This window comes from Balearica regulorum, chromosome 1 (assembly GCF_011004875.1).
Source record: "Balearica regulorum gibbericeps isolate bBalReg1 chromosome 1, bBalReg1.pri, whole genome shotgun sequence".
NCBI lineage: Eukaryota > Metazoa > Chordata > Aves > Gruiformes > Gruidae > Balearica > Balearica regulorum.
Window position 1 is genome coordinate 207,130,887 of NC_046184.1, and position 115,654 is coordinate 207,246,540.

General features: G+C 40.5%; 5 protein-coding genes and 9 non-coding genes across 24 annotated transcripts; 10 read left to right on the forward strand and 4 right to left on the reverse strand.

The window, feature by feature from the left end:
• Positions 1–6,092: 6,092 nt before the first annotated feature.
• VSTM5 (V-set and transmembrane domain containing 5) lies at positions 6,093–13,206 on the forward strand. Its single transcript, XM_075742384.1, has 4 exons — positions 6,093–6,331; positions 9,891–10,220; positions 10,321–10,461; positions 12,027–13,206. The coding sequence occupies exons 1-4, from the start codon at positions 6,247–6,249 to the stop codon at positions 12,068–12,070; spliced, it is 600 nt and encodes a 199-aa protein (XP_075598499.1). The 5' UTR covers positions 6,093–6,246; the 3' UTR covers positions 12,071–13,206.
• A 2,397-nt stretch (positions 13,207–15,603) lies between these two features.
• Positions 15,604–29,547, reverse strand: MED17 (mediator complex subunit 17). Of its 2 annotated transcripts, XR_012833430.1 has the most exons (13): positions 29,116–29,547; positions 28,601–28,767; positions 28,042–28,261; positions 26,695–26,831; positions 26,510–26,594; positions 24,690–24,842; positions 23,700–23,830; positions 22,503–22,687; positions 21,632–21,769; positions 20,505–20,622; positions 19,456–19,615; positions 18,737–19,004; positions 15,604–17,554 (listed from the first exon to the last, which is right to left on the reverse strand). XR_012833430.1 is itself a non-coding variant. In XM_075742385.1 (12 exons), exons 1-12 carry the CDS (start codon positions 29,345–29,347, stop codon positions 17,349–17,351), a joined length of 1,932 nt encoding a protein of 643 aa, XP_075598500.1. In that variant the 5' UTR covers positions 29,348–29,436; the 3' UTR covers positions 15,604–17,348. The 2 variants fall into 2 exon arrangements, 1 of the variants encoding a protein (XP_075598500.1); XM_075742385.1 differs by lacking the exon at positions 18,737–19,004 and having other exon boundaries at positions 29,116–29,436.
• Positions 29,548–29,775: 228 nt separating this feature from the next.
• Positions 29,776–42,560, reverse strand: C1H11orf54 (chromosome 1 C11orf54 homolog). 4 transcript variants are annotated; one of them, XM_075742388.1, is made up of 11 exons: positions 42,474–42,560; positions 41,411–41,481; positions 40,186–40,327; positions 39,654–39,777; positions 36,975–37,073; positions 35,929–36,002; positions 35,042–35,143; positions 33,899–34,075; positions 33,045–33,194; positions 32,339–32,455; positions 29,776–30,164 (listed from the first exon to the last, which is right to left on the reverse strand). In XM_075742388.1, exons 4-11 carry the CDS (start codon positions 39,709–39,711, stop codon positions 29,991–29,993), a joined length of 951 nt encoding a protein of 316 aa, XP_075598503.1. In that variant the 5' UTR covers positions 39,712–39,777; positions 40,186–40,327; positions 41,411–41,481; positions 42,474–42,560; the 3' UTR covers positions 29,776–29,990. The 4 variants fall into 4 exon arrangements, with proteins under 4 accessions (XP_075598503.1, XP_075598504.1, XP_075598501.1 ...); XM_075742389.1 differs by lacking the exon at positions 42,474–42,560 and adding an exon at positions 42,273–42,393; XM_075742386.1 differs by lacking the exon at positions 40,186–40,327.
• A 123-nt stretch (positions 42,561–42,683) lies between these two features.
• TAF1D (TATA-box binding protein associated factor, RNA polymerase I subunit D) lies at positions 42,684–48,046 on the forward strand. The gene is made up of 7 exons (XM_075742407.1): positions 42,684–42,819; positions 43,228–43,294; positions 44,903–45,157; positions 45,248–45,710; positions 46,002–46,177; positions 47,364–47,421; positions 47,745–48,046. Exons 3-7 carry the CDS (start codon positions 44,916–44,918, stop codon positions 47,898–47,900), a joined length of 1,095 nt encoding a protein of 364 aa, XP_075598522.1. The 5' UTR covers positions 42,684–42,819; positions 43,228–43,294; positions 44,903–44,915; the 3' UTR covers positions 47,901–48,046.
• A 1,478-nt stretch (positions 48,047–49,524) lies between these two features.
• On the forward strand, positions 49,525–49,596 carry LOC142600229 (small nucleolar RNA SNORD5). Its single transcript, XR_012833669.1, has one exon. It is a non-coding gene; the product is annotated as a small nucleolar RNA SNORD5 (small nucleolar RNA).
• Positions 49,597–50,820: 1,224 nt separating this feature from the next.
• On the forward strand, positions 50,821–50,947 carry LOC142600224 (small nucleolar RNA SNORA40). The gene has a single exon (XR_012833664.1). It is a non-coding gene; the product is annotated as a small nucleolar RNA SNORA40 (small nucleolar RNA).
• A 339-nt stretch (positions 50,948–51,286) lies between these two features.
• On the forward strand, positions 51,287–51,425 carry LOC142600216 (small nucleolar RNA SNORA8). Its single transcript, XR_012833656.1, has one exon. It is a non-coding gene; the product is annotated as a small nucleolar RNA SNORA8 (small nucleolar RNA).
• A 400-nt stretch (positions 51,426–51,825) lies between these two features.
• On the forward strand, positions 51,826–51,957 carry LOC142600218 (small nucleolar RNA SNORA1). Its single transcript, XR_012833658.1, has one exon. It is a non-coding gene; the product is annotated as a small nucleolar RNA SNORA1 (small nucleolar RNA).
• A 702-nt stretch (positions 51,958–52,659) lies between these two features.
• On the forward strand, positions 52,660–52,733 carry LOC142600214 (small nucleolar RNA Z40). Its single transcript, XR_012833654.1, has one exon. It is a non-coding gene; the product is annotated as a small nucleolar RNA Z40 (small nucleolar RNA).
• Positions 52,734–53,674: 941 nt separating this feature from the next.
• LOC142600221 (small nucleolar RNA SNORA18) lies at positions 53,675–53,806 on the forward strand. Its single transcript, XR_012833661.1, has one exon. It is a non-coding gene; the product is annotated as a small nucleolar RNA SNORA18 (small nucleolar RNA).
• A 1,417-nt stretch (positions 53,807–55,223) lies between these two features.
• LOC142600215 (small nucleolar RNA SNORA8) lies at positions 55,224–55,362 on the forward strand. The gene has a single exon (XR_012833655.1). It is a non-coding gene; the product is annotated as a small nucleolar RNA SNORA8 (small nucleolar RNA).
• A 1,081-nt stretch (positions 55,363–56,443) lies between these two features.
• LOC142600217 (small nucleolar RNA SNORA25) lies at positions 56,444–56,573 on the forward strand. Its single transcript, XR_012833657.1, has one exon. It is a non-coding gene; the product is annotated as a small nucleolar RNA SNORA25 (small nucleolar RNA).
• Positions 56,574–58,151: 1,578 nt separating this feature from the next.
• Positions 58,152–103,960, reverse strand: CEP295 (centrosomal protein 295). 7 transcript variants are annotated; one of them, XM_075742394.1, is made up of 29 exons: positions 103,825–103,960; positions 102,487–102,620; positions 100,624–100,824; positions 99,263–99,387; positions 98,257–98,350; positions 92,779–92,892; positions 91,238–91,378; positions 89,916–90,099; positions 87,935–88,102; positions 86,759–86,983; positions 85,408–85,514; positions 83,046–83,258; positions 82,133–82,230; positions 80,924–82,007; positions 79,918–80,089; positions 79,645–79,797; positions 78,065–78,289; positions 71,735–71,841; positions 70,053–70,191; positions 68,587–68,820; positions 67,073–67,227; positions 66,655–66,817; positions 64,066–64,703; positions 63,118–63,291; positions 61,886–62,003; positions 60,893–61,096; positions 60,261–60,369; positions 59,646–59,745; positions 58,152–58,504 (listed from the first exon to the last, which is right to left on the reverse strand). In XM_075742394.1, the coding sequence occupies exons 2-29, from the start codon at positions 102,592–102,594 to the stop codon at positions 58,457–58,459; spliced, it is 5,601 nt and encodes a 1,866-aa protein (XP_075598509.1). In that variant the 5' UTR covers positions 102,595–102,620; positions 103,825–103,960; the 3' UTR covers positions 58,152–58,456. The 7 variants fall into 7 exon arrangements, 6 of the variants coding, with proteins under 6 accessions (XP_075598509.1, XP_075598510.1, XP_075598507.1 ...); XM_075742395.1 differs by having other exon boundaries at positions 103,829–103,954; XM_075742392.1 differs by lacking the exon at positions 103,825–103,960 and adding an exon at positions 103,569–103,816.
• LOC142600223 (small nucleolar RNA U2-19) lies at positions 70,446–70,529 on the reverse strand. Its single transcript, XR_012833663.1, has one exon. It is a non-coding gene; the product is annotated as a small nucleolar RNA U2-19 (small nucleolar RNA).
• Positions 103,961–115,654: the final 11,694 nt, after the last annotated feature.

Here is a 115,654-nt window from a genome sequence, read left to right on the forward strand (position 1 = left end):
AAATGAAATGGAGAAGTGCTCAGGTGATCCACATAAAAAGAGCTGTTGAGACTAAAGTGCAGATATTTAAATGGTCCATTTCAATTAGACCAGCTTAATCATGCTTAATTATTGCTTTGCTTAATTATTACTCATGCTTAATTCTATTTAACTTCTCACCTAATCTGTACATATCACTACTCCTGCATCTTAGGACAGTGACCAAACTGGAGATGGGAGACAGGCTTGGGCACCTGGGGCATGCCAAGATTTGAGATGGCAAAAGCTTGTGCTGTTCTGGTAATGGAGAGGATAGAATTGAAACTCATAGGGAAAAAAGGGAAGAGACAAGAGTTCCTTTTGTATTTGCCCCTGTTTGAGATATTGTTTTCATTCTGCACACAGTGGATAGATGTGCCATTTGCTTTGCTGAATTCTGCGATTGAAAATATTCACACTGGTAATGATTAAAGGTGAAAAGTACCATGGGTACCATGGGCAAAGTAGAACTAGAGTGTATTGGAAAGTGGTCAGATGATTCTTACATGAAATAAAAGCTCCTTTTATATTTTCTTTGTATGGTATAACACTAATCAAGCCCTTTTCTAGACAACAGATGATAACTTCAGATATTCATGTGAGGTGAAGGGTTATATGAATGACTGACCTTCTGGTGTCCTGGCTAAACCAGAACATAAATATTTTTATTTAATCAGAAGCGCACTATTATTTTGCTATTACTTTTGCCACAACACGTAGTCCAAGGGCAATTGGAAGACACTTCAGGGCCTTGGGATGGCTGGTAAGGGAATCTGGAGCACAGATTATTTTTTCCTCTCTCCTTCCAGTTGCAGGCAGTGACATTAGAAGAAACAGATGGACCCAGTCTATTAATACATGGCTCCGTGACTGGTCTCACCACCACAACTTTGGGTTTTTCGATGCTGGAATGGTCTACATGGTACCAGGCCTGCTGGTGTCAGATGAAATTCACCTTTCTCACAGGGGGAAGAGGGTCTTTGCTCACGAGCTAGCGGGGTTCATTGACAGAGCTTTAAACTAGACTTGAAGGGGGAGTGGGATAATATCAGGCTCGTCCATGACAAGTTGTGGGATGACACACCAAGGTTAGAGGCATGGGTTGCTAGTGAGGGCCCTCAGCTTGTTGTTCTGAGACATATTGGCTACACCGCAGCACACCTGAAGTCTTACAGAGATGAGCCATGGGCTCCTGAGGTAATAAGAGACAACAGGGAAACATCAGTGAAATACCTCAAAGGAATTAAGGTGTGTTCCTTTAAGCAGGTGACACAGATGACAGCCCAGCTGAAGTGCCTCTACACCAATGCTGAGTTCTATGATTCTATGATAATCAATGCCCCAATATCTTAGGCATTACATGCATTGAGTGTGATGAACTGGACAAAGAAGGAGAAGAAAGAGAGAAAGAGAAGAAAGCTAATGAAGAGCTCAATGAATTGCAGTGCTCATATAACATGTCCTGCTACTGTAGTGCAAGCCTGTGGCCACTGTGCCTGTGCTGACTGTGCCCTGTGCTCTTGCCACGCTGTCTGGAAGGGACAAAGGCAACCTCAGAGACTTAAGAAAGCAAGGATTTTTCCTAGAAAAAAAAGCAACTTTGTGCTTTGCTTTCCTGCTTAAAGTAACTGGGGGTATTGCAATCTCTGTATATACAGAAGGGTGTAGAGGGCTGACGATGTAACATCTTGGAAGAGTTTTAATGTTACGCAGCAAAAGCGTATTTCATTTCTGATGCTGAACAGTGTTCATGGGTGAATGCAATCACCCAGCTATCCCCACTCAAAGGTGTGCTTTGAGTACCTCCCATTTGATAAAAGCTGTTTCCAATTATCTCCCTTCTACTAAGCATCTGTGCATCCTCAGACATACATTTCTGCATCTTTCAAGGTTGAGTTTCACTTAATTTCATTTTTTCCTCTATTTTCCTAACGTCCGAAACCACAGACCAAAACCACAAGGAGGCTCAGGCAACCTATATGGCTTAAAAAGTGGAGGAATGCCGACAGACCAGGACTGCCCATGGTATCTCCTCTTACAGCTATTGATTGATTTGGGGTAAGAGAAGGGCTTTTTGCACTGTGCCTCTGCCAAAAAAAAAAAAAAAAAAGGTGAAAAGAAACCACTGACAAAGTGCAGATTTGGCCAGGTTCTACTTCAGATGCTGAAGATGACTTTTTCATCTTATATGGATGAAAGGAATGTTTTTACACACTGAGACCTCCCAACGAATGTTCTTTTCACTTCCAGAAGACCAGAAAAAGTAAGTCTGGACCACCAACTTCACCTGAAAGAGAAGAGTCCAGCAGGTTGTTAACTATTTTTCTTCTATACCTGTGCCTGGTGTACATTTCTGTTGCCAGTTCAGAAGCCTTCAGCTCTTTCCTGCTCTCTGCCAGCTGTTTTCCAGCTCATTGCATCAACTAAAAGCATCTCCAGGCAGTGGTGAGCAGCCTCCGCAGCCCTCTGACCCTGCAGTTGCAATGCCCTGCAGTTCCTGTTAACATTTCTTTGCTGAATTTTCTCCCATGCTTTCTCAGAGGATGAAATTACCTCTAAAGTGCTATTGCAGGTCTGAAATCTATGTGACTTTTTAACTCTGGTGGTTTTTATCTTTTCTTCAGCAAAAGACAAGGTCAAGCACTTTACTGAGTCCAAAATGACATCAAAGGAAAAGGGTGAGGAAGAAAAAAAAAACCCAAAGCCTCTGTATAAAGCATTTCAGAGTACTCATGCAGCATATTAGAGAGGAAAGGGAGCTTTCTGGCTCCTATCTGGCTGTTGTTGCAATTGTTAATGTGGTTTTGTTCCATTATTAATGACACCAGAAGGAGAAATCAGACCTTCCAGACAAACTTCAGAGACTCTCAGACGGCAAAGAGAAGGAAGGAAAAAAACCCCTTAAAATAATGGAAATAAGCAAAGGGAAGAGGAAGGGAAACTTAAAATACTGAGCATGCAGCAATAAAAATCTGCAGATGTCTACAGCAGTGTAGAGATGGTGAACTGAATCTTTTGCAAAGCTTGTAAATCATTCCCAGAGCCCACTAGTTTAAGTGTGCTTTGTAATTAAACAAGGAAAAACTAATTTCTTACAGCCTGTGCTATATTGCTTGATACATTTATGTTTCCTAGAACTGTTGCTTGACAAGCACAGAAAAATAAAACCAGAAGACCAGCATTGATGGATGAAATGTCTATAACCTGGAGCGGCATATCGTTAGCCTCATCTGAATGTGGTTGGACAGGATTTCAATAAAAAGCTTTGTTAGGAAAATACATCGTGAATATGCCAAGGTAAGTAATCTCAGGACTAACACTCCAGTCTGGCTTTCCTGTAGAGTTGCCCTGAGTTAGCTACCAAATCAGCATCCTCCAGAAGAGCCGGACAGGGCTCCTACCCAGCGGGAGCAGCTCCAGTGCTGAAGCCTTGCACTGATGCCCAAGCACCAAAGCCCAGAACCCACCACCGGCTTGTCTGCAGCATCCTCTTCAAACCTCATCCCAACAGCAGGCGAGATCTGCTGAAGCTCACCCCCAGCATTTGGGGGCTGGGAGGCAGGCAGATGCTGGGGGGACGCTGAGGGACCCAGCATCAAGGTTAAATTTGGTTAGACTGGCTGCTAATCAGTAATACAGCTATCATCGGTACTCCCTGAAGTCAAGTGATTTGCTCTGCAGTTGCACCCCGTGATCCCCAATACCAGCCCCTGTGGTGCTGCTCACCATGGCCACGCTCCTCTGCAGGCTGCTAGTAGGGAGCCTGCCCCAAAAATCCCCCCTGCCCTCCGCTGCTCGGCTGCCCAGCCAAAGGGCTCCCACCCTGCCCAAAGCGCTCAGCCACTGCTGCCTTTCCTGCTCTGGAGAAACCTCCTCCCTTGCAGAGGGGATGTTCGCAGCACAGCGGGAGAAAGTGTTGCTTGCAATGGGCTCTCAGGGAGAGAGGAACGAGTCGGCTTTCAGATAAATAGGGTTTATAAAACTCTGATTACATGCTTTCTTAATACTGGGCATTTTGTCATATGTATCACTGTGTCTCTTGAGGTGCAGTTTATATTTAAAAAAAACCCAACAACCAAAACCCAACCTTTAGACATTTTATAATTTTTCCCTTTAAAAAGAAGGAAGCTGAAAGCTCTTTGCTGTTAATTATTGATGCTGAAAACAAGCACTCATTTCTTATCCCGGGACTGAACATTTGACCTATACTGCAAAGCCAAAACTGCCAATATTTGGGAAGAACTCCTGACCTGGATTTCAATTTCATGACTAACATCTGTCTTTCCAATAGAGTGGATTAAATCAATGCAACCAGTGTGATACATTTTAAATTACTCAAAGTTCAATTAATTTTCTATGAGCGTATGCCCCATATGTTGTGCTGCCAAAATAGGTCACTGGGCCAAGAGCTCAAAAGTAATTTAAATAAAGGTTTAAAGCAATGAAAAGAGGAAATGACATATATTTACATTACCATGAGACCTTCTTTAATACTTTGAGGAATAAAACTGCCATGAAGCAATGGGATCAGGAAGAAGTTTTGCCGCTGGGGATCTCATTTTCAGCAGGGACACCCAGACACCACGTTGGCCTGACGCAGCAGAGGGGATTTGGCAAAGCACAGGAGCAGCGCAGACAGACGCGGTGGAGGGGGAGCACTTTGTGGGCTGCCTTTGCAGACGAAGTGCAACCCTGCTTTCAGGCACCCCCAGCACCATGGCAGGCTGCAAAACCTACATGAGACCAAATATTCGGGCAGTATGTCTTCACTGACCTCTCCTCCCCGTCCCTTCCCCTGACTCCCATTCCTGAAGCTTCAAGAGATGCACCAGAAGTCAGGGAAGCTGGAGATTTTATTGCATCAGGAATAAAAAATGGACCCTGAGGTGTGCAAGTGGGAGACTCTAATCTCCTCTCCTACATGGCGGCTTTCACCTGGTTGCACATGACAGAATCACACTTGTTGGAAAGCCCCAGTGGGAGCAGGTCCTCTGCAGCTGAGCCCCAAGCAAGCCCAGCCCCCCTCCTGCTCGGCCCCCTGCCCGGGGCTGTGCTTCAGCCCCCCAGACCCCCACGGGGCTCACTTGGCATCTCACAGACAAGCAGTATGTAGGGAAACCTGCACGAGTCCATACAGTGCAGTGGGAGATGCAGCTGCTTGGCGCAGAGGGCTCTGGCAGACCCAAGACATCCCTCTTCACGCAGGGGGTTGCCCTTTCCTCCCACCCACCCTGAGAAGCCTGTGCTGACAAGCAGGCTGAAGTGTCTCTCTTTTATCCACACCCCACTGAAGAAAACTTGAGGAGACAGAAACACGAGGAAGAGGAGGATGAAAGATCTGCAAAAAGGCCACCCTGGGTTGTAACCCTTTCGCCAGTCAGAGGGGTGGCTCTCCTGGGCATACAGCCTCTGGCAGCATCCGCCCCTAAGCGAGGGTGAATTTTGAGGATTGGGGCACTCACATGTTTTCTAATCATGTTTCCCCCTAACTCATGCTGTCCCGTGCTTTCTGAAAGAAGGACAAGCATTTCTGGGGACCTCCTCTGGAAGACGGTGGAAAGGAGAGAGGAGCACCCAGTGCTTGTGCTGGGTATGGCGGGATGGGAACAGGGCTCACTTTCCAGCGTGGTCATCTGAGATGACCCTTGGGGACACAGAGATGCTGCTGCCCAGCCCTGCCATCTCACCCGCAGCATCACCAGACTCCTCGGGGCAATAAAGCAATTTTTAACACCCCGAAAGGAAATTTCCCCTGCGGGTACGCGTTCCCTTAGCGATCACACACACAAAAAACCTCCTCGGCCGGGTGTCCCGATCCCTGGGCTCGGCTCCTCCGCTCCGGTCGGGGCTCCGGCGGGGCACGGCTCGCTCCCGGGCTGGGAAGCGGCAGAGCCGGGCAGCGCTGCGCGGCCCCCGCCGGCCGGCCATTAACGCGCATTTCCTGGCTGGGGCGATGGCAGGCGGCCGGGCAGCACTTTCCCTTCCCCAGCCAATTGCATCTTCAATCCGTATCGGAGGATCGCGGGGTGTGAGGCGTGGGAGAGCCCGGGGCCGGTGCGGCGGGCGCCGGGGGGGGAGCTGCCACCAGCCCCGGCGCCGCGGCAGGAGCGGGAGGAAGAGGAGGGAGAGAAGCGAGGAAGAGGCCTGGGGCGGGCAGCCCCCGGGGTCGGGCCCCGCTGGCCGGCCCAGCCGCTTAAATGCAACCCCTGGGGCATCGGCTTCTCTCTGATGAGACCGCTCCAGGGCTGCCGGGGACGGGGCGTCGTCGTGGGGACCGTCACCCTCTGCCTGGCTGCCGGGTGGGCTCTGCAGAGTAAGTGTCCCTTTCTTCCCTCCGCTTCCTCCCCCGGCCCCTTCCTCCTCCTCCTCGTCCTGCTCCTCGCCGAGCGGACCCCGCGCTACCCCCGGCTCAGTCCCAACCCCAGCGCCCGGCGTCTGCGCGGGGCGGTGCGGGGGCCCCGGCCGCTCCCCCGGGGCTCCGGCCGCATCCGCCGCCGCTGGGCTGCTCCTAACCCGGCCTTCGCCAGGGGTGCCCGGAGAGCTGCTGGGGGGAGTGGGGACGGGACTTATGGGGGGCTTAGGCGGGCGTCGCTGCTCCCTGCGGGCTGGAAGCGATCTGAGGAGCCTTGTCCCCGCTCCTGCTGCTCGGAGGAAGCGGGGGAGCTGAGCGGTGCCAGCCCGGGGCTGCAGCCCGGCCGTCCGAGCCCCGAGTAGCCGCCGTTCCCCCTTGCTTTCCCGACACCGGAGGGGACACGGCAAGGAGGAGGAAACAAATCCCGGTTAACTAGCCCGAAGGGCTTCGGGTCACGCTGGGGAACGCAGCGGTGAAGAGGGAAGGTGGATTTCAACCCAGCACCCCACGGGGGGGCGAGTGGGGATGCGGCAGCACGCAGAGACCCAGCCGGTCCTCTGCAAGCGAGGGCTAGAGGAGGCTGCAGCCAGCCCCCACGCCTGGGAATTGGGGTGGGTATTGCCACCAGTGGGTTTGGTTTGGACACATCACTCCATCTCCTTCATCATCAAGGTGACGCACTAGCAGGACACTGCAGGGCGGAGGGACTGCCCCTAGAGTTTGAGAGCTGCATTTTAGAGCTGTCCCCCCCATTTTAGAGCTCCTGTGTGGCAGCCTCTCGCTCCAGCTCTTTCCCACCCGCTCCCCAGCACGCTGCAGACCCGACTGCGTTGCTACGGCCAGGTCTGGTACACAGAGCCAGCCACGCTTACAACTTGACTCTCGGCCAGGTGAATACTTTGGAGTGCAGCAGCATGCCCGGGTCAGCAAACTCACCGGTACCCTCTTCACTGGGCGTGAAGGGTCTGGTTTTGCAAGCAGCAGAGCGCAGTGGCCTTGCGCAGGGCGCTGCAGGTGGGGTGATGTTTGCTCTCAAGGCTGATGCAGCTCTGTTTGGATTAGACCGGTTCAGGTGATCTAGGCGAACTGTGTATTAAAAATATTTTTGAGTGGTTATTGCATTGCCTTTTTTGGCTTTGCTTGCTGGGTAAGGACAGAACATGTTTGCAAAGAATTTGGTGGAAGAATTTTTACTTTTTTTTAACATTTACCTTGCAATCACATATTCAAAACAAAGCCATGCCTTTATCAAAACATAAAAGGGTCACCGTGGTGAGACACTCAGCCCCTGTCTAGTCAGAAACAGAGCAAAAAGCCTTTAAATAAACACATGGAACAGAAAACAATTAGAACAATTTGCAGCGATTACCAGAGGTTCCCGTCTGTTCTGTTCCTCTAGCTGGCACAACCCCCTTTTTCACAGCTCTGGCCAGTCTCTCCTGCATGCAGGCTGAAGGCAGACCCAGCTTAGCAGAGGGTCCATGGGGCTACCTGGAAAATGTGGTGCCCCTGCAAGGGGACGAGCATGACAAGATGTCCACAAAGGGGGAATCCCAGGAGTGTTCTTTTGGGAAAAGCCTAGATCCTATCTAGGGCAACAAAGATGGTGAAGGGTCTAGAGGGGAAGACGTATGAGGAGAGACTGAAGTCCCTTGGTTTGTTCAGCCTAGAGAAGGGGAGACTGAGGGGAGACCTCATCACGGCCTACAGCTTCCTCACGAGGGGGAGTGAAGGGGCAGGCGCTGATCTCCTCCCTCTGGTGACCAGTGACAGAACCCGAGGGAACAGAATGAAGCTGTGATGGGGGAGGTTGAGGTTGGATATCAGGAAAAGGCTCTTCACTGAGAGGGTGGTCGGGCACTGGAACAGGCTCCCCAGGGAATTGGTCACAGCACTGAGCTTGACTGAGTTCAAGAAGTGTCTGGACAACGCTCTCAGTCATATGCTCTGATTCGGCTGGTCCTGTGTGGAGCCAGGAGTTGGACTCAATGATCCTTATGGGTCCCTTCCAACTCAGGATATTCTATGATTCTATGATTCTATCTGGTTAAAAAGATAGAGTGGCTGGGGCTTTCTCCTGTGCTGGTCCCATAGGTGAGGACCTGGGAATCAAACCAGCTTCTTGAGCTTCCCTGCCTTACCTTGACCAACAGAGTTTCTGATTTCTGCTAGAGATCCCCAGTAGAGCAAAGTCAGCTTGTAATTCATTTACTCATCTCTCCCCATTTGTGGTTGCTCTGGGGTTTTGGCCATGGGGGGGGGTTTCTTATTTTTTGATAAGATTTTTGGAGATTTTTTTTTTCTTTGCCTTTTTTAACCATTCTTTTCCCTGAAGACTCTGCAGAACCTCCAAGAGCATCCCCAGCAGTCCTGCTGTGCACTCCTTCAGCATAGCTGAGGGTCTCATCCTCCCTCCCCACTGGGTTACAGACATTTGAGCTCAGCACTGTTTTATCAGTTCTGCTCTTGCAGTTGGGCTGTACCCACAGCACAAGGGAACAGCAGGTGGACTGCTCCAAGCCAAACCAGGAAAAGGCATTCAGCAGTGAGGTTTAGTCTGTGCTTTATCTGCCTTTTGTCTGGTTTGATTTTTGCGGGTAGATAACAGGATTTCAGTCTCTAGCCAAGTGTCTCAAACATGCCACTAATTATCAAAAAAAAAAAGAAGTGTGCCAATTGAAATTCAGATATTTGGTGTTCATCCAAATCTTCATGCAGAAATGCCCCCACACAAGCAGAAATTATTGCAGTTACACATTAAACTAAATGGTCACTTCAGTTTCACAGTATTAGGAAAGCTCCATAATCACATCAGTAGGAACTAGGTGAGAATTAAATATTCTTTCATGTGCATTTTTCCCTGGAAATCATCAGAAACATAAAGTCCCTGACTTCACATGAAACTGTACCTTTGATTGCATGCAATTTATCTGCACTGGCATAAAACTGGCTGCCTTTATGAAACTGTTGTCTCAAACGTTGATTACGCATCCTGAAAACATGACGAAGTTCTTGCCAAGTCCTCACATACTTAAGCCTGCTACAGTTCTTGCTTTTGGGGTATGGTAATTAATTAATATAGTAGGTTACCTCGTCCATGGCGATTAAACTTTCCATTTAAATGCAGGATTTTAAAGGAAAGCCAGTTACTGATGAATACAAAAGCATTGCTCAGTTTTCAGAAAATGTTCTGCTCCCTTACCCAAAAAGACTCTTCCAAACTCTCTCCTCTTGGGTATTGAAACACTGAAACACATGCAATTAGTTGTCCTGTATGGTGGAAACATTTCTCCTGGCTATCACCGATTAAAAATGTGTATTTAGTCTTTAATTTAGGTATGTATGTTCCTTTTATGGTCAGCAGAAAGAAAGAGAAACTGCAAAGCATAATCCCCCCCCCCCCCCCCTTAAAACAGACCACTGAGACAGGTAGGATGAATCACGCCACAGAGGTCCCATCCTGCCCTGGATGGTTGGTGCAGCATCACCTCCACACTCATCACTCTCCTTTGTCTTTCAGCTCCCCAAGGAGTATCATTAGTTGTCCCACAACCCAACATCAACGCAACAGTGGCACAAAACATCCTCCTCTCAGTTGAATACTCTTGCAGAGGCGTCGCCACCATTGAGTGGAAGCATGTGTCGAGCTGGGGCACCACCAAAATTGTTGAATGGAAAAGTGGGAATTATGTCAACATATCCATGGTCTACAAGGACAGAGTGACTACTTTTGAAAATGGCTCTATACAGCTTCTGAACGTGGGCATGAGAGATGCTGGCTACTATTTTATCACTGTAACGGAGGAGTATGGAACCAACACCTATGGCACCATCATAGTCAACGTTTATGGTACAAACTAGATGAGAGTTCTTGGCTTTACCCTGTGTTTAAAGGTTAATCTGCTCGTAATCAGTTTTATTATATTAATTCTTTTCTGTTCTCCCTGCAGAGATTATCTATGAAGATTTACATTTTGTAGCAGTTCTCTTTGCATTTCTCGCTGCAGTATCTGCCATTTTGATCTGCTTTGTGTGGCTGTGTAATAAATCTCTGCATCTATTTCAGAAGAAGACGACACACAAACTAACAGGTATCTCTCTAAGACTGCAGTTAAGGTATAGGGTTTTCAATCTGAATCTTGAGCCTAAAATTCACTTTTGATATGAGCCATAAAGGTGCTAAGGAGGGACCCTGAGAAACAAGACTGGAAGGGCTCAGTTCAGCTAGTTTGTTCAACTCTTTACTAGCTGAGGCAACTGAATAATAGGTATTTAGTTGCAGAATGATCCACAGGACATCTACCTTATACATTTAGTATCAGAAACCACAAAACACTTCCCAACATTGCTAACTGCAAAACTTAGGGAGTAAAGGCCAGAGCTGCAATAACCCTTCATCAGAGGGCAGGAGACAAAGTCAAGAGCATCAGTGCTCTAGGGACCTGCACCAGAAGGGTATCTCCTACGGGAAAATACTCAAATGGCCCTTGGGAGCAGCCCCCACCTCACTTCGTGGAGGACTGCACCCTTCCGTCTCCTCTCAACCCCCCCTTTCTGTCCTCACGTTTGATCCAGTTGCGGACTCCAAAGAACACTAATACCAAAACCAGACTCCTAACACACACCAAAGACACCGGTCATGAAAAGCAGATCAAGGGAGCACAAGGGCTGCACTGAAGGGAACAGTCACATATTAGAGAAGAAATTTGCAAGCCACAGCCAGGGATATTCGGCCTAGGCAGCAAGCCAAGGTGCCACGCTACGGGCCTGGGCGCAAGCTCTGGGCACATCCTTGGAACGGGAGGTTTCTTTTACCACTTCAAAACATCTCAGGCGTTTACCTCCCTTCTTTGTAAGTGCAGATCCACTAGTTGTTTCTTGCCCTGTAGGTAAAAGGTCTGTGTTTCTTCTCTAATAAGCGCTGCTTAAGCTGTTAGATTACAACAAGCAGCCTAAGTATCAGTATTTTACTAGACTAACACAGATATTCAAGAATCCTAAGGGTCATGGCCCAGACATACTGTCAATTCTGCAAAACCTCATACAAGAAGAGATGAATTTGGCTCAATTCTGTCACTCACCTACAGCTCTAAGGGCTGCTGCTGTTTCCATGGTGCACACACTGCTCATAAGCTTCTGTAGCTACTGAAAATTTTCCTATCATGCCAGAAGATAGAGGCTCTTGTTTGGATAAAACCTCTTCTTCCTCCAGTTAAAGCCTGTCTCCGTACAGAACTGAATTGAATACAGTTATTTTACAGAGTTCAGGAAAACCACAGTTCTGGAGACTTGTTCTGTCATCTCCCAGAACATGATCCAAAGCAGGGACCTAGCTTCTGCCCCAGTTCTACCTTAGAAGAGCCCTCCTTTCAGAAGTCATGAAGAGAGGTATAAGACGGGCCCTATGGACTTTAGTTTTCATAGTGCCTTTAGTCTTCCATTGGAAGAAATCAGTGTCACTTTAAAGATCGTGAGGGACTCTTTATGCAGTTAAGTATTTTGAAAAGATCCACTAAAAACCTAACTGTAGATGAGTAAGCTTGAGCTAATATTAAAAAGTTCAAAATGTCTTGGCTATTAACACAGCATTGTTAATTTTGGAACACTGGCCTTCCAATCCATTTCCCAATCAATAATAATATCCTTATCTTTGCAGCAAGTACAACTGAAGAGATTGAATTGGAAACCATTGAGTGTTAGCCAAGCACTGTCTCATAACAAAAATAACAATTCTACCTCAGGAGAAAGTACTGGCAAAGAAAGTGGGAAGAAACCTAAAAGGTAAAATGTTTGTGATTACTGTAGAAACATCCTGACTTGCAAATTAATTAGACATTAAATCAGCAGAATCTGATGGAGCTGTTTTGACCTGTTAAGTTTTCGGCTCTGCTAAGCAAGGTCAAAGTAAAAAAAAATACGCTTTCATGCTAGGCACGATCACATTTTTGTGGCTAATTAATAAAATCTACAGCCTCTACTAGTCTTAAAAACAGCCAACCAACCAACCCTCTAAGATCAACTCATAAAGGAAATGATCATGGTCTTGAAGGATACCTGTATTTTGGGTACAGCAAGTCTCCTATTACAGGCAGAGCAGCCATTAGCATTCTTCAACATAATAAATTCAATGTCTAATTACAGTATTACATTAAAATATTAATTGCAAGGATTGAATCCTGTTTATTGCACCTATGCTGCTACTTTTGGGCATAAGAAATTTCCTGAAGCTCTGAAGACAAACTAATTCTTCGTGAGACAAAACCGACTTTGAAACAATGCCGAGCTGGCCAAAGGTCCCCCACTCATGTTTCCAACTGTTTGCACTGCCCCGGGGATACTAACACACATTTTATGACATTACTAGAGAAGGCTGTTAAACAAGGAACCACGCACAGGCACCGAACAGGACGCCGTCTATAATGATTAGAGGGTCAGATAAAATACTGACACATCACACCAGCGGGGTTGCAAAATACTAAACTGTTTCATTTTGAAAGGTGTTGAGTCCTTTACAAACTTAGCCCACTGACGACTAGTCTATCTGGGAAGAAAAGTTAAACTTTGAAATTTAGTATTTACAAATACAGTTCTGAAATCGCTCTTGTTGAGAAGCCACCTTTGCTTTCCTACGTTGTAAGAAAATGTGAAGTTATCTAACTAATGTTTTCTTGAACCTGCATATTGCACTTATGTTTCCACTGGTAGATCTGCTGAGTGGAATAACATTTGCTTTTGTGAGTGAGACAGCACTAAACTGGCCGAGCTTCAAATTGTCCTGTTTTGCTTTTGTAACAAGAAGAATTTTGCAGTGTGAAATAAACTCTGAAAATGTAAGAGACCATGGACTAGTCTGTGTCTGCAGATTGCCACGTGGCTTTTTGACCCAAACTGCTGCTGCTGCCGCCTCTCACGCTTCAGCTCACTTGTTTGCAAAAACCTTTTACAGGACAGGCTGACAGAGCTTCCCCTCTGGCCAGGGACTATGATGCTCGGGTGCAGAGGTACCACGGGTTGGATTTGGAAAAACAGAGAATTTCTCACCAAGTGCATAACGATGCAGGGAGGTGCCAAGTAGGCTTTTCCCAAAGCACGCTGCACACGGTACCTGTAAAAAGTCATGCCGGGATTGAATTTGTAGTAGAAAGGGCCTCTCACCCACTCATAGATTCAGGTACCAGATTCAGGTGGTTGCTCCTTCCTGCATCTAGAATAATAGGTCAAAAGAGGTGAGAAATTAAAAAAAAATAAACAATCCCAGCCACAGCACAGCTTGGCAAAGTAAGGGTTTGTTCTAATTCTTCACTTTAAGTATATATTACCAGTCTTCTGTATCTTTGAGTGAACTAAGCTTTGACAACACAGAAGTGCGCCTGTTTCATCATCAAGCTGGAAGTACTTTGTAAAGTATCCATGCAGCATATGGAAAACATTTTTTTTCCTGTTTATCTATTCCAGATTTTTTTTTAAGCCCTAAATTTTAGGACTTGAATGTGAAATTATTCATTAGGCTGAGCTGAGTGTATACATATATAGCAGGTGCTCTGCCAGGCTTATTTAGAAAGTACAAAAAGTGCAGCTTAAATGTAAGACCGTTATCTGCTAACATTGACTTGAACACTGTAATTGCCAAAGGAAAAGTCAGGACACGTATACAGACATGAATGACCATTTGAATGCAATGCTGTAATTGTACAGATCACTTACACTTTTAATCTACAGTATTTGAAAGCTGGGATGAAAGTAGAAAATGACCACTTAAAATTCTTCAGTTTAAGATGCACTATAACAGCAAGAAGTTTCCAACCAGCACAGTTGTTCTACCTCTCTCAGCTTGGCTGAGCAACTTCAGGCACCCATCCTTGGTATTGACACTGGTGCCAACCTTGCTTTTAGGTAGCAATATCCTAGATGAACAATGGGGTTTCAAATAATATTCACTGAGGATATACAGTACAGTTAGCCTACGTACTGCTTTCCTTATGGCCAATTCCTCACCCACGAATTTCATCCAGAATTTAACATGCTTACTCTACATAGGTAGGGACACTTATAAAATACTCAGATTTTCTGAAACTGATGTTTGTCAGTATGCATTATTAATGTCAATAATGTTTGATATTTCTTGCTACACTGGAGGTGCCTGAAGTATCTGAAGTCTTACGGCAAGCTCTTAAAGTGGAAGTTTAGAAACTAATAGTGATTCTTACTCCAGTTGTAAACTCCATGCAGAACAGCAGCAAATTTAATATTTAGAGCATTCCAAGTGATTAAAGGGATTCAGGCATTTTGCATTTTCACTTTAATTAAAGAGATGTCCAAGTTCACAAGATTGCTTTGGCAATCAATTGTAAAGGTCTTAATCATCCATTCATTTCTTCATTTTATGTTCAAAGATGCACTACCAAGAATTTCAAGACTGTCCCTCTGTTAGAAGCCTGATCAGATGTTTTCCATTAAAATTAGGAATCCCTGTATATTCAACACTAAAAACCAGACTCTCCACATCCCTAATAATTCTTTATTTTTTTTTTGGCAGCTAGGCCTGGAAGTCTTGACGAATGTCTTCACTGCTCATGTGCAGTGCTTGCACTTCTGCAACACAAGAGGCGGCATCTTGCATCTGTTGTTTCTTTTCAGAAGGGGACAAATCCTGCAACTGATAGTTCCACAGTGATCCTCTTTCTTCGTAATCGAAGAATCATAGAATGGCTTGGGTTGGAAGGGACCTCAAAGCCCATCTAGTTCCAACCCCCTGCCATGGGCAGGGACACCCTTCACTAGACCAGGTTGCTCAAAGCCCCATCCAACCTGGGCTTGAACACTTCCAGGGATGGGGCATCCACAGCTTCTCTGGGCAAACTGTTCCAGTGTCCCATGACCGTCACAGTAAAGAATTTCTTCCTAATATCTAGTCTAAATCTACCCTCTTTTAGTTTAAAGCCATTCTGCCTTGCCCTATCACTCCATGCCCTTGCAAACAGTCCCTCTCCAGCTTTCCTTGTAGGCCCCTTCAGGTACTGGAAGGCTGCTATAAGGTGTCCCTGGAGCCTTCTTTTCTCCAGGCTGAACAACCCCAACTCTCTCAACCTGTTTTCATAGGAGAGGTGCTCCATCCCTCGGATCATCTCCATGGCCCTCCTCTGGACAATAACAAAGAGCTTATTTGACGAAAAGGCTATCACTATATGCAAACCTGTCGATTTAGGATAAGAACAGTGAAGTGCAAAGACGCATTTAAGTTTCATATGCTTATCTTCTAATTATTAGTAAGAGAAGATTTATTGTATTGCCAAGAGCCAAAGCAGCCTGATATAATCAGATGCACAAACAGAGGCATCAGGATGTTGGGTAAACTGTTCACCAAGGAACAAAACCTCTCTCGGCCTGGAATCATCCACTGTCTGCTAGCCAAGCAATACAGGACATGGCATCACAGGTGTTGCATAAGATTCACCCATCTTTCAAGAAAATCAAGAGTATTTTCAACTAGTATTTTTTCATTTTCTTGTCTTGGGTAACTCATCAAAACCTGAAAGGAAAACCCTTTCTCTCTTCTAGTTCAGTTGCACAGAAGCAAGTACTTCAAGAAACCAAAATAACAAGATGTTCTTCGCTGGCAAACATCAGCAGAAGTACAACAGCTGCTTTGGATACACACTGAGCAGCAACTTGCGACAAGCAGTTGCTTAATATATATTTCCTACAACTATTCTTTATTGCTCAAGATTACAGCAAAATAACAACTGTCACCATACAAGTATGAAGTTCAATTCAAACATGTTCTATGTACAAGAATTTATCTCATATATATATACACATATATATACACAGATCTCATAACACACAATATGGACAGAAGTCCAAACCAGTTCATACAGACAGGTTTCATAAAGACCTTCAGCAATTAACCATCGAACAAAAGAAAAGCTTTGTGCAACACTTTACTAGAAGCTTCAAGGCTACAATTACAACCAAAGAAGACAAAACCCATGACTTTTTTATTTTAAAAGAACTCAAAAGAGATCATTTTAGGAGGATATTATTGTTTCCTTGGATAATAATCAGGGACATTGCAGAACAAAAAAGCGCAAGTGTGGAGGGTCTACTCAGAGTTACCTGCTTCTATCCAGACAGGAATTTACACAAGTCATCCACAAAGTCAACTGTCAGAATTGTGCAAGCAGAGTAAGACCCTTCTATGTGTTTGCAAAAAAACAAGGACAGTAAACACAAGCAAAGTAATGGACACCACATAGGCTCATCTATAGCCATCAGAGAGGAAAGGTGTTTGCCACAAGCTGTGACTTCATAACACTCTCAACAAGTCACTAAGTAAATCTCTCTTTCAAAAAGAAATGGGTCACCCAGAAGCCACATCAATGTACAAACTCCAAGTCAAGAATATCATGCAGTGAAAACTGTTCCTTGATTCTTAAGCTTTGCTTAGCTTTAATTCTTGACAAGGGAGCTCTGCTTCTCCTCTCTTGTTCCCGCTTATCAAACAAGTCCATTGGCTTCCACAAGAATAGCAATTGCCTGAGATATAAGCCACTAAAAGGTTTATCGATAGCACAATTCAATTCTAATAATTTTCATCTTTCAGAAATACTTCCAAAGATCTATTGAGAAAAAGTAGAGGCACAAAGGGAAAGGGAATGACTCTGAACAGGGACCTTTTATGCAGCAAAGGACCTCTGAATTTAATTTTATAACAGAAAAATACATTATTACTCAGCTATATTACTCTAGACAGAGCAATCTGCAAAGATACAGCTGAAAGGGACTTTTCAAAACAAGTCTTGTATGTAATTGAAAAAGTTTTATTACAAACACTACCATGGACATATCTGTACAGGAAATAAATTTGGGTTTGCTTTCTTGTATTGCCCCATAGGTTCCGTTTCCCTTTGCTGCACAGGCAGCAATCGCTCGCAGCGCAGCGCTGATTCAAAGCCCCCAAGGAGAGCCTGACGGATTATTAGCATGGAGTTAGGGCAGCCATGAGGAGTTCCATTTTATACACAAAGTTACGCCCTTCCATTTTATTCCACTGAACTTCCTTGAACGGCCCTCGAAGATGATTCCACTTGTTGTCTTGTAGTACATCGCCTTTAGGGAGATCCTTGCACTGACTCCGTGGAAACTGAACCATAACTTTGCTGCCACTTTCTGGACCATTACGTACTGTGATGAACAGAGATTTTTATCAGCATTTTTACACTCTAGGAATTCCTCATATTAAATACCCTCCTTGTGTATGCTATACATTACTCCTACTCAATTCCAAACATGCTAAAAGCAAACAATGGAAAACATCTTTTTTTTTTTAAGTTTTTCTCTTTGAATTTTCTCTCTCTCATCTCTCACTTTCTATCATTTTGTTGCTTTAGCACTGCATGTTCCTGGTTAGAGCAAACCAGAGAAACATTTGACAAAAAACCCCACACATACACCTTAGAAATGCATTTATTTTTCCCTAATGACACCAGGAAGGGCAAAGGGTTTTTGCAGATTCTTACCTTGGATGTATTCCCCACCATTCTGTTGAAAAATGTAATCAGAAAGATACTGTTTCTAGTGGATTTACCTCAAATGGACAGGAATGAGTCACTCAGGATAGCAGTTGCTTTTAACCACAAAATTCTGCAAGATTGGTGGATGGGTGGTGGTATTCTATTGCCTTGGGTGGGTTTTTGTGTTTTGATGTTGGGTGGTGGTGTTTGTTTTTAAATAAGCAGTTAGGGAGATAACACTAAGCTTTCCCCTCACCTACCAAGCTAGCCTTCTACAAAGAGATAACTATCAGGCTGATCGAACATAATTTCTCCTTCATATATCGATGCTGACTATTCCCCATCACATTCTCCTTAATATCCTTGGAAACTGCTTCTAGAACTGGTTTTTTTTTTTTGCCTCATCTTCTCAGTAATTGCAATGAAACTGACCAGACTGTAGTTCCCCAGATCCTCCTTCTGCAACATTGGATACGACATCTGACTTCTTCCAGTCCTGAGGAACCTTTCCTGATCACCGTGACCTTTCAAAGATGATCAAGAATAGCCTTATAATGTCATTGATCAGCTCCCTCAGCACTCATGGATGCATCCCACCTGGTCCCATGAACTTCTGTATGTCTAATTTGTTCAAAGGTACTCTAACTTGATCCTCTGCTACTGAGGGTAAGTAGTCTTTGCTCCAAAATTTCACATAGGTCTCAGGGACCTGGGATTCCTGAAGGCCAGTCTTAAGATCAAAGCAAAGAAGGCATTAAGTGCCTTGGCCTTCTCCATGTCCTGTGCCACCAAGTTCTCCCCATTTAACAGCAGGCCCACATTTTCCCTAGTCTTTCTTTTGATGCTGACATACCTGTTAAAGCTCTTCTTGTTGCCCTGTACAACCCTCACCAGATTCAATTCCAGATGGGCTTTAGCTTTCCTATCCCTATCAGTGCACACTTGGGCAGTCTCTCTATCTTCCTCCCAGGTCAACTGATCCTGCTTATAATCTCTTGCAGGTTCCTTTTGTGTCATGAGTTTAGTGATGAGCTCCCCATTCGTTCACACAGATCTTCTGTCACCTTTGCACAACTTCCTGCACATAAGAATGACCATTCTTGAGCTTGAATGAGGTGATCCTTGGGAAAAAAAAAAAATCAACTAGCTCTCCTGGACCCCTCTTCTCACCATCCCATAGGATGGTATCCCATAGGATTCTTCCAAGATCATCCCTGAAGAGACCAAACTCTGTTCTCATTAAGTCCAGAGCTGTGATCCTGTTTGCCTTGTTCCCTCCTCTCAGGATCTTGATGGTTTCTGCAATCTATTTTTTCTATGCTAATTCTAAGAAATATTTTCAAGCCTGTGTAAATTAAATCAGGTTAATATTAAGTGGCTTACTGGGCAAAGTATTGATTCTATTTAGGTGTCAATTCCATACACAAAAGAGATTGTTTCTAGAATGTTTTGCTATAAATTGACATTATTCTATAAAAGTCTACAGATTGTCTCAGAAAGAGACTTACAAAGCCTATAGAATTCACTTAAGAATTTTAAGATTTCCCATACATTTGCAATAGAAAACACTACCTGAAATGGCATAGTCTCCATTTGGTGATGCTACCGTTATTGCTGATGCATTGCCAATACTCTCCACTGGCCCCAGACCAACATGATTACTGAAACTCAGCACATGCCATCCCATAACTTTCGCAAGCTGCTGAACTGCATGTACTTGGTGCTGTGACATCTGAAAGATAATAAGAGGTTTGTCTTCTGTTCAATATTTGCAGACCACAAAAAGAATTGCTTACTGGTTTTACCAGTAAGTTTTATATATAAGTGACTTTGTCTTGTAAGTTCTCTAGTTTCAGAGGTTTAAATGCTAATGCTTTTCTGTATCACAACTTAACACTTGTAACAAGGAAGTATCTAGCACTGTTCAGCCGTTCTCTGTGAACAGGTCTGAAAACACTTGACTGAAAAGAAAAACCCTCAGCAGAATCTGTTTCAACTTGTTTTCTGTGTCGTGAAGTTTCGTGTAACTGCAACAAGCCAACCACTGTCATTAAAGACCTGTACTTTGACTATTTATAATACATAGTAGGGAGACTGTCACTTCTGACTAAAACCAGCAGCTTCCTCTAAGCAATTAAGAAAACACGGTTCATTCAAATCTCAGCTGATTTAGTAATGGCTGATGCAAAGTGAACATTAACAAGACAATGTTGAAATAACAGTAATTGTGGGCTCATTAAAATCTCTAGTAGAGACAGCACTTGGTTACAGTAAGTTTCATATATTGAATACCTTATTATCTGCTATGACTCTCACTGACTTGTTCTGAAGTAAGCAAAAATCTAAGTGCTCCCATAATGAGTAGCATAAAGAAATATATTTTAAAAGAGAGTGGAAAAATATTACTACTACTGACCTTAGTTAAAACTGGCATTATATTTTAGTAACAGTTGCTAAAGTCACTATACAAACATACTGAAAATCTCAGTCATCCACCTTCCTATTTTCACTATATTTATTTGAAGATTTCTAACATTTTCTACATAGATGAAGGTGAGATTCTAACTACTTCTGTTTCCCAAACACCACAAGAAAGGGAAGAATAATGTATATGAATCTACCTGAGATAAAAGGAAATCCTGCAGTTCTTGCTCTTGATGGGACAATGTAATAACTCTTCCATCTCTATGCACAACTCTGATCTGTTCAATTCCGATGTTCAGCTGTAGTTGAATGGATCTTTGAAGACAAGATGCAGATTTATTCAAAATGCATTACAACACCTAAGAAAACAAGAAACTAAGAACATAGAATCCCTCCCATTCACTGACAAGAACTCTACTATGAGGATAGTGCAAAGCCTATGGAATATGACGGCAACTCCAAACATTTCAGTTCCATCACTCACCGCAACCGTTCCCTCTATACTGCAGGGGACACATTCTGCAGCATGTTCCCAGACCTGGTCCGCTGCTTCTTCAGGTCAAGGAACCTCCTGAGCTGCCTCACAGCTCCCTGCCTGCCAGTGTGCCCAAGTTTCCTTCCACAGGTGCAGGGAAAAATGGTGTGTACTCAGGGCCTGTTCTATCCTACAGCCAAGACTTCGGCAGTGTATGTACTCTGGAACTGAGACTGCAAATTGCACTGACGACTGCGCTCTGCTCCACACTGTGGACGCAGCCAGAAAGGACTGCTCAAAATAGGAAAAACAACTGGGTCATCCACTGTCAACGCATTAGTTAATTCTCTGCTGGTCAGCATGCAGACATTCATTTCTGGAACATGAAATCTCTTATTTAAATGACAATGTGCATAATTAATAGCATGAGTTACATGAGTTCCAGATTTCAGTACCTGAGCAACCAAGCCAGGACTGAGCACTGACTAGCTCTCCACAACCAGACTGGAAGTTAGAATCCAGCACATACAGAGATACTTTATATTCAGCTATCTCTATCCAAAGTATTCCAAAGTGGTTAAACAGCCACCTTCACCTTCAATTCTTTCTTTGGAAGGAAACTGTGCTAGTTAACTACTTACTAAGTTTCTTCATTAAAGTGTAAGTGGGTGAAGTTTTCTTAGAGTGGCTGTTCCTCCCACAACTCAGCAAAACAAACCCTTACACACCAATAACAGGCTCCTACTTGTCTGTCTGAAGAGAATCTAAACCTGTAAAACACAACTTGAATACACTCTGCCATTGTTGTGTCTTCTAAAACTAGGAAGATACATGCATTTTCATACTTACTTGCATATCTGTTCGTATCCTTGAGAAGTTATTAGAACTTTAACACTGGATTCATAAACATCATTTATATTGGACCAGTGGGCCTGAATCTGAGGATCCTCAATACGACTAGCCAGACTGTCAATGGTTCGAGCAGTTCTAGAAGATAAAGACATATTCCACACACAATAATTTAGACAGTTTGTGTTCTTATCTTGTTTAAAGCACATGAGTAGATTATTAGTTTGGGGGAGGGGGGTGGTGGTGTTTGTGGCAGACACACACAAAAAAAAAAAAAAAAAAGAAAATTTAACAGAACCATGGGCATCAAAGTTCTATTTCAGCACCGTTCCTGGGTTGAGATTAAACCAGTTTAATAGGACAGCAAAGGAAGAAAAAGTAATAATACAAGAATATATAAAACAAGTGATGCACAATGCAATTGCTCACCACCCACTGACTGATGCCCAGTCTGTTCCTGAGCAGCAATCACAGACCCCCAGCCAACTCCCCCAGTTATATACTGAGAATGACATCATATGGAATATCCCTTTGGCCAGTTTGGGTCAGCTGTCCTGGCTGCGCTCCCTCCTGGCTTCTTACGCACCTCCTCACTGGCAGAGCACGGGAAGCTGAAAAGTCCTTGACTTAGTGTAAGCATTATTTAGCAACAACTAAAAACATCAGTGTATTACCAACATTATTCTAAACCCAAAACACAGCACTATGCCAGCTACTAGGAAGAAAATTAACTCTATCCCAGCTGAAACCAGGACAACAGTGAAGGAAGAAGTAGCTAGTTTCAGTAACACTGAAAAAAGATCAATTGTATTCTACACAATGGTACATTTTATTGTTACTGTAACTTTAACAAGATTAGCTTGTGTCCTACCTGCGTCTCAAAAAGATATGTTTTGCCTGCTTTATTATCTTTTCCAGAAGTCCTTCATTCGACTGTAAAGAACTGATATCATTTTTGTCAAAAGCCTGGGGTCCTGCAAGTCTCATTCTCTTATGGCCAAAAGGTGCACTAGCTGGATGGGGCATCACTGTTGAGCTCAGGGTTTGCTTGTGACACTAAAACAAACAACAGATGTTATAAAAGGAAGTGACCAAATAATGTATCTGCAAGAAATCATATGTATACTACAATATGCTGCTTCACATCAGGTTTTTTAAGTGTACATATTTTCAAAAAGTGTAACTTTTTTATTTAGTAAACTTGACAGTACTTTAAAGCCAGCTTTGCACTCGTACTTTGCCTGCCCTGTTTATATAGGTCTTTCAAAGCTTATGGAAAGTGATTTTTTAAAAAAGGTGCTAGCTAACAAAAATTTGGTAGTATGGCAGTAGCTCCTACTAGTAAGTCTGCCTCATATGCATCTCTGGAGACAGGCAGAATGGTCAAACAAAAATAAAGGAAGCATTTTAGAGATAAAAAATTGAGGTAACAAAAAGCTTTAGCAACCTGTTCAAAGTCAAGAAAGAAAAAAGAGCTAGGCACTGAGCCAAAGCTTCATGAAACCTAGTTCAGTCCTCTAAGGAGATGAACACTCTCTGGAACATGGTTTCAGAACTACTTAAACACCTAAAATTGTGCTCCTTTCCTAAACAGACGCAACCTCAACCTTCTACCCCAGGTCCGTCTGCTAGATTATATGAGAATATAAAACCCTGAAACAGAGAAGTGGACCTCAAAAGACACGACGTTGTTATGGCAATTGATTGTTCTTTCTTCATGGGAATACAGTCTGAACAGATGCTCACTTGACAAGTACTTCACAAACACTAATTAGGCACAAAGAAAAAAGGGAGACTGATGAGTTGTACTGGAAAAGCCTTGCACGGCTTTTCTAAAGTGAGCAGCCGGGCCTGAGGTTAAGTAAAGAACTAGCGTTCCATGAAAGCATTAACTGAGACTCCCTAACCACCTGCACACACTAAAACTGAACGGGAGGTTGCCTTACACAAATGGATAGAAAGTGACTGGCCTCTGCTGGCACTCTGTTGTTACAACAGTGCCAAACACCACATAGAAGACTGAACAAAAGCCCCAAAACTTTTCAGTACTTGAACATAAATGCATTACCTCTCTGATAAGCTGATGCAAATTATGTTCCAGTACATAGAGATGATCCTCTGGATTCTGTTTTTCAGAAGCGGACTTTTGTGATTTTTTGTCATTGGAAGAGTGACACAGAGAAATGGACAACTGCAAACCTGTATGAAGCAAATAAAAGAAGAAAAAAAAAAAAGAGGATACTGACAATTTTCCAGCAGGCTACCAAGAACTGCTTTTGCTTCATGTTTTATAGTCAGTAGTTTTACAACCAGTAATCACTGTATCACAGAAAAAAATCAAAGAATAACATTGGAGAGCACAGCACCAAAGGCAAGCAAGACTTGCTATTCACTGAAGTGTTGACAGGCCAACAACTCACTAGGTGCATTTCCCACCAATTTCTATGACTCAATCCCCCCACAAAAAAGAGTCCCCAGGATCCCATTCCTTCCCCAAAGATGGAATTATTTACCATCATGTAAGTTTTAAGCAATCCAGAAACATAATTCTCCACATGATATAATCAGTTGTGTACCCATTGTAAGAACAGAGGATTCACCAGCCGACTCTGAGCCATCTTCATGCAGTTTAATTATCCTCACTGAGGAGTATTAGCCTCCGTTCTGCTGAAGACCCATTAACTCAAGTCTTAAATTTCACCTGCATGCAATCCAGGAGCAATGATTTATGCACAGCTCTGAGCTGCAATGTGCCCGTGCATTACAGTTCACAGCTGTAAGTGCTACTGACAAAAAAACCCACAAAGAAAAACAATCCAAAATCCCCACAATAAAATGTGAATAAATTAGAAACTAAAGGGCATTAGTGGAATTTTTCTATAATTAGCAACCAAAATTCAAATTCAGGAAATTTCTGTTTTTCAAAGCCTTTGGAAAAAAGATTACTTTTTTAAAAAAAGAAAAAGAACAGAGTCTTTAAAAAGGTTACATCAATCAAAATTTCAGTTTGTTTTTAAGCAAATTATCATAGGTTAAGTAGTCTTAAAAAGTTTCCTACCTGGGAAAGGCTGGGAGATTATCTGATTTTTCACAACAATGTGAGGAATTTGTGATTTAATTTGAACAGCTTCTCGTGACAGCTGGGCAAAAATCTCTTTACATAAAAGAACATTCTGTGCAGTTTCCAACTTTGTCTGCCAGTGCGGAGAACCTGAAAAATACAAAACAATGTTTGCAGAAGGAAAGAGTAGAGAAGCTACAAAGGTAGCTTCAGATACCAGATACTGTGCAGTAGCTGTGAGTAATCACTACGATAAGGTAGTCAGTATCTTCTATCCAAATTGAGTATTTCACAGAATCCCAGAACAGTAGGGGTTGGAAGGGACCTCTGGAGATCACCTAGTCCAAACCCCCTGCTAAAGCAGGATCACCCAGAGCAGGTTGCACAGGATGGCATCCAGGCGGGTCTTGAATATCTCCAGAGAAGGAGACTCCACAACCTCTCTGGGCAGCCTGTTCCAGTGCTCGGTCACCCTCAAAGTGAAGAAGTTTTTCCTCATGTTGAGATGGAACTTCCTGTGTTCCAGTTTGTGCCCATTGGCCCTTGTCCTGTCACTGGGCACCACTGAAGAGTCTGGCCCCCTCCTCTAGACATCCACCCTTTAGGTATTTGTAAGTATTACTGAAATCCCCTCTCAGTCTTCTCCAAGCTAAGCAGTCCCAGCTCTCTCAGCCCCTCCTCATATGAGAGATGCTCCAGTCCCCTCATCATCCTTGTAGCCCTCCACTGGACTCTCTCCAGTAGTTCCCCTGTCTGTGTTGAACTGGGGAGCCCAGAACTGGACACAGAACTCCAGATGTGGCCTCACCAGGCAGAGTAGAGGGGGAGGATAACCTCCCTTGACCTGCTGGCCATGCTCTTCTTAATGCACCCATTTTCAGAATTTTATCTCAGTTAAGCAAACACTTTAAGATAACACTACTGCACTTCATTTTACGTACATGTATATTGTGAATTGGAACTCCCTTCTGGAACTGCCTATTACATTCCCAGGCCTTTTGAGACCTCTGCTCATGAACCCCTGCCTCTTAGGTTGCAATTTACTTTCAATGATACTTCTAGCTTTATTAAAATTCACTCTACGACAAACCACCAAATAATGTTAAATTCATGTACATGCTTTCAAGAGGATTTATAGGCCCCAAATTCTTGGAAGATTCTGGTCTGAGTAAATATACAAATTCTATAGGGTACCCCAAACACCATGTGAAACACGTTAATACAGCATCCTGTGTAATGTTCAAGACAGTGCAAGCATCTGTGTCACACATCACTGTGAAATAAAACCCTGGCAGTTCTTTTTAATCCTGAAGAGTTAAGGATGAATTTTTAATTCCAAAGGTTTATACCTTTGGATACTGTTATATATCAAATGAATCACACTACCCTCTGCCAGGTGAGCTGCTGGTAGTTAATGCACATGCTGCCATCACCCTTTCAGATTCAGAGAAAACATATGAGCCACAGAACAAATGACGTATTTTGGGCAAAGATAACAGTGAAAGGACATTTAGTCCACCACAATACCATGGTTTGCTTTTGGTTATGTGCTCAAACTCTTAATGACTAATGAAAGGTGCTCCAGGATACCTAAAATACAATCCTAGTAATTTTATTTCAGAAATTGAGTAAATACATTTGAAAAACTTTGAAAGCATCATCTTTCCAAAGCCCAAGCAGCACCTACACAGAAAATTTCAGTTTAAATAAGAATATTCTTGTTCACTCTTCTTTCAAGCTAGAATTTTCAAATAAACATCAGATGCAAACCCATTTCTTGAGAATATGCTCAGAAAACAACATATAGCTAGCTATACCTGGTTTTGATTTTGGCATGGGTCTTTTAAAAAGATTGACTGTCCCAAGGTCACCAATGTCTGGAGCTTGTTTCTGAATAGAAACCTAGGCAAAAGAAAACATTGTTTGATGTTTGTTCTTCATTGCAAGCATATAAATAACAAAACAAAACCCATGCTATATTATTAAAGTTTCTCTGGCAAACCTTTATATAGGCTGATCCTTCTAAATCACTTGGAATTTGAACATCCAAAGGACAGTAATCCTCAGATATCTTTTTATCCAGGTCAATGTCAGTGTTCTTTATCACCTCAAATGTGCCATGATGAAGAAAAAGGGAGCCTAAGAAAGGAAGGACAAAGACATACATACTATAAAGCATCTTCTGCAAATAATGAAACTTGTACCTCCATTTTGGAAGAATATGTATTTCTAAGTCTCCAAACCTCCACAGTTTGCTTGACTCAAGTTTCTTAATTAGTTCTTAAAAAACCAGGTAAATTAGAAAGCTCATTTCAGCACATCAGCGTCTCAGTCCTCCAGCGTGTGATGTGTAATACTTTACAGTAAGTCAGCCAGTATTTAATAGTTATGGCAGAAAACCAACAGTGTTTTAAAATAGTGTCACCAGAAGCAGGGAAGGAAAAAAGCTATTTGGTTAAAACACAACAAAAATTAACTGCCCAAAGGTGTGCAAGAAAGTGGCTTAAGGTGCAAGACCCCTACTGATTGAAAGGAATGATAATGTCTGGCTTGCAGCCTTAAAACTATGACAGTCTGTAAAAACCAACCATACAGCCAGTGATTTGGCTGGGACTGGTAAAGGGAGATGTCCCTATCTGTCCTAGTTTCATCCCTTTCACATCCAGAGCATGGTTCATCTAGTTTAGGATAAATCATCAAAAAAGAGACATATCCTGGGTTAAATCTACAGCTTCTTCATGAACACAAGATTAATAACCCTAAATTTGACAATAATGACAACTGGAGCCCAACATATCCAGTCCAGATGCCTGCTTTCTACCTGCTTCTTAAGTTTGGCGAGATTCTGTATTCACTCTTTCACTCCACAACTGGCTCTAGAACTCTGGGCTGGTTACCCTCTCTTACTGTAATCCACGAAATAATGTCTATTCTCAGTATCATTTCTCACAAACATAGGAATAATAGGTATAATAAATCTGTCTTCACTCAGAGAAAAATTGCAAGATGCTCCTCAATCTTTTAAAAATGCTTTACAGACCAAATATAGATAAGCCAAAGATATACAAGGTCAACCTGTCAAGTGAACAACTACATTGTCAATGCAGAATTGCTTCTGTAAAGGATCAGCTTTTAAAATCACTGTCTAGATAGAGGGTGGCAGGATATTTTCCCTGATAACAAACCAAGTTTCCTCCTTTTACAACTCTGTCTCATAACTATAATAATATTTTATTATCTGGTATCATTTGTTATTAAAAATATTCCACCTGTTTTTCCAGTTACAAAAATATTATTTGTAAAATATAAATATCCATTATTGAGAAAAACAAAAGACCAGACTGTATACCTGCACTTCTGTAGCTCAGGTCACCGAGAATTTTGTCTCCCACTTTTCTCAGCTTCCAGTGTTGCCTCAGTCTTAGCAGCTCAGAGTTGAAGTCTCTTTGTCGCTTATTTTCCTGGTTTTCTGCAACCGATTTGGATAATCTTTCTGCACCTTTCAACAGGATTTGTGCTGCTCCAGCTAAGGACTTCTTTTTTGAAATCAACTGTAGAAACTGAGGATTCTAGTAACAAATAAAGAGAAAAATTTCTTGTATCTTAATTCTCCAAGTATTATTAGTGGAACTAATTGACAGTGACTGATAACTTAATTTTGCTGGCTGTTCAGTAAGTTCTCTAGAACAACTTTCATGATGATATTACACAGCCACAACTAACATTTTGACTTACAGCTTCAGCTAAGAGGCCTTTGAAATCAGCCTTCCCTTGACCCATAAAGCACTGTACCAGCACATCCCAAGGAACATTTTACTAAATTTTCTGTATGTCATGCATGAAAAATAACAGTGAAATAAATTTTTCAGTATCAAGTCATAAAACCTAAACAACTAGGTACAATATACCTGTTTTGGAGGAAGGGGATCCTGCACAACGGGATCTAGAGTCATGAACTTTTTATCCTTAACAATACTAAGCACATCGTACAACACGCACATCTCAGTCAAGGCGCTTCTTAAGTTGTTCCTCACTGAATCCCAAGGCCAGAGGGATGGCTGAAACTTTACCAACCCTAAAAACAAAACAAAAAGGAAGGAAAAACAGAGAGTAGTTAAAAGATATGGTGTAAGGCTCATTCTTAAACCATAAAACGATCGCAACAGCATGAAATACAGCGTAACAGCATGAAATCTGGATCTATCCTTTTCCACTCTACCGCTGCAATTTGCTGGGACTCAGTCACGAATACCCTGACCTAACCCACGGGGGAAGGCAAGCCAGGCCCAAGCGCCCGTAGGGGTGCAGGCCGGGCACCGCCACAGCTCGGCAGGCCTCTGTCAGCTGCAGCCCCGCGACAGCTCAGGCGCTGGGCCCAGCCGCGGGCCGACTGACAGAGAGCCGCGGGCCCGCCGCCCCTCACCTTCCTCATCCTCCGCCTCGCCCGGCTCAGCCCAGCCGCGGCCCGCCGAACCCGGCTCGTCCTCCTCGGAGCCGGAGCCCTGGCTGAAGTCGATGCGCTGCGCCAGACGCGCCAGGTTCTGGGACATGGAGAGCGGCTGGAGGTAGGTCTCGCTGCCATCCAGCCCCACCTCCTGCACCTGCTTCTCGCACGCCGACTCGATGCTGATGCGCACCGCCGGCACACCCGCCATCTTGGGGCGACCTCCGACCGCGGCTGCCGGGCGTGCGCGCGCCCCCTCCCCGCGCCGACTACGGGTGCCGGGCGGAGGCGGGGCGGAGGCGGGGCGGGGCCAGCGCCGGACGGGCTCGGCTGTCTCCGGAGGGCGCTCGGGAAGGGGCGGAGCCGGGACGTGAGCGATGGCGAACTGCGGGGGGAGGTGCGGAGCTGCGTCGGTTCGCTGCGGCGAGTCGTTTCCATGGTCGATGACGACACACAGCCCGTTCCCTTGTCTCATCTCCCAAGCAAACGCCAGCCGCGTTTATTCTTCGGAGCTGCAGCGATTTGCTTGTACAGCGTTATTTTTGACCAGAAGCTGGTTTAATTCCCTGTTTTAAACATAAATTCACTTCTGGTTCCCCATCCCCATCCACCTCAACCAAATAGCAAAAAACCACACAATAACATTGCAATGAAATTTGTTTGAATTCAGTCATAATTTCAATTACCTGTACACTCTGAATTTCTCGTTTTAACAAAATTAAGAGGTCAGCAGTTTACTGCTCTCCTATTTATTCTTGACTCTGATAAATGTGCATCATTAAACGCATTACAAAAATCAGCATTTGCATTTTAGAAAGATTAAATCGCTACGCCTTGGCCGGAGCCTGCCTGTTTCAGTCTCTCCCCACCAAGTGCGTCTCCTGGGGCCTGTCGATGCGGAAGAGCAGCTCGGCGGGCAGGAGGTAGCCCAGGTACTGCACGCTGTCGGGGCTGGTGTCCTGGTGGTAGTGGCCTCCTTCCCCGTGGTGGCTGAAACAGTGGGTGTGCTCCACGCGCAGATCGAAGCCCTGTCACCAGAGAAAGGCGCAGGAACACACGTTCAGGTGAACAGTGTTTAGAAGTCCTGGGACGGTCTCTCCTTGATGTGTATTTCCACACATCTCGGAGCCTGCTCCAACCATTAAGCAATGAAAACTTGAAAGGTGTTTGTGAAACTAATAAGACAAAAGAAGAAGCTTTACCATACAACATCAGAGAGAAAAGAATTTAGAAAACCTGACAGCCCCAAACTTTTGGTGTCAATCCACCAGAGATTTCCTTCCTTTCTTTCTCTACCTTCCTTCCTTTCCCTTCCCTCCTTCCCCTTCCTTCCTTCCTTTCCCTACTGTTCTCTCTTTCCCTACCATTCTCTCTTTTCCTACCTTTCCATTTCTTGCTTGCTTGCTTGCTTGCTTTCCCTTTCTGTGGGGATTAAATAAAGCAGTCACACCAAGGAACACCTACTGGAAATCAGAACCCCTTTGCACTGAATGCCACAGACCCATGTGATAAAGGGACAATCTCTGCTCCAATTCTGAGAGCCATCTTAGATGAAAATGGGAATAGTGAACAAAATAACAACTAGCATACTAAACTGTGAGATCAACCCCACCAGTTTTATGTATGACAGGATCATAGAATGGTTTGGGTTGGAAGACCTCAAAGATCATCTAGTTCCAACCCCCCTGCCATGGGCAGGGACACCCTCCACTAGACCACGTTGCCCAAAGCCCCATCCAGCCTGGCCTTGAACACTTCCAGGGATGGGGCATCCACAGCTTCTCTGGGCAGCCTGTTCCAGTGCCTCACCACCCTCACAGTAAAGAATTTCTTCCTAATATCTAATCTAAATCTACTCTCTTTTAGTTTAAAGCCATTATGCCTTGCCCTATCACTCCATGCCCTTGTAAACAGTCCCTCTCCAGCTTTCCTGTAGGCCCCTTCAGGTGCTGGAAGACTGCTATAAGGTCTCCCAGAGCCTTCTCTTCTCCAGGCTGAACAACCCCAACTCTCTCAGCCTGTCCTCATTGGAGAGGTGCTCCAGCCCCCGCTCATCTTTGTGGGCCCTCTTCTGGACTTGCTTCAACAGCTCCATGTCCTCCTTATACTTGGGACCCCAGAGCTGGATGCAGTACTCCAGGTGGGGTCTCACCTCCCTTGACCTGCTGGCCACACTTTTTATGCAGCTGAGGATACAGTTGGCTTTCTGGGCTGGAAGAGGATACTGATGAGAAATGCTATAGCATTTGAATGCCATCTTCTACTGCTTTCTCTGTAGTGACACTCCAACATTTCCAAAACCATAGGCTTATCCAAGTGCTGATGAGCTTGCAGTGGATGCAGATGGGAATAACCCAGCTGCAGCCTCTACACAAGCTGCATTGGTTCTGAACAGAGCAGCTGTTGATGGCTGTTTTCCAAGTACTCATCAGTTGATTCTGGGAAGAGGCACACAATTTAGCCTTAGCCCAAAGGCTGCCACATAAAGACACAATAGAGTCACACCCTTGAACATATCTAAGCCTATAGCATGTCTCATTTAACTCTGGAAAAATATTTTTGTATTACTTATGACTGCATTGTTATTTATAAAACAGCCATTTTCATCTATGGTTTCCTGGTTACTCTTAAATAAATAAGTCTTCCTAATGATAAACATCTTAATGGCTTTTGAAACCAGTTCGGTTTTTTATCCTGAATTGTTTGTCGTTGAATTTAGTGCTTGTGAAAGATGCTAGGTAACTTTCTAGTATGAGGCTTTGCAGACTTCAATTTGCATTGGCAATTATGAGACACATGCTTCACATATTTCGACACAGCATTAGCAGAGACTTCTTACGAAAATGAAGTATGTGAACACATAGCTGAACAAGCTTCCATGCTCTTGACACTTCTCCTGGTGTAGCCAACAGTGAAGGCAAACAATGCTGTTGGGTTTGGGACACAAACGTGCACAATTGCAATTGGAACTGAACCATTAATTTCAATCCACTATGAACAGCTACTAGGTTTCAGAACAGATTGACCTAGCCTCCCTCAGTTCAAACCAGTGACAGAAATGAGAAGCTGCTATTTCATTACATCACCTCTGGAAAAGTTTAACACAATATATCCACACTCCTGTTCTTAAAAGGGAAATCACATCCAAGACAAAATTCATTACAAGTCTCAGTTTACACTTAGAAAGGAGAAACAGACTCACTGGATCTCTGGAAACTATTACTGTCTGGCAAATCAGTGGAGCCTTCATTTCAAAGAATTTGAGCCAGTTGTTCACATCCTCATCGGTATTCAGAGGGCAGGCAGAAAATTCTGGAGGCTACAGCAAAAGTAAAAGCTTTGTAAGTGAAAGGAAGACACTTGTATCAAGATACTTTTTCTCTAGCAACTTTCCTTCACTTTTTTCCTCCCCACTATTCTGTTCACATTCCTTCCAGCCTAAAAGAAGCTCACCAGTGCCCATTACTGTGTTTCTGCCAGAAATTCAAGCAACCAGAATATTGCTTCTTTCATTGCACAGGTATTGGGAGAACTACTCAAGTGAGGATTTGCCTCCTGGTACATTTTAGAAGCTCAGTTACTTTAAAAAAGTCTATTGTTTCTTATAAGTATCATCTCAGTTCATGTATTTCATTTAAATTCATTTTACAATAGTTCTATGGTTCATTAGCTGCCCATGGATTTCAAAAGAAAAGATGACGGTATTAAGGTCAAGTAATACAGCATCACTAGTTTTGTAACATCAGTTTTGTAATGTCAGCTCCTTACATTAATACACTGCTTATCCTAACAGTTTATGCATACATTTAAAATACAAAACAAAGTCAAGGCACTAAGTTGTTACACCCTGATTTATACTGCTGTTTTCAGAAGGATGAAAAAAGTTATACAAATTGAGAACAACTTACCATAATGTGAATCTTGGCTTTCCCCTTCTGAATGATAAATGTACCTCCCATCCCAACTGGCTTTTCTCCATAGTGTTTCTCTAGAATTTGTCTCAGACAAGACACAAAGTTAAGTTCCCCAGTTCTTCCATTGGCTTTCACTTCAATGACCTGGAAAATAAAGTTAATTTGTCACTGCTGTCTCCCGCTGCAACAGTCTGCAAAGGTCTGTGAAAGCTGCTCTGAAATTCTCCCAAGCTTATAACCCAAGTTTACATTTTGAAAATGTGAGTTTCCCTGCAAGTGCTGCTCCACGTTCATCCTTCCAGTACCTCACCAACTTTCTTTCCTGACTTTCTGTTCAATGCTAGCTTTGCCTGTGAAGAGTGCTGGGCAGCAAGTCATTTCCTCACACGTGAGGCAATGATAGGAGCAACCCCTTTCTGTCCGCCAGCTGGCTTTCACTCTGCTATAAAGAAACCCTTGGAAACAAAGACTGCTTAGTTTCCATGCAGTAGTCAGGTTTTTGACTGCTCTGCCCACACCTCTTTGTGCTACCTGTGTTGGGGGCAGCACTTCTACAAAAAACTAGACAGGTGCCCAGACTTGATTTACACAAGTCCATTGTACAACCATTACCCTGAATGGATTTGGATGGATGATTTATGATAGAAAAGTTTTAGTAAACTAATACTTATCCCTCAAAAATTCAAATGCCTCTGCCTCCACCAATTCTTCCCCTCCTTATCTTTGGATAATTTTTTCATGGAATTACTACTTTACTATTACCACAGAAAACACAGGACACTGAAACATGAGTTTCCCTTCAGCCACAAAGCTCTACAAGCAAAGTCACCTTTGATCCAAGTACGTACCTTACCAGGTTGGCCCTCACTGGCATAAAGGTTGGCCAACAGCCCAAACTCACAGTCACTATATTTACTGCTGTACTTCTCAAGCAGGCACTCTTTATCTGCAGGATTTATCTGAGCAATGTAGCTCCCATTTACAGCAGGCTTTTTTTCACTCTTAGTTTGAACAATAGGGATAAGCTGAGAAAAAGAACATGTAAGAATAAGTCAAGTAAGTCAATAAGAACATGTAAGAGTCAGTCAAATGAACATAAGTCACATAAATGCAACTTAAGCTTTGGACCATGATCCCAAGAAATAATCCCCTTTGTCACACAGCTCGGTCTTTCAGGATAAGGTCTGTACTGGTAAGAAAAATGCACTAATATTGTAATGTAATTGAAAACACCAGAAAACAGTTTACTTTTTCTGGACAGTTAAATTTAATGTTATGTGAAGGTAAATGCTAGTGTTAAAAACAAATAAATAAAAAAAGAAAAAAAAAAAAGACTAACCATTGAGATCTGAGGCCTGCATGCAAATATTGGAATTCTATGTAATACTTTCTCAGTGTACTGTGGCAATCACTATTACAGCGACCCAAATTTAATGCTGAGCTATTCCATCTGCCAATAAATGCATCAAAAGGAGATGGCAAGACCAGATGTTTATGTTTGAAAAGATTATGACTAACCAAAGCCTCCACTGGCAGTAGTTTTTGTCTCCTGCCTCTCCTGCAGGTGATCATTTTGTATGTGGCATTTTTAAAATTTACAATGGTAAAACAAAGCCATCCAAGAAGGCAAAAGGCAGGGAGTATTTCGAAGGCATTTACCAGTAACTTTGACAAGCATTTCTAAATCTTGTCACTAAAACCTCTGGTCAGGTCTTTGCCAATCAGTTTCAAAAAATCATGTTTCTTACACGCTTCAAAGCAATCACATGCTTCCTGGAGAATTACAAGTTAAAAATTAATCTTTATTATCTGGATAGCATGCACCTCATTGGATGGCCCTCATCTGAATTCCTTCTAATGTGTTTTATGTGCTTTTGGCATGAATGGTGTTTATTAAATGTTTAGTTGTAAATGGGAAATACCCAGCATGATACTGCTCTACTATTATACTTCCATGAATTCATTGAGAACCATCCCACTTATTTACTGACCTCAGCATTTACTCCAAGAATCTTAGATGAAGCAGCTCCGGCTCCAAGAATGAAAGCTCCAGGCAATTCTATGTCTTTTGCAACTGTATTTAGATCGTAAACCTACAAAAGAGAAACAATCGTTTGATTATGGTGTGGTGCTCTGATTCGGAATTGTCATTCTGTTCACTGTAAACTCTGGATGCATTTAATTCACAATGCCCTCATTAGTATTTTGGATAATTACATTGCACACAGTTTCTGAACATCACAACATTTGGTACTAAGAAATTGGGCACATGTCCATTTGTTTTCTGAAACCTAGAGTCTGTCTGTATGTTCCCCTGCCATTTTACCCAAAAACTGAATTATTGTTCTTATTGAAATTTATATTTGTGTAAAATAAAAAATGGAAGGGAATATCCTATAGAGACAGGTGGAGTGAGGTGTCAGAAAGGAGGCGTGATATTCCTGGAAAAGGACAGTAACGTGAATCCAGCATTGGCCTGAAAATGCAAATACAGCCAGTTTTTACAAAGAAGTGTGGCTGTGACTTGAAATCCCAGGCATACAGCAAGCATAAACATGCAGACAAGCCCCTTGATTAGTAGTTCCTTCCATGGCTCCTGTCACAGATGTATGTTTCCAAAACTGTCTTGTATTTGCGGGCAGGAGAAGATGAACCATTAACCATGACATGCTATTTCTGCTACGATGTGTAAGATTTCCTGACACAGTCTATGTTTAACACACATCAGAATCAATCTCATAAAACACTGAAAAGTAAGTCTCTCTCACAACTGGAATCTTACAGTATCCGTTAGTCCTTAGTTTTGTTTATATTTCAGCAAGACATTGCTTTTCTTTTGACAAATGTATTAAACCCCACGGCTAGAAGAAAAACTCACTTTTTCTTTCTGTACAAGAGGTATGAGGTAAGGAACGCCTCCCACATCTGCTATTCTAGGATTTCCACAGATTCCTGGAAGAATACAGCCAGTTAGCTTGGTAAAATATGTTTTTCCTAATAATCAAAACTGCATTTCCTAAATGAGCATGCAGTTGAACCCACCAAAGAACTGGTTCCTCAAACTTCTAAACTCCTTTGAGAACACTATTTCCCTAGCATGCCTAGCTAAAGTGTTGCACTATGAAGAAGTTCAAGGACAGTAAGCCCAAAAATGATCCACAGTAGGATTTAACGCTAGGCAACCTGTTGTAAAATTAACAGTCTCTAAGCACAAAAGAAATATTACAGTGGACAACAACTGCCATTTGCCAGTTCTCTAGTAAGGTTCCCTCATCACACAGTGGATACCTCCGCTGGGACTCCACTTGCAAAACTTCAGCAAAGCTGGATGCCCAAGTCTCAGGACAATTCTTCCCACTTATTTGGACATGTATTTTAAGAAGGGATGAATCACCTTCTGGAGGTGTTTCTTCCACTACATTGATGACAGAGGGAACTCAGATGAGTGGCACAGATGACATGTCTGTCTTCCAGACAGCTAATGTCAAAGATGATGCATCTCACTCAGAATATGACAGTTTCACTTCACTGACATATATGAATGGCAGGAATTTAAAAATTAATGTAAGCACAACTCCTTAGGTTCAGATAGTGATGGGCATGGATCTAAAAATTTTCTCCATCTGGAGGATAACAACTTCATTTCAAAACTTTTTCAGTACACAAAATAAATCTTACGAAATAAGTGAGTATTGCAATCATAGATTAAGAAAAAAAATTACGATAACTTGATAATGACTTGTCCTTGTTCATACATCAACTAGGAAGCAAATCCAGGAATAAAATGTAGCTTTCCTCTCATGCATATTCTTTACCTGAATAACAATTTAAGCTCTCCCAACACCTTTAGAAGATCCCAAATCAAGTAGGATCAGGTAGAAAGAACTGGAGAAGTCGTAGTGGAAGGCAGGAATGCTAGGTTACCTTTAGCAGGAAAGTTGAAGGGTTCCTTAGTCAAATCAGGACAGTCTACAACAGAGACTTGAGCATCAGCAAAATTTTCTTTAAGGCCTTTCTGCAAAACTATAGTAAAGAATAATGGCAAAGTTATTGACAATGAAAAATTACCAAGATTTTGACAAGTTACTAACAACAATAAATATATCTGTTTAGGCTTTATTTCAGCAAGATACATTAAAGGACTTACGCTTACCCTAAGTAACTCCATTGATTTAAATGTTATGGTCTGTAGGCGCTTGCTTCCCAAGTCAGAGCTTCAGAGAAGAGCAAAAGCTTGTTCAGCTACCACATTAATTCATTTTAAGAATTTTTAAAACCATTTAAAAGAATTTTAAAAACCTAGTAGCACTAGGAGCAGCACAATGAGAAGTAACATGGGTAAACTTAAACCACGTTCAGCAGTGGTTTTGCTTCACAAGAGCAGACAATGATGATCATGGTCAAGTATCATGCGAGAGCAAAAGAGGAAGTAAGTTTTAACTCAAGTGACAATCAATTCTTGAAATACATTTAACTAGACTGTTTGCAATTGCTTGATTATAATCTCAGACTGTCTCTGCTGTCTGGAAACTTCTGCTGTGACAGGAGATTGCCTGTCATATTTACGTTCATGTAGAGATTTTTCTGGCAAGTGCCCCTGGTAGTACAAGACAGATAATGAATGGTGCTGATGATAATGAACAGCCCCAAATCTAAAGCTTTGGGTTTGCTTCATATCGATGTTTTTAGGCTCAAAACCTGCAAAGTCACTCAAACAACAGGGAGGATTCTGACTTAGACAAGTTCACTGTTTGGAAAGAATTTCCAAACCTTAATTGAATGTGTGATTGCCTTCACATACACCACTTCAAATACAGTGTTAAAAGGTTAAAGTTCTTTCATGCCTAGGGATCCGCTTTGACAGTTGTCTCGAACTAAAGAATAGAAAATCCAGTCTGTGATCTCAAATCAGGCAGTTCCTTACTCAGAGGGCTTTCCTGTGCCTTTGTTTCCTCCAGTCAGGGTTTCAGCCATACCCCATTTCTCGGGAGCAGACTTACCAAGCTGTTGACCACAACAGTCAGTAGAATGTACTTGGCAGGTTTATAAATACATCTCAGGACCTTCCAGTAAGTGAAAAAGGACAAGAAAAGGGCACTCCTCAAATTATACTCAAGAGCTGAACAGCAACAAAATTCACAGCTTACAGGAGATCCTCAGGACAGAGAGGGAGAAAAAAGAAAAGTTCTGCTTCGTGATCCATCTTTTCTGCCACTGTTTTAAGCTGTTTTACTGCAAGTACATGCTGTTATCAGCTGAGCCCACAGGTCTACAGCAGCCCTGGCCTGACAGCTACTGGGTGACAAAAGCACTGAGAACCACCCAGGGTACTGCTGGGATCTCATTTTATCAAAGCATGGACATGTCAAACTGACACAGATTTGGGAAAGTGGCAAACTGAACTTGAGGAACTCTCTGAAAGAAAAAAAAACAAAACAAAACAAAACCAAACCTTTAGTACATCTGCTGCAAGAGACAGACTACCAGAAGAAATAACGCCTTTCTACTAGGGAAAGAAAAGAAGCTTATGAGCAGGTGGGTTGGATCAAATCACCTCCAGAGGTCCCTTCCAACCTCAACCACTCTGTTATTCTGAGCACCTTTTGTGAAGGCTTTGGAAAGAAACAAACTAAATAAAATGTTCACTGCAGCCTGGTTCTAGGGCAATCACCAAAAGAGGAGCCAACTAGGTTCAAGCCAGGGCCCCTTGCTACAAAAGATACTGAAGTGCTAGAGAGTGTGCAAAGAAGAGCAATGAAGCTGATGAAGGGTCTAGAGCACAAGTCTTATGAGGAGTGGCTGAGGGAACTGGGGGTTGTTCAGCCTGGAGAAAAGGGGGCTGAGGGGAGACTTTATTGCTCTCTACAACTAGGTTGTAGCCAGGTGGGTGTTGGTCTCTTCTCCCAAGTAACAAGCAATAGGACAAGGGGAAATGGCCTCAAGTTGTGCCAGGGAAGGTTTAGATTGGATATTAGGAAAAATTTATTCACAGAAACGGTTATCAAGCACTGGAACAGGCTGCCCAGGGACATAGTTGAGTCACCATCCCTGGAGGTATTTAAAAGATGTGTAGATGTGGCACTTAGGGACATGGTTTAGCAATGGACTTGGCAGTCCTAAGTTAAAGGTTGGACTCTATGATCTTAAGGGTCTTTTCCAACCTAAATGATACTATGATTCTAAGCAAGAGGACCTGCCATGCTATACTGCACCTTGTCAGCTGTGTTTTGAGTAGTCCTGAAAGAGACAGAAATACTGGAGGGTAGAGGAGGACAGATGATCCTGTAGGTGTAAATAGGTTCAGTCTGTAATTGTCAAACTTTCACAACCTCTGCACAAATCTGCAAATGCAGCAGACTGTTTTAAAGGGTTTGAGAGCCTGTTTGTGTGCTTAAGTATCACTTGGGGTTTGGGGGAGGAGTCATTGTTTGTTTTAAAGAAAAAACAGCATATAGAAAAATAGTGCTTTTCTTTACATCTCAGTGTGCCAAGAGCAGGAACTTTCTGCACGTACTAACTGTAGAAAGGTTTTGATAAGAGCTTTAAGATAAGTTTGAAGAGTACATTATAAGTTTGTAAAAAGTTACATGCTGAATGACTTACCCCCCGCAAGCTCCTCCAAACTTGGAACGTGAAAAGCAAACCTTTCGACTTTGGCCATTTCCTAATTGGTGCTGATTTCTTCAGGTAACAAATTACAATGTACCACGCTGTAGGAACAACTGATCTGTCACGAAGGATAACAGTTTAATGAGTAAAACAAGCTGGTTTCAATATGTTACTTATTTTTCAATATGTTACTTATTTTTCAATTTCACTCAAGAATACATAGACAAGAGTAGAATTGTAGTTCTGCCATTGAAGGAAAGACTAACAGCTTCAATATTAATATTAATTTTCTTACGTGCTTTGGAAGAAGATGTGTCTGTCAGCTCTATAGCTGGTTCAGAGCATTACGTATGCTAGTCCTCAAGCTTACAACTGGGAGTAGGCAAAACACATCCTAAGCTGAGTCTAGTTCAAGGGACAGGTCAGGAGATTTATCTGTCCTTTCTAAGCCTCAAGTCATAATTTGTTTTTGAAAGAAAACTGTGCTTTTCTGAGCACATTAGCTGCTTCCTCAGGTCTTCCCTACCTTATTGTTTACTTTTCCAGCATTGGCTATGGTGGACTTTCAACCTCAGATGTGACATGGTCTCCAACTGATTCTGGGCATGTGTTTCCCCTTCCAGAGGGGAACAGGATAGCAGCAAAATAGAAAACAACAGCAGCAAGTTCTGCATAACAGAAAGTTTTGTTTGAACGTAAGTTTAAGAACCCCTTTACAAATGGGTTTATATTTTAGTCAGCCTTGCAACAGCAAAGTTACCTACTATGGCAAACTCAGGGCAGAAACAGCTGATTATATGCTACCTCTATATCAACAACAGCAATCATTAACTCCTTAGGCACGTGCCTGTTGCACACAGCAGAAAATGGGTCCCACTTATCCAGATCTCAGGCCTTAGAGGAAAAAGCCAGAAAATGAATTACAGTCCCAGACCTGACAGAGCTTTTGTTAGGAAGGACTATGATGTGAGCTAGCTGTTTATGTATACTTTCTATTTTAAAAATATCCTAGCTTTTATGATTGTCAAAAATCATAACTGTTCTTATACCATAGGCCTCTCGAGTCTGCATAAAGGAAAAAAAACCCTGCAGGAAAAAAAAAAAAAGTTGGGAAATCATACCAGTCCCGTAACTGAAGTCTTTGAGCTCAAAGTTCAGCTACCTCAAATTACTGTGGTAGCAAGACGTAGAGAAAGGCAGAAAGACAACTACCTGTGTATAGTAATTCTCATCTTAATTGGTCTTATCCATCTCCACTGGTGACCCCCTCCCTCCTCTGGCTGTGGAGGAGAAAATAACAGGCTGGATTTGGTACCTCTGGTAGAAGCCTACTGTCAGATGGAGTGAATCAGACTCCAAGACCGTAAATGTACACCAAATACAAAAAAGGGAGTAATTCAGTCAGAGAAAGAAAGTGAAAAGATGGCTGTGGCAGCATTGTTTTAGATGATTCTCATCCCCTAAAGAACCCTTTGCCATGGCGAGGGGGCTGTGCCAGCACTCAAGACACCAGTTGAAAAAGTCCTGAAACAGACGGAGAAGATGGGCTAGAACTGCTGTTCTCTGCAAAAGGCAGAGGCAGGACTTTGACACAGTTCAAATAAGTAGGCTCAGATATAACTTCTAGACAATCACCTGCTATTTAGAAGACAGTAGTCAGCTCCCAACAATCAAAAAAGGAGGAAGAGATTGTGGGAAAAGCGGGATGTACCATAATAAACCCAATGTGATTGCTAGACAATAATCCTTACCAGGAAGGACACAAGAAGATCGCAATTAGCGCATTCACGGTGGAGTTTGTGTGGTGTGAGAGAGGAAGAACCTGAAAGGAGACAACAACAATTACCATCCATCCTGGTAGGGTGGAGTGATGTTAAATTACTACAGAAGACTTTCAAAGACCAAACACAAATGCTACAAGGATGATAAGATTATTAGGTCTGGGATGGTAGAACAAGAAATGAGAGAACAAGCACATAGAAAGACTTCAGAAGTCTATCTTTTTCAAGCAGGAAGAAAACAGAGAGAGTCGTCAAGGGCTGGGAGAATGCAGATGAAGTGGGAACTGTTATATTAATGGGGTGGGGGGACTCATCTGTTATCAAAACCTGAATTAAAACTGGTTTTGAAGGTAGAAGCGAAAAAGGAGAGGTTATAGGCAGGCTAGAGATGAGTCATGGTGAAGGGAAAAAGAAATACCAGGGGAAATTTGACAATGGTAGTCAGAGAAGAGAAATGTAGCAATGACACCAAGAGCAGCACAACATCTACAGATGGGTCCGCAGAGGTTGTATTCCTCAACCGGGGTCATGCAAGGAGATCCGTACGCGGCACAAGGCAGCTGCAGGACAGCAGAGGCACCTGCTTCAGCAGCTGGGATTTGGGAAAGGGGTGGATGATGGCAGGGCCAGGTGAGGCTGGGGGCCTTAGGAAGTACATGCAGGCAGTCAAAGGCAGCAAAGAGCGCTGGAGCAAAGAAACACTAAAGCTGACACCGCACTTGGCATGGCTGCGAGAGGAAAGAAGGGATTTATTCAGGCTGGAGCCGCAGGCTCGGGGGAGGGTGGGCGGCTGAGGGAAAGAGAGGCAGGACAGCAGCAAGGAGAGGCCGACCGGTGCAACAAGCAGCTCCTCGGAGTCTCACACCGAGCGGGAAGCACGGGAACTGCGCCCTGAAGAGAAGAGAACCTTCCGGGCAAGGCGGGGAGTGCTTGAAGAGGAAAACTGCCAGGAGCGCCGCCCGAGCCCTCAAAAGCACTGGCGGACAGTCCTCGGCCCCACACCCGGCCGCCGCCAGCGCCAGACCGCACGTACCTACCCCGCCGTCCGGGCTGCGCGGCGGCACTGCCCGCCCCCACCGCGGGCCGGCCCCGGGGACGGGACGGGACGGGATAGCCCAGCCCAGCCCATCCCGCCCCGCCCCGCCACCCCCAGCATGGCGGCGGTGCCGGACCGCGGGCCTCTCCCTCCCTCCCTCCCTCCCGTCAGCCCGCGGGCCTCTCGCGAGCGCCCGACAGTATTTAAGCTCTCGGGCGGCCATTTCGCGCCCTTTGCGGCGGTGGTGCGTGAGGTGAGGGTGAGGGTGGTGAGCCTGTGCTCAGCATCTGTTCAGCATCCGCCGTCATCCGCGGCACTGGAGCGGTAGCAGCGAGGCACGCGGGTGAGGGAAGAGGGTCGCAGCGGTATCGTTTCGTGTCCGCTCGCCGAGTGTTTCTGCCGGGAAGGGCCCGGGGCAGGCTGGCGGACCGGACCGGCCTGGCCTGCCTTGGCGGGGATTGTGTTCGATAGCGGGCTGTGTGGCAGCCGTTGGTGAGGTTTTTCTCGGGAGCGGTGCCGGCGAGGTGTCAGCGGCCTGTGGTAACGTGGTGGGTGCCAAGTACAAAATGTCTGCCGTGGCGCCGGCCCCAGCGCGCTGCTGGCAGCCGAGCGCGGTGAGGTGGGGGCGAGCGGTACGTCCAGCTCCTTTCAACCTGAGGTAGATGTTGGCGAAGTAATCGATGGCTTTTTTGGGAGGAGAGAAGTTTGTGTGAAATAATCGGCCAGTGACGTGTTGGTTTTCTTCCCTAAGAGACCTGGCTGGCGTGCGAGCTGTTGAGGCTGCAGTAGAGGCGGTAAATGATGCTGAGCTACCAACTGTAAGTACCAGCCACAGCCCGTGTAGTTAGGAGTGCTGTTGGTGCATGTGTCCGTGCTTTGACGTTAGGCTGTACTGTTTCTGGGTGTTGGGTTTGTTAGGTCTTGAGTGAAGCAGTGTTAGTGGGCTGCCCGCAGTTCGTCCAGGGTGCAGGTTGCTGTCAAGTGTCACCTTTCCTCACAGCAAAGGGCAGACTAGGCCTCTATGCTGCTATTTTAAGTGCATTAGGATGAGTTTAAGGTTTGCTCTACTTCTAAACCTGCATTTAATGCAGCTTTGGAATGAAGTATTTTCATTTTGAAAAATACAATGGGGTAGGTTCTGCCTTGAACAGTTAAATGGTGCAAAAAGTCATCTAAATGTAGACTGCCTAAAAGCCAGTCACTGATGTATGGCTGCAGCAGATTTGTGATGTTTTTATCCTCTTTGTTCTGAAAGTAACTTTGAGGTCACTGTAGCTGTATGGATTAGAGAAGAAATGGAACTTAATATTGTAAGCAGACATGGTTGTTTATGTTCTATAGCCATTTGTTCTGGACCACTATTATTTACTGCTAGTCTATATACATTTGCTTATTTTCAGACTTCTCAATTTTTCTGTTGCATACCTTTGTCTTCACATGCTTTTGGGAAACCTTCCTGAATCTGTGCAGTAATCTGTACTCTGAAACATGAAACTGTTATCCAGACAACAGTAGGTTATCTGGGGACATTAGATAAGTTCTGCTGTAGTGTCTTCAGATGCTAAATTGTGTGTAACTACATTTGAAATATTAATGGGTATGATGAAGGATTTGTGAAACTGTAAAAAGCACAGTAAAATTACAAAGATACACATCTACAGGGCTTAGTAAATGACTTACAAGCAGGTAAAATAACTTGAGGCTATTACATGGGAAGGACAAGTTCCTCTGCTGCAGATTTCAGTCCCTGTTGTATAGACTTGGGCAGCTGAAGGGATGCATTGAGTTCTCTTGCAGATTCAATTGAAAATTAACATTTTGTTTGTGGGGCTAGTCTCCATGGGGATTGATAACCAGTGAACAAATGGTTGATAGATTGTTAGAGCAGGATGTTCTAACTATCAGGTAGCTAGCAAAAGAACAGAAGAGAGATGGCATTGCTTCTTATGGTCTTAGATCAGTTTAAAAATATTACAGACCACAGTGAAGTGAGTATTTGCATATGACTTAAAACTGCAATATCCTTACAAGTACAAGCAGCTGTTGGCTACGTGTATGTGTACTTATTTAAGGGAAAACTTGGCCTAGTAGGGAGAGGGTTAAAACATTTGGAATCATCTCTACAAGTTTCTGAACAATCTGATGCAACTCTCAAGTTAGACTTGCTTTGGGCAGGAGTTGGACCAAAAGAGCTGTAAAAAATCCCTTCTGACCTAATTATGCTATGAATATCTTGAGACAAGTGCCTGCAACTTAACTGTTACTCTGAAGGTTAATACATTTGCTCGTGGTTCATAGGAAAATCTGTGTTGAAGTTTGCTCACAGGTTGTTATAAGTTTACCCTGTTAGGTGGAATGGTGGAAGGCTTGTTACCTAATTAATACAGAATATTCTTTAATTTCTTGAATTCTGATTGATTTTTTAGGGCAAACTGAAACATGACTGATACAGATGAATCCCAGGCTTCTGGCTCTGATTACCCTGATGCCCAAGAGCTAATATACAGTCAGCAGAAAGAAGCATGTAAGGTACATGCATGTGAAACAAATAAGCGAATGGAGTGTTCATGTTCAAGGCAGAAGAATGCTGCTCCTGAGGTGTCTTTAGATGAGCTTAACAGTATACATAAATCAGCAGCTGCTTCAGCTGAGGTTTTCCTGGACAGCAGTGATTCAGAAATGTGAGTTTTTGTTTCTAGTTCATGTATGAATATGATACATCATAAAAGTAAACAATAAATAGTAATAGTAAATAAATATTGTTTCTTCAGCAATCTCCCTGCTGCTAGTGGCAGTGAATACCATCCTAAGTGCTCCATTGCACCTTCAAAGCAAAAAAAGAGATCTCAACCTTCAAGGCAACAAGCAGAATCTGTTGCAGGAGTGCCTGACAATGAAAGTTCAGATTCTTCTCTGTCTCCTCAAAGTCCAGTGAAGTCATCGGAAACTTCCAAAAATCAGAAGTCAAAACTCAATTTGAAAGCCATTTTCGCCTATCACTTCAGAGGAAAGAAGTTTAAGGCTGCCGCGCACCGAAAATACAAGGGTGGCTCAGGGAAAAAGAAGAAGAAGAAGAAGTATGAGAGCACTCAGATGCCTACGGGGAGGCCGCCACTGACAGCCTCACCACAAGAGCAGAAGAGAAGGCTTCAAGATAGAGGTTTTCAATTCCCTTTTGTTGAAAAACATTATGGGAAGAAAGACATTCCCCTAAAGATGGTTCTTGGCTATGAGGTCAGTCCTCTCTTTTGTGGGATAAATGTCTTTTATTTTTGTACTTAGTTTAAAAATAGTGAATTTGAATTGGGTGTATTGTGCTGCTACCTGAGGTGCTACAATGTAACTAATTTTGGGGGGTTTTTTTTGTTAAACAATATTTTGTGTTGTCTGTTAATACCTTTAAGACAGACACAGCTAAAATGTGTGTGTCAATTTAATATTACAGTTCAGTTGATAATAGAAGTGCTTTATTTATTTGCTTTATAGTGATATTTTTAAGATCTCACTTGATGCATTTTTCTTTAGCAAGCAGCTGCAAAGGGATATTTCCAGTACATTGAAGTGCTTAAATATGAAGAACATCTCAAAAAGGCTTTAAAAGCCCTTCAAGCTAGTGAAGACTTAGAAAGAGAATGTCTGGCAGTACGGAAACACAAATACTTAGATGATGAAGGCCCCATTTCCCCTATTCAGGAGACGAAGTAAGTTCAATCTGCTACTTTTACAGTTGAGGAATTCAGGAGGTAATACAGTTTCTTGTAGTAGCATGCAATTTTGTCAGAGTTGTAATTATATCAAGTTCAATTCCTATACTTTAACCTATATTGATATTGTCTTTAACCCATATTGATATAGTATAATCTAAATGTGAATATCTGATTATAGAAACATTTTGAAAAAAACATTTATTTTGACAACAAAAAGACTACAGGATATTTTTTAATTTTCTTTTTACTTTATTAAGCATTGCAGTATCATCTTAGGTCTTTTTTATGGTCATTTGAGTTGAATGCAATAAAGGGATCAGTAAATCAGCAAGAATAATTAATGTTGTAAATATACTCAGCACCTTTAAGACTAGAAAGCCTGAAAGTGTAAAGGTACAAAGATGTCTTTCAGCTGTTGTTCACTTTACTAATCACTTACACTGCTTATTTATGCAAGTTGAAGTATTGGGGTTAGCCTGTAAAATGAGTAATAATAATTAGTTTGCTATCTTACAAAAAAGCAAGAAATAACAAAATTTTGTAGAATAAATGCAAGCCAGCTCATCCAGACACTCAGGCTTTTTTATATGAAGTGAGTACTAAAAGACTGGAGGTTTTGGAACCAGTCTTCCTGGTGCCACTTGTTGAAACCATAGCACTAAAATGGCTTCATGTCTTTCTGGGGAGTTTTTTCTATCTTGAGAGAAAAACCTGTGGACGATAGTGGAATTGAATTTCATACTTGTGTTTCATGACAGTATGGAGATAATATTTCTCAGTTGTAGTATCAGGAACACAGCAGTATACTCTCGTTAGCTGAGGCCTATCCTCTTATTTTCTTGGTTGTATTCTGCTTGTTTTCGAACTTCCTGATTTTCTAGCCTTTTTTGCCAGTGTAATCTTAAGTATCTTAATACTACTACTGATGTCTGCTACTAAATCATTGTTCTGCTGCTAAGCACTGCTTCTGTCCTGCCAGTGTTGCTAGTTAGGATGCAATTCTGCTATCAGAAACTATCATTTGAGAACAACCTGACGTAGAAGTAGTACTATCTTACTCCTACAAGCTGTAGCACTTCCAAACACATTAAGAGAAACCAGGGATTGTGGTAGGAAAATAGTTCATGCTTTTTAGGCTGCTATAAAAGCACAGAGGTTGAGTTGAATTTTTATATTTCAGTGGTGATGATGACAGCTTGAATTTTGATGATCAAGACCACCTTGATGCCAGAGTAGTGGTGAGTAAATAAATATTCCTTAACTTTAGAAACTCTGACCTTCTTTGTTTTCTGAGGTTAAAGATTAGTAGATAGTGTTTTGAGTACTTCAGTCTGAATCCAAGCTCAAGAATTAACTGTGTGATACTTGTGTATCCTGGTCTGTAATGCAGAATGAAGTTGTTTTGAGAGTCCACACTCTCTTCTTTGGAAATAATGCTGGAATGTATAGGAATTCTGGAGTTATCTGAAGAGTTCTTAAAGTTCCTGAAGTTACTACCAAAATCTTACCTTTTAAGTGTCTCAGAACTAGATTTGTGAATACTTGTTTTTCATTTTCATAGGAGAACAGCTCTTTCATTATAAGCAGCAAAATTCCTAGTAAGAAAAAGTCAAAGCCAGAAATGAAACGTGCAAAATCAACTGAAGTGATTGAAATAGAGGAGGAAGACAACTGTGCTGCTGAGAACTCTGGGCTTCTGCAAGGTTCACTTCTGTGAACAGAAAACTAACAAATGAGGTGGCAGTGGTCATTCTTCAGATACCTTTTTCATGGCCTGCTTGGTTTAAAACCTGAGTCTGAAGTCGGTGTTGAGCTATCAACCAAGCAACCTAGTCCCATTTGGCTTAAGGTGAGTATATTTGGCTTGTCAGAGACAGTTACAAAACAAGTGTAATCTGCCTTTTTGCTAAAAAAAAAAGTGTCTTCTGTGTTTATATACACACATATATATACATTTATATATACTTCTGTCAAGTGTATAATATCCTTGATTCAGTGGCTGGCAATCTTCCTGAAATGCTAGCTTCTGCAACTTGACTTCTGTTAACCAATGGATCATAGAATTTATGTAATTAAAAATAGGAAAACACTTTCCACATATTGCAACATAGAAGCAGCACAGTATAGAAAAGTGTATGCATTTGTATGCATACATATATACACACATGCTCATGTTATGAATGCCAATTTGGATCCCTTTTCTGTTCCATAGCTGAGTTTTCTGTGAGTGGTACTTGATGGATTATTTCTCTGTATGTTAAGGAAATGCAGGTTATGCTTTGAAATACTTTGAGAGCTGAGTAAGGGTTGAAGACAGAATTGAAGCTTAATGCAGATCTTTGTGCCAGGGGTAAAAATACAAAAGTGGTTAGTCAGCTTGGACAAAAGTCTATTGCAAAATATGGTTAATGCATTTAAGCGATGATAAAAATTGATCTGTGTGACAGATTGGCCTATCCCATGTGCAGTAACTTTTCAGAAAACCAATTCTATGCTCCTGAATCAAATACAATAATAGGAAGCTGTAAGTTATCTTAAAAGTAACTGTAGCAGCATAATGAATCTTGGATTGAAAGATCTTTTTCCCCTGTTGTCCTCCTCTGTCCAGAATGGGGTCTGATGTGAACGTGACTAAGCAGACAATGAAAGCTCTTTATAATGACAGTACTTAATGAGCACTGCCCCAATTGTAAATACCTTTCTCTCAAGGTGTTTTAGACAGTTGGAAACATGACTAGTGAATGTTTAGAAATGGTCTGAACACAGCTAACTCCTAGATGACAAGGCTGGCTTGGTAGAAGTAGAAATAATAATTAAAAAATGTTTAAAAAGTTTACTTGAGAATCAACAAGATTTAAAAAACAAAGGGTGATCTCACTCAAATACTAATAACCAAATTTCTGTCAACAATAAACTAACAGCTGTTCAGCAGGTAAAAGTCTGTGCTGAACAGGGATTTAGTCAGACTTAATATCTACTGGTCTAATTTCCTTCAAAATGTGATTGACAGTCTCAGATTTACAGTATGTGCTCAGTATAATGAGAGCAGGACCAGTTGCATTCCTTATATGCTTGAATTAAGGTCCCAAATCTTTGTAAAGGAAGTTTGGGGTTTCCCAGTTACAACTTGGTAGCTCTAGGGAGTAAGACTACCAAAATTACACTCCAGTAGTTGAAGATCACATTTAATATTGGTCCAGAATTAATGGCTAAATGTAACTCTTTTAGGCATCTACCTGAGAAATACTCTATGGCTTGAAAGACTCATCCTGGATCTAGGAGTGGGGTTCTTGCTTGGTAAGGCATAGCGAGGTGGTATGTGGAGTCTCGCTCATTCTGCAGTTCATGTGATGAATTTTTCTGTTCAACTGCTGAGTGACTCAGAAATGAACTAAATTTCAATTCTGATTAGAACTGGATCACATGAAAATCAAGCTTATTACAGCTGTTAAATTGATCGCTGAAACCTAGCTTTTGGCTTTAGGAATCATCAGTTGTTTGACTATATCTGATAGTTCTTATTCCTTTGCTTTTTTTCTTCTAGTTTATGTTGCTTTTGGAAGATGAAATACCACTTAGTTTTCTTGATGTGCAAGGTAAGCTGTTACTTGGTTTTCAGTTCTGTTTTCTTCAGGTAGCTTTTTTTGCTTTACTTCAGAAAATGTTTTGTAAAAACAGTATTCCATAGTTGAAATGACCACATTACAGTGTTTAACAGATGTGCAAGTGCTCTGTGTGAAGCTTCCATGGTATTGAGTTCAGTGCAACATCTCTCTAATTTTGGTCAGACTGATTAGAGCCTGTAGCTTCTGCTTGAATGAAAACTAAAATTTTTGAGTTCTTGAATACCTGTATATTAAATGCAGTTTTTGTTAGAAGTTTATATATAGAAATACTTTAGTTTTACCAGATGTTGAATGCTGCAGGGCAGCTTAATCTATCCGATCTGATTTCGACACTGCCTGGCATCTTCTCTGCTGAAGATGTTGGAGAACTCCTGTACACTTAGTCTCCTGGTGATGCCTCACCCACGCTTTCTCTAGCGGGCTGTATTGTACAGTTGCAGGTTGTAATTGCTTCCCTGTGGTAAAATTTCATTGTAGTGGATGTCCCAAGCAAGACTGGGGGGGGACAGCAGAAAGAAGCTGGTAGTCTTGCATGTATGTATTGTTAAAGCTGTGAAACTTCTTACTGTAGGGTGTTATCAAATTTGGGTGGCTTCAGGACAGTCTAGGAAATAGCATGGAAGAAAACGCCATCTATGATCACTGGATAGGAAAACATCTTTAACATGGGAAGCCCTGAGCTAAAGCTGGGCAACTAATGAAACCTTACAAGAACATACTTCGTTAAGAGGATAGGAACAAGGCATCTTATTTGGCCAATGCTGTACTAAGGGTGCTGGACTAGATAACATAACCGTTTGACACAGCATAAATTGTTCTTAGGACAGCATATCTGATCTTGAACTCCTTGCCACAGCTACCTTAGTCCAAACTATACCTGTCTCTAAAAATGGAAAACATAGTGGAAGGTGACATTTACTAATGGTAAGTATATAATAAACTGAGAAATACCTTCAAATGCTGTTTAAAAATTAGTGGAAAAACGAAATCTGATGCCTTCAAGTCTGTTCCAGCACGTGTTCAGTTTTTGTCTGTTGCTGTAGACAAAAAACTGGAACCTAGTGCTTAGAAAAAACCCTTCTTTTGCAACCCACAGCTGATGTACGTATTAGTTGTGTTACTTATATGAAGGGACAATATTTGCATGTATTCAAACAGCAATTCATTCAAATACTGATGAATCCAGGGCATGAGTTTCACATTTGGGATGTGCAGAAGTGTGGTTCAGTTACATCAATTTCTTTCCAGACTTTACTGATGAGCATACCAGCTCTGCAGCAGTGAGCAGTTATAACTTTTTTGGTGTGCTTGAGTTCTTATGGCTGTCTGCTGGCCTTCTGATGTACAAATGTATTACTTCAGTGGACTTTTGTGGAACACACCAGTGAAAGAGGTAAGCTTTGTGTTTCTTCTGCGTTTCAGCATGAGACTACTTGCTGTGGAAACGGTATTTTAAATCAGTAATCAGACTAATTTGTGCACTGTATGGTATCTGCACCCAGCAGTATCTTCCTGATGGGCTGTTCAAAAAGCAGTGCTACAGTATTTCAGCAGCTGGCATCGTTGGTTTTCATGCAGATGTGCTGGTTAAACTTGGTATTTCTGTTGAAACAAGTAGATTTAAAATTTCTTATTGGGAAGCTTGTCAAATACAACATTGAAGAACTGTTGAATTGTTACAGGATAAAAGTATAGTTAAATCAGTAACCTTGTTCCAAAATATTTCTTCTTAAAGGGCCTTTACTGTGATGTCTGGAACACAGTGGAAAGCTTCTACTTAAGGGTAAGTATTGAGGAGTAGTTGTTTTTTCCTAGGTGGAGGTAGTTGGATAAGGATCATAAAAGCTTGTCTTAGCTGTATGGTTGCCTTTTCACAAAGAAGCAATATTTTATTTTGAAAACACAAATAAATCCCAAGTACCAGACATCAACTAGTGACATGTTTCTTATAAAGTTAACTGGCTAGGCTTCAAAACCAGAAGCTATTCTGCAGACATTGTGAAGAGTTAATTGTTATGCCTCGTTATTCAGCAAATAGACACAACTCACTGTGTGTCTGAATTGAAAAACGTGGCTAGAAGAGTAACAGGTTGTGCTTTCCTCACTGTAAAGTTAATTGCAGTGGTGACAATGAGACCTGTAACAGGTTTACTTAGTGGGACAGTTATGCGAACGTAGTTAAAATTTAAGTACTGTAAAATCCCAAGGATTGGGTTGTTTTGATGTTTTTGAATTCTGCATCCTGCCTACTAAAGGAAGTACAATTAGCAGGTAGAGGAACAATACATGCAGTGCTGCACTCCTGTAGATGGTTTATTAGAGCATATTTTTAAACTGTCTTAAAATGGTATGTCATAGGTGGTTTTTTACATCACAGTACCAGCTGACTCTTAGGTAATTCCCTTCTGTGCCATAGTCCTCCAGTTTCTTAAATTGCAGATTGATGTTGATAGTTGTGTGATTGACTGGGCCATGGCTCTGGTTTCAAAAAAAATGCTTTGTTTTGGCATTAGCATTGAGACAGTATAACTGGACTACAGTCTGCCTGCTTCATACTCAGTATAAAAGTCTTAATAAATTACTAAAATACTGAAGAAACTTGCAACTGTTACTCAGATGCAACAATGTACTTCTTTTTTAGGAAAAGAAGTCCATGTGATAGTCCTGTCTGAACTAGCATCTTGGTAAGTTCCTATGGCAGATTGTTTTTTCACCCTTGGCTGTTGCAGGTTAGCTGTCTTTAACTTCGTGAGCTGGTTATATTGCTGGGTTTTCTTACTGAAAAGATGTAGTTTTGCTTTAGAAAACATAAAAGCTAATCTTCTCCCAAACCTGAGAACGCTGTGAGAAAATTGTTGTGATGATTGGCAAAATGTTCAACTGCTCTGAAGAGAGTGAGTGAAGAACAGCCTTTCTGAACAAATCCATTACATGAGTGTCCTTTTCCTGTCCCTTTGTTCTGGGCATCCATTCTGAGCAGTAGTTTGTGTCAGTGAGTCAAGATCATGACTCTGACTTAAATAAACAGGAAATTAAGAAGAGCTGTCAAATTAAATAGGATAATGTTCAGACATTATAGTAGCTTTTTAAGTGTGATTACAGGGACAGAGGCTATCAGAAATGTCTGTGGTAATTAGAAGTCACTTAAGTACTAAGTACTGCTGTAGGTTCTGCTGGTTTGTATGCACATACGTGTCAGTTTGTAACTGTATCTTGCTTTCATCTTGCTTTTTCAGGTGGTATGTAATTAAGAGAAAATGACAGTAGAAATGCAGGATGCCATTTCACAGAAATCTGAAGCCCTTTCTCGGGTTAGTATGACATCTGAGGTTCAGCATATTCCTTAATGATCAGAGGGCTCTGTTTTTCAGTGGCTGGAAGTCTGTATCAGATCAAGCTTACTGACTTGTGCAGTGTTTCAGGGACTTGTTTCAACACTGTTACTGTATTTTAAAGTAGTATTTGCTGTGTTAAGTGAAGAATTTATTTTAACTTTGATTTGTCCAAAGAACACTCAAATTTCTCAGTCAAAAAGGAGGTGATTAGCTTAACAGCTTAAACTGATAGTTTTACTTCTACAAGTAAGTTACGCTTAGCAGGAAAGTTACAGGAAGGATTCTGTTTGAATACAATTTTGTAGTTAATTCCCTTTGTTTGCCTTTCAGGTAATGTTAAATTTAACATTAAAACTGTTACTAATATGAAGGAGTTATTTCATCTTCTCCAAAATGTTAGTGTATCATTTACCTTCCTCCTTCCCCTGAATGTCTTGAAAGAAGTGAAAAGGCACTTACAGGATCTATACAAGATACCTTTCTAGTCTGCTTGATTTTTATCTCTTCTGTTAATTTATAGTACCAGAAATGCTGAGGTCTATCCCGATAGGATCTCTTCTGTAGGTTCGTGTCGTTGGAAATGCCTCACAGAATAAACTTGTGGTTTCACTTTACCCATTGAACTACCTGTTAGCTCTGTGGGATAAAACTGCAAGACAAATGTTAATCTAGCATCCTAGGAACTGTAATAACACATTATGTTCTCCTTTAGGTACTGACTTGTGCTTTTGATACAAATGAAAGTGATTCAAGTGGAAAAGCTTGGTAAGAGCAAAAAGTTGGTGTGTGTGGGGACTTCAGGTGGAACTAACATGTTGAATAACATGGGCTGAACTTACTCTTCAGCCAGGTTTTTGTGTAGGTACCTGATTTCTAACATGATTTCTTGTGGTTTGAGTTTTCTGGATGGCTTGAAACAATATTCCTCCCTTTGATCATGAAGGACTGATTCTTTATCACAGCTAGCAATGTGCACTTGTGGCCAAGAAGGCCAATGGTATCCTGGGGTGCATTAAGAAGAGCATGGCCAGCAGGTCGAGGGAGGTTATCCTCCCCCTCTACTCTGCCCTGATGAGGCCACATCTGGAGTTCTGTGTCCAGTTCTGGGCTCCCCAGTTCAACACAGACGGGGGACTACTGGGGAGAGCCCAATGGAGGGCTATGAGGATGATGAGGGGACTGGAGCATCTCTCACATGAGGAGAGGCAGAGAGAGCTGGGACTGCTTAGCTTGGAGAAGACTGAGAGGGGATTTCACTAATACTTACAAATACCTAAAGGGTGGATGTCTAGAGGAGGGGGCCAGACTCTTTTCAGTGGTGCCCAGTGACAGGACAAGGGCCAATGGGCACAAACTGGAACACAGGAAGTTCCATCTCAACATGAGGAAAAAACTTCTTCACTTTGAGGGTGATGGAGCACTGGAATGGGCTGCCCAGAGAGGTTGTGGAGTCTCCTTCTCTGGAGATATTCAAAACCTGCCTGGATGCCATCCTGTGCAACCTGCTCTGGGTGATCCTGCTTTGGCAGGGGGTTGGACTAGATGATCTCCAGAGGTCCTTTCCAACCCCTACCAATCTGTGAATCTGTTTATTTCTTGTTTTGGTGGCTATAGTTTATACAAGCCAGCACTACAGTGTCTGTCTAAACTTGAAGTAACTTCATAAACATGCTGCATTTTTGTTCTGTGTCAAATAGATGCTTGGTAGTTTCACACTGAGGAGCAATATTTAGGTTCTATCTTTGGGTTTTAAAGAGTTAATTTCTGAGCAGCTCAGCTAGTTTACTGATACACCAGTAAAACTCGTGACTTCTGTTCTATAGAATGCAGAGTTTAAAGTAAAACAAGCAAAATATTCTGGAAGTATATATTCCTACCATGAAGGATTTATAAAAATTTAACTCTGAAGCTGCTGCTCCTATTAGGTGAACTTCATGGAGTCTCTTTTCCCTTGGTTGCAGTGCAGTTTTGTGAAATGAACAGTACAGCAATTTAGCTTATCAGTAGACACTAACTGGTGCATAGAAAAAGTTCAAATGGTAAAATGAGCAGTTGCGGATGAAAAACTACTGCAGCTGTTGCACTGTATGGTATCTGCACCCAGCAGCATTCTCCTGATGGGATGTTCAAAAAACAGTGCTACAGGAGTTCAGCACTTGGCATCGTTGGTTTTCATTCTGCTGTGTCTGTTAAACCTGGTATTTTTGCTGATACAGTCTTTGTCCTCTGCAGAGATTTGAGTGTATTTGCTTTCATGTTCCAGTGTGAGAACTGAATGCTGGCCTCTGGAACTGGACAAGTGCATTCAGGTGTTTTGTGGTTTTTTAACAGGTGCTTTAGGATACAGAACAATGTGAATTTTGCTGTATTAAAAGGAGCAGCTGTGGAAGAAAACATGTTTGACAGGTAAGCACTGAGTTACTTGGCAGTTCAGAAGGTTTTGTGCAATTTCACAGAAGTTCGTGTATTAACTTGACATAACTCTAAAACACTGAAACTTAAGTGCGCTGTTCTAGAAAAGTCTATAAACTTGTCTAGTAGCAGAAATTACCAGGCAGTGGTAATGGATGTCACAGTTGTGCAGCAACTTGTAGTACTAGTTTCTGAATTAAATTGCTTCTCGTTGTGAGGAATTGTTCTGTACTTGGAGCTTTTAACAGATTTTAGGCTTGTGTATTGGCATGATTGATTGATTGGTCTTTAATGAGAAAGGATGGGCAACTTAAATCAGTATTAAGTTGGTGGTAGTGAGAGTAACTGGTCATTACCAAGGCTGCTAGGATGTTGCCATTTCTGGTGAGCTGTGGACATGACCGTAAAGCAAGTCCATCAGACTCTTGCATTGTCACATAGTGTGGCACCAAGTCTGCTGGGAATAAAGCTTCAGTGTAGATCAGAGACAGTGTTCCCTTCTCCTGCTGTTGAGATAAAAGAGGAGGTTCCTGCTGAGGTGTAGGAATGTGGCTGGATCCTTGGGCACCTACAACACTTAAGCTTCAGAGGAACAAAAGTTCCAGTTAGAACCTTTGTAACTTGGACTCCAGAAGCTGCTGTTGAAAGGATGGTGTTAGTGCACACAGCAGCAAAAAGGGGAGAGACAAAAGGCTGCTCCCTGTAATTTACAGCCAACTTCATTTTGTTGTAACTCTTTACTGATAGTAACCAAATCTCTTTAACCCATAGTGTCTGCTACCCAGTCACTGCATGTCAGAGGGGTGAGAAACACCACCTGTGTGCAACCAAAGCAACTCTGAAGGTAAGAATGCTTACCAAAATTGCTGGTACTAAAAAGAAATTCAAGGTCACTTCAAAGAGGGTTTGCACGGCTGAAAAACCAGCAGCTCTTAACGCGGTGACCACATATTGAAATCCTCTGCAGGATGCCGTGGACACTTGGTGTGTGCTATGGTCTATTTATGAGGAGATACACCTTATGTAGTGAGGCCTTTTGGTGTGAAAAAGGATGTTTTTCTACTGCCCTGAGGTCTTTTGAGATGCTAATGTAGGGAAGAGGCTGCTCAGGTTCATTCTGAAACCAGTTGACTTTTGCAGCATGTGAAGTTGGAGAAGGAAAGGTTGATACAGTCATGGCATGACCAGCCTTGTAACGTAATTGCTGCTTCCTGTTTCCCTTGGCAATATGATCCATTCCTAGAGCTGCATGGAAGCCCTAGAGTGGATAATGCTGGCAGAACTAGGTGAGGGAGGAAGGAAGGGCAGGGTGGGAATGCTGTGGGCACTCTTGAGTAGTTACAGGAAACAAAAGGATTATAGTTGGGGAGCTGGCATAGGAAATCATGCTTTTGCCCCTGAACACTTTAGTAAGGGGTGTATGTGCATGTTCCCTGCCCTACTGCTTTTATACCAGGCACCATGTCATGAAATTCAGTTGCTTCAGACTAGAGGAAGCCATATTATGCCAAGTGTGAGGAGGACAATAGAGTTTAAATGGCTTTTCTTTGGAGTTCAAGTGCTAATAGATGCTTTTACTCTCTCAGGTCCTGGTGATGTTGCTGCAAGTCTGCTGCAAAGAACTGCACAGCTCTTCCAAATAAAGAACCTTATTTGAGTGTTTATTGCACTAATTTAGAATTAGAATTAAACATCCTAACTTCCCTGACTGCTTTGAGAACTGAACTAGTGCAGAAGCACACGGAGCTTTTGCCCTTAACCTTCAGCTGTGAGTTGCTGGTTTGGGCCTCCTGGAGGGTGTGGTGGCAAAGCTTGGACTGGGTGTTGCAGAAGAGTTAACTAAAGCTGAGTCTATCAAGTTGTAATTTGACTGGAACAGGGAAAACAGCTGACAGAGCCTGTAACTGACCTCAACTGGACTAAAGCTCTGGAGAGTTATTTCTTCTGTACAGAATGTCACAGCATTTAAATAAAACTGATGGCTGAAAGCTGCAGCCTGGGGTTATTTCCTGTTGCTTTGCTTCTGGTCCTATCAGGAGAAAGGCACAAGAATATTAATGCAGCCCTTGCAGAACCACTAGAGTGAAGAGTGACTATACATAGTGTACCTCTGCTCTGCGTTGCAGAAAGCCTCCACCTCACTTAGCACCGTGCAATGACAAGCTGGTTGTGGCTTATTCTCTTAAGCAGGGGGTAACAAATTGCTTTAGTTACTGCAGTACATAACTCCACTATGGACTGAAAAATAAATCGGTGAAAACAATAGCCTAAAGTATAGTTAATTGCTCATCAGAAATATGCTAAGGCTTTTCTCTGCTGTATTTTACACAGAACCAGATTTAATGAAATGGCCTTGCTGTTCCACCTGCTGATAACCAAATTCAACTTTAATAACTTCTGCTCTAAGCTCTGAAATGGAACTAGAAGTACTAAGAGTATAAGGTTTTTATTCTGTTCCTATCTTTGCATGCTTTAACAATGTACCTCTTGACTGCAGCAACCCACACTTCCTAATCTTAAATGATATAATACAAAGAAGAGATAAAAATTTCAGCTTCACAGAAGAAATTAATGTCTCGCATCCTGTGGATTCAAGTCTTCTTAAAAACTTTATTTGAAAATGTTTTACATCATATGTATATTACAAAAGTTAGTGTGATCTAGTGCACATTAAGAAAGGCTTTTCCCAATGTCTTGAGACAAACCACATTTAAAGTAGTTCATGTTTTACTGAGATCACTACAGAAGCAGATTAGTGGTTTACTTACAGTTTTCCTACACCATAAAGCTGAGGATTCCCAATGACTCCACAATTAATTTAACACAGACTTCATTAGTCAGTGGTCTCTTAGATTGTACCAGTGCAATACTGTTCCTTGTTGGTCAAAGTCTTCTGCCAGTCATGGTGCTTTGCAAGTCCTCTTGGCTCGTAGTTTTTCCATCATTTTCTATAAATAAACCATGAGACTACAGTAGTGTAGCGCTGATGACTATAGTAAAAACAGTGTAATGAGGCAGATGATACTAATGTATAACCTCAGCATCAGTAATGGCAGTGCAAGTCTGAGCAATGGTTCAGTTCCTGCTACTGCTCCAAAAAGCCCACACATCTCAGGGGGAAAGTATGCTTATTTCTCTTATTTTCTGTTAATTACAGAATTTGTAAAACTATATAAAAAGAGCAGCAATTTATTCCACCACAAAACAGCTGAGGTGGTCAAGTGTTAAGGGCTTGATCATCCTGACAGGCCCAAATCCTGCATTTTCCTTCCTTCATAGAATCACAGAGTGGTTTGGGTTGGAAGGGACCTCAAAGCCCATCTAGTTCCAACCCCCCCGCCATGGGCAGGGACACCCTCCACTAGACCACGTTGCCCAAAGCCCCATCCAGCCTGGCCTTGAACACTTCCAGGGATGGGGCATCCACAACATTTCTGGGCAACCTGTTCCAGTGCCTCACCACCCTCACAGCAAAGAATTTCTTTCTAACATCTAATCTAAATCGACCCTCATTCAGCTGTCTGAGGCTCAGCAAGGGGAGAAGGAGAATTAACAATTTGAGTCCTCATGTTCAGCCTCCTATTCCAGAGCAACTGCAGGCAAACCTAGACCGGATTCTTGCAACCTTAATTTCAGGTGTGCTCAGCTAGGCAGAATCTTAAGCTACCCTCAAGTAGCTAACAAGGCCAGGAAAAAGGAGAGACTGCCTTTTAATGAAAATTCAGTCAAGTTTGGGCTAATAAAAACCTGTTGTTTTTTTGCCAAGTATACTTTCTAGCAGCTGGAGTCCCTAACAGCCTTTTTTCTTAAGCTCAAGTCACCAGAAAAATTCAGCCTGAGGCAGATGCCCTTAAAAGAAAATTCAGCCCCAGGAGTTACTTCACAGTAGCCAGCACAGTCATGGTGTTGACAAGGAAAGCCTGAAGTGTCATACACCAATAGCATCACTTACTTAAAATCCAGACTGGTTTGATGGTCTTTGAGTGCAACTGAAACACACCACAGAACTCTGTCTCAATTGGTCTGATTAGAAGCTCAGTGAAGTCATGAGAGCTAACCAGGTAAGAAGATAGGGTAGTAGGCTATTACCTTCTGAAACTCTTTAGCCTTTTCTCTGTTCTTAGCATATGTTTCTTGCCTTGTTTTTTCTTCCTTTCTGATTTTTACTTCTGCAAGTTGATTATAAAGTCTGTCAAAACGGAAAAAAATTTGTATCGTCAGGAAGGGAAGTAGCATAGCAGAAATAAAGGTTTATACTGTCTATCTATCTCAATTGTTAGAAATTAAAACAGGAAATTGACTCAGTTCACCAATCAGTAGTCTAGCATCACTTCAAATTCCTCTTCGGCTGCCTCTAACACACCCATTCAGGAGTTGTATTTGCATTAATAAGTAAGTGCCCAAGTAAAATTCTGAACTTTGTTTCAAGTTCCATCTAATTTTACACATTAACTGGCACAGGAACCTTGGCACTACAAACTGAGCAGGCTGCCAGCTCTGCCCAGGGATTTCCCCAAGGCACCTGTACCAAACACACCGGGCTCCTCTTCCCCCACCATTTTGGTGCTAAGCAGCATTCCATTCCCCTGAGTTCCAACTAGGAGATCACAAACTGCTCTGACCAACCAGTAGCTTTCACAAGACACAGAGGAGCTGCTTCTGTTTTTTTACTCCAGACTTCTCCCATGCATGTTCATACAATACCTTGAAGTACGTCGGTGCATTTCAGTTTCTCCAGACTTCCTGTCCTCTGGAGAAGACACTTTCACTTCTCCTACTTTTTTCAACTGATTGGTAACTGCACCTTTCTTTTCTTTTTAAAAAAAAAAAAAAAGCAAACATATCTTAACTGGACTAGAGATTTATCTCAAAAGTATGAGATACTTCAAAGATTTTTACACTACAAAACAAGAAACAGTTTAGCAGAATGGACACAATGGAGATGACATGATGTGTTGAAAATACGTCTTCATAGTCTCATTCATGAGGCTGCTGCCAGTACTTTAACCCAGCCATGCTTCTCAACAGCCAACTCCCCATTAACAGGCATTAGAGATGCATCAGTTTGACTTAATACAGCTTTGTATTTATTGTTTTTTAATAAATATAATTTGCAGAGGCACCTTACAACTACAGAGGTGTGGGTAGAAAATACGAAGAGGGCTCATAAGGGTCTTTACAAGAGGTAACCAGATGGTGGGGAAAAAAAGCTCCCCATATCCCTGAGAAAACAAGTTAAAGAATATCCCAGTTTGCAATAGCAAAGATGCAACAAATGTGAAATCTCTTCTTCAGTATAAAAGCAAAAAAAAGGATACCTAATGCTACAACCCTACCAGTGTTAAGGAAAGACTCCTTTTGCCTGCTTAACTTCTCAGACTTCTCTCTTTGGAACTGGCTGGCTTCTGGCTTTTCGTTTTCTCTCTCCTTGTTTTTTATCTCTTCTACTCTTTTCAGAGATTTCTGGATGAAATTCTTCTTTCTTTTTAAAAAAGATTCTTGCAAACTTCCTGGTGTAGCTGCAAACTCTAGCAGCATCACTGAAAAACACTGAAAAGTCTGAACATTTCTCACTTTTACCAAAGAGCAATATCACCTCTAATAAGTCTTGAATTTCTATGTACTTCTCCTCAAATGCAGAGCTTGACTACTTTTGTAAATTGCAGTAGGAGAATGACATTGAGAGTGATGAATAATCTTGAAAAACAAGCAGCAATTCAGACCTATAAAATTTAATAACTGTAAGCAGGTCTGCCAAGACAAATACTGTGATAAATACTGCACCAAAAGCATCTCGATGCCTCAAAACATATCAAAGACCTGAGAAGTTCCTAACGCGATTCAGTTCTGTCAGTTCCTTCTTTCATGTTACTGCTGTTCATCTTGGACAAAAAAAATTTTCAATATTTTACTGATGTTCCACACTCATAACAGAAAAAAACCCCCAAACATTCTTTGACTATGGAGCTTGGGGTCTAACAAATAAAAAACAAGTGAAGGTGCATAAACTATATGACAACAAACTACAAAACACCACAGAATTTTTCAAATTAAGTAGTTCCAAAACAAAAAAATCCAGTGTATTTGTAGATATTACGAACTTTCATCAAAGACAGCCTGGCATAGGAAGAGACGGGTCAATACCTCCTTGTCAATAAGACACAATAAACCAGGGTCAAACGTACTACAAACCAAGCCTGAACAGCGCGATGCACTTGCTTAAGTAAAAGAAGCTGTTTTCCAAAGGAGAGGTGTATATTTGTAGTATTAAAATCATTAATAAAAGATCTCTTTCTCAACTTCAGTATATTGAAGTTACACATCATTACCTGCAGTCTGATGTGATGGAAAGTGACTGTCATTGGGACTCTGGGCTTTGGAAGAACTGTTGGGCCTTACGAACACCGAGTCATCTGCAGCTGGAGCTAGCGGTAAAAATTCTCTCTCCTGTTTCAAAAGGAATCAGTGATTGGAAATGCTGAAAACATAACACAACTGTGAGCGAAGGGGTAGTACAGTACCACTAGCACAGACCTGGTGCAAATAAAAGAGACAGACATACTCTCTTGCCTTTACGGCAGATGTAAGAAAAACATCAGAAATGGGTCTTGACAGTAAGTATTAAAAAGCTACTTTCTAAAAACACTTAAAAAAAAAAATCATTAAAGACCCTTTGCCCACCAGACTTCAACTGCTTGCTCTTAATACATGGCTGCATAATTTCATCTCCACTGAGAATGTGTGTTTCTTTCCTCCTGCTCTCTCTGGTTCCCCCATCACCCTCTCACTGCTGGGACTCCTTCCCAGTTCCCAGCTGAAGGCAACCCCTGCTGCCAACCTCCACCTTACCCACACTTCAACTGCTTTAGAAAGACCCATCCTTCGGCACTTCTAGGATCTTCTCTAGATGCTTCCTGCAACTGAAACGTGATTTCACCTAATCTATTCATCTATCAGACACACAGTACTTGGTTCTGCATTATTGCTTCAGCACCCAAACTATTCTCTCATTACAAACCAGTCCCTCTACATTTTACGGCCTTTGCTTTATATAAAGAAACAGCAAAAAGCATGCCACAGGCAAGTTAAGTATGGCAGAATGGCAAGCTGGTCATATTTTCCCCATAAACTAAGAACTACTGTGTGGGTCTGGGGTAGCTCCATCCACTACATACGGGATTTTTTTTCCCCGTTTAGTTTGTAACTTCTGTTTTGTCCCACCTTCTCCCCTCATCCGAATCTTCACCTTAATGGGATACAATTTAGTCTTGCAGTCACCAGCAAGATGGTTCCGTTTCTCAGCAACATTAGTCCTCCCAAACTCTACCTACACTGATATAACAAGGTAGTGATGTTAAGGAATAGCCCAAGTCTTTAAGTTCTATCAGATCTGTCCAGAAAACCTAACATCAAACTAAGATGATCCAAACACTTGCTAAGCACAGATAACCCTAACATCCTCTCCTTTTGCAACAGTGGATTAACAGCCACGGTGGGGCCTCTCCTCATTACGATTAAGACTAAGTTAAAATCAGAATTACATTAGATAATAAAGACTCACCTCAGTAAAAACAGTAAATTCAGACTGATCCACACATGCTGGGTTACTGATTTTATCCTCCTTAATTTTCTCTTGGTTAGTATGTTCAATGTCTGATTCTGCGATACTAATGTCATTTGAGCTTATCAGAGTGAGTTCAGGTTCCTCCATAATACCATGCCCTGACTCAGTCTCCTAGAAAAAAAAATTATACAAGACATCAGTGTAAAAAAACCACAAAATAATAATAATAAAAAAAATCACTATTTCCAGCAATAGCAACAGCTGTTACCTTGACAGAAAGAGGCAGCTCATTCAACAAGTAGAAGGAGGAATATCTGCCCTCAAGCAATAAATGAAATACAGAAAGAGCACTTTGCCTGAGGTACTGGTGTATGCAAACCCTGGAACCTAAGTCCAATGCAAAGTGGTTCATCTACCAGTGTTTAAAAACCCAAACAAATAACTCAAAGCAACCAACCAACAACAGGAATACCACCTCTCCTCCTAAGTTTAAATTACTTAGTTCTAGGGCAAACTTTTTTTTTTTTTTAAAGCTACATCAAATCTATTTCCCTAAGTTTGCTTATGCTTTGGTTAAATTATTTACCTCCTTCAGGACTAAATGGAGACAGGGGCTGCTCAGTTAAGTACTGGTGCCACATTATACAGATGCATCTGCTATACCAACTGATGCTAAGAGAGGGAGATGCAATAGAGATACCATAGCTCCTCCAGCAATCATGGGAACTCCAGCTCATTTGAACTACTGCTAATTATTTCAGTGCTATGATCTGAAAGAAGTAGTAGGGCAGAAGTCCAGGAAACACACAAATCAAAGTAGAACTGTAAAAATCAACATTTGCTAAGTTTTCAGATATTAAAGGTCTAAAATAACTTGGTGCAACAACAAAAACACCCAAGAAAAGCCTGCACAAATTACTGCTTCTGGAAATCTGTTTTACTCACCCAGACTGGAACACAACATGAGCTTCTGGGCACAGAATTAGAATGCTTTTCATGTCTTTCCAGGAAAGAACCATTCTGTTGTACGACAGCCTGTAAATGGATGTTTAAGTCTTCCAAGCTGGTTTCTCTGGGAAGCCTTGAAGATTTTTTTACTTCTGGAAAGCCTCGATCTGGCTCCTTAATACTTGAATTGCACTGAGAATCCAGTTCCACAGCTTTACTTGCTTCATGTACATGAACTGATTTTTCAGGAAGCTTCACGTACTTCTTCTCAAATGCCTCCACAGGCAATTTTTCAGAAGACACAGTCTCTTTTAACTGTTGAGGGAAAGTTTCATCCACTGTAACTGGCGTGGTATTTAGCTGACAACATGATTTTTGCTCTTTCAGTGGATTCAGACTTTCATTTCGCAGATCTTCCATCGAAGACTGGAGATTAATGTGTTCCATATTTCTTGCCAGTTCTTCGTATTCTCTGGCAGATGAATTACAGTTCTCATTGCCCCATTTCTTAAGTCCAGGGGTTTGTTCAAAAGATCTCTGTAATATAGCATTACGGTCTGCTGGCTGATCAGCATTCTGACAGTGATTGCTCAGAGTAGATTCTAATTGCAGTGGGTGAAAAGATTCTTCAGATCCTGTTTCAAAAATTACCAAGAGTCAAAATTCTAGCTCATACAAGAGAATTTCAAATTTAAAAAAATCTCTACATTTTACTGAAAGGTCTCTTTATGGATAATAAGAGGTCTAGTCAATACAAGAAACATTTTGTTTAAAAAAAGTCAAGTTTCTTCAAACGTAATACTATTAACATTACATAAAATGATTCCTTCACTGTACACAAAACTTCAAGAAACAACAGTTTTTGTTGCTTCTAGAATATGTTTAGGGACAGAATTTGTGATGGTGCTGACACAACCACATTGACAGCCAATGGCTTTTACAATTTATACTCTGTAAATCAAAGTCCTTTGAGTCCCTTTTGGGCCTCCAACAAAGACTCTACGAGAGGAAGAAAACAATCCAACACACCATCACTTGGGCAGAAGCTCTTTAAAGTAGAAGAAAACATCCAAATTGGAACAATGACTGCTGTCTCTACAAGTTATAGTAATTCCCCCTAAACTATCTTTCCCTTAGGATCTACACATACAAATCAAGATATTTTTCCTCCAGAAGAGGTTGGGAAAAGAGCAAGATCGGCTATCAGCATCTTAATTACTGGGGAGGCATTTCAGCAGTACTGAATTTCGGCCCCTTTAAAAGCACAAGAACAATTGATTTGGGATCATAAGAACACTTAAGAGATGGGGAGATACTGCAGTTACATTTAAAGCACAAAGATTGTTTCTATAAACAACTTAGAATGTTTTGAAGTTAGAAGGGAGTTCCCAAAATCCTATTTGCTGTGACCACAGGTAGTCTCAAAGTGTAAGCCTCTTCTGGCATATTTTTTATTACTTTTTTTTTTTTGTACCAGTATCTGCCAGCTAAAGAGAAAGAGAAGTATAAACAGACACAGAATAAGTTGCTTTCAGCTTAAAACATAAATAGTGTGTGTTTCAAAAAATGAGATGTGTGTGTATATATATGCAAGTAACAAAGATATCTGACCAGGGACATTTACATTATAAATACACATATTACTTAAAATATCATGCTGAGTTTCCTGTTCAGCTTTCTGCTGGAGCACCTTAAAATGCTGAAATGCCTGATTCTTGGTAAGTAAGAGCTTCAGAAATATTTAGATTACTACTGGCTGCATTTGGAATTTCAGATTGGTCCTTTTCTTTAGAATACATTCAATATCAAGTTAATCTGAATTCAACTGCAAAGCATTAAAAAAAATACTTTTCCTGCTATGAGCTGCAAGTAACTTCATGCTGCTGTAGAATCAGAAACTTTTAGTCTACTAAATTACTCCATTGTAATCTAAAAGTTCATTTCTTCCTCTGTCTTCCCTCCCCCTTTATTTTGTAGATAGATAAAGCAATTCTATAATCAGACCAAAAATCACAGCGTGTAGTACATAATGACTATCAGTGTGACTTGACAGCGGAAAAGGGAAAATGGTTTCTTGAAGGACACAATGTATAAAAAAAAAATAAATGAGTAAGATCAGAGAGATTCTAACACATATATCTCCAAATATTTTAATCAATTTATGGAACTTCCTTAATTTCCTCAAATGTACAAAATGATGGATATGCATGAACAAATATTTGGAAAAGTACTTAAACTGACAGTTTCAGCCAGAGTTGATATTTCTTCACTAACATCATAATTACTGCAAAAGTAACATAATCTCCATTACAGGGACTTGCACATGCAGGACTGCTTTTGTATTCAAGTCATCGCTGCTGAGGAAATAAAGAACTTCAAAAAATTCAGGAGTTCTACTCATTAAAGGTGGTGGTGAAGACTGTGTGAGAGAGCAGCAGCAGAGTTAAGGCATTTCAAAGTGGGGCTATTAGAGAAGTGAAGAGTTCCTTCCCAGTTTCCACACAGCAAACCCACCTTAAAGGCTGGTATTTACATATTGGCAATAGGTTGACTTTGCAAGCATTGATCTGCCTATACTGTACATACCCAGAGTAAGGTTTTCTTTAACAGACTCTTCTTCTGATGTAATGGTGTTCAGCCCGTTTGTTTCAAGCCTAGAAGGCAGAATGCTTCTTTGTATATTCAAACTGGAGGTTCCCACTTGTAGAAATCTAGACGTGTCTTGACTTTTTGTTGAAAATTTTGAAGTCTAGTAGCAGGAAAAAAAAAAATCTTGACTCAAGATTCATTTTCTCAGAAATATCAAGGATAAAAAGTTAAAGATAATACTTGATTTTTGGATCACATATCTGCCATCACCAGCAAAACCACTTCCAGTTCTAAGTATATAAAAAAATATTATTGTATTTCTTCTCAAAAGAAAACAGTACAGGGATTACACATTTAAATCTTACAGAAATCTTAAGCCAAAGTACTTCCCCCATCAGAGTTTTTTTAGTAGTACCTTGCTAAATTCTCTACTGTCTTGTGAAATTCCGTATTGAGAACAGGATGATGAAGTACCAGAGTCCAGACTTGGTTCTAAAGGCTGAAAGAGCTGGTGATGGAAGTTTGGAAAATGTCTCTCCATTTCAGGAAAATCAAGTTCAGCTGCTAGAGCTATAAGAAAAGAGGTATTTTAGAAACAAACAAACAAAAACTCCAAACCAACCCCCCTCAAAAAACCAATGGACATATCACACCTTGCTTCTATATGCAGTAAATAAAGCCTATAGAATTCTGCAGGTATACAAATACGAGCTTGTAAACTAAATACATAAATGTTTACAACATCCAATTCTTTCATTCTGATACACTGCAGGTATAAAAACCAGCAAGGAAGTGCTACACTGATGCAATTATTTTTAAAATGAAAAGCTGAAGTTCATAAGCTCTCTGCTCAGCACATTAGAGACCGCATCAGAAGTGTGGCCTTCCCAGTACAAAACACAGTGGAGCAAGTCCGGTGCAGAGCCACAAGGATGATTAAAGGAAGGATGAAGCACACGATGGCCAAAGAGAAGCTGAAAACCTGAGTTTGTTCAATCTTAAGAAAAGGCTTGGGGGTGTGGGGACGGGGCACAAAAGCATCTGCTGTCTACTGCACCCTAAGAGAACGTATAGAGAAGACGCAGTCAGTCTTCTTGAATGCACTCAGTGAAAGAAAAAGAGATAATGGACGCAAGATGAAACACAGGAAATTCTGGATAGATACAATTAAAAAAAAAAAGAAGAAAAGAAGAAAGTTGTAGAAGTGTTGCCCAGGGAATGTGGAATCTCTGTCCTTGGAGACAGTCAGAACTTGCCTGGACAAGGCCTTAAAAGCAACCCAGTCTGAGTTGGCTCTGCTGCAAGCAGGAAGGAGAATTTGGGCCACATAACTAGAAGTCCTTCCTGCTCCAGATGAATCTGTAATTCTATGATTCTAGGTTTTCAAACATTTCAGGAGGAAGCAGTTCAAATTAAGATAATAGCGTTATCTTCATGATAGCTAATAAAGATGTTCTTATTTTCATGAATCACTACACTTTTCTAGAGAGCACAGAACTCTCACCAGTCTCTTAATCAGCGTTTCATCAAATGTATGACCCTATGCGGATAATAAAGTATTATATGTTATTGTCTCTACCTTCCTGAAGCAGGAATTGTGTATCAACAAGCAATAAAATTGACACAGATAACAAACAGCCTGGCCATGGTAGCAGGAAGCTGCACAGAACTAGATGATGATCAGATAAATACCTATTGGACCTTTTTTTTTTTTTTGCACTACCCCATGCTATGTGGACATATACATAAAGCAAAGCACGAAGAACTTCAAAGCATCAAAGCATGAAAGTTCTTGAATGTAGAATCCTTACTGACTTTAAAATGTAAGCTGAATATGAATAATACAAGCTAACACATAACATTGAGTAAACTCCTCCTCATTCTGTATGATGCAAACGCAGCACAAAAATGCTTTAAAATGGCAAATACCTTGGAAACATGTATTGCCCTCCAAGTAAGTGTTCAGGTCTCCAGCACATTTCCCCAAGATCTGCTCTATCTGACTTCTTCTATATAGGTACATCTCTCCTTCAGGCAACTGAGTTTCAGATGCTCCAGACAAATTCTCTTGCCTCTGCTGCAAGGTAAAAGGCAGCAAGGAGTTCCAAGGGCGGCTTGCTGTTTCTCTCAAAACTCGATCTTCCGTACTATCAGAAGACAATCCTGAAATAGGAAGCTAAATGTTCAGAGTTTTGCATATAAACCACTTACATGAAGTCATCTGAAAAGACACTGCTTAATATCCTGAAATATTCATGAACAGCTCTGGGATTTTCTTTCTTTAATTGTCTCCTGTCAACGCTCCCATAAACCTTACTACAAATTTCCACAAGTTCAAGTCACATATTTCCACAATTTCAAATTGATAATATCTAATTAGGTAGTAGTCAGTACAGTTTAGTGCTCTTAGATTGTGTAGATTTAGGAAATATTGAAACAATAAAATTAGAAAGGAATCAATGCTGGTATATTTTGACTTCCTATTACATATAAATATGTCAATCCTTTAATGCGATCTTGAGTATCTTTATGACATCGGGCAGTAGTTTTATTAATGAATACCAACACAAGAAATCTGAGGGAATCAAGGAAACCACAATCGTGTTCCTAGTTAGAACACCAACTCCTCTTTGCCTATGTGCTTACAGAATTGCACAAAGCTATCAGAAAAGATCATTGTTAAGTACAGTAAAGACACAGCTAGACTTTATTAAACCTTAAAGTAAATAAATCCACAGGCCACTATCTAATCACATTCAAACTCACTTCCCATGGTCACAAGTGATATAGAGGAGCAACTATATATCTATTATAAAACAATTATTTTTAATTTTATAAAAAGCTAACCTAAGATCAAGCAGCAGACTGCAAGCAAAAAAAGGATATGAACACATATTTCCCAGAAAACTATTAAAAGTCAATGTGGCATTCAAATAACATTTTCACAAAGAAGTTATTAAGAATTACTGTGGTGACAAACAGATATTGGAACAATTCTCTTAACAGCAAGACAACAATCATAGCTCTGTAACTTATGATAGATATTGATTAGAAAACTCAGTGTATCATTTGGGGACCAGTGTTTTCTTAACTTTTGCCACTTGAAAATTGCTAGTGTTACCGCTGCTTAATAAAACTCAAAGCATCCTTTGCCAAAGCTGATGTGTTATAAGGTTAAATCATTATAAAAGTAAAAAAACCAACCATGACCACATAATGAAACATTCTAGTTACACTCCACTCTATAAGACATATTAATCATTCTTAAGTGAAGTTCTACATTAGTCTATTTTAGAAGAACTTATGTCCACTGAGTTAGACCCATTTTGCTATAAAATAAAGAGAATACACAATTTTTCCTTTTACAACAACAACAACAAACCCCAAATACTTACCAGTCTCAACAGGGCTCACATCCAATGTTTCACTAGTCAAAAAGCTTCCAGTGGAAATTGTGGAAGATAAGTCACAGGGTATTCCTCGCATGAAAGCCTCTGAACCTAAGTTTGTGGATATTGCTTTAGAAAGTACTTCCTAGGATGAAATAACATACCTATTACCATGTATTCGGATATCCATAATCAAAGCTTTAAAATCACACATTTTATTCTGAGCTCAGTTCAAGTGTAGAAGCCTTCATGTTTTTGCACAGTCAGGCAAGTACAGATTCATCATTGCTCAGTACACACCACTCACACCCGACATCCTGCACATCACTCCCCAAGTGCCCCCTCCCCTCAACCAACACACGCACACACACAGACACACACAGACACAATTATAAAGCCTCTCAGAATTGCATATAAATCATGACACCTGGAAGATTATTTTACCTTCTGGTGGTCAGATTTGGCTATTTCTCATCACAGACCCACTTCACTAGAATTGTAGATCTCAGAGGAACACATATGCAATACATGAAAAACTTTTACAAGTACTTGCAAGACTAAGCCTTTTGCATACATGAGACTGACTTAAAAATTAATTCTACAAAATTAAACAAAAAAATATACAAAATATCCTAAAATATTATCTTCCTTAATTTTGAGGTAAGCTCTGCAAAGTCACAAAACAGAGAATGGGGGTTCTTGTACTTTCAAATTTTGAAGAATTAGACATGAACACTTCTTCCCAAACTCTGAATTAAAATGTGCACTAAGAAAATAAAAGACAAAAATCTAAGAAACCCTTCCCCTACGTTTTTCATTATAAACTACCTTCCATAAATATATTCAACATACACATATTTAAACATAATGTTATATTCACACGTTATACACAGCATTTTTAAAATACTGTCTTTATCTCCTAACAAAATGTGGGACTTTTGGGTGAGAGAAAAGCAGGTTTATCATTGGTGGTGATTCTGGCAAGGCTTTTGACACCGTCTCTCACAACACTCTTGTATCCTAGTTTGGATGTCACAACCTGGATGGATGGACAACGAGACTGGTAAAAGACTGGCTGGATAAACAGGCTCAGAGGACAGCCATTTAAGAGTTACATCTTGTGTGGAGGTGGGGAACAAGTGGAGTAGGACAGGGCTCCTTGCTAGGACCTGTTCTCTTTAACACCTTTGGCAATGACCCAGGGGAGGCAAAACCATATGTTTTTCAAGTCTGCAGATAATGCTAAGCTGGGAGGAACAGCCGATACAGTAAGTGGCAGGGCTGTTACCTAGAAGGACCTCGCAAGATTGGCCCTACAGAAACGTTATGAAACTCAGCAAGAACAAATGCAAAACTTAGCACCTGGGAAGACAGCATCCCATGGATCAGTCCCAGCCAAGGCCTGCCTGGGGAGCACCGTGGGACAAAGGACCCAGGAGTCTTGGCAGACAGCGGGCTGAGCATAAGCCCACAGTGTGCCCTGGCAGCAGAGAGGCAACAGCATCCTGTGCTGTATGAACAGGAATATAGCCGGGAGATCCATCGCAGCAATTGTCTCTCCTTCCTTGGTGCTTGTTACACTGCTGCATCTAGAATACCTCACCCAGTCTTAGCTTCCCAGGATGAGATAAAAAGATTTCATCACAAAACAAAAAGTGATGTTATATGATTATTTTGATACAACTAACCGTATTATCAAGTCTGTATGATGGTCCAGAATGCACTGTGACTCCCTCTCCAATTTCAGCAGCAAGAACTGGTGAATCTTGAGCCACTGGAGAATCCTGGGACTGGGCTGAACATAAATGTAACAGAAGCAATAAGGAATAGAAAGTGACTCTCTAGTTCATAGTCAGCAATTTTTTTTTTGAACACCAGATGGCAGTAATACTCTAGTAAAGCACTGATTTTGCTCATCCTTACCACTTCTCACCTACAACATACTTTCTACTCCACCATACCACTGATTTAATTGGCAACCAGTGGTTCTCCTTGACCAGCCTTCCTAAAATGTTTAACGAGCATGACTGCTCTCTGCAGAGCATGCAGGAAGAGCTAGAAATTCATGGTTTGGCTTTGCAGAATGAAACATGGCTTCGCTAATGTTACTACAATCATTTAATTGCGATGTGGGGGGAGAAATCTTTTGACCTCTACCATTAGACCGATTATAATGAAAAGCAGACATTCTAAGGAGATCAGACAAATCAGAAACACAGAATTACTTAACTATAGCATTACCACCCCACAGAACTGAATCATCTTTGCCATAATGCTCTTACACATAAAAATAAGTAAGATCAGTACTGGTGCAGAAAAAGCATCATAGCAGCACCAGAAAAATGCAATTTCTGAATTCAGTGCTGACAAACGTCTTCAAAGTTTGACAGTTCTAAGATTGTAAATTAATTGCCAACAAACCACTCTAAAATAAGTATTCTTATTTCCAGTAATAATTTTCAAGAAAGAAGTGCTAAATATCAAACTGAAATTAAACAGTAGAAGCAGGTAAGTTTTCTCCCACTTCTACAAGGGCTGCTAGTGACAGAGACGCTTCAAATCCCCAGCATTTGTAAGGCTCTATACTTAGGCAGATCGTAACATTTTGTGAATCCTAACACTAGTTTGTATCTTGTATAAACCAAAACTCAATTTCTTACTGGAAGGTGGAGTCCCATTGTTCCATTTTTCCTACTATCCAAAAAAAGGGGGAGAGGTTTCCTCTGCGAGGCAAAACCAGTGAAGTACATAAGTATCATACCATACAGGTATCTAAATCAATATGAAACACTGTGAAACATTTCAGGGAGTGGAAAAAAAATGAATCCTATAGCCACTACTATCCAGTGGTCTTCTAAGAGAAAGTACATGGTGTAAAACGAAATACATCTAAAATATATTTATTTGGATTAAAATAGAAGTTTACCTATTCTTAATACATTTACTATGTTATTACATTAAATGCTAACTGACTGATCTCAAAATAAAGGGTAAAGAAATTCTCAGAAGGCTTCTTTCCCCCCCACACACACTCACAAATTCTCCAGAAACTTCTAGCAGGCTTGATCCTGCCCATTTATGACATTTTGATCATTACCAGAGTTGTTGGCAATAGAATTTGCAAATAATCTGAAGAGTGGACGAACAGTAAAGAAACACAGTACCTCAACCTCCTGCAAAGCCAGGTCTGTTAACAACATGGTTCCAATATTGATAAAATTATAAATCTAAGAGCACAGAACACTGGTTTCTGATCCCTTTTCTACAAGCACATGACAAAGGTCCTCAGGTTCACAGGAAAAATAACTTTTAGGGTTTGAGTAGAACAAGGTAGCAACAAGCTCCTTGGTTGGATGTGTCAGTAGTGTAACTGAGTCTAAGATACGCTGCAGAAGTGCCTCTTCTTTGGAGCGGAATACAGGAGACAGAGGATCCCGAAAATGAGCAAGGGCTTGAAGAAAATTCCTTGGATCAGCATGAAAACTGCAATCACATCATCTCTTGGTATTTAAATGTCTCCATAGGAGAAAAATAACCGCATAGTACAAAAAATTTCTGAACTCAAAGTAATAACAAGAAGCAGTGGCTACAAATGGCTGTCAGACATTCAGAAAGTGGAAACAGATCATTTATTTTATAATTTGATAAAAAATTAAATGCTGGAACAAGCTACCAAAGAATTCTCTATTTCCTGATATCTTTACATCAAGATCAGGTATTTTTCTGAAAGAAATTATTTTATTTTCTAAAGGATATCAGTGTGACAGGTAGTAATTTAGGATACATATGAGATGAGATTCAAGCATTTAATACTCTCGTATATAAATTCTATGGGGAGCTATGCTACAAATGTTTCATTACTATACTGTAATAACCTGCATTGTTCTTCTGATATTAATACAAGGTATGAACAGTAGCAATTTCATGCTATAAACCAACTTATTTAATTAAAAATACAACATGCTCGTATCTCATGACTTTATTACATTAATAGCCTTAAAAAAACCCAACTGTATTTGGTGACTCATAAAGGAGCATTTTTTTATTCTTCTCTCCTCCCTCCAAAATAGTGCAAGGTTCTTGCTCCTCACAGCTTCCTGACATCGACATGGGACTTTGATGTTTTAACCTCCTAGCCACCACACTGTGACAAAGAATTTGTATTTAAAAATTGAGGCTGTAATATCCAGAATGCTTTTTTTTTTCCCCAGCAGAAACTGCAGTAAAATAGCAGCAATTATTTTAGGGTACCATTTGGAAGACAAAAGACTGAACAACAAGCCCACAGTGAAGACAATATAAAAAAAAAGCTTAGTCCAAATCCAACCATGTAGACAAACAAAAAAAAAGTTGTACTCCACGCTAGTTTGGCTAAATTGGTGATGGATAAGGCAATCTGTCACAATAATGAATTATGGATAAATATTTAGGATTACTAAAACCAAATTGAAATCTTAGGTTAGCTTGGATCACACAAAAAATAATCATGCTTGGAGTAACATCTCTGTATGGGGTAGTAATACATGAAGATAATTACATCTGGAACACTGCTCAAGGGGACTGTTAAAGACGAAGATGAATAGAGACAAGGCTGTTGATACACAATGAGGGAGAACTGAGAGAAATACATGTATCAAATCTAGTCACTATTTTCAGGCTGACTTCCTAAGGAAGCGAGGTTTATGCCATCAAACTGCCTGTCTCATCCATATGGTTACTCTGCAATTCCATATTAACAATTAGCATTTGTATCTAGTGCTGTGCCCCAAGGGTCAGTGCTTGGTCTGGTCTTATTCAACATACTCATTAATGACCTGGATGAGGAGACAGAGTGCACCTCAGCAAATTTGCTGATAATGCAAAACTGGGAGGAGTGGCTGACACACCAGAAGGTTGTGCTGTCATTCAGCAAGATCTGGACAGGCTGGAGAGCTGGGCAAAGAGGAACCAAGGGAAATTCAGTAAGGGCAAGTGTAGGGTCCTTCACCTAGGGAAGAACAACCCCAAGCACCAGTACAGATTAGGGGTTGACCTGCTGGGAAGCAGCCCTGCAGAAAAGGACCTGGGAACCCTGGTGGACAACAAGCTCTCCATGACCAGCAATGTGCCCTCATGGCCAAGAAGGCCAATGGTACCTGGGGTGCATTAAGAAGAGTATGGCCAGCAGGAAGAGGGAGGTTATCCTCCCCCTCTACTCTGCCCTGGTGAGGCCACATCTGGAGTTCTGTGTCCAGTTCTGGGCTCCCCAGTCCAGGAAAGACAGGGAACTACTGGAAGAGAGTCCAGCGGAGGGCTACAGGGATGATGAGGGGACTGGAGCATTTCTTGTACGAGGAGAGACTGAGAGAGCTGGGTCTGTCTAGTCTGGAGAAGAGAAGACTGAGAGGGGATCTCACCAATGCTTATAAATATCTAAAGTGTGGATGTCTGGAGGAAGGGGCCAGACTCTTCTCAGTGGTGCCCAGTGACAGGACAAGAGGCAATGGGCACAAACTGGAACACAGGAAGTTCCATCTGAACATGGGAAAAAAGTTCTTTACTCTGAGGATGACCGAGCACTGGAACAGGCTGCCCAGAGAGGTTGTGGAGTCTCCTTCTCTGGAGATATTCAAAACCCGCCTGGATGCCATCCTGTGCAACCTGCTCTGGGTGATCCTGCTTTAGCAGGGGGTTGGACTAGATGATCTCCAGAGGTCCCTTCCAACCCCTACCAGTCTGTGAATCTGTGAATCACATGTACAAAGCACTCATTTGCTCTCATCTTTAGAGATACAATTACATCTTGAAAACATGGGAAAACTGCAAACATGTTCTGGTTAGAATCAAGTAGCAAAAAAAAAAAAAGCAATTAAATAAAAAAATAATAATCAAAGCTACTATTGTAAGTAACAACTTGAAATGCACCTTAAATTTCCCCTTCAGAAGTTTTATATTTAGCATGGCCTGCAGATTTTCTTGCTGAAGATATCACACTAGTTACCAAAAGTACCAGAAGGTGCTTCACAGCCTTCACGTTGAAGATACTGTTGACAGTTTTGGTAGTTGAACTGCTCAAAAGGACAATCCTCTTAAACACATAATCACAGAAAGCTTTGAATTTTTTTTTAAAATAAATACAGATGTTCACATGAAGTTTTCTAATCCTCTTACATAAACTAAACCAGTGCACTGTTCATATAAAATATTCACTAATATAAAAAAGATGTTATACTAAGTATTTCATATTAATTTGGTATTTGCTGATCTAGCAATGCTTCTACAACTTACTTGGAAAAATACAAGCCTTTGTTTCAAATACTGTTAAAAAAGACAAGATTCTTTAGTGAGAATTTAAATATTCTGATAACTAAAGGAAGAAGTTGAAAAAAAAAAAAAAGAGCTTATATGTACTTATTCAAAACAACTTCAATTCCTAGTAAATCCTGACTGAATTGAAAAGGCTGTCTCTACACAAACTAAATCAAGTTATCTTAAGATTTGGGGCAGCGGTAAAATTTCTAGCAAAACCAGAAGGGGCACACTACATAGCTGTATTGTGCATAAAGATGTACATATAAGGTAGCAAAGTTGCAGAAAACTCCTTTGCAGCTCTCGTAATATATTTATTTTAGATGAATACTGAAAACTGTTCTGGACCATGAGATGCTGTCATCTTGTACTAAGCTTCAAATTGCTTTAGTCAGTGTTTCCTGAATTTTGTGTAACAGTTCCTAGCAAGTCAGGCATAGCAGTCCTCAATTATACTGAGGATAAACTGCATTTCTATCTACAGGAAATTCGAAGAGAAGTGAGTGCATTGTAACTGAAAGTACTGGAGCCTTTGAATTAACATTATTCCAAGACTGGAGAGACAAGCTAAATTTGTACAGGCAGGGAAAAATAATAGGAATTAAAAATCTTGACATCCTTGTTAGTCCAATCTCTTGAAAAACTTCTTAGTAACCCACTTTCTTTGTTTACCTAAGACAAGTCACCTTTATCCTTTTATAAGCTAGTCAAGCTACCCATAACATGCTTAGTAGATTTCAACAACCTGGTAACAAAATTATTTTGAACATTCACAAACCACTTTATAACAAAAACAATATTATTTTTTTAATAATGAAAACAACTTGGTTTAATTTATGGAATCAAACCAACTTTGTCACATATGGACACAATCTGTCCTCAAAGGTGTGATCTCTAATAAAAGCTCTTCACGGATGAACAGAAAAGACCAGAATTACAGTAATCCTTACATTAGCACACTATTTTTATTTCTGTCATAACTAACAACTGATTCTTTCCAAGTTGTTTCTCTGAGCTACAGGTAATGCTTAGCCTTCTAGGTTTTTTGTCTCAACTGTATTTTTAAGCAATTTCTTATATACACTGATCTCTCAATGGACATCTACATTAGCATGTTAACACTCTAGAGTTCTTTATAAGCATTAATTTCATTTAATTACTTTTAATTACTATAATTCTGGTCTTTTCTGTTAATACAAGGGATCACTGGGTACCAGATCAGGCACACCAGTGCTCTGCTCAAACTGTGTTCCCACCTGGTAAAGCTGCAAACTTGCACACCCAACAGCCTGGGCAGAAGATCCCTCCCTCTGGAGGAAGACACAACTGTGGCTTTCTATAGCAGTTTGGTCCCTATGCACTTGTGGGATTCTGCAAGTAAGGGCAGGGTGATCAGGGAGCAACAAAGGAGTTCCTTTACAGACAATTCTACAAGGTGCAGATACAAAGCACATGCCTCAGACCATAAACTATTGACTAGCAATGAAGTTTTTACTGCAGTGTGGACTTTTGTTGCTAGAATGGTAATGGATCACAAAAAAAAAGATAAAAACTCATTCTGAAACATATGCTTATTGAAATGCACTTTTTTACACTGAAGTTTAAACAGTATTTAAATAGCATTGCATGTTCTTTAACAAGTCAGGTCATATGCTTCAAGTAAGTAGCAGTAAAATTAGCAGTGCGAAATGGTATTCACATAATTCCTCGAAGGAAGAGGATTTCCTCACCTGAATCATATGAATTTTCAGCAGTCATCATCAGCACCTCTTGCAATAATCTGCTTGACTGTTTACTTTGCCTTGGACTTCTAGTAGAGATCTGTTCCTCATAGTTTGCTATGTTCAAAGGTGATCTGCCTTCTTCATGAAGAGCATGACTGTAATGTTTCACATACGCAAACTCCCCAATGGTCGAAATGGGAGAAGATTCTCCACAAACAGAATCTGTTTTACCTGAATTTAAAACATTTGTAATCAGTTTAGGTATAGAAATCCAGTGGTTTGTACTTTATGAAAAACATTAACGTGCACATTCTATTCTACAGCAGAAACCTGCTGAATTTGTACAGTGCTCTATTTTAATAAAGTTAGCCATATCAGGTCAGTAAAAAAAAAAAAAAAACTTTGCATTACGCAGTTTATGGATTATACAGGTCATAGGAATTATTTTTTGAGAAGTCTAACTCAACTAAAATATTTCTTAAAAATAAATTAAAAAAAAGAAAAAAATCAAAATTTTTCCATATAGCAAATCCACAGAGACTTTCAGTAAATTTTCCAAATCCAGAAGCAACATAAAACTTCTCTGCTCTGGCATAAAGATTTCTTTTTTCCCCAACCTGTCCCACATAAATGCCCTTTGTGGCCACCTAATCCAACAAAAAAACCCCTCAAGTCCAACTTTTTACCATCTACTACTGACCAATGGTTAGATAATATAGGAATAAATCACCTGTGGATCATAATGGGATTACACAGCAAATGAGTATTCCCTGCTCTAGAATTCCATTGGATAATATTTCAGAAACCTTTTGGTATGTATTTTGTGGGTTTTTTTTTTTTTTTTAAATTAAGATGTATAACACCAAGGCAAGTGCTTTTAAGAATATAAATATATTCTTTAATCAAAACCTTCACCAACAAAAGTTGTTGTCTAATCAAGACACCAGATTGGTCCAACAAGAATTATTCTGCATAAACTGATGTTGACCGGCATTAGTTACTTTTCTTTAATTAAAAAGTGTCCCATATCAGCTGTTTGAATGAAATACTCCATTATTTTTCTCAGGATGAATGAAGATGAGCCTCTGAATTTTTTTCTTCTCCAAAAAGTGTTTTGCAATTGGAAAAAAACCCTAAAAAGATGGTCTAAAAAATTTCTGTAGAAACTTAATACTAACTCCTTATTTAAAAGATTTCCTGCTGACTTTTTTGATATGCTCAAAAGCTAAACCTCTAAACACCTTCCATCAATTCTGATGGTTCTCTTTACAATTACTGTACAACTGTCTATTAACACAGACCCTGCCCAACAGAAAAATCAATGCTTAAGTCATGGAATTACAGAGAATTTTTTTTCTTGGGGAATTTTTGTTTCAATTTTTTTTAGACAGACACTGACAGGACAAACTTTTCTCAAATATAACTCACTTTGCAGTTATACCTTAAAAAAAGGCAACGATATCAGCTATTATTTCATGATCAATCATCTCAAAGACTTTTCAGAAAATATTAATTTCCTCCAATCTGTATTTCTCAGGAGCAGCAGCATTTGTTATATATTTTATATCCATATACATATAATATACCTGCAAAAGAAATGTTGCAACTCTTCGGTGTGTCTACCTCTGGTATAACACTAAGTTCATGTTGTTCCAAATCAAGCCCTAACTTGACTTTTGCCACAGGTGGTTTGGAAGATCTCCATTTCTGTTCTCGACATAGAACTTTCTCAGACAATTCTGTAAAACAAAGTTGTGCATGATACAAATATATCTCAAATTAACTTGGGGAGATGGAAGAACTCTCAGCTGCAAAATGAGAAAAAAAAACTATAATGAAAAAATACTATACATCCTTACCAGTTTGCTCAGCTGGACTGATGCACTGTGAAATCATTTCACTTCTGTGAAATTTACTCCTGCCACAATTCTCTTGCTGGTAGTTTTCTGAGACTTGGAAAAAGTCAGTCCTATTAATCCAGCCAGACTTTTGTGCCTCTGTCATTTCTTCATTTGTGCCGATATGTCTCACCTTAGCAAGCGGGGGGACAAACTGTATATAAGTTTATATTTATACTCATTTATCAAACCGGCATTTTCTTGTGTGACTTCCATGCAGGACAATATTGAACACTGATAAAGTAGTTCAAGTATGCAGGGTGTTGGACTGACTTGCTTAGCTTACAAAAACATTTGGACATGTAAGTATTTTAACAGGAAAAATTCCTGAAAGTCCTCTTTTAGTTTTTCAGGCCCTGAATTCAGGAACTTTAGCTGTTGGACTCTAGGCAACAGGTTTTTTCCTAAGATGGCTTCTGTCTAAAAAAAAAAATTTTCAAAAGGCAGAAGGGGCTTCTTTAGAAACTCAAAAATAAACTTGGATTTTTCTTCTGTCACCCAAACCCAAGCACAATTTCAAGCCAAGAGTGCAGCAGCCAAACCAATTTCCTAATGCATACACAGAGAAAGTAAAAAACTTAAAAAAATAATCTATTCAAAATGCTTACGATACCCTTTGGGGTACTGCTCAATTATTTTTAATTCAAGAGCTGCTTTACAGATACAGCTGCATTTCTAGAGCTGAAGAAAACTATACCTGCAGATTTGTCAGACAACACAACTATTTCAATAGACATTATGTGCAGAGATCAAGCACAGAAGTTCGTACTATTCCTGTTAGACTGAAGACGCCACCGCCCTTAGGGCTTACAGAAAAGAACTACTGATTACAAATCACAAGTCCTAATTACAATTTTCATCATGGTAAATCACCTAAAACTATCAATACTCCATGGGATACTTTGCTAATTGGTAGCATTCATTCTTAAGTTTGATCACCTACTAGCAAAGCAATTATAAAGCTTACCTGCTTGTTCAGAAATTCTTTCAAAGCCTCTTGCTGTCTCTGCATCTGTTCCTTCAATTTATCTTGCTTCTGTAAAAGTAGTTGTTCTTGTATTTTCTGTCTAGAAAGAAGAGCTTCTCTTTGTGCATCTAGCTGCTCTTGCAATTCTTTCAAATACTTTTGCTGAGCTTGAATGCTTTCTGATGAAGCCAACACTCTGTCCCTTAAATTCAGTATACCAGAATAATTTAACAAAGACATATCTCCCGTTTTTGATATCAAGAGTTTCTCACCACCTTGGGCTTTAGATTCTTCATGAGATAAAGTCACAGGTTCGGAAAGATTGAGAGGTTGTTCAAGGCTTGTTTTGACGGTGCTCTCTGCAGATCCCTGCTGATACACCAAAGAATCAATGGAGGCTGCCTGAACTATAGGAGATCCCTTTGTTGCTGGCACGAGGGGTGCCTGAAGTGGAGGCTCTTCTCCAGCTTCTGTCTCTGTTTGATGGTTAGATGCCTTCTTAGGTGACTCTTTAAAGTTCACTGTTTTTGAAGGCTCAGAGGAATCTTCTGCAGGCAAAACAAATCTAACTTGTTGTACACGTGCTGCCGGTTGTGTTTTTACTGCAGTGATATCTTTGGTGACTAACCCTGACGGTAACTGGACGTGAGCTGGTTCTCTGACGTGATTACAGGAGGTTTCCAACATTCCCACTTGTTCCTCCGAAGGACAGCCACGTGGTAAGTGAAACTCTCCATGCTTCAATTTCGATGTTTCTAAAAACTGCACATGTCTGCCAGGACAAGTGTTATGCATTTGCTCTTCATGTTTCTGTGAAGCTGTTTTTTCCAACACACGCAATGATCCTGAAAACACAGGTAGTGACCGTGCATATTCTCGTGCATGAACTTGTTCAGATGTTTGGTACTGTCTTGGTTGCATTCCTTGCCTCTGTAGAAGTGGTTCTGAGACAGGCTTTAAATTAATTGATTTTGTGTCCACAGAGCTCAGAGATGTTGCAGAAGTAGACAAGTATCTTTGCTTCAATTTATTCTGATACTCCTGCAGTCGCTTTCTAGCTTCTTCAATGGTCTGTTTGTGCAGCCTGAACAGAACGAAAACGTGATCTTTCCAGAGTGGTGCAAAGATAAACATCAATTTCAATAATCAAAGCAATTCAAATTATTTTGAAACAAGCAACTCAGACGTGCATTACATAAAGGAATTTACCTATTTTGCTGCAGAAGGCGCTGTTGATAATTACGAATCATCTGTAAATGGCTGTCTTCTCTAGGACTCCTGGTTTCTGATACAGTAGTACTTCCGGTCTAATCAAAATAAAATTATTTTAAGTGCATATATACAAACAACTTACAGAAAACTATTAATGCAACAACCTTAAGCTCTATGTTCTATCTCCTAAGTTTCCCAAAGCCACTCTGTACCACCATTTGAAGTCTGTGAGATTTCAGCCAGAGGCACTGAAGCCAAAGCAGTTTCTGGAACAGATGGCTTATAGCTACTGTCTCTCTTGGCAGGTGGAGCATAAACCGCCAAAGTCAATGGTGCTTACAGCAGCTTAGCTCAAAGAGGTAAATGTACCCAGTAGCAAATTTGGGGAGCAATGATCCAACACAGCTGCTTTTTCAAGGCAATCAGATTCTCAGGAGATTACGGGTTGTGCAAATGATTCAAGATTTAAAAAAAAAGGAAAAAAAAGATTAGTTTCCTTCAACATGCTCAATAAATTCCTCTCCTTTAAGTAACTGTTTAAGATTTAGACAGACAAAAATGTAGAGGTGGGTTTTTTCTTGGTTTTTTTTTTCTTCTTCAAAAAGGATATGTGTGCATGCATAATCATATGACTCTAATCAGATTTTACTAACAGGTATTTCAAATAAACATGCTGTCTCTGGAACTATGCAAAGACAATTCAATATTCAAAGTCCAGTGATATCATGTGAAATAAAAGCTTCTAAATTAGACAAAAGGAAGCTTTTATATGTATGAACTGCTGATTCATAGCCTAAGAAATAAAAAATTACTGTCTTGACTGATGTAATTTAAAATTGGCAGATAGCACTCTTGATTTTTATTATAAAGATAATTTTAAAAGTACACACAATTTTCTACAATTCTTCACCTCATGTTCCACTTCGTTCTGCTGATCTGTAGAAGGAACGCTGTGGTTTTGTATCAGCTGACCTTGCTCTTCCTCCTCTTTTTTTTTCTTAGCCTCCTCCAAACAGGTTTGCATTTGAATCTTCAGAAAATCAGCCTCCAAACGTGCTCTCTCTTCTTCAATTTGTTTAAGCAAGGCCAGCTGTTCCTGTTTCTGTTGCTCTATTTGCTCATTCTATTGAGAAGAAAAATGAGAGTGAATCTCCAGAACTGAATGACAAAGAAATCAAAGACCCCTCACACATGCCACCACACACACCAAACTTTGTTTCAACTTATAGCAGAAATTTTATTGTTTATGGACAGGCATTCCAATTGTAAGAGGTCTTGTGGTTTAACCTGACAGGCAGCTAAATACCACACAGCCATTCGCTCACTATCCCCCAACAAAATGGGGGAGAAAATCAGAAAAAAAAAAAAAGGTGAAACTCATGTGTTGACATAAAGAGAGTTTAATAGGACAGAAAAGGAAAGGAATGATTAATAATAATAATCGTCATCATCATCCACAAAACAAGTGACGCTCAATGCAATTGCTCACTACCCGCTGACCAATGCCCAACCAGTCCCTGAGAAGCAGTTGTGTCCCCGTCCGTCCGTTCCCTCCCTCCCCTTCTCCTGGCCAATCCCCCAGTTATATGTTGAGCATGACATCGTTCATATGGTATGGAATATCCCTTGGGCCAGCTGTCCTGGCTGTGCCCCCTCCCAGCTTCTTGTGCATTGCCAGCCTTGTCAGTCAATAGAGCAGGAGAAGCTGAAGAGTCCTTGACTTAATGTAAGCACTACTTAGCAACAACTAAAACATCAGTGTGTTATCAACATTATTCTCATCCTAAATTCAAAACACAGCACGGTACCAGCTGCTAGGAAGAAAATTAACTCTATCCCAGCCAAAACCAGGGCAGACCTTTAAAAATAGTTCCAAAGTTTACAAGAATAATTTTGTTTCACTGGCTACATATATCTATTAGTCCCTGAATCCATTTACTATTGCACTATTATCTGTTCTCAAATTAATAGAATGGATAAAATCAGAACCTAACCATTCAAGATACATTATCATTTTCTAGACATTGCAAAAGAAGGCCTTTCACTTAAATTGAATTCAGAAATATACTTTGCATTTTATAAAGCTTTTCATCAAGAGTTCACCACATTTAAATGTTAATTCAAGCCTCACAAAACTTCTGAAACAGCTAATGTATAACCACTTTAAGTGCACTTCATAAATCTCTGAAGTTTATTTTTATTCTCTTTCCACGTACCTATCTGCTACAAAGCACTTAGATCCACATGCAGCAACAGCCTATATACTTTTAGAATGGAAGCGAAGAAAAATTTCAAAGTATTGGCAAAGATGAATCAGACAGCAGCCCTTGATGAGACTGTCTGAATGGGAATGTTGGGAAGATCAGCCTGAGAAAAAGCTATACCTAAGAGCAGTTGATGTGGATGGAGCAATATACACACCTGGGCAGGGGCAAAGTGGGAGAAAATTAACCTTAAAGAAAGTAACCATACTGCCACAGAGGATCTGCTGCTTCCCCGCCCCCACCCCCCCAAACACTATTGTTTTGTCAACTTTTTGTTGCCTGAATTTCTGAACTTTAACTCTACAATTTAAAGCTGCACTGAGACCCAAATTTCAACTTTTTTTTTTTTTTAAAAATTGATAAACCACCACATAACAGCTGTTAGGTCTCTAAGGATAAAACAAAAATGAAAATATAATGAATCATATACACAATACATATGAAATATACAAAGTTATTATTTTCTAAATAAAATAAATATAGCATTCCCATAGACACAAAAGACTTTTTGCATGTTTCCTAGTTAATTTAAAAAAAAAAAAAAAAAAACCAACCAAAAAAACCCCCAGAAGAACCCAACCTCAAGGTTTGTAAGCTTTTCCTGTCACTCGGAACACAATCCCACAGACCTTACTATGTTATTACACAGGGTTAGTAAGATTTTTACAGAGTTGTGTATTGCTGACTACATCCTCTCTAAAGCAAAAGGTATTAATCTACAATTGAGATTCTCGTTTAATGATAGGGTGGCATCCCTTGCCTATAGCACTTGTTAGATTTTAAGAAACTGTTTTTTTTCTGCTCTATTCTAAATTCCAGCTCAAGCTTAGTAATTTTAAAAAAGTTAATACACAGAAGCTAACTATACAAAATGTTACACTAAAAGTTTGTTACAAGCATATTAAAAATATCCATAGCTGCTACATAAATGGAAAAATTTTAAAGTCTTATGTAAATTTTTTTTTTTTTTATACCATAACTGAGACAGGAATAGACACACACACTTACCCACTTTTGTCTCTCCTTGTCCATTCTAATTTTAGTTGCTTGTTCTTGAGGATGGATTAGAACTGAATTTTCAGCTGCAACTGTATTTTCCAGTATTTCCACAGAGTCTAAAATATACATGTTATTTAACTGCAATTGCAGTCAGAAAGTGCCTTGGATCTTCTTTACATCTTGCTTTACAGTTTTGCAACCTCTCTAAACAAAATGCATAAGCTGCTCTTGAAAAGATTACCATCTCTATCCCATTACTCTGCCTGTCTCTATAAGCTGGAAAATGAGTTTTTTGTATTATTTAAGCCTTTAATGGCCCTTCATCATGTGTCTTTCTTGACTATACAGTAATGGCTCAGCTCCAACAGGGCTGAAGATTGCTTCTACACAAATTACTTGGTAGCCTAATAGCAAAATCATCCTGAGGAATAAAAAGCCACACATTAAACTCTCAGAACAAAGAGGGTATAAAACTGGCACTCTCTGGGCAAACGATCTAACATTTGGCTATTGCGCAAAAAGCAAGTCTTCATCCTGTACCATCAGCTTCAAATAGCAGCGCATTTTCCCCAGAGGCATGTTTTCACTCATGCTGCACTCTACAATCCCCAGGAATTATGCTGGTGTATCCATGTACACGATTAAACTATATCACTTAATCTCGTTTAAAAAAAAAAAAAAAAAAAAAGAAAAAACCTCTACCACAACTTAATCACTTTAATAGACTTCAGAAATCCCACTTACCATACAAGTTCATGAATTTCAGAACTAGCATAACCAAAAGAGCACAAAGGATCAAAATCGGAAGTAACCCCAAAATGATTTGGCTACAAACAGAATGGAACATCTAATTGCTTAAAATTCCACTTTTACAAAGAGGCTTTTCAGAATGGTGCCTATAGGCAGACCCCCCCCCCCCCCACGATTTCAGACACATCAGCTCATGCTTGTCTTGTGTGTTTCTCACTGTGAATCTCTGAAGCATCTGACTTTTCCAGTTCAATAGGTACAGAACTTCAATGCCCAATTTTGCACTGACAATTCTACTCCTAGAGGCAAACACCTATTAAAGCATGGCAATGCCAAGTGTGACAACAACAAGATTTAAAAGATAGAAAGGTATTTTGGACATCTTTTCTCTACAAGATCTTAATGGGCAAGTTGGACGTAACAGCAAAACCCTCTCTTATTTGGGGTTTTAATAAATCCACAACGCACTGTAGGCAAAGATAGGAGAATTGTACTGGCAACATGACAAAACACCATCACTGAAAATTCATTAAACGGTTTGTTACAGTACACCCTTACAAGTCTTTTTGCTCCTACACAACAAATTTTGATGCAACTATGCATTACATACCTTTGGCTTCACATACTGTATTTTTCTGTTGCTCATAGTTAAGTTCTAAATCACATAACGGTCTCTCTTCGCTAGCAATCGTACCCGATTCAATAGTCTCAATTTCACTTTGAATCTCTCTCTCACTTTTTGATGTCCACTCCTCTTTTTGACTTCTAATTTTGTTCAGCAACTTCTTTAAGGCAAGTTTTGACTGAGGTTGGTGAGTTTTTGCTTCTTCATGATCTATAAAGAATATATACTGTTAAAGAGTTTTGGGTAATGAATATCTTGACAACATAAAAACAAAACAAAAAAACCTGATCTTTCTTTTTAATTAGTTACACAGTTAGACAAATAGCTCAGGTATATTACCAAGTTTTAAAAGCTTAAGAGTATTTTCTCCTACCCGCAAGAGAGAAGCAGTAATTTGTCTGCATGCTATAAAAGGAGGACTAAGCTAGTTGTAGTGTTTCACAGTCAGACTACTCCTAGACTGTACTGTTGCAGAAATAAGCAGTACTGCTGCTTCACCTGTCTGTACGTTCCTGCCCTCTCCTTTATATTAGGCAGCACAATGCATCACAGACCAAAAATGGATTGTGCCAGCAAAGGGATGTGGTAGAAATGGTTGGTCAAGCAAAGTTCACTAACACACTTCTTGATCACATCATGTTATCCTCTACATGCCACAAGAGTACACACACACACAACTGTTGTTGCCTATTCACAATATGGAGCAACTCAATCACAAACCTGAACATAAAGGACATACAATAAGTAGACTTTCATACGAAGTCAAGCTTTAACTTTGGAATATTTCAAAACAGAAAATGAAAAATACTTAAGTTCACATACCAGCATCATCCCATAATTTACACTAGTTTTATAGGAATAATTATGTCTACTAACAGTGTAGTTCTTACAACAATTAATAATTATTCTCAGTATATTAATGAAATTAATTTAAAAAATGAACATGTGACTTCTTTTTCTAATATACTTAATAATCATTAGAGTATTATCATCCATAACAAACATCACAAACCACTTGATACTGAAATACTTCAGGCATTAAGGAATTTTAGTACTTAAGACATTTTAGTTTAATATTAAAGTTATTTGATATATTAAACTAAATCTCTTCTACTATAAAACCAAAAAGTTTAAGGTAAACGTAAAGTTTAAAAGCTTTACTTTCTGATTCATTGGAGACTTCCTCTTCTATCATCTGTTCCAATTCTTGTTGAGTGTCACAAGCAGATTCTTGCTCCAAAGAGATATCAAGATCATTGTCTTGAGATCTGTCAGAAGGGGCTGGCAAAGGTTGTGGCTCAAACTGCAAAATCAGGTCTCCTTTCATTTCTAATTCAAAGAAAACAACTGCATAAACCAACCCGTTGGAATAAAAAGCAAACAACATTGCAAGACTACGCTCATCACAGAAATTCCTAAGAAGTTCAAATATCAATATCTTGTTTCACAACATATTTAATCCAACCTTTTTTTTTTTTCAAAATAGACGATCTAAAATTGTTTAGATCATTAGCCAGCTGTGAATCCAGAAATTCTACAGGATTTTCCACTAGAATACACTACGTTTTTCAAAATAAAAGCTTACATGATAAAAGGCTCATCTTTATACAAAAAGCAGCACACAGGAACAGTTACACACAGGAGAATCCCAGTAACTTCATCAGGGAAAAGACACACCCTGACCTGGCTGCTCACAGGGCTGTCACAGGAGAGTGACTGATCACACGTCCAGGCATGAAATCCTAGAAGACTAGTCAACAGGCCTTCTCCCAGAGATTGGGGGGGTTACTGCTTACAAGGTGTGGGACACATGGGAAGATCATGTTGGGATTGTGCAATTACTATAAATATCTAGGGGAGGAACCAAAGGCAGGGAAAGGAAAGGATCAGGTTACTATGGAGTGGCACAAGTGTAAGGAAAAATAGAAGAATAAGGGAATAAAAGGGCCAGTCAGTATGCTTGTCTGACCATGTGCTGTGCCTGATAGTCTGTTCTGTCTTCTCACTAAATTCCATTTCTAGTTGTTTCCTGGGTGAGGAACCATCTATTTTGTATGCATGTGTGCGTATGGATTTACAAGGGCCAGCAATTGGAGTGGGGACAAAAACTCACAGGGGCACCTGTGTCCAGAGTGCTGCCAACAACTGCAGAGACCAGAACGAGTGCGTGTTACGTCGGTATGCGTATCAGCATGCAGTAGCTAGCAAATCGCAAGCCCGACTAGCCAGCAAAAACGATAAGAGCCTTAGGAGCTAGGTATCAAGCAGCTCTAAGACTGCACTGGATACTGGAGAGGCCAGGGGATCTGCGTGTTGGCTAGTGGAGGGATCAGGAGATCCAAGCATCCAAGCCAGCTACAGGAGAGACTATGGGGTCTCAGGGTCAACTAAAAACCTGCTGGCACATGTGCGTGTGTCTCAGAGACAACTGGAGACAAGAGGACCCAGAGTCAGCTACTGGGTAGACCAATTATTTAAGGTCAGTTACTACAGGGATCCATAGCATGTGCACGTCTGTGTGTATGTTTACATACCCAGCTGGGTCTGTGTAGCAACAACTGGAGTGGAGCTGCAGGCCTTGAGGGTTCCCATGTCCAGGAGCCAGCAACGGGGGCAGACCAAGGATTGAGGGCCAGCTGCTAGGTAGAGCGAGTGTCTAAAGCCACTTAGTGATCCATAGCACACATTTGAGCATACCAGTGCATATGTGTACATATGGGGTAACTGGAAGACTAGAGGGTCCAGGAGGAATTACTGGATAGACTGAGTGTCTAAGACCTGTTACTGGGGATCCACAGAGTGCCAAGGGGAGACCTGGGATGCAGGGGACAGCTACAGCGTATAAGACCAACTGCTGGAGAGATCCATACTGTATATACAGACATATATCCCACTAACAGGCCTTCATCCTGACCAGCCAGAGCAGTGAACAGGATGAGGCCACTTGTGCTGTTTGTGCTTAATGCAAGTGCTGTGGTTTCTATGTTGGCCTCTGTGTACATGTACTGAAAGTCTGCTCACGTGTGTGCCTGCTGTGAATACACACACAGCCTTGCTACCAGCTGGACCCGGGAACAGGCAGCTGCAGCAGCTTCTCCTCTACTGGGCTACCAGATTCAGAAACCTCCAACAAATTACTTACTCCTGTCTTCATTGTACATATCTTCAAATGCAAACTCCAACTCTCTCTGCCATTCTTCTTTTATTTCCGTGCGTTTGTATGCAGGCACAAAAAGTTGAGGTGGCATCTGTGCTACAATCTGTCTTCTGCGCATCCGATCCACATTCTGCATTTGCTCAAGTTCTTTCAGTAGCCTTTCCCTGTCCTTCAGGCATAAAGGAGGGATAACAAACATTGAGCGTTCATGTTCAGACAGCCGTATGTCAGGACTGATAAAATACTTCCATTAGATTACCATGAAGTTTGTTTAATCCTTAATGTTTAAAGTTAATTTTATTCTAGGGAGAAGGTGCTTCCTCGGGAGAAGGCTGTATCTGACCTTTAAACACAAGAGTCATCAATACTAGCTAGAAGATCTAATGTTAAATAAAGGATCAGACTGTACACCTGTAGACCAACTTTCCCCAATATCTTCTCTTTGATAAGGTAAATGAGTACTTCCTTTGACAAGTTACTTTTGTTAGGATGTACTTCAGCAATTGCTGCTTTTTAAAACATGAAGTAAATACTCTTGGCACACTACAATTATATATGAAAGTGATTTTAAAAAAGCTTTGTTTGAAGTTTGGTTGAGGTTTTTTCCTGTTAACTTAAGGACCATCAGTAATATTTCCACAGTTCCCCAGTTTAGTCAGGTTACTTATTCAGGGCCAATCATATCTCAACCAAAAACCAGGAAGCTTTTGCTATTTCTAGCCTTCAAAAGTATTTGTGAAGGTAACAGACAATAAAACAAATTTCAGAGCATACCTCTAGGTACAAAGATCTTTCTCAATAATTCAGTTTTTACTTCTTAAAGGAAACAATTTCACCATTTCCAGACTTGTACACTAACAGAACCTCAATCTAAGTAAAAACTTCGAAAAATTTTCCAAAAATAAAAATAAACTGTTGCCTTCTTAATAATAATAATAAACTATTTTTCCCCTGAAGCACAAAATAATCAACTCCAATTAAAACTCATACGCAAAAGTAGACTTCATCACCTAATAAAAAAAGTTTATCTTGATTATTACCAATTGGTTAATAGCTGGTCAAACATTAAGATAACAAAAATGAAAGGTTGCTCTTCTAAAGGTTGGTCTTAGTCTGCGTGTTTTCATTCTCCCTCCTTCCAATTAATGAAAACAAGCAAACAGCTTGATGGTTTTTAAACGCATTTTCAAAACTCCATTTGGTCCATCGATTTTCCTCCTGTAACTATAATTCCTTTACTAACCAGCTACCTACAACTTAACACTGGTCATTTTGACATTAAAACTAGCCACAACTACTTTGCCTACCTGAGCCAAATGGACCTTCTTCAAGGCATGGCTTCCTCTGAGATGTGCCTTTTCAAGTTGCTCTCTTCTCTCCCTCTCTGTCTCTCTGTGTAGTTCCTCCAAACGCTTCCCTTCTTCAGCAGCAGCTAACCGAGCATCTGGCTGGCAGTCAATCAAAAGTTTAGCCCATGAAGTTCTTTGTGGTAGTTTAAAGCATATGTAACAATAAATAAATGAATAATTCTGTAGCAAAAGCACTTAAAAAAGGCATACAATGCCATATGAACAGCCTTGAAGGCTCATGCGTCTTGGTTGCAAGCAGGACCAAGCCAGTATTGTACTGTTGAAAAAAATACCCATATTTACATATTCCATAAGTGTAGGTGTCAAAGTGTTCTAGTTTCAGGTTGTACTAGGGACAATCATTTGTATGATTTATTTGTTATAGCAGAGTGGTCATTCTTCCTACAAATACAAGGCAAAATGAGTAATACAGTCGATATTACAGACTGACTACTTCTATCATGATGGTTTTGTTTTAAACAAGGAGCAGGGGGAGCAGAATAGATCCAGAAGTGTTTTTATTCTTATTTGGGAAATCAGAAACAATCTGCCATTTTTAAATAAGAAAAATCTTACTAACGCAGGAAAATTAAAAAAATACTTAAGTAAAAAAAAAAATCATTGCACATAAGCAAGGCTACAAAGATTAACATTTTGGCATTTTCCATTACAAAGCTGAGCAAACTACAGCATCTTCTCGTATTGTTTAGGCTTAGTCCTTCAAATGTTGAGAAAACCTAAACTTCATGAATACACTGAAGAAACAAATTTATTGAGAGAGTTTTTCTAGTCTAAAAAGAGGCTGATCCAGAACAGGAACTTGGATTGTGCTCTCACATCACTGATAAACCAAACTATTGTTTGGTTCACTTTTCAATAGCATCACATCAATTTAAAAATCACCTCTAAAAGCTAAGTTCTTGCTCCATCTCTCACTTTTCCAGGTGGCCCCTTTCTTCTAATCTAACTTTGCCCTTTGTCTGAGTGTACTGTAAACTTGAACAAACTTTCCCATTTGGCAAAAATCTATGCATCGTTCTTTTTCCCAAATTAGACTTCTGCCGTTTTGGGAAGCTGAAACCGCTGACTGCATATAATCATAAACTTGTTTTGGTTGGAAAATACCTTTAAGATCATCCAGTCTAACCACTAACGTAGCACTGCAAATCTAATCACTAAACCATGTCCCTAAGCACCACATCTACATGGCTTTTAAATACCTCCAGGGCTGGTGACTCAACCACTTCCCTGGGCAGCCTGTACCAGTGCTTGATAACCCTTTACGTGACAAAATTTTTCATGTGGGAAAGCCTGTCAGGTGTGACCTTGCAAGTTTCCCCATCTAAGATTCTGATTAGTAAGTTGTGTAATGGCTGCTTTATACAAGTCCATATTTTTAAACAAGTTCTAGAAAACTGAATTGCTGATATCCAGACACTGTTTGCAATATAAAGAAAGATAGATGGAAGGATGTATCACAAACACTTGAAGTTTATCACCTGCTCTCCATCCACTTCTCTGTCCACACAAGGTTCGGAAATATGATAACGTGTAACAGAAAAGTTGACAGCACTGTAGGGCTTCACTGCAGGAATCTTTTTCACTTCAAAATTCTAGGAAGAAAAGTACAAGTACAGCTGTATCAGAGAACAGTATCTCTAGCAAAGCAACTAAACAGAATATAAGTGATCTGTACACTTAAATTAAAAGAAAGCTGCCCCCCCCAATTCTCTCCTGAAAATACTATTGTTTAAAACTTCACGTACATTTACTAATTGACAGAATCACATCAGCACAAGGCAGGTCTAGAGGGCTTAACAACTGAGAGCATCTAACAGCCTAAGGCAAACTCCTCCACACAAATTGACATTCATCAGAGTGCTCTACCTTCATGTTTCAAAAGCATTACCTTAATTCAAAAGCACTTGAGTTTAATGTACTAATACAAATCCCACTTACTACAGCTGTCACACTCACCTCAAAGCAGGGCAACCACAGATCCACAATATAATTATCCCTAACAGCAAAATAACACTTCTCAAACACAGGCTTTCTTTACGAAACTCAGAACCCATTATGTCCAATTTTTTAGCTGACCAGACAAAAGAGCATTTTCCATGACTTCACTGAAAAGTGTCTATTCATATAATACAAAGTATTTTTGTGAAAAGTTTTGAGTACATGACCACATTTCAATCCTTGTCTGAAAGGGTTTGAATACTGAGCAACTGGACCCTCCCTCTTCTTTGGCTCAGCCTGATACTCTCAGTAGTGAGGTAGCCAGGTTAGGTAACTCAGTATTCTGTAGGACCTGCCTTTGTACTTCTAACATCTCCTCCATTAATTTTCTCTCAGCTTCCTCTTCCCTGGACTTTCTCCTAAAAAAAAAAAAAAAGAGATTCCTATCCACATTAACTAAACCAGCAAATTTCATAGGCTGAGCAGTTTAAAACTTACAGGACTGTAAATAAATGCACGTACACAAAGAGCAGCATTAAGTCTTGGGAATATCTTAAACTTATCTCTACGTAAGATTGTAACCGTGGGATAGGGGCCGTGAAACAGAAACTATAGAATCAGGTTGAGATAATTAGTTTGTAACCACGGTAACAGATAACGAAGCTAACTGACCATGGCAATGTACAATGCTGCTATGTTCCATATACAGTCCCTACCCAACCGGACAATAGGTTCGGGAATATTAATCTCATGAAGTAAGTTGCTATGGACAGGTGCACCTACAACAAGGATACTGCGCATGCCTGCATGAAGGAGGTCACCCAGCGGACATGGGTGCAAGACCACTGACTACCACCAGAGACCCCTGAGGACCACCAACTCAAATCACTGAGCATGCGTAACAGGGAGGAGACTATGGAAATGGATTCTGAGAAATGATTATCATAGGACTGCTTTTTCTGAGAAAAATGATGAATATGTATGTTTTGATCCTACATAACCTGTGTGTTGGTGTTCACCTGGCACGCACGTTGAGTGGAGCTATCTCCCGTGCATCCAGTGCTGCAATAAAGAATGCCTGCCTTTTAACACTACATTGGTGTTACGAGGTTTATTCCTGGATTTCAGTGACAAGGTGAGGCATACAAAATTTCAGTATTGATTATCTCTCGCTATTTTATAAAGCCTGTAGGATTTTAATTTAAAGACTGCACTTTCTATGATATGCAACTAGTTTTAGCCTTACCAAGAGAACTTCGGTAACTTATCGTTCTTAAGCAAATGTATGTTATTCTAGTAGAAAGAAGAAAAAACGAAAATATGTACAAATAAAAGCACATCATCAGGAATTTAATTTTTATTTGTTCATGATAATGCTGTTTAAAAATTGCTAACTTGCTTAATCAATAAATCATCGTAATTGTAATAGATCACCATTAACCAAAACGCTCATAGGCACTGATTATAGCTCTGAAAACAGACAAGCCCCATGACTAAACCTCATTAATCAGATCACCAACTACTTCACCTATACTGTTACTTCCAGAATATATAATTATACCTCAGTCGTCTGAATTAATTTTTTAAAAAATGTATAACAAATCAGTAATTAATAATTACATTTAATCAACCAAATCTCCAGAATTTTATTTAAAGGCTGTTAAGATCTGAGAATTACCTTGAAGGCTACAATTTTCCAATTAATGTCAAAAGCAATTTAGGCTGAAAAAAAAATACTTGTAGCACAATATTACATCTCATGGCAGAACCACTGCAGTTAAGAAGCCATCCACACTTCCATCAAAATGTTTGTAATCTCCCCCCACCTCTTTTATTTTTGTTCCCTAAAAAAGTAAACAATTCTATACTAAAATCTGGCAAGACTGGAGCAGCAATATATCATGAAATGGAAAAGAAAAAAAAAAAAAAGAAAAGAAAACCCAACTCTACAAATGTTATGAATACTCAAGAGTATAACAACATTTTTAGGTTGTATTTCCATTGTATAAAAATCTTATAGATCATATAAAAAAAATAAGTTCACGAGAACTCTGTAACACTTGTCAGTAAAATGGCATTTACAGTTTAACTTTAATTAAGTAACTTAACAGTTGGTCTAACTAAATAAGGCTTCAATTGCTAGCAGCCATGCTTCTGAGAATGAAACTTAATTATGACAATATCTCTAGAGTAAAAACACATATTTCTTAACTGGGTAAAGTAACAACAATAGGAGCATCTCCAGAAAATGTTTCTTATATTCTAAATAATCCTGTAATGAACAACACTATCCTAGCTCCATTTTATGAATTTTTATTCAATTGTTATTGTAACAGAGCATCAGATTATGATTATAGTTACGTTCAAAAAGCTCTTTGTATAAATGGATTCAAGAAAATTAGCATGCTTATGCAGATGACCTTGTAATTTGCTGTAATTCACAGGATTTAGAGTAAAGTTAAAAGGCATTGAATTTGAATTGCTTAAGTAATGCATTTGCAAGACAAAGCCCCAGATTTTTCCCCCCTGAAATTGACAGTTAACATTTTTGTTTCCTCCCTCTACACAGAACTAGGAATAAGCCACAGCTCTAATCACCTCTGATCTTTCAATTACTTAGTGTTTACCCCATGCAGTAGGTGGCACCCAGTTACTCTTCCAAGAAAATAACTATTCTTCACCCTGTGCCCTCCCAGCAACTTAGCCCTGTGACAAAAGGATTAAAATCCATACAAACATGAAAACTAGGAAAAAGGCTCATAGTCAGTTAGTCTTTACATGGATCAAATCGACACGCTGTGCTATATTTAAACAATGCAATCGCTTCCCTCAACAAAAATCCAACATGTCTGCAGAACTGTTGATTCAATCTGCCATTATCAGAGCGTGAACTTCTTAAAAGAAACTAAACCCATGTATTGTAGAAAATCCAGATCATAGGATATCCTGAGTTGGACTCAACGATCCTTATGGGTCCCTTCCAACTCCTGGCTCCACCAGGACCAGCCGAATCACAGCATATGCCTGAGAGCATTATCCAGACGTTTCCTGAACTCAGTCAAGCTCAGTGCTGTGACCACTTCCCTGGGGAGCCTGTTCCAGTGCCCGACCACCCTCTCAGTGAAGAGCCTTTCCCTGGTATCCAACCTAAACCTCCCCCGATGTTTGCAAACTCCACTAAAAACAGCTAAAATCATGTTTGCTGAGAAGGTGAGCAAAGGACATTTGTTCATGGGTGGGAATGCATTAAATTGTAGAATTTCAGGAATGGAAGTTATGATACTGCAGTAATTAAACAGGGTACCGACCCAGACCTATTATCCAATGCAATTGCAAATGCAATTGTACCAGAACCTGGGGAAACCTGAACAAAGTCTTCTTGCCTGCCCTGGTGAAAAAAGACTAAAGAGTAAGAAGGAGATCCTGCATTTGTAAAATGGAGAGATGCATTACTGAGGTTGTTAGAAGTACTATATAGTACTGTGTCTTTTTAGGAGTTACATCATCTACAAATACGCATATTAACTGCAGCTTTTAGTCACCAATTGGAATGTTTTTTAAATAGAAAGCAACATAAACTACATCCTGAACTGCAGAAGTTACTAGAAAGCACTGCTACAGCATCTCGTGCTTTTCCAACAACACCAAATTGAGCAACAGAAGTATCTGAAAACCAGGGAAAGAGTCAACGTTTTAACTGCCTTCATCTGCTCTACAGCAGATACACTGGGAACATGTCACGTGGAATGACATCGAGGAGAACAGCAGCATGACAGACTGTGTGAATTTACCTGAACTGTACCATATAGGACCTCTTCCATCTGTTCTAAATTCCAATATTGCATATACTTCACCAGAAATAACCCCAAACTTTAGCACTCCCTAACACCACTTGCTTTAATCCCCACTCATATCCAACTTGCACAGTAAGAAAACCCTTGGGCAGCCAGAGAGGCCATCTACACAGAAAAACATACTAAAGGATACAAATCAAAGTATACAGGCACTCCTCCTCCTAATCATTCTGAACACTGTGAGGGTCAAACCTTACTCAGTTTCTTCAGATACATCAGTACCAAACCCCTATCATCCAACAGACTAACCTATACATAATGTGCTGAGCGTACCTGGGAAAAGCTTGGATAACTGTACTGTGTCTGAGAGGAACTAGTATACCTTAACGTTTTATTTCCCTGTCAATGGTCTGAACGTGCCTGAACCTGACGGTCTGAAAAGGCACAACAACGCATAAGGCACTAATAACTCTGCACTAATGAAGTTCCATTAAATTAAATTTACTAAAAGTTAGCTCCAAAGTAAAAAGACACATAATGTTCTTCCTGCAGTTCAGCTCTGCAGTCCTACAGAAACTTCTCTACCTATGCAGAATCTCTCTGAAGTCAAAGCAGCATGGAGGAGATGCAAAGCTGCCCCCTAAAAAGGGTACAGCATAGAATTAAAAATATGGAGTTTATCTACTTTCCTCCCCAATAGCCTTAGGTACTGGTTTCCTATCAAAATTAAATAGCTTGCCCTTCATTTAATATTTCCTACAAGCAACAAAGAAACTGGAGGAAAAAACTCCAAAACAACAACTCCCCACTCAGCAAAGAAAGGTAGAAGTACCTTTATTACAAAATGCTACTACGGCATCATTATGACAGAAGACTGAGGTGGTGTGTACATGCTGAGAAAGATCATTGTAGAGCTTTATACCACTGTGGCTATTAATGAAAATGAGATCATGATAAAGTTTAAAAAACACATTAACCAAGATGACAAGAAATAAAATCCACACATAACAAGAGATCAGAAATAAATAAATACCAAAGCTTACTACTAAGAAGTCTGCTAATACATAATTCATTTATTTTCTTGATTTTTGCTGAACCACTCTCCTTATAGTATGCAAACAGCAATTTCAGATATCCTGTGGTGAGGAGTCAGACCAATAAATAAATCATTACATTGATATGGTATCCTGAAATTGCAATCACTGTCACATTACAGATACATACCTCGAGAGGACGTGGCGGAGGAGGCGGCAGGCTCGCAACTTTGGCTGCTCTTTCTCTTTCCACTTCCAGAGCATGTTTACGTGCATTTGTTCGTCTTGGGGAAAAAAAAAAAAAAAAAACAACCACCAAACAAAAGAAGCCCACGCACACACACACACAAAAGCCCAAAAACAAAACACACAAAACAGAAGAGAGAAAGAAAATTACTCAAGCAACAATGACAGCACTGTGCAAAATAAAAGGCAAACCTAAACATAAACAGATTCAAATGTACCGGAATTGAATGCTTGGGACATAGGGATGGGCAAGCACACTGAAAAGTCAACAGAACTTATGCTGGAAGGCAGCACTGGAAAATTAATTTATTGAAGTAATGCAAAAATGTTAATACACACAGGCTTCTACAGAACAAAGCAAAATCCCCACTTTTCACTTAAGTTTTCAGAAAGCACTGCATCACTTCAACATATTTTAATTGCTCAAGTGTGGACAAAACTAAGTATTTAATCAATAGGTCTCAGCTCTACTCAAGCACAACTATGCCCATGAGCACACAGCTCATTTTTCATGGCAGCTCAAGTTTGGTCCAATCTGCTTAAAAAACCCCACAAACACAAATGCTAAGAAGGAAGACAATGGCAAATGCAATAGGTCCTTTTTTCAAGTGGGTAACTCTGCATCAGGAACTGGCCTGAGAACATTTCATATGTCACTGAATAGCTGTCAGCCAACAATCTAGACTGAAAATAGTGATACAGAGATGAAAGGTCCCCCACTCATTGAGAGTCTGTAAGGCCAGCTAATATACTTGACATTTTTGCCTTAGTTTTAAAACTACAGCTCTTATCAAAATCCACAAGCTTTGTCCACGAGCATTAATTTTCTAACTCATAAAATTTCAAGATTAAAAAAGCTACAAGCAAGAAGCATCAATATTTTTGCCTTTCACCTTCTGACATTGTAAAATGCATTCTGTCATTAATAAAACTAAGTAACTATTGCATACCGGGCTTGCTCACGAAGTAATTTTTCTTTTTGGTACTTCTGCTCTTTCAGGGCTTTCCTATGTCTCTTCTCTGCTCTTTGTTTCCTTTCCTCTGCTTGTTTTGCCAGAGCTTCTAAGTCAGGTTCCTTAACAATAAAATATTGCAAGCAATTAATACAGGATTTTACTCCTTGTACTATCAGTGTGATATTTCAAATTAAGTACCTCTGGTAAGAATCACAAGCTCAAAATTACCTTTTACTGTATTAGAGTAAAAATACTCTAAATAATAACTTTTTCTTCTCTGTCATCTTTACTCTCTTTTTCTCTACCACCAACAGCAGCAAATTTGCCACATTCCTCAGACAATATAACCAAATATTGATGTGGAAACCTTACCTTCGCTCTGCATCTCTCTGATAAAGACGGTAATATAAATATACTTACACATTTTCCACAAATGCTGGGTAAACTGTGCAGAAAAAGCACGTTGCTACCTTTCAGTCATTAATTGCAATTGTGTATCAACAGAAACATTTCTTTATGACTAGCTCTCTGTTCTTATGGCAGTGATACCACAGTTTTCCACAAACTCATCCATCCTAGCATCGGAAAGGACTTTACAAAGAAGTTGATTCAGAGACCCTGAGATATGGAAATGCATAATGCTATTTTACTTGGATTAAAAAGTCTGTTAATTCAGGAAGTAAGCTAGTCTGCAAAATCCATGCAAGAAATCTATGGCATCACCGATTTCTATGAACCTGGTTCAGAGTCAAATCTATGAAAAATTTTTACCCACCAACCTCAATGATCTCTCAAAGAGACCCTACGCAGGTTACAGAATTTTAAAGTGAAAATAATTTATTGGTGCAGAATTATGACGTGACTCTAGCTTGCAGCCTAGGCAAAGGTGTCTGAAGCCCTTACCAAGACTTTCCATGTCACTTGAGCACTGAAGAAAAAAAAAAGCATACTTTGTGTATTTTCTTAACCATAGAAAAGATACTGTTACATGGTGGAGAAAAATGTTACTGTATTACTGGCATACTTAAGACAATGATTCACCATGTGCAATTTAGCCAAGTACAAACATACACTATCATATACGGGTACAATGTAACATAAACAAAATCACTTCAAGAGTTTGCACAGCAAAAGCCTTAGCAGATGGGCCTGCTAGACTATTCCATTCTGGTCTTGTGGAAAGATACCTGCAAAAAAATACATAAACATTTCTAAGAGGTTTCCATTCTTAAAACACTGTCAGTTTAGGTATCAGGACTTCAACATCAAGAATATAAAAAAAAACAAACAGCAATCTTGGTATTTCTAGAACATCAAGAATTTATCTGACAATAATATGAAGCTGTTTCACTTACATTCTCCTTGGCTTGTCGGTGACCCTCACCAATTGCTCTTAAGCTTGATAAATACAGCTCTTCTAAGGCTTTCATCTTTTGATCCTGTGCTTTCTGCCATTCAGCTCTCAGTGCCTCCTCTAACTGATGTAGTTGTTCTTCTCTCCTCTGCTTTACTTTTTCTCTTATCTGCAAGGCAATATACTTCTGTTGCTCTCTAACCTGTAGAAATAGAATTTATGTTTTGTCAGCAGCTTAAAAAAGCATAATATCTTTTGCAGCAAGTCTTTCCACAACATACTCAACCCTTGTCATGGTTTAACCTGGCTGGCAGCTAAAACAGTCCCACAGCTGTTTGCTCACTGCCTCCCACACAGTGGGATGGGGGAGAGAATCAAAAGGAAAAAAAGTAAAACTTGTGGGCTGAGATAAAAACAGTTTAATGGGACAGAAAAGGATAATAATAATACACAAAAAAGTGATGAACAGCACAATTTCTCACTACCCAAAGCCAATGCTCAGCTAGTTTCTGAGGTGCCTCATCTCCCGGCCCACCCCCCAGTTATATACAGAACATGACGTCATATGTTATGGACTATCCCTTTGGTCAGCTGAGGGTCAGCTGTCCCGGCTGTGTCCCCTCCCAGCTTCTTGGGCACCGCCAGCCTTCTCCTTGACAGGCCAGTATGAGAACCTGAGAAATCCTTGACTGCTTGGCGACAACTAAAAACTTCAGTGTGTTATCAACATTATTCTCATCCTGAATCCAAAACACAGCACTACACCCACTGCTACAAAGAAAATTAACTATCCCTGCTGAAACCAGGTTAACCCTCCTTTCAGCTTTCCATCTCATCTACTATTCCAATCTGCTAGTTTAAAGTTGTTGTTACTTTTTTCCAAAATTAATACATGAAATAATAAATTTCATCTTAGTTAAATGTTTCATTTAAAGTCTAAAGAGCAACATAAAACTAACAAACAAAATACAAAAATTGCTTGGAATCCTTCCCTCCAAAATACACCACAGTAATTTATTAAAGCCTCCTATTACAATGCAACATAGTTTAAACAAAATCAGCAACTATACTGATAAATTAAAGTCTGTTTACTAAGTTTTTGTTTTCCACTTTGTCAGTAAACTCTCTTCCTTGAGCAGAAAAACATATCAAGAAAAAAAGCCCAAGAAGGGTGAAAGATTAGTATATAGTAAACATCTTGAAGATGTTTATTTTTGAAGATGCGAAAGACCTGAACAGCTTGTATAGGACAAAGCAGAAGGCTAAGAAAAGAGTAAGAGAAATGGAGAAATATTACTGTGTCCTAACAGTAGGACAGCAGAACAGAAATGGAAGAAAGATGAGATGACCAACAGACATGTTCTGAAGAACATAAAGGTACTTTGTTCAGACATTCTAAAAGGAGCAGTTCATTTGGAGCTATGATGTATTGTAGCAATTCAGTTCATCTAGTGGGAAGCTGTGAAGTTCTGTATTAGCGGTAGTTCTCTTATTTCTTGTGCGCGATCACTGTGAAAACACCTGGAACACTGCAAGAGGTACAAATCCTTATACAAGTGACACATCAGCACAAGAGATACAACTGCATGTTGACAGCCAAATAAAAATGGTAGATACCAGGAAGCTAGCAGGGAAGAAGAGATTCTGGAATAGATGCCAAAATGAACCTAACAAAACAGGTATCACAAGTAAAATATGCGCTTAATAGGAAATAAACATGAGAAAGAGACAGTAATTCACAAACTAAATACAAACTTAATATACAATATTATGACCCTGAAATTTAGTTTACATGAAATAATTTTTTCAGTTAATTTATTACATCATTAAATGAAACACACAACATGCAAAAATACAGGCATACTTGCTGTAGCCTCAGTTTTTTTCTTCTTTCATATTCTTCTTTCAGAAGCATAGTTTCTTCATTAGGACTAAGCCTCAATTTCCCAACTTTTGCAACTTTCCTCTTCATCTTTGGAAACGCTGAATAATTAACTTCTATAAGAAGAACATAAAAAAACAGAAGTTGTGCATAACTGATATAGGTAAACCAGATATAAAAACCAGATATTGCCATAATCTTACAAATCTATAATGGGATCTAGGAGTGCAAGCTACAACTGTTCATGACTTTTTCAGCCTGATATGCAACCTAGCCCAAAGCTGCTCAAGTCAAGGGGAAAAAAAATTAAGATCTTTATTTGATCTTTAAATATTTACATCCCTGAAAATACTCTCCCAAAACAAACCAACAAAGACTTTGAAAAGCCACTGTTTACTTCTAAAAATCAAAAGCTTATTACTAGTGAACAATCCACACAGCACTAAAAATTTAACCAACATGTTACACCAGGAAAGATTTCTTTTCAATAATGTAAATTAAAAAACCCACAACAAAACTGTAAAGAAATCAGGTGAGGTGTAAAAACAAAACAATTATCCATAAGATACTTATGGTACAGGGTTATTAAGCCAGTGAATCCCGAGTTCATTACAGGATAAACAGGGACAAAATATTGTGGTTGCTGCTAGCCTTCCCGTATTCAGCTGCTGAGGTACAAACCAGAAGTTTATCAATACACATAATTAAGGAGCAAATGACTACGTTTGCCCGCCCAAATAAAGGAGAAATTGAGAGGATGAACAATACAAAGTCTAGATCTAAGACTCAAAGGATAACAGTAAAAGCAGACAACGCAAAGGCCACAGTAAAGCAGTCAACATTTGCACCGATTCAGTTCCAGCACAAAGCAACCGGTAAAGACACGACAGTTAAAACTAAGCCAGCCTTCTCCGCGAACACTGCGCTACAGAGGCTCCTATAAGCAGCCTTAACGCCTCTTACTGTCCTGCCCAGGACAACGAGCAAAAAACACTTCTCCGGAAAGAGAAGCATCAGAGTTAAAAGGTAACGACAAGCGCAGCGCACCGGCCGGGGGCTCAGACCTGAGGCGGGTGGCTCGGGGGCAGTGAGGAGGAGGAGAAGGAGGGCACACGCAGGAGCACACGCAGGAGCACACGCAGGAGCACACGCAGGAGCACACGCAGGCCTCAGGGCTCCCATCGCCAGCGAGCTCTGCCCAGGAGGCCTTGGGGCCCTGCAGGCCGCGGCTGCGGCAGCTCGACCACCCCGAGCTGAGGAGGGAAGAGGGAGGGAAGTATGGGAAGGGAGCGACCCCACGGCACAGCTACCTACACCTACCCGCCCCTTATTCCCGCCGCCAACTGAGCCCTCCCGGCTGCCGTCGCCACCGCCAACGGCTGCCTCCTCTTGCTGCTGCTGCATCACCTCCAACGCTCACCCCGATCAGCCAATGACCGCGGGCGCAGCGGGAAACCAAAAGACACGGCGGATTTCATGCTCTGCGCATGCGCACTTCTCTCGCCGCTTGCCGCCACACCTCCCGATGTTCCGGGCTCACAGCAGCGCGCATGCGCCTTCCAGCCTGAGCCCCGCCTCTGCCTTCTGGTGGCCAATGGGAACTGAGAAAAGCTGTGACTGGCCGGTGAGGCCGAACGCGGCGAATACAAAATGGCTACAGGGGTAAGGGGAGCGCTTGGTTCTTTTCGCTCTGCTCTTTGTCAGCTTTTCTGTTCTCGGTCCTGTCCCAAGGCTTGTTTTAAAGTCTGTTATGTTTTGCCCACTGAATCAGGAGATCTCAGTATGCGTTTGAAGGGGTTTATTACCATGATTGTCTTACAGCACGACATTAGCAGGCCTCGGTCAGGGTTTCTGAGTGCTGAAGCTCGCGTGGGAGGGCTATCACCTAAACCAGAACGGGTGAGGGAGCAGAAGAAAACTTAGCACTGCTAGTTTTGCCTCACTAGTTTTACCTCTTTCTTGTTCAACACTCCTTTTTGATGCACGGTGTGAGTAGGAGTAAATTTAGACTATGACAGCATACCCAGACTTGCAGTGCTGCTCTACCTGTCTTCTAGGCTTGTATATGGCTGTGTTGCTTCTACAACAAGTGGATCTGTGCTGCTGCCTCAACCTTGTAAGTAGTGCTGGTCTTTATTCCATAAACATTTTTTTTAAACTAATGTCTGATCCTTGTAAGCCTGATGCAATACTTGTTTGCTTCTTTGCTTTCATCCTCATGTTTTAGTTTTCTTTCTAAAATGGACCATTTATCACATGTGGAAGACTTGCAGCAGTTGGATTTGGAAGTAGAGTCATCTGATATCCTTGATTTATGAGTAAAATAAAATTGAGCAAAAACTTGTTATTCACATTGAGAGAACAATTCTGCTGCACGTATGGATGAAGCAAGAGAGGCTGTGCTAGACTGTTTCTTTGCATTGAGTACGTTCACAGGGTCTGAGCTCCTGCTGCAAAAATGGAAGAAATGCTCATGACTTACAGTCCATCAGGCACAAAGGAGATAATTGGTCGTCTCACGCTGAAACATGAGTGCAAAATACAGCTACTTTTATGGCAAACTGGAAAAAACCCCAATTTTGTGTGACGAGCTAACTATTATAGTAACTCACCATATTGTGCTCTACAGGACTGAAACCAGGAGGGCTGAGATGACTTGGTAAAACGTAGTGGTTTGGTGCATGCGGATGCATGGCTGCACAGGAAATACACTAAAAAACCCACAGGATTGCAAAACAAAAGACGAGCTTAGGAAGAAGAGGTAACATAGGTGCTGATGGTGCTTTCTTCCCTGCTTTCTGCATTTTACTGCTAAACTGCCTTCTTATTCACAGACTTCTGTGCTATGGGATCAGTTAGGGAGATAATTTGCTTTCTGTCAAGTGCTCGCAACTTGCTACAAACTGCTGACTGTAATAGCTGGTACCAAGTTAATACCTGATTGTACATTAAAGACACCCAGATGTTTCACAGTATGCATATTGAATAAATTAAATGTGAGCAGTGTGCTTCCAAATGTGTTTTCCAGTCTCCTTATTGGATTTTTTTGTCCTTCAGCATTTTCATTATGGCAGTGCTCTCCACAGTAACATCCGTTCTAAATGGCTTTATCCTGCAGGTCAACAGGTGGAAAAAAAAAATGAAGACAGTATATTAAGAGAGTAATTGAGATTATAGATTTTAGAATCCTCTACTTATAAAATGTGAAAGAGGTCGAATATATGCTCCTCAATTATACTATTGGAAAAAAGGGATATTATGAAACCTACATGTGCTGGGTAAGAATTTTGTTTCAAGGGTGTTTCCTAGTCAATGTATTGCAGAATTATTTCTGCTAGCACTTAATTTACATACATATACTGAAAAAAAGGGATTTAGCAAACAATCATTTTAATACTGTAATGTGTTCTACTTTTTACTACACCAGTTAGAATCACAGTATTATAGGCCTGCATTAATTCTTTCCCCTTGTGAAATAGATGGTGTTCCTTTTATAAAAGGTGAAGAGTGGTGCAGCAATAGCAGTGCATCTAGCCAGGCATATATAAAACTGGAGATAATGGGTCCCTTGTGCTTCAATTACTGGTCACATTTCTCCTGGGGGAAAAGCATGATACTTGGAGGAGTTATCTACAAATTCCCAAGATAGTTGGGGGAAAATCTGAATTTATTTTCAGGAACAGAATGCTTTCCATACATAAGAAATGTCTTTCAGTGTGAATCTACATGAAATCACAGATTTAAAAGAAATCATTTTTGTTTCATGTGTTTGAAGAGGGGTTCACTGTGAGGTCCACTACTGTGGTGCCCTGCAGCGCATGGTCAGGAGTTCAAATCACAGTGTAGGCCTTCTGCTGTCCCAGAAAATGGCAGACAGTGGGACTGTCCATACTTCCCTATCACAGAGGATGTTTATTCCATCAGCAGACGAACCACAGCAAGAGACGACAGCACAGGCATGTTGCCTTGGTGTGCTCTGTGAGACTGTTAAGTCTGAAGATAAGATCAGTGAGACTGGAGTTGCTTTTGTGCGCCCTGAGAGAATGGATTCCCTGCCTTGTAGGCAGGTTGAGTAGACCAGCATATGCAACCTATACCTCTTACTGCCACACAGGAGCACTTGCTCCTTTCTTCATTAGAAATTCTTAACTGGCCGCTTCTTTCTCTCACAGGAGAAGGATGGTCTTGCAGGTTTTTCTGCATCTTCAGCAGGGAAGCACCGGTTTTATAGGTTTTCTGAGATTCAGTAATGGAACAGTACAACCACCTGACAGCTCACCCTTGTGCAGGACTTGGCATCCTGCAAGAATTAAGTATTCTCCTTGAAAACCTCTGAAGGAAGAGCTTTAAAGAAAGTGTCATATTCAGGCGCTAACCCCCCTGCCCCGAATTCTCTAATACCTCATTAGACGGTAATGCAGTTTTCTGTTTCTTGTCTCCTTCTTGCTGATTACTGAAGTATCTCAATGAAATAAGAACTTCTCTCAGTTTGAATTGGCCTTTCTCTGCATTCAGTATTCCTCAATGTCACATACCACACTATCATATGGTCTTAAATGTTTCCCTATGGTTCATTTTGTTTTGATCTGTGATTACTTCTCCCATGCTGTTTTATCTCTTTTTTAGCACCTGACACTGAATGTCTGATTATCACGACTGCCAGGAACTAACAGGATGTGGTTTTACGAAGGTTTGTAATCCTCCAGTTCATACAGTCTCAAGATGGCAAAGTGCTTTTGTTAAATAGTTTGCATTGTGTGCTTTTTATGTGTAAGCTTTGCAAACATAGGTGAAGTTTCCTAACAAGAAAAAAGGGCTAATCTTTATTTTTGAGACTGACTAATCTACTATGGTCAGCCCATGCAAGCACAGCCTATAATAGTCTCTGCCTGAGACTGATTTGGAGATAAATTTTCTTGGCAGATGTGGAAGGGTAGCTTTTGTTATTATTCTCCATGTCATGTAATAGAAGGCTGCAAAGTTAAGTTTTCCAGTACCAAAGCAACTGTATCCAGAGCTATGCCTGTATAAATTCTCAGCTTGCAGATTCTGGTCACAAAAAAGATGCTACAGTTAAAAAAAAAAAGGAGCAAAATACGAGGCATAAAAAGCTAAGTAGCTGGTAAAAGGATAATTACATGTAATTAAATTAAATACAATGTACATCCTAAAATTATTGCCATGGAAAGACAAAGAACTGGCTGTAAATTCAGGTCTGGATTTAGATATAAATGGTGTTGTCTTACAGGGAAAAAAAAAAGAAAAAAAGGAAAAAAAGAAAGAAAAAAAAAAAGCATGCTTTCTTATGACATTGGTTCAGAAGCTCTTCTTAGGGAACCAACTGCAACCTTAAGCAATCCCCATTCTCTGTCATGACTGTCCCTGTGGCTTCACCCAGCATCCTCAGCCCAGCTTAATGGTTTGGGTCTCTGGAAAACAACCAGCCTGGGGATGGTAAGCGCAACACCAAGTGCTTAAGAACTTATTATTCATGTATGAACCATGGTGCTGCATAATGTCATTTTTAAATGGGCTCTCAAACAAATGAACTCTCCCAAAGCTTGAAGCCAACAGAACTGAGCTGAACTCAGGTTTTTACAGAAAAAAAGGAGCCTTGTGTAGCTATACTGCTGCATGTCTTCAGAGCCGATCTGCCTCAGTGAAGCCAGTGTATCAGAATTCTACAAAGTTGGTGTGTGCGCATTCAGTTATTACATTTCTTGTAACCTGTGTTCAGCCTTCTAAAATATATTGGAACCATACCATAGGATTTTCTCCAATTGTATTAATATGCATAGTAATGATGTACACAAATAGGCCAATTATGCTCAGTCCAGTGAGTTTACAGCTGGTCTTCGGCAGCTTTTCTCAACCACTGTGCCGTATCTTGTTTGGCTAACCTTCCTTTGTTTCTTCTTGTAATATCTACTTTTATTCAATTTCAGAAACTATACTGAAGATTACTTGCTTTATTGCAGGTAGTTTCAAGCAGAAAATAGAATGGTGCTGGATTTTCTGGTATTTTCTTTAAATAAAGGATGGTACTCCAGAAGGATCTCTTAAATGGCTTAAAATTTTACCTTGTATAAAAAGACTGACTTATGTGATTAAAAATGCTTTTTTAGTTGAGTCTTACATTAGTAGTAAGCATCATATTTTCAGTATGTCGTACAGATGAAACTGGGAGAAAACTCATTTTTTTCTAATTTTAAAATGATTACTTTTTCTCCAGCCTAAATTGGTTTGTTTTGTATTGTTTGCCTCCTCCTTTTGATTGCTTATGTTTATTACATTGTATACAGGAGGTGGTAGAATTTTCACAAGCTTCAATTTCCCTCAGACGTGCATTCAAATGCTGTGCTGTAAGCAATAAAATTAATGTAAGAACATCTTGAAAAATAGCTTAAGGCTGTAAATCTACAAATCACCAAAGAAGTGGTTAAAGGTTCTGGATGAAATCATAAAGAACAAGTAAATGGTCAGGTCCTGCCAATTTAATGACTGATTCAATCAGGATCCCTTTTGATGCCTTAAAAGTCACTTATATGTAAAGCAACTAAAAATGTGTGCTAGATACTCCCTTTCCTTATTGCTGGCTTCTGCCATCTCTGACAACTTCTGCAGTGGGTAACGTACAGGGTAAGATACAGAATGCAAGTCTCCTCTCAGGAAAGCACATGTCATTTTCCTTGGATATCTGTTATAATATCTTGATATTGTTTATGAAATACCAGCAAAATGTCCACTGTGTAAAAATGTGGATCCTGGCTTGATCAAGACCTTCACAGTCTAAATCAAACAGACTGTATGATCAGAAAGAACTGTGATATTACACTTCTACCACAAATTAGCTTTGATGTTTTCTTTCGTAGAAAGAAACTGATTATATAGATGGAATCATTAAAAGGCTCTATAGAGGAAATATGTTTCAAAGAGAACCTTACAAAAGGAACGGACGGTCAAGAAAAATTTACAAGGAGTGAGAATGAATTTGCACCGAGAGGAGGAACTTGGAAAAGCTGCAGAGTGAACAAACTTGCATTGAGAAGAAAACAGTGAACATGAAACAGTGATACACTGGCTCTTATCGCTCTTTTTAACAGAAACCAATCTCGCTGCAGACATGGATGCATTTTCTATTATAATTTTGCTAAGTATTATAGAAACCAAGGAAGGATGAAAGAACAAAGGATCTTTAGTGATTGGAAAGAGGTAAATTTAGAGTCAAGTCTGAGAGAAGAAAATGCGGAAGGGAATCTGATTAATGGCTTAGATGCTAGTTGATAAACTGGAGTTCGAGCTTCACTTTTCTGCAAGACCATAGATGTTTGTGCATGTGATCTTGGCTTAGCCTCTTTGGGATTGATGTGATAAATGGAACTAAGTCCCAGAATCCTGTTCCTGAAAAGGCTTCCTCTACTAAAGTCTAGAAGAAGTTAGCATTTTTTAATCCTAAAGCTCCCTGAGCTTTTAGATTTGTTGACCTTTACATGCTCAAGCTGTTCCAATGTTGACAGGACTGAAGGGCTCAGAACCTAAACTTGAAAAAGATTCAGGAATTACATTTTTTCTATATAGGTCAACATCTAGTATACTCAAAGTACACGCAACACAACTGCACAGGGTTCTGCACAAAACATGTTACTATTTTTTTTTGTGATTGGACAGAAGAGGCAATTGGAGCCCAGGCCTCCTGTTTTCCAGGTTTTTGTCTGAACAGCCTGATTCACTCAATGGCCAAATTAATAGTGAATTACATTTTGCACAGCGGCATGGCTTCACAGGAAGAGGCAGATGATCCCATCTTCTTAGAAAGAGCTATGGCTCGTGGTTAGAACATCTCTGTGGGAGTTGACTCTGACTTGTATGAAAAAAACATTGAAGCTTTCCCACTTCCTCCACAAGTCCTGTGACCACCAAACTGCTGTTAAGTCAATGCAGTTCCTACTGCCTGCTCCTGTTGGGGAAAAAAAAAAAGAGCTTTGCCCGCTTTTTTTTGGAAAATGTGGGTTCCTATATTTAGTAGAGGTTTGAGTCTAAAGATATATTTTCTGAAAAGCATATCCCTACGGGTCTGAGAGATGGAATTTAAGATATATTCCTTTTCCCAGTTTTTCCTATAAGCTAGTGCTAGATAGCTGCACCTTTAAGTGGTTCCCTATTGGTGTACTTACATCCTTAGATCACACCTTGAGGTTCCAGCAATGCCTAGGTGATGTACCCAGCAGTATGAGCCTACATCAGCCCTAAAATTGGAGGCTTCTATTGAATCTGGCCCTTTTTTCTCAGATATTAAAGTAATACTGAAGTCAGTAAAGGGGACAGCAGCGGTCATGGAAGAAGACATGGACAGCAGTATCGTTTGCCTCAGTAATGTCCTTGGAAAAGCAAAACCATTTTTTTTCCCCATTGGCCCAATAAAATTGCCTCAGTCTGCTTTCTTGAGTGATCGATGCTCATCTGGAATTTTATCACTGTCCTTTTTAGAGGATAATTTCATTGTTTTACATTTATAGAGGCAAGGTAATAACCTTAGATTTACATAGAGCTAATTTCTTTCTTTGTGAGGGGGTTCTGCAGGATGTGAGCAATTAAGCTTCTGTGGGAGGATACAGGAAACATGATTAATGGATCAAAGAGACACCATCTAAGGGAAATGGGTATAATACCAAGGGAGATAATGCTCCATTTCATAATAGTTATGCAAATATGCCAAATGTTGGAGAATTCAATTAATATTTGACAAATGGATTTTCTGTGATGCAGAGTAAACACATACTGGGAAAAAAATAAAGCTCTATTGCACATTATCTGTTAGCTTCCTCTCACGCAGGCTGGGTTTGCTGGTCAGGCATCTTATTCCACTGCAGGTGGCAAAGAACAGCTAGGCATGAATCAGTGCCAGACACTGATATTGTTTGGATGAAAAAGATTGACCAAGGTTAAATTCTATGCACACAAGGCCAATCAGCACTTGTCAGTGTGCTTAGGCTTATTGCTCAGTCCTCTGCTAGGAGTTAAATTTTATTCCATGTAAATGAAAAGTGGTTTAAGAATGAAGGAGACAGAATTAGACAACCTTTATGTTCTTGATTTCCTTTTCCACTTGTCTTCTCTTATCTGTACAACAATATTAGTAGAAAAAAAAATGATCAAGTAAGAACAGAATGCCTTAGCTAGTGGAAGACACTGGACTGGGAGTAGCCTCAGCTACTCAAGTATAAAATGAGTTTAATGCTAATAACATACAAAGGCAATGACTCATTCAGATACTGTAGTGATACAAATATGTAGCTTTACTGAAAACATAAGTTTCTTGTTTGTTTGCTAGCATCCATACTGGAGATGGGATTTTAATCTCTATTCTAAAATACTCTATTTCCTTACTAAGCATTTAATATATGATTTTGTCCTGAGAAATATTGGTCCAGAGAAGGAAGACATTTAACAAGCCTATTGAAGCATACTGAAGAGTTTCTGACTATACAGACAGGGCACTGAGCTAACGAAATGTGTCAAGAGTTATGGAGCTGAAGTTGTAAACTCAAGTTCATCCTTTAGTTGCGACTGTGCTCCAGCTGGGTATCAGGGCTATACCTGTATGCACACCCAGAACCCTCAAGTCATGAATTCCCTGCGTTGTCTAGGAGTTCCTCAGCTAGTCGTCTACATCGATGACTGAGACTGATTTGAAACAATGGACCAACTTGAGACAAGGCGATTGACTGGACTTCCAGCCACCTTCACAATTAAAAATTTGATTTTCACAGAAGCTCTCCGGGTAGGAATTTTGGATAGCTCTAGAGATTTCCCCAAACAGCTTCTGCTGTCTGTATATCAATTTATATGCTTAAGTGAGTTGATTAACATTCTGGGTGGAGAATCTGGTTGAGAGATTCCCTTACAGGTTCTTGCTGGAGAACTGACCAAACTGACTACATAGATATTTGTAAATAGGCAGTAGAAACTGTTCCTACATATGCAAAAATAGGACATTTGTACATGCTTATGACAGTTAAGAGATGTTTTGTATGGAGTTTAGGATAATCTGTAGGAACAGATCATATACATGCTGGAGTGGTGACATAGCACCACAGGCCAATTAGGTTATCTAAGAATTGAGCAAAACAATGGTTTAAGAAGCTGGACCACATGATCCAGTTAAGATGCCGTTGCAAGGATCCCTTGCAATGGTGACTCCCACTGCCATCTCGACAGCAAACAACCGTCCTGTTTGAGAGACCTAATTCACCATGTGAGTGCTATCCTGTGCTAAGATCTCAAGAAGCTATTTCTATTTAGCTAACACTCTGAGTGTCTGTGCTAAACAAATCTTGGGCTGTTAGGACATCCCATGCCTTGCACTCAGGAGGAGTTCTAGGGACACTCACTCAATGACTAGAGACCAGAAGTTCAGAAGAACTGAAAACATTAATCTTCAAAATCCTGTGTTCTTCAGAAAACCTACTCTTGGAGATGGCATGTTCCTACTTGACTTGGAAGCTTTCCCAATGCTTCAAATGAGACTTCTGTTTATTGCTCTTTTCTGTGAAAGTAGGTGCCTACTCTGTGAAAACAGAAGTCCACTGTGATGCAACCAGGAATGACAAGGTGAGCTATGTTTATATATATATCACACAAGGACACAGCCTTCCAGTACCTAAAGGGGTCCTACAGGAAAGATGGAGAGGGACTATTTATCAGGGAGTGTAGTGACAGGACAAGGGGTAATGGCTTTAAACTTAGAGAGGGTAGATTTAGACTAGATGTAAGGAAGAAATTCTTCACTGTGAGGGTGGTGACGCACTGAAACAGGTTGCCCAGAGAGGTTGCGGATGTCCCCTCCCTGGAAGGGTTCAAGGCCAGGTTGGATGGGGCTTTGGGCAACGTGGTCTAGTGGAGGGTGTCCCTGCCCATGGCAGGGGGGGTTGGAACTAGATGATCTTTGAGGTCCCTTCCAACACAAACCATTCTATGATTCTATGTATATTTTTCAGTGTAAAGCATGACAACCAAGTTCTTCAGTGCTGTTGCTTAGCAGTCAAAGCAGATATCTAGGGCAGTGGAGATCAGGGATTGATCTTTAGCCTGCAAATGCCCTGTCTCAGGCTAGGAAGGTCTCTTTGGGGCATGCTCTGTGCCAACTGGGCTGCTGCACATCCAGGAATGAGACTGGGAAGAAAGCAGACAGGATGGTGCCAGGCTCTAGAGGCATGGAGAGAAAGGTGAGGGGACCTGGAAGTCAGGCAAACATTGAATTATTCTCTGCTGTGCTCTCAACTATCAATGCTTTTTACATTAGGTAATCATGAGATGAACATTCAAAGCTAATGAGAGAGTTGAGACCCCACGTTAGGCTTGTCTTTCAGCCATTACATTCCTCTAGAGAGAATGAGCCATGTGCAGTTAGGTCACTGCAGTAAGAGGAAGGCTCTGTGCTGTGTATCCTGAGTGGGCAGAAACTCCAAAGTCCAGGAAAAGAGAAGTGCTCAGACATATGTTATCCTTAGAATTTTATACTGGCTGTCCATTGAGCCCTTGTGTGGCATTCTGGGCTACCCTGGGAAGTGTCTAATTCTTGTCTTTGAGAATATGGAGCTTGCACACATCATTTCAGTTCTTTGATTCACCTTGCTGAGACCAGACCTTGTAATGCCTGTAAGAAGTGCATAAATAGGCACTCTGGATCTCATCCTTGCATCATTTAAATGTGCATTTTCCCTTTGCTTTTGACTGTAAGGGAGGATATGAGCCCTATTTTCTACTTGCAAGGCATGTGTTCATTCATTTTGATTCACTATGCTCAAGTTACAAAATCTTAGGAAAATCCTCATCTCTTCTACTAAGCCATCTATTTAAATCAGAGATAATAAATTTTAATAAACATTGATATTTTCCAAGTTTATGATTTCTTTTAACAAGCAGTTTTGCTATGATCTTTGATTTATTGCCTCTAATAGATGACTTCCCTGTTGTCAGGGCTGATTCTATCTCAAAACGTATTAATCTAACCCACATGTACACTTTAGTTAAATGTATCTTGGCAGACATCCACCACTGGAATCAGTGCTGAACACCACAGAGTATTTTTCTAATTGGGCATAAAATTCATAGTTTTATCATATGATTCTTTGCTATACAGTGTGTTCAATTAGATTTAATGAGCTCATTTTCAGGATAAGTTGGCCAAAGCAGTGCTATTGCTAATTTATAGAGGCTACAGAAAAAGTTACTCGATTAATTTCTTTCCTAAATTAAAACTTTATATTGTAGCTTCTTTTCCTTTTAGCACGTGAATATACAAAAGCCTAATTTAGGAAAGAAAATGTTTTCCCAGTGTGTAATTTCCAATGATTGTTGTAATATATTTGTGTTTTCTTGCAAATGTTTTGGCAACAAAGTTAAGTCTAGCATATTCTTATGTTAATAAAACCATGCTAAGTAGCATGATGACTGAGGAACCAGTAGCAATGTAGCTATCATAGCATGAATTGAACAAGCCAGCTTGAAATCCTGTGTAAATACTTAGCAGCTGGTGCCCAAGCTACTCTAGCTACACTGCCAGCTCAAGAGTTCAGCGTAAAAACATTCTTGGTTAATACAGAACTGGTTTAACAATGTTTTTCTATAGAAAAATTATCTCACTGGACACAGTCATGCTGGCTAGAACAGAAGGAAGCTTCAGCCTTTACTGTCTGAATTCAGTAGACCTTGCAAGCTACACAAACCTGAGCTGGTCCACGCTGGAAAGCTGCGAACTACAGCTCAGCTCATAGTTGAACCCCTGGAAAAATTAGAGCATGGAAAACAATACAGAGGAAGGACTTCATTTGGCCTCCTTGTCACTGTGGCACTAGCAGAGGGGATAACAAAGCAGACTGGTAAGTCGTTAGTTGAAGATAAAATGCAAAATATCAGTGTTAACACACAGTTGAGAAGAGTGGTATTTGGAAAAAAAAAAAAAAAAAAGGGATAACCAAACACTTGAGACAGTCATTCACAAGGAAGGGTTCTCTAACAAGCTGATGCTATTTTATGTGTACCCTTCTGACTTCTACCTTTCATCTAATGTCAGTGGATAGATGACAGAAGCTGGCAGGCCAAGGTTTTCTTTCCAATTGCGAGAGCAGGGATGGGAGCAGCTCCATGG

What these genes read in the sequence shown, in the direction of transcription:
- VSTM5 (XM_075742384.1), top strand. Translation starts at nt 6,247, where the DNA reads ATGAGACCGCTCCAGGGCTGCCGGGGACGGGGCGTCGTCGTGGGGACC. An exon ending in CATCATAGTCAACGTTTATG is followed by an intron (nt 10,221 to 10,320) that starts GTACAAACTAGA and finishes TTCTCCCTGCAG; the next exon opens with AGATTATCTATGAAGATTTA. An exon ending in GACGACACACAAACTAACAG is followed by an intron (nt 10,462 to 12,026) that starts GTATCTCTCTAA and finishes TTATCTTTGCAG; the next exon opens with CAAGTACAACTGAAGAGATT.
- MED17 (XM_075742385.1), bottom strand. Translation starts at nt 29,347, where the DNA reads ATGGCGGGTGTGCCGGCGGTGCGCATCAGCATCGAGTCGGCGTGCGAG. An exon ending in ATCCCCTTCCTCCAAAACAG is followed by an intron (nt 28,262 to 28,600) that starts GTATATTGTACC and finishes ATTTGTTACTAG; the next exon opens with AATCCTCAGTTTCTACAGTT. An exon ending in AAGGATCAGCCTATATAAAG is followed by an intron (nt 26,595 to 26,694) that starts GTTTGCCAGAGA and finishes TCTTTTGCCTAG; the next exon opens with GTTTCTATTCAGAAACAAGC.
- C1H11orf54 (XM_075742386.1), bottom strand. Translation starts at nt 39,711, where the DNA reads ATGGCCAAAGTCGAAAGGTTTGCTTTTCACGTTCCAAGTTTGGAGGAG. An exon ending in CTCTTGTACAGAAAGAAAAA is followed by an intron (nt 35,144 to 35,928) that starts GTGAGTTTTTCT and finishes TCTCTTTTGTAG; the next exon opens with GTTTACGATCTAAATACAGT. An exon ending in TAATAGTTTCCAGAGATCCA is followed by an intron (nt 30,165 to 32,338) that starts GTGAGTCTGTTT and finishes CTCTGGTGACAG; the next exon opens with GGCTTCGATCTGCGCGTGGA.
- TAF1D (XM_075742407.1), top strand. Translation starts at nt 44,916, where the DNA reads ATGACTGATACAGATGAATCCCAGGCTTCTGGCTCTGATTACCCTGAT. An exon ending in TCCCCTATTCAGGAGACGAA is followed by an intron (nt 46,178 to 47,363) that starts GTAAGTTCAATC and finishes TTTATATTTCAG; the next exon opens with TGGTGATGATGACAGCTTGA. An exon ending in ACCTTGATGCCAGAGTAGTG is followed by an intron (nt 47,422 to 47,744) that starts GTGAGTAAATAA and finishes TCATTTTCATAG; the next exon opens with GAGAACAGCTCTTTCATTAT.
- CEP295 (XM_075742392.1), bottom strand. Translation starts at nt 103,686, where the DNA reads ATGGGAGCCCTGAGGCCTGCGTGTGCTCCTGCGTGTGCTCCTGCGTGT. An exon ending in TCCATCACATCAGACTGCAG is followed by an intron (nt 61,097 to 61,885) that starts GTAATGATGTGT and finishes AGTGTTTTTCAG; the next exon opens with TGATGCTGCTAGAGTTTGCA. An exon ending in GGAGTCTTTCCTTAACACTG is followed by an intron (nt 60,370 to 60,892) that starts GTAGGGTTGTAG and finishes TTTTTTAAAAAG; the next exon opens with AAAAGAAAGGTGCAGTTACC.